The sequence below is a fragment of the Eurosta solidaginis genome, chromosome 4, assembly GCF_040869045.1.
Source record: "Eurosta solidaginis isolate ZX-2024a chromosome 4, ASM4086904v1, whole genome shotgun sequence".
Lineage (NCBI taxonomy): Eukaryota > Metazoa > Arthropoda > Insecta > Diptera > Tephritidae > Eurosta > Eurosta solidaginis.
The window spans coordinates 130305279-130449457 of record NC_090322.1 but is presented as its reverse complement, the minus strand read 5'-3'; the positions used below and the strand labels follow the sequence as shown (position 1 = coordinate 130449457).

At 39.4% G+C, this 144179-nt stretch overlaps 2 protein-coding genes across 15 annotated transcripts; one reads left to right on the top strand and one right to left on the bottom strand.

The window, feature by feature from the left end:
* Positions 1-41411: 41411 nt before the first annotated feature.
* On the bottom strand, positions 41412-42716 carry LOC137248189 (NFU1 iron-sulfur cluster scaffold homolog, mitochondrial-like). 2 transcript variants are annotated; one of them, XM_067779059.1, is made up of 3 exons: positions 42557-42716; positions 42252-42499; positions 41412-42175 (listed from the first exon to the last, which is right to left on the bottom strand). In XM_067779059.1, exons 1-3 carry the CDS (start codon positions 42622-42624, stop codon positions 41652-41654), a joined length of 840 nt encoding a protein of 279 aa, XP_067635160.1. In that variant the 5' UTR covers positions 42625-42716; the 3' UTR covers positions 41412-41651. The 2 variants fall into 2 exon arrangements, with proteins under 2 accessions (XP_067635160.1, XP_067635161.1); XM_067779060.1 differs by having other exon boundaries at positions 42252-42493.
* Positions 42717-55155: 12439 nt separating this feature from the next.
* Positions 55156-143182, top strand: Hgsnat (Heparan-alpha-glucosaminide N-acetyltransferase). Of its 13 annotated transcripts, none has more exons than XM_067782942.1 (11): positions 55156-55174; positions 96942-97099; positions 97663-97778; positions 124524-124672; positions 124749-124923; positions 124995-125199; positions 127217-127381; positions 137450-137571; positions 137627-137796; positions 137859-138045; positions 138118-143180. In XM_067782942.1, exons 2-11 carry the CDS (start codon positions 96956-96958, stop codon positions 138410-138412), a joined length of 1728 nt encoding a protein of 575 aa, XP_067639043.1. In that variant the 5' UTR covers positions 55156-55174; positions 96942-96955; the 3' UTR covers positions 138413-143180. The 13 variants fall into 13 exon arrangements, with proteins under 13 accessions (XP_067639043.1, XP_067639039.1, XP_067639040.1 ...); XM_067782938.1 differs by lacking the exon at positions 55156-55174 and adding an exon at positions 55175-55286 and having other exon boundaries at positions 138118-143179; XM_067782939.1 differs by lacking the exon at positions 55156-55174 and adding an exon at positions 55181-55272 and having other exon boundaries at positions 138118-143179.
* The last annotated feature ends 997 nt before the right edge of the window (positions 143183-144179 follow it).

Below are 144179 nucleotides of genomic sequence, written 5' to 3'. Positions count from 1 at the left end.
TTCAACAGTTTAGTGATTCGAACTTAGCAGAAGGGCAAATAAGAGGATTTGCAAGTAAAATCGTTACAATATATATACCTACATCGATAAAAATAATTGAACTCATATGACACCTTCTTTGTTTTTCGCCCCTAAATAATCAAGTTATACCTTCTAATATAAAGATATATATACCAAATTAAAGGTAACGAAATTATCTTCAACACGATAGTATTAAAGTATTTTGTCAATAACACATTTTTTCGACTTATTATTCGATTAATGATAAGTTAGCAATCATTTTCATATAAAACATAATTTTATTATAGAAATTTCTTCCAAATATAGATGTTTTATATACAAAACAAAACCTTGTTTTATTACCTGTCTAAAGACATTACAATTTTCAAGATTGACTCAATAGTTTCAAAGATATTTTGTTTTTAAAAATGTAAATTTACCATTTATAATTTAGTAATATTGTTAATTTATTTGGGTGGATGTTTCCAGATCTGGTTGATTTAATAAAACTACGTGTTGTCGTTTTCAATGTCCGACCGGAAGTCCCTCATCTTTTTATTCTCTAGTGTTGCCATAATTTACATTAATTGTTTCGATTTACAGAGCTGCCATAAATTTGACTTAAACTATTTTACACAGACTAACCTTAGGCTACGTTTACATTTACAGACTTAACCTTAGGCTACGTTTACAGCTCGGCCAATCTGACAATAGATCGACCTCGATCATATATAATAGCTCTTATATCATATATAATAGCTCTATATCTAACCTCTAAGGGATCCTACCCTTTATCTTCCCGCTCAACGGAATCATCACTTGTTCTATCCAACCACCTTCGAATACGGTGGGCCTCAATTACGCCATCATAAGGAAGTTGGGTTAATTGGCAGTTGTTAATACCAGGAATGACATACCGCTCATTTTCCAACACTTTATGCACTACATATGGTCCCTTGTATTGGGGAATGAACTTTTGTCAACTCCAGCAGTATTGTCTGCATTTCTAATTACGACATAATCTCCAACCTCATAACTCTCCTGTTTTCCACTGTCGATGGCTAAACGCTTGGTATCATAATATTGTCTAGCTTTGATAGCGTCAGAGGCACTCTGGCGTATGGATACTAAGTCTCGCCCTACATCAGAGTTCGTCTTCTCCTGAAAGTATTCTGTGAACTCGTCAACAATTGCTCCACGTTGTTCTATGCCAAACAAAAGTCTACTGGGGGTGTCCCGGCAAGTGCTATGGACAGAGTTGTTCATGGCATACTCCAGTTCAAGCAATTTCAAGCACCAGTCAGCATGGTTTATTGGGTCAGTCAGTTTTCCTGACATCGCCTTTAGGACCCTATTCACACGTCCGACTTGCCCGTTCGCTTGAGGGGAGGCGACCGCCACTTTAACGTGGTCAATATTTCGCTTAGAGAGGAAACTGCTAAACTCCATAGATGTAAAACATGTTCCTCTATCATTTACAATTCGTCTCGGGCGGCTGTAATAATTAAAATATTTTTCTAGAGCAGAGGTAACTTCACGGGTACTGGTAGAATTGGTTGGGTAAAGTTTCACAAACTTGGTGAATGAGTCAACTACTACTAGAATATGTTTACGCTTTGAGTTAAGAGACGGCAGCGGACCAAAATGATCGATATGAAGAGTTTCGAACGGCAATGGGGTCTTAGGAATAGCATAAAAATTCCTTTCTCTAATGCGTGGAGTTTTAGCGTACATCAAGCATTTCCGGCAATTTCTGATAAATTTGTCCACTTTCATTCTCACTTTTGGAAACCAATAATACAGACATAGTTTGTTGACAGTCTTGTCAACTGACTGGTGTCCTATTTTTTCATGCATTAGCCTAATAATGTTTGATTCCATTTCACCGGGCACATATAGCAGTTTTTTACCATCCGTCTTCAATCTATATACTAAACACTCTATTAGATTGAAATCTGGGACCTCCTCGCTCTCAAAACGGTTTCGTAGATAACTGATTGTTTCGTCACGCTCTTGGGCAATTTGCACTTGGAATTCAACCTCTTCGGTGTTAATGATATGTGCAATCTGCACTCTACTCAGCGCATCTACATGCGCCATAGATGTACCCTTCCTATGCTGAATGGTATAGTTGTAATTTTCTAGCTCCAAGGCCCACCTAGCGATTCGGGGATTCAACTGTTTTCTCTCGAGGGTCATAGCCAAGGAGTAACAATCAGTGATTATTTTAAATGGCATACCTTCAAGATAAGTTCTGAACCTTCTTAAAGCGTATATGATTGCTAATGTTTCAAGCTCAAAACTATGATATTTGGAATCGGCACTGGAGGCAGTTTTCGAGAAATATGAAATGGGGTGAAATTTTTTATCACCCTGTCGCTGTAACAACACTGCGCCGAATCCTATAGAACTAGCATCGCAGTGGAGTTCAGTCTCTTTTCCACGATTATATATTGCTAGGACCGGTTCTTCGGTCAATCGGAATTTTTATTCGTTAAAAGCACTGAGACAAGTCTCGTTAAAATCAAAAGTAGAATGTCGCTTGAGTAAATTTTGTAATGGTTTGGCTATCTGAGAGAAAAATGGTACAAAACGTCGGAAGTAGGAGAATAACCCTATGCAGGACTGTAACTGCTTTTGGTTTGTGGGTATTGGGAAATTTCGGATGCTTCTAATATGGGGTACATTGGGTCGGATTCCTGAACTACTCACTTCATACCCTAAATAGTCTATTTCCCTTATGCAAACTTTGATTTATCTAGATTAAGTTTCAGTCCACGTTTTGAAAGCCGCTGTAGTACAATCTTGAGTAAGGCCTTGTGTTCTTCTAACCCTCTCGTTGCTACTACAATATCATCCATATATATTAGTATCTTTCTTTCCTCGATCAAATCGCGAAATATATTATTAATAAAGCGCTGGAATACGGCAGGAGCGTTCCTCAAACCAAACGGCATTTTAAGGTACTCATACTGACCGTTAGGAGTTACGAAAGAAGTGTACGGAATTGATTCGGGTGACATCTTTACTTGATGAAACCCGCTCTTTAAATGTAGAATAGAAAATATCTCTTTTAATGGTAGAGGGTAGTTATCTCGGACGGTTATTTTATTCAGGGCCCTATAGTCAATGCACATACGAATTTTTCCATTTTCCTTCCGTACTAGCACGATTGCAGAGGCATAAGGTGAGTTACTGGGTCTGATTACCCCCTCCTTTTGCAATTCGTCTACTATGGATTGTACGTCACCTCGATCTAAATAGGAAAGGCGCCGGTGAGGGCAATGAAACGGCACATCAGTCTTCAAGTGTATATTCATTTCATACATAAAGGGTTTAACTTTAATATCTGTATTTAGATAAGTATGTTCTATCAGCTTATTCATGTCTGAGTGGTGGTTTCTAGGCAATTTGGGATCAATATCCAGGCAATATTTGTATAAACTTGTATCAATGCAAAAAATGTCGGGAACATCAGCGGCGCTAGGAGTGCCAGATTCACTTTGGTATTTTACGGCACTGTCGCGGCGTTTTGGTATATCAATACTCTATTCAGCGATTGATTCCATCAGCCTTAAGGACACTTACAGACTCTAGAGACTTATTTAAATACATCTTGTCGTTGCGATGGTTTTCAAAAATTTTCCATCTATAGCAGCTAGTTTTATGTTAAATAGTTTCAAGAAATCTCGTCCCAAAATAACTGGCAAAGACATACAATTATCGGCAAGTACTTTTAATTCAAGAATGTTTACTTTTTTTTTTAAAAAATTTTAGATTTGATTATTCCAAATATTTTTAACGGCTTTCCGCCTATACCTCTATATGTAGTAAGAAGTTGTTTTGGGACGTTAGATACTCGTATGAAACTAACCGGGCTACCGGTGTCAAAAAGAGAGAAGGCAACATTAGAAACTAATTCACTAAATAACTTAAACTCTAGTCTTACGTAATTGTACTCTCCTACGGTCTTTGCATCATCCTCGTCCGGCATCATAGTCTCCACTGCAGCCACGTTTTCTTTCTTCTTCAAAACCTTCCTGGGATTAGGACAAGCCCAATGGTCATGGCCCATCCGCCAACAACGGAAACATGACCCTTCTGGCCGCAACGGGTATGTGCAATTGGGTTTTATATGCCCGCTTTGAGAGCAGTTGTAGTATAGTGTTTTTTGTTCGGGTTTCTGCCTTACTGTCGTCGGTGGCTTCTGCTCTACCTTTGTAGCGAAGTACTTGTTTTGATATCGGCTAATAATTTGTTTTAGCTCTTCGATGTTTCTTGCCGAAAGGAACAGGTGAGCGTTTGGAACACTATTCACAATTCCGTCGAAAATAAAATCAACCACCTCCTGCTCTGAGATGGTTGCTCTTTTAGCAATTGCCTGCATTGATAAGACATAACAATGCATAGACTCTGCATTCTTTTTCCACCGTCGCTGGCTAAGCATCTTGTAAATCTCTTGCCTGGTCACCGCCAAGTCGAATTCTTTTATTAGTGCTTCTTTTAGTGAATAATAATTTAGTGCAGTTGTTGTTGAAAGAAACACACGAGCCGTACCGGTTAAAGAGCTTCGCAAGGCAAGAGGTTTAAAATTTTCGTCAGCTCCAGTGGACTGCATAATCTCTTCCAAGTCCCTAATGAAATGTCTCACAGGGTAGGCGACATCATTACCATTAAATTTTGGTAGTGCGTGTTCGATGTCACCGAAGTCAAGTCTTCGATAAGATTTGGCATAGATCGAGTTTCTAGCTCATCAATTTGCTGCATGAGCTTCAACATCTCTAGTCTCTTTTGAAGTGCTAGTACTTCTTGGTCTAGGTTGGCAAGGCGAGGAACGGCAATGGCGGCAGCAACGTTAGCAGAATCATTGGTGGCAGCAGCGTTAATATAATCAGTGGCGGCAGCAACGTTAATAGAATCAAAGGCGGCAGTAACGTTAGCAGAGTCAATGACGGCATTTATAAAAGCGGCAGCGGCAGCGGCAGAAGGAGTGGTTACACTTGTGGCAGCGGCAGAAGAAAAGGTTACATTTGTGGCAACGTGAGCACTCGTATTAGTAGCAGCACCTATAGTATCGGCATGGCTTACGACGGCAATAGCAGTTATTTGGACGGCAGTATTATTCCCTGTTATGTTCGCAGAGATATTTGGATCGGCATCGTAGTTGCCCACGTTAGCATCCATATTTGCATCATCGGCAGTAAAATAATTTTCAGCAGCGGAGTTGCTACGTCCGCCCACTAAATTTTGCAATAAATTTCGTAACTGGGATATGGTAGCAGATGGTGGAAATTCCACATGGGCGTCTTGCAGTGCATCAATTATTACTTGGCGCGGACTTACCATCTTTGTAAGAATTTTCAAAATTTTAGTGAGAATGGGTTTACCCCACACCTGAAGTTATAATTTAGTAATATTGTTAATTTATTTGTGTGGATGTTTCCAGATCTGGTTGATTTAATAAAACTAAGTGTTGTCGTTTTCAACGTCCAACCGGAAGTCCCTCATCTTTTTATTCTCTAGTGTTGCCATAATTTACATTAATTGTTTCGATTTACAGAGCTGCCATAAATTTGACTTAAACTATTTTACACAGACTAACCTTAGGCTACGTTTACATTTACAGACTTAACCTTAGGCTACGTTTACACTTTTGACGTGGAATTACCCCTATAGTTATTATTTGCACAAAAAAAAAATTATACGGCTGAACTCACCATAAACACCACTACCGATACTCATATAAATGGTAAAAGCCTAGTTGGGGGGTCGACTGCTAATACGCGTCAAAAAATATCAAGAGAAGTGTCCAAAGACGCGTATCAATCTCGAGAAAAATAATCCGAAGGCGGAAAAGAAAAATTGTATCTCTGTCCGGAGATATTTGCAGTTGAAGTTGGCGATTTTCATATGGTTGTTGTTGTGTTGTACCCACAAAAAAAATTGTGGATCACCGTGGCGGTAGCCACGGTTATACCACACACCCGGACTTGGCATGGCGTAGCCCAGGGTTATTTTTTATAAGCGCGGCCGAAGCCCGCCAGCGCAGAAATGTGTTCTGCGGAAAAATACTATGGATCCCACCCTCGGTTTCAGAGGTACCCGCGGGTCTTTTTTTCGGGTTTTTGATAATATCTTTTGAACGAGTTAAAATTTTTATTTTCCGTCTTCCGATTATTAATACTGATGTCAAGACGCGTCGTTTGACTCCTCTTTCGATATTTTTGGTAGCGTATTAGCAGTCGACCCCTCAACTAAACTATTACCATATATATTTTTTAATTTGACAAATGTATGTATTCTGCACTTAAGCCGAGCTCCGGGGCCTTTTTCGGTTTTTTGGAAATAACTTTTGACAGAAATAAAATTTTGAATTTCCGCTCTCGGATTCATGGTGCTGGGATCAAAACGCGTCTTTTGACACCTTTCCCGATATTGTTGGTCGGGTTTTAGCAGTTGTGAGCTAAAGTAAACAATTACCAACTTTTTTTTTTTTATTATTTAAAAATGCACATACGTATGAATGAAAAGCAGAAAGTTGTTATGGTCCACTTGGGGGATTCAACCTTGGAACGTACCAGTTGGCTAGTGATAGGGAAAAAGTTAGGATTCACCCTCACTCATGTCTGCCTGGGGTGGTCAAAACAAAATTTTGTTAGTTTCGTGCGGGTGGCTTCGCCAAAAATTCCCATGACATTGCCGAACTTTCAATAACACCTGGTTCAAAGGTGTAGGTGGCTCATCTCATCAGCTGATTTGATTCGTTTCGTTGTACTGACTTAGAGATTGTCAAAAGGAGATGGAAAGCGCAAAATGTAAACAACACATTGGCAATTATTTAACGCGTGGTGATCAATTGTTAGCTAATTAAGCGCACAAATTTCCCACAACACACAAAAGTTGCGAAATTGTACGCTTTCTGTACATTTCTTTCGCCTAACATCAACGCGAAGATTTTGACAGTCTGGGAAAAAAAAGTATGTGTTGCGGTAGAGATGGGCCAACCATACGGTCGAACTATACAATAATGGCAGTCACAGTTAAATAAAAACGGAGCCTTTCCTTGGCGCAGCCGCAATAAGAAGTGGAATTTTTTTTCTCTCTTTATCGGCTTGGTAGGCCATTTTGAATGATTATACAGTTAATGGCAAGCGTCGGTGATGGTTGAAAAAAAAAAAGAAAACTTTTCAAAGAAGAAGTGAAGTATCAAAACGAAATTTGTGCCAATTTTGGTCATCGTCAAGTGGTTGGAAGGAAGCTAAATTTCTCGTAGAAAGGTTATTTCAATCGTTGTAATCAGGTAATAATTTTGGCTTAGAACGAAAATTGTAATTTGGCAGGGCACACGCCACATCGCAAAAACTGAGGTAATGATTATGTTTCTATTTCATAAAAGGCGTCCCCAAATGCTACGTGGCTGGCGAAAGAAAACCGATTCAATAGTAGAGGATAGGATAGGATAGGTTAGGTGGTAGCTGCCCTGATAAGGATAGCTCACTTGGACAACACGAAGGTCCGTTGTGATACCACATACACCAAAAATAACGGTGACCTAGATCCAGCTACTTAGAGAATCGTTGGGTAGCAACGATAAAGCTCCGAATGATACCGATCTCAACTTTGGATATATCCTCGGGAGATCCAAGTGAGTCGCGACCGAAGTACTTTCGCCTAATTCTGGCAAAAGCTGGACAATCAAGCATAAAGTGATTTGGTGATTCCACCTCATCATCCTCCATACAGCTGCAGCAGGATGGAGTTTCCAGTATATTGAGACGTACCGCATGGATACCCATGGGACAGTGCCCTGTCAAAACCCCAATGACCATTGATAGGTGAGCCTTAGTGAACCCAATTATTTCAGCAGACCTCCTGCCATCCACTTTCGGCCAGAAAGATCTTGCTGCCCTGCAAGACGTGGTATCCGCCCAACGTTTGCTGAGCTGATTCGAGGCCAATCCACAGGTGGAGGAGCAATCCACAGGTGGCCAGCGGGATCCCGAAGTCCCTACAGCCATCTTCATCCGGTTCAGTTGTACCGATGCGGGCTAAGAGATCCGCTTGACAGTTACCCGGGATATCACTATGGCCCGGGACCCAGATAATCTTAATTGACTCCCAGACCACCCTCGATCGCACTGTAGTTGAGCTCAAGGCCTTGATAGCCGATTGGCTATCAGAGTAGATGTTAAATTCCCTAACCGTGGTAGCACTGGATAGCATTCCATCCACCGCATCCTTAATCGCAGCAATTTCCGCTTGGAATACACTGCAGTGATCAGCCAACTTAAACTTGCGGCTTAAATTTAGCTCTTGACAAAAGACCCCCCCACCAACCTTTCCATCCAGCTTTGACCCATCCGTGAACAAGTTAACCGGTCCCATGCCCCAGATAATTCCTCTTCCCCAATCCTCTCTCTCTGGAATAACTGGGGTGAAGGTTGTATAGGGAGCTGTTATCGGCATACAGTAGTCCGTTCTGTCCGGGATGAAGTCGAAACTGGTAAGAAGGCTAGAGTGTCCGCGGTCAGAAAGTCTATATCCCATATCACGAAGCCTGACCAACGACCTTGCCGCGGCCGCCTTTCCCGCAATATCTACTGGGTATATGTTCAGCATGACGTTCAGTGCCAAGGTAGGCGTTGTTCTGAGAGCGCCACTGATACCGATCAGCGCCGTACGTTGCACTGACACTAACATTTTGGAGGTGCTCGCCGTGTCCAGTGCTTTCCACCAGACCAGCACCCCATATAGCAGAATCGGTTTGACCACCATCTCATAAAGCCAGTGTACTATTCTTGGCGAGAGTCCCCATCTCTTTCCGATAGCTCCTCTGCAGCAGTACAAGGCAATGGCGGCCTTCCTGGCCCGATCTTCCACATTGGGTCTCCAGGACAGTTTCTTGTCCAAAACAATCCCCAAATATTTAACCCGATCAGAAAGTACCAACGGTACCCCTCCAATCGAGGGAGTTCTGAAATCGGGCACCTTATATCTTCTTGTGAAAAGGACCAATTCCGTTTTTCCCGGGTTGACCGCCAATCCACATGATTCAGCCCACCTAGCCACAGTATCCAGGTAGCCCTGAAGAACATCGCGCAGGGCGCCCAGAAATTTGCCTCTGACTAGGATAGCGAGGTCATCTGCATAGGCAACCACCCGACAACCATTGGCTTCCAGCTCCACAAGAAGCTCGTTGACTACCACAACCCAGAGGAGAGGAGATAGGACACCCTCCTGTGGCGTGCCCCTGCACACCTTCCTCTTAATTATGGCCCCTCCCCACTCCGCTGCGACAATTCTGCCGCATAGAAGTTTGCTAATAAATTCAACCAGAGCCGCCTCGACTCCTAAACCCATCAGAGCTCTTTCGATTGACCCCGGTAAGACATTGTTAAAAGCTCCCTCGATGTCTAGAAAGGCACCCAGAGCATACTCTTTGTGTTCTAGGGACCCCTCTATTTGCTTTACAATCGAATGGAGAGCCGTTTCCGTCGATCTGCCATTGCAGTACGCATGTTGTGAAGCCGACAGTAACCCCCGAGGTATCCTTTCCCGTAGGTACAGGTCAATCAACCGCTCAAACGTCTTAAGAAGAAACGACGAGAGACTGATTGGCCTGAAATCCTTAGGTGATACATGAGAGCTTCTGCCGGCCTTCGGAATGAAAAAAACCCTAACCGTGTGCCAAGACTTCGGGATATAGTTAAGTCTGAGGCAGTTAGTATATATGATGGCCAACCAGCGGCAGGAAATCCCCAAAGACCTTTGAAGCTGCGCAGGAATGATTCCATCCGGGCCCGGAGACTTATAGGGCTTGAACGACCCTATAGCCCAGGTTATCTGACTTTCCCGTATTGGAATGGCAGGCACTTCTGCATGGCCAACGACCGCCGACCATGCAGGCGAAGATCCCTGCGCAACTGGGACATCGGGAAAATGATTGTCCAGTAAAAGCCTTAGGGACTCCTCGCTACTCATCGACCAGTCCCCACCATCATCTCTCAGATACCCCAGAGGAGCGGGGTTCCTAGAGAGTATTTTTCTAAATCTCGCGGATTCATTGCAGCCTTCTACGTTTTCGCAGAAGCTTCGCCATGCATCTCGCTTGGCTATCCTTATTTCATATTTATAAGTCCCCAGACTCACCTTATAGAGCTCCCAGTCCGAGGGTAATTTACTCCTCCTGGCTCTGTTGAAGAGCCGCCGACTGGACGCTCTTAGGTCGTCAAGAGAATCCGACCACCAGGGCGGCTTGCCCTTCCCCCTGTAAGTTTTCAATGGGCAGGACAGCTGAAAGGCGCTATTGCTTGCCGAGGTGAAGTTTTCCACCAGAACGTCTATCTCAGATTCGGACAGGCCCGAACTAATGATAGGCACCGCAGGCAGTAGCTCTCCCAGCTTCCTACAATACAAGTCCCAGTTAGTACTTTTAGGGTTCCTAAAAGATATTTTACCGGGACGTTCTTCGTTCACTGAGAACTGAATATATCGGTGATCAGAGAAGGAGTGCTCGTTGAGAACCCTCCATCCAGATATCCGACCTTCCAGTTCTCTACTAACCAGGGTGAGGTCCAGGACCTCCTCCCTTAACGCAGTAATAAAAGTCGGGTCATTCCCCCTATTACATATACAAAGTCCCTCATCTACAATAAAAGTAAATAAAGACTCACCTCTAGTGTTGGTATCCGAGCTTCCCCAAATTCTATGATGGGCATTTGCATCGGCACCGATGCTCTCCGCCTTGCTTCAGCGGTGATTTCACCCAGTATCGCAGGTGGTGGTCCCACTACGTCCCCGTGGGGCATGTACGCTGAGACCACCCACATTTCATTACTTCCTCGCTCGAGGCAGACCGTGGTTACGTCAGCATTGCTGAAATTAGAGAGAATAAAAGCTTTAATCTCTTTTTTAACAAGCACACAGGATCTAGGCCTACTTGCCTCCCCATGCACCAAGGTGTTGAATTTTCCAGTCCTTAATCCAGAAATCTTACTGCCGTTACTACTCAGCCACGGCTCCTGGACAAGGACTATATCCACTCCGCCTTTTTCAAGGCAGAGCAACAAATTTGCGGAAGCCGCCTTAGAGTGCTGAAGATTGATTTGACGGATTTCCATCAAAAGCGCTCTTCTTCCGCACCCCATCCTTGGCGGATTCGTATTAGTATTGTCCATTCTAAAAAAGTCCCCCCTCAAGGCCGCTATCCGGAGCCGATTGTGTAGTCGCCCTTTAACGATCTCGTGGTTATCTATGCTACGCAGGGAGGCCACGCGAGGGTTGACGCATTACCTTATGAGTAATGCGTTCAGAGCCAGACCGGACGCGAAGGGGGAAAATCTTCAACCGCACCTACACCACCAACTTAACGGCGACGGAGCCGGAACGTACCTTGAGGCCCGCCACGGTTTTAACGGGACGTGGGCAGGTGCAGCATTAGCCTACCAGCCATTTTGGTAGGGTTTCACCCCGACCTACTAAAGTGGCAGAATACCGCACCTACCAGCCCAATGTCATCAAGTCAAAATGTAATGTGAAATCAAAGTCCTAAAACAGTCCAGTTCGTCACCGTTGTGTACCGATCTTGACTCTCCCTCCCCTGAGCTCGGCACAATGACTCAAGGGGTGCGGGTTTTATCGAGTTGTCCTCTCTAGATCCGCCATTATCAGTAGAGGCAGGGGCACCTCGTGCAGGACGTGATAACTAATCACGCGTGACATTCGTCACTATGGCCGGTCTAAGACTGATACCAGTCCATGATCCAGAGCCTGAAACCACTTATAATATCCAAGCCAAGTATCTTAGCCCCCCAATAGTAGAGGACCTGCTGTACATTATACACCCACGACTGAACCATTTGAACGCGACGAGTTTCTGGTGAAGTGGAACCTGTGCAAAATATACCACTGCCTTTAATTGATACACCTGAATCGCATGAAGGCATACAGGGCGGAGGAGCTATTATTAAGGATTTTCATGAGCTTCAACGATTGAAGCATTGTGGTCGCGAGTGGTTGCGAGCAACACGCTGACACTATAAAGCGGATTCCTAGACCGTATACTTCACCAGCAAAGAAATAAATTGCTAATAATCCGAAATAAATTGTGCAAATCATTTGGTGTATGCTATATAACTAAGGTGTAATTTTATTTTGGAGATTTAACAGTGCTCGCTAGTTGTATGATTGCTTTTTAAATGAATGTTTCGAGATGTGTATTCAACACAAAATTCTGGGTGTTTAGCATATTAACTGCATGGGAAAACTCCATTCATAGTGTAACCAAAATGGCTCCGAGGAACTGATTACATAAAGATATAACTAATCACAGAACAAAGAGATACTGGCGAAGGCGTGGGGGGATATTAAACATAATTGAGGAAAATTAATGGTGAAGCTGAGAAGCGCCAAACACTAAATAGTAACGTGGCCAAGACACCTTATATTCGCGCTGAGTTTGCCACCACCACCAATAACGTCAACACGGCAAGGCCGCGCGCCATAACCACCAACAGTACCAACCCAGCGCGCCACCGCTACCAACAGGGTCAATACCGCGCGCCAAGGCCGCGTGCCATAACTACCAACAGTACCAACCCAGCGCGCCAATAACGCACGCCACCGCTATCAACACCGCGCGCCATAACCACCAACAGCGACGACTTCATCAGCAAAAACAACATCACCAGTAACCACGCCGGCAGAGGCCCACGGTACGGACTCTTGCCGGCTATGTAAGTACCAGCCACCGGGTGAGTCGCCGCCAAGTAGTTAGTAGCATATATATATCTTGCAAATTAAAATAAGCCGAAAAAGGAAGTCAAGAATAGACCACTATGATATATGAGTGGACTTAAGCATTTAAATAAATTTGTTCTTTTTTGTCTGAATTTTAATACTTAAGGCGAGTATTTTTTTCCTTTTTCGGATTTATTTGCACATATGTAAGGATAGTATCTGCATGTAAATTTGATGCCCATTGGCGCGCGTGGGTTGATTTAGTGTACTACAGCCTAGCTCCACTGGAGCTCAGTTGCAGTTGATTTTAGTATTTAGATGCAACTTTTTTTGCATTATCCGGCTTAGTAGGATAGATAAAAACTGATTTTTTTTTCTCAACACATACCTCCGATGTGTATAAACTTAGATATAATTAGTCAAAGAAACTTCTAAGTAAAACTTAGAGAGTTTTATAAAACCCGGTTAAACTATTTCAAAAGGGTCGATTTTTTTCTCCTTCCGAGGATTGTTTTAAGGAAGTTTCGAAGTTTTACGTTGGTTTCCAGACACCTTCTTATTTTGACCGTCGAGTTTTGCTGGATGGTTTGAAGTTTTGTTAGAAAAAAAGAAGGGGGGGGGGGGGGGGAATCAATGTTCGTTTTAAAATCCTTCGATGAGTTAAATTGGCCAAACTCAGAAACTTGTGACTTTTCTAAGTAAAACTGGGAGATTTCCGTAAATTTTTTTTTCCCCAAGCACTAGATTTTCGGTAATGGCTTCGACATGGTTTGAGGATTTTCTTTTTCTGGGATTTAATGAAGTTTTATTTTGAACACTGTCGAACTTCCAACGAAAATAAATGAGGGGAGATAATCGGAAGCTTTGGTATTAGTTTTCAATGCTATTTTCGTACCCACGGCTGTAAACAATTCAATTTTCTTTCTATTCAATTTAATGAATTTATAACAAATTTTTGAAATAACACCATTTAAAATATACATAAATGTATGTATATGCAAAATCGTAGAAAGGGAAGTACATCAAATTATATGAACTGCATTTAATCTTTTTGCATAAGAATTTATTCTTCATACACTACGTACGTATATGACGCCTAGGGCGTGTTCATTTGAATATACTTAAATTATAAGGAAGCGCACTTTTGAAAGGCGAACACTATTGCCGTTGACGGCCAATAAGTATTGAACTTTTTCCGCTATCTAGTTATGAAAATATAAGCGTAAATATTTACGGTATACCGAATTTGAAAATCTCGGATTATTAAATTTTAAACCAAAGTAAATATAATTAAAGAATGGATGTCAAACGCTGAAGCATGATAATTATATTAGTACGTAAATATACATGAACTTTAAACGTAACTTAGTAATAAAAGGAGTAGCTAAATGCTGTAAAAAGGCGTAAGGAACGTTGATGAGCTTAAAGTCTATAGCACTTGCGTTATACGCATATAGACCGATATGCATACATACATGAAATTACACACCTATAAAACTGCCTTTGTTCACATGCATTCATCCATACAAACCGTATTATACAATTCAAAGACAGGATATTTCCGCGTAATTCTTCAACTAAAAATGTTGCTTTAGCTGTTATGTTACAACATTCAAAACTGATTATGGAAGATTAATTTGTACATTTTTTTTTGTTATCGATAGCTTTTAGTTTTTTTTTGGGAATATATATTATTACCTAACGTTTTAAGTGGATCCAAGTTAGGTTTAAATTTAATTAAAAGAAAGGAATACAAATAACTAAGAGACAAAAAAAAAAAACTGAATTATGATGAAAGATCATAAGTTAACTTGAAAACATTATTAGAAAGAAATATGCGATAAAATAATAAAAAAATAAATAAAAATAAAAACAAAAATAAAACAAAAAAAAAAGTTTTTCAAAGAAAAGGTTTAAAAATATTAATAAAAATAGAAATACTTCACCTTAAAATTGAAACCAGAGATTTTCTAGCTTCAGCCCAGTTAGGTACAGCTCACACATACAATTTCAAAAAAAAAGGATGCACATATTTTTCGCTTTTAATCCTTATTATATATAGCTATTATTTGATAGGGTAAGATATTTGGTTTCATTTATATCGGCATATATACAAATTTTATTATCTATTTTTGGCTGAGGGGAAAAATGTAAATGCAAGCGTTGGAGGAGAAGCAAAGAAGAAGAGAAAAACTAAATTTTTAACTTTTACCGATTGTCGTTTTGAATGACTAATTCGCAAAGTCATGAATAGTTTGTTTTGAGACTTCGACAATTTTTTGTAAGACAACTTTGGTTTATAACAGCTGAAACCGTAACAGGAAAACATTTTATAATTATAAATTAGCACACGTTTTTTTCTCTTTTGTTTTATAATTAAACTTTCATTTATAACTAGATACACTTCATATGACTACGTCAAAACTTACACTAAATAAAAAAAAAAAAAATTTTTTTATAAAGTTAGGTAGTCTTAGTATATATATTGCCTAAGTCTTCATTGAAGTGAATTATAAATAAATAAGTATTTAAAATGGGAATGTTGGCGTCGCCATTTATTTAGAAGGCACTTAGGGAAACAGGTAAGGGGCCACCGAAAAATAGGTGCGTCGGTGGCCATGGATTTTGAGGGTGGGCAAAGCACCGGGCGTCGCAACACCACCCGCGGCGCCCCCTATATATATTCGGCCCTTTTCTTCTTTATTTTAAATTTTCAGCTTTTTTTTATTATTTGATTTCCAGAGTGGTAACCGGTCGCTTCCGGTTCGGTATTTTTTTGCGTTATTTTTTTTTGAATTTGAATTTAAATTTTTGAATGTTAGCGGTCTGTCCGTGATATCCGGTTTGGCCGGATGTTGTTTTATTTTGAATTATAAGCGTTTTGAGTCGTCTCTGCGCTTGTGTCAGTTTATTTTAAATTTGACAGCTGCTAGTTTGATAGGCATGATAGGAACTTTTTTCTGGTTATGGCTACAGTAAGGTTGGCAAGGACCCGCCCCAGCCGACAATGACTAGCCACTGTGCACCAACACATCATGCCGACCGCCTTCCTTACTGCTTCCATCGAAAATGCGATTCCATAACAGATGGCGCCCAACGTGTTTCTTGAGGCGCTGGTCGCGAGGGTCAGTCGGGTCAACTTGTAAAGTTGACCATCCCACCAGTCCAAGTGAGCAGCCACAGGAGCTGCCACCTACGTTGCGGTGGGATGGTTGGACGGAGCAGGTTGTCCGGGCTGGTCTTCGGGGGCAGTAGCTGACGGAGCCACGAGACTGAACGTCGTGTCCTCCGGACTTTTATATTCACCCGGTGAGGCAGTGCTGCACGCACTTAAATTTTTTTTTGGTAATTGGGTTTTTTATTTTCCCGGAATGTGGTACGTTAGTCGGCTAGGAATAATTTTGTCCGCTAAATTGGGTTTTTTTTGTCTAATTTTTATAGTTTCTTTTGTTCCCTTTAGCCGAATTTGTGTCGTTGGTATGAGTGTGTGAGTGTGTGAGTTGTAGGACCCCAGCTCATCGCACGTCTCAGGTGGCAACCCATAGTGCCACCTGGATTGTGACGGGTTGAGCTGGGATTCAAAGTGGCACTCCGTCCTGTCCCGCCCGAGTGAGCAGCCACAGGAGCTGCCACCTACGTTGAGGTGGGATGGTTGGACGGAGCAGGTTGTCCGGGCTGGTCTTCGGGGGCAGTAGCTGACGGAGCCACGAGACTGAACGTCGTGTCCTCCGGACTTTTATATTCACCCGGTGAGGCAGTGCTGCACGCACTTAAATTTTTTTTTGGTAATTGGGTTTTTTATTTTCCCGGAATGTGGTCCGTTAGTCGGCTAGGAATAATTTTGTCCGCTAAATTAGGTTTTTTGTCTAATTTTTATAGTTTCTTTTGTTCCCTTTAGCCGAAACTGTGTCGTTGGTATGAGTGTGTGAGTGTGTGAGTTGTAGGACCCCAGCTCATCCCACGTCTCAGGTGGCAACCCATAGTGCCACCTGGATTGTGACGGGTTGAGCTGGGATTCAAAGTGGCACTCCGTCCCGTCCCGCCAGACTGGGGGAGCGGTTCCGAAACCGCTCCACCCATTGCGGCGGAGGCAGGAGGGGTGTCCAGTGAGAATGGACGGGAGGCCTCAACACCCCCAACCAGTCCCAGGGGCGAGCCCCTGGAGACTGCCCCTGCGTTGCGGCTAAGCGTGTTGAGACCAACCCGTGTGTGCCTGGTACCGACCCTAGTGGCCCCAACCAGTCTCGGAGGGGGGCCTTAAGACCCCCTCGCACTGCGGTTGGGAGCACTAGGGACAAGTATGAATGAATTTATCTGACTTTTTTTTGTTGTACCCCGTGCCTTCTGGAGGAACCGGCCCATCAGCATTCCCATTAATTATACAAAATATATATATAACTAATAGCAGCTTTGACTTTTTTCCGTTAGATACGGCTATCTATACTAATAAATACTAAATGCTTGCGAGTTTTTTTTGGCATTTCCTCGCGCACTTTTTATACCTATATATAATTTTTTTTTTTAAACCAACCCATCGTCTAGAATATAGGGTGGAAGGGGGGTAAATTCAGACCTTTTACCTAACCCCTAACGGCCTTACGTTTGGCAGTAAATAAAAGTCTTTTTTCTTCGAATACTAGGATTTGACCAACTACGACCTAACAAAAAAAAAATTTTTTTTTGAATTATTATGTCACGCGAGCAGTCGTACGGCCAACCGGGCCGAAATACTCCGTTTGGGAGTGCGGGAAGCTTTCGGGGGAGCCAGAACCGGGGTGGTAATAATAGGGGGGCTTTCCCTAAGGCCTGGCGTCCTTTGGTGGTGCACACCCCAGTAGGTGGACCATATGGAGATCCCGCGGGGCCGAATATGGGCTCGGACCTGAATGACCCTCGCAATAAGCTGGACAGACCTGGAAGCACCAGTAATCCGAATGCGCCCCTATTGAACGCGCATGATATCTCGGGGCTAATGACCAATATGTCGACCTACGCACCGGATGGAGCTGGTGCCTTACCATTACACCAAGGAGTTGGAAACTTTGGAGAAGCTGCAGGTGACCGGGCGAATACCCCAGGAATGCAGAACGAAGCTGCTCGTGGAGGCTCGTGGCTGGACGTGCTACACCAGCTGTTCCAGGCTTCGCAGGAGGAAATGCGGAGAGAGATGGGGTCAATCAGAAACAATATGGACCAGCTCAACGCCGCTCTCGTATCTGCGCAGCAATCAATTCATCAGAACCGGAACGCGAATAGGATGGAGCGTAACCCACTGCCAACAGTAATACCACCAATATACCCTGCTCCGAGCAGCATAGTAGTGAAACCGCAGGAGTGGAAAATCGCGTTCGACGGCACTGGAAGCGTAGCGGATTTCCTTTTTAAGCTGGACACCTTGTGTGATCGCACACAATGCACGGACGAACAAATAATGGCTAGTGTCCACCTGTTTCTTTCCGGGCGAGCCGAAGAATGGTACTGGCTTTTCACGAAACCAAACCCAAACGCGACTTATGCCTTTTTGTGCTACTCATTGAAAAGAGAGTTTGGCACTTTGAAAACTGACCACGAGATCATGATGGAGATCTCCATGCGTAAGCAAAAAGCAAGCGAGTGCTATGACGTGTTCCACACGGACATAATTTCCTTGAACGCGCGCTTAAGAGAACCCATGTCGGAGGTTCTACTGATTGACATTATAAAAAGGAACGTCAACAGTAGCCTTAAGCTGATGCTTTTCAACGCAGATGTAAGGACCCTCCATGATCTACGCGATGTAGCACGCAGAGGTGAACAAGTGCTGAAAGAAAGCAAGCTGTTGGGAGCTACTTACCCAGGACGGCAGGTAAACGAAGCACGCGTGACAACCCCGGACGTGAGGATGGAAGGCGAGGATTGCGAATTGGATCCGCAGGTAGAGGCGCTGGAATATCGACGCAACAGGAGACCGGACTATTCGGGAATCCAATGCTGGGATTGCCAGGCAATGGGCCACTCCTATATATATTGTGAGGAACCCATTAAAAATCCTTTTTGTTTTAAATGTGGGTATAAGGGTGTATTTACTCCTAAATGCCCTAGGGACCATCGCAGGCAGGGAAACCAGTACCCGAGCGAGAAGGCGGGGGAACCTCGTTCGGTTTCATAGCTCCCACACCAGCCAGTGCTCGAGGCGTCGTCCCGTGCACTGAACCAGAGGGTGAATCTCTGCATGGAGGTGGTGAGCTTCCAAGGTGCAGTAGTACCCTGGCAGAAGAACCCTCGAACGTGATAATAACTTACCCTGACAGTACGGACAATTCGAATAGTTCTGAATCCGAGAGTCAAACGTCCTCATCAGCGATGGGCGAGCCGACCAGAATTCTGCAACGCCAGCATAGGGATGTCGCTTGCCAAACGCAATTTCCACCATACCTAGAAGAAAGGGAACATAGGTATGAACAAATAAGACATACCATTTTCGAATAATACCCGGTATCGGACAATATTTTGAAGTGTAGGAAGAGATACCACAGGAGAGTACAGGAGCGTAGACTGCTGCAAGCCACCACGTTAACGCTTACAGAGGATGAAAGGCCTCTCGTAAAGGCTAAAATTAAAGATAGTTTTCTTGTAGGGCTGTTGGATTCGGGAGCCAACGTCTCCATCTTGAGAAAAAATGGATTAGAATTCCTAGAGAACAACGGCTTCGATTATCAGCCCTTACATGCGTTCGTATACACGCCGGGCGGCAACAAGCAAAAGATTCTAGGCTCAGTATCTCTACGGGTCACCTTCAAAAATACCACAAAGGTTATTCGTTTTTACATTGTTCCCTCATTGCCCCAAGAAGCGTACTTCGGGGTAGATTTTTGGAGAGCATTTGCGTCAGCTCCCGAAATATTCCCAAGCGTAGAGTGCATAGAGATTAGACTTGAAAAGGAAGAGGAACTTAACCTCCATGAATTGTCACCCGACCGGAAATTAGAATTGAAAAAGGTCATCGAGACGTTTCCTTCGTACGAGAAGTTAGGCCTAGGGCAAACTAAATTAGTGGAACATCACATCGACACCGGTGATGCCGTTCCCATAAAAACCAAACATTTCCCTCTTTCGCCACCGAGGCAACCCGAAGCTCTTAGCGAACTAGACAGGTTACTCGAATTAGGAGTTATAGAAGAATCAAACTCCCCGTGGTGTAGTCCTGTAGTACTGGTCCGGAAACCAGGTAAAGTTAGGCTGTGCATAGATTCCAGGAAGGTCAACGCGGTGACTAAGAAGGACTCATACCCCCTGCCTCATATCAACGGGTTATTGAGCAGACTGAAAGATACGCATTTTATTAGTGGCATTGATCTGAAGGACGCGTTTTTCCAGATCAAATTGACAGAGTCCTCCAAGGAAAAACAACATTCGCAGTTCCGGGGAGGCCTGTACCACTTCAAAGTAATGCCATTTGGTCTGTGCAATGGACCGCAGACTATGAGTAGGCTGATGGACAAGGCAATCCCTTCGCGTCTGCGAGAGAACGTCTTTGTCTACCTGGACGACCTAATGGTATGCAGCACTAATTTTGAAGACCACCTGAAATTGCTAGCGGAAGTGGCCCAATGTTTGAGAGACGCAGGGCTGACAATAAACGTAAAAAAAAGTAAATTTTGTCAGAAGGAAATACGCTACTTAGGGTACTTGATAGGCAGCGGGTGTTTGAAAGTGGATCCGGGAAAAATAGAAGCAATGCAAAACTTCCCGATCCCTAAATCCACTCGGCAAGTGCGTAGGTTTGTGGGCATGGCGAATTGGTACAGGGCGTTTATTACCAATTTTGCTGACTTGGCAGGTCCCTTGACCGACTGTCTCCGTAAGTCAGCAGGCCCGTTCAAGCTTACCTCTGAAGCTATAGAGGCCTTCGAAAAGCTACTTTTAGCTTTTCGAAGGCCTCTATAGCTTCAGAGGTAAGCTTGAACGGGCCTGCTGACTTACGGAGACAGTCGGTCAAGGGACCTGCCAAGTCAGCAAAATTGGTAATAAACGCCCTGTACCAATTCGCCATGCCCACAAACCTACGCACTTGCCGAGTGGATTTAGGGATCGGGAAGTTTTGCATTGCTTCTATTTTTCCCGGATCCACTTTCAAACACCCGCTGCCTATCAAGTACCCTAAGTAGCGTATTTCCTTCTGACAAAATTTACTTTTTTTTACGTTTATTGTCAGCCCTGCGTCTCTCAAACATTGGGCCACTTCCGCTAGCAATTTCAGGTGGTCTTCAAAATTAGTGCTGCATACCATTAGGTCGTCCAGGTAGACAAAGACGTTCTCTCGCAGACGCGAAGGGATTGCCTTGTCCATCAGCCTACTCATAGTCTGCGGTCCATTGCACAGACCAAATGGCATTACTTTGAAGTGGTACAGGCCTCCCCGGAACTGCGAATGTTGTTTTTCCTTGGAGGACTCTGTCAATTTGATCTGGAAAAACGCGTCCTTCAGATCAATGCCACTAATAAAATGCGTATCTTTCAGTCTGCTCAATAACCCGTTGATATGAGGCAGGGGGTATGAGTCCTTCTTAGTCACCGCGTTGACCTTCCTGGAATCTATGCACAGCCTAACTTTACCTGGTTTCCGGACCAGTACTACAGGACTACACCACGGGGAGTTTGATTCTTCTATAACTCCTAATTCGAGTAACCTGTCTAGTTCGCTAAGAGCTTCGGGTTGCCTCGGTGGCGAAAGAGGGAAATGTTTGGTTTTTATGGGAACGGCATCACCGGTGTCGATGTGATGTTCCACTAATTTAGTTTGCCCTAGGCCTAACTTCTCGTACGAAGGAAACGTCTCGATGACCTTTTTCAATTCTAATTTCCGGTCGGGTGACAATTCATGGAGGTTAAGTTCCTCTTCCTTTTCAAGTCTAATCTCTATGCACTCTACGCTTGGGAATATTTCGGGAGCTGACGCAAATGCTCTCCAAAAATCTACCCCGAAGTACGCTTCTTGGGGCAATGAGGGAACAATGTAAAAACGAATAACCTTTGTGGTATTTTTGAAGGTGACCCGTAGAGATACTGAGCCTAGAATCTTTTGCTTGTTGCCGCCCGGCGTGTATACGAACGCATGTAAGGGCTGATAATCGAAGCCGTTGTTCTCTAGGAATTCTAATCCATTTTTTCTCAAGATGGAGACGTTGGCTCCCGAATCCAACAGCCCTACAAGAAAACTATCTTTAATTTTAGCCTTTACGAGAGGCCTTTCATCCTCTGTAAGCGTTAACGTGGTGGCTTGCAGCAGTCTACGCTCCTGTACTCTCCTGTGGTATCTCTTCCTACACTTCAAAATATTGTCCGATACCGGGTATTATTCGAAAATGGTATGTCTTATTTGTTCATACCTATGTTCCCTTTCTTCTAGGTATGGTGGAAATTGCGTTTGGCAAGCGACATCCCTATGCTGGCGTTGCAGAATTCTGGTCGGCTCGCCCATCGCTGATGAGGACGTTTGACTCTCGGATTCAGAACTATTCGAATTGTCCGTACTGTCAGGGTAAGTTATTATCACGTTCGAGGGTTCTTCTGCCAGGGTACTACTGCACCTTGGAAGCTCACCACCTCCATGCAGAGATTCACCCTCTGGTTCAGTGCACGGGACGACGCCTCGAGCACTGGCTGGTGTGGGAGCTATGAAACCGAACGAGGTTCCCCCGCCTTCTCGCTCGGGTACTGGTTTCCCTGCCTGCGATGGTCCCTAGGGCATTTAGGAGTAAATACACCCTTATACCCACATTTAAAACAAAAAGGATTTTTAATGGGTTCCTCACAATATATATAGGAGTGGCCCATTGCCTGGCAATCCCAGCATTGGATTCCCGAATAGTCCGGTCTCCTGTTGCGTCGATATTCCAGCGCCTCTACCTGCGGATCCAATTCGCAATCCTCGCCTTCCATCCTCACGTCCGGGGTTGTCACGCGTGCTTCGTTTACCTGCCGTCCTGGGTAAGTAGCTCCCAACAGCTTGCTTTCTTTCAGCACTTGTTCACCTCTGCGTGCTACATCGCGTAGATCATGGAGGGTCCTTACATCTGCGTTGAAAAGCATCAGCTTAAGGCTACTGTTGACGTTCCTTTTTATAATGTCAATCAGTAGAACCTCCGACATGGGTTCTCTTAAGCGCGCGTTCAAGGAAATTATGTCCGTGTGGAACACGTCATAGCACTCGCTTGCTTTTTGCTTACGCATGGAGATCTCCATCATGATCTCGTGGTCAGTTTTCAAAGTGCCAAACTCTCTTTTCAATGAGTAGCACAAAAAGGCATAAGTCGCGTTTGGGTTTGGTTTCGTGAAAAGCCAGTACCATTCTTCGGCTCGCCCGGAAAGAAACAGGTGGACACTAGCCATTATTTGTTCGTCCGTGCATTGTGTGCGATCACACAAGGTGTCCAGCTTAAAAAGGAAATCCGCTACGCTTCCAGTGCCGTCGAACGCGATTTTCCACTCCTGCGGTTTCACTACTATGCTGCTCGGAGCAGGGTATATTGGTGGTATTACTGTTGGCAGTGGGTTACGCTCCATCCTATTCGCGTTCCGGTTCTGATGAATTGATTGCTGCGCAGATACGAGAGCGGCGTTGAGCTGGTCCATATTGTTTCTGATTGACCCCATCTCTCTCCGCATTTCCTCCTGCGAAGCCTGGAACAGCTGGTGTAGCACGTCCAGCCACGAGCCTCCACGAGCAGCTTCGTTCTGCATTCCTGGGGTATTCGCCCGGTCACCTGCAGCTTCTCCAAAGTTTCCAACTCCTTGGTGTAATGGTAAGGCACCAGCTCCATCCGGTGCGTAGGTCGACATATTGGTCATTAGCCCCGAGATATCATGCGCGTTCAATAGGGGCGCATTCGGATTACTGGTGCTTCCAGGTCTGTCCAGCTTATTGCGAGGGTCATTCAGGTCCGAGCCCATATTCGGCCCCGCGGGATCTCCATATGGTCCACCTACTGGGGTGTGCACCACCAAAGGACGCCAGGCCTTAGGGAAAGCCCCCCTATTATTACCACCCCGGTTCTGGCTCCCCCGAAAGCTTCCCGCACTCCCAAACGGAGTATTTCGGCCCGGTTGGCCGTACGACTGCTCGCGTGACATAATAATTCAAAAAAAAATTTTTTTTTTGTTAGGTCGTAGTTGGTCAAATCCTAGTATTCGAAGAAAAAAGACTTTTATTTACTGCCAAACGTAAGGCCGTTAGGGGTTAGGTAAAAGGTCTGAATTTACCCCCCTTCCACCCTATATTCTAGACGATGGGTTGGTTTAAAAAAAAAAATTATATATAGGTATAAAAAGTGCGCGAGGAAATGCCAAAAAAAACTCGCAAGCATTTAGTATTTATTAGTATAGATAGCCGTATCTAACGGAAAAAAGTCAAAGCTGCTATTAGTTATATATATATTTTGTATAATTAATGGGAATGCTGATGGGCCGGTTCCTCCAGAAGGCACGGGGTACAACAAAAAAAAGTCAGATAAATTCATTCATACTTGTCCCTAGTGCTCCCAACCGCAGTGCGAGGGGGTCTTAAGGCCCCCCTCCGAGACTGGTTGGGGCCACTAGGGTCGGTACCAGGCACACACGGGTTGGTCTCAACACGCTTAGCCGCAACGCAGGGGCAGTCTCCAGGGGCTCGCCCCTGGGACTGGTTGGGGGTGTTGAGGCCTCCCGTCCATTCTCACTGGACACCCCTCCTGCCTCCGCCGCAATGGGTGGAGCGGTTTCGGAACCGCTCCCCCAGTCTGGCGGGACGGGACGGAGTGCCACTTTGAATCCCAGCTCAACCCGTCACAATCCAGGTGGCACTATGGGTTGCCACCTGAGACGTGGGATGAGCTGGGGTCCTACAACTCACACACTCACACACTCATACCAACGACACAGTTTCGGCTAAAGGGAACAAAAGAAACTATAAAAATTAGACAAAAAACCTAATTTAGCGGACAAAATTATTCCTAGCCGACTAACGGACCACATTCCGGGAAAATAAAAAACCCAATTACCAAAAAAAAATTTAAGTGCGTGCAGCACTGCCTCACCGGGTGAATATAAAAGTCCGGAGGACACGACGTTCAGTCTCGTGGCTCCGTCAGCTACTGCCCCCGAAGACCAGCCCGGACAACCTGCTCCGTCCAACCATCCCACCTCAACGTAGGTGGCAGCTCCTGTGGCTGCTCACTCGGGCGGGACAGGACGGAGTGCCACTTTGAATCCCAGCTCAACCCGTCACAATCCAGGTGGCACTATGGGTTGCCACCTGAGACGTGCGATGAGCTGGGGTCCTACAACTCACACACTCACACACTCATACCAACGACACAAATTCGGCTAAAGGGAACAAAAGAAACTATAAAAATTAGACAAAAAAAACCCAATTTAGCGGACAAAATTATTCCTAGCCGACTAACGTACCACATTCCGGGAAAATAAAAAACCCAATTACCAAAAAAAAATTTAAGTGCGTGCAGCACTGCCTCACCGGGTGAATATAAAAGTCCGGAGGACACGACGTTCAGTCTCGTGGCTCCGTCAGCTACTGCCCCCGAAGACCAGCCCGGACAACCTGCTCCGTCCAACCATCCCACCGCAACGTAGGTGGCAGCTCCTGTGGCTGCTCACTTGGACTGGTGGGATGGTCAACTTTACAAGTTGACCCGACTGACCCTCGCGACCAGCGCCTCAAGAAACACGTTGGGCGCCATCTGTTATGGAATCGCATTTTCGATGGAAGCAGTAAGGAAGGCGGTCGGCATGATGTGTTGGTGCACAGTGGCTAGTCATTGTCGGCTGGGGCGGGTCCTTGCCAACCTTACTGTAGCCATAACCAGAAAAAAGTTCCTATCATGCCTATCAAACTAGCAGCTGTCAAATTTAAAATAAACTGACACAAGCGCAGAGACGACTCAAAACGCTTATAATTCAAAATAAAACAACATCCGGCCAAACCGGATATCACGGACAGACCGCTAACATTCAAAAATTTAAATTCAAATTCAAAAAAAAATAACGCAAAAAAATACCGAACCGGAAGCGACCGGTTACCACTCTGGAAATCAAATAATAAAAAAAAGCTGAAAATTTAAAATAAAGAAGAAAAGGGCCGAATATATATAGGGGGCGCCGCGGGTGGTGTTGCGACGCCCGGTGCTTTGCCCACCCTCAAAATCCATGGCCACCGACGCACCTATTTTTCGGTGGCCCCTTACCTGTTTCCCTAAGTGCCTTCTAAATAAATGGCGACGCCAACATTCCCATTTTAAATACTTATTTATTTATAATTCACTTCAATGAAGACTTAGGCAATATATATACTAAGACTACCTAACTTTATAAAAAAATTTTTTTTTTTTTTATTTAGTGTAAGTTTTGACGTAGTCATATGAAGTGTATCTAGTTATAAATGAAAGTTTAATTATAAAACAAAAGAGAAAAAAACGTGTGCTAATTTATAATTATAAAATGTTTTCCTGTTACGGTTTCAGCTGTTATACCCCAAAGTTGTCTTACAAAAAATTGTCGAAGTCTCAAAACAAACTATTCATGACTTTGCGAATTAGTCATTCAAAACTTCCCGATCCCTAAATCCACTCGGCAAGTGCGTAGGTTTGTGGGCATGGCGAATTGGTACAGGGCGTTTATTACCAATTTTGCTGACTTGGCAGGTCCCTTGACCGACTGTCTCCGTAAGTCAGCAGGCCCGTTCAAGCTTACCTCTGAAGCTATAGAGGCCTTCGAAAAGCTAAAAGTAGCTTTGAGTTCCGCCCCTGTCTTGGCCCAACCAGACATTTCAAAGGAATTCGTAATACAATGCGACGCTTCCAAAATAGGTGTTGGCGGAGTGTTGTTCCAGGTCGATGACGAGGGCGCTGAGCATCCAATCACGTTTGTGTCGAAAAATCTGAATAATGCTCAACGCAATTACACGGTAACCGAGCTGGAATGTCCCGCCGCCATAATCAGCGTGAAGCGTTTCCGACCCTATGTGGAGGGATTACCGTTTCGTATTATCACGGACCACTCCAGTCTCAAGTGGTTAATGACACAAATGGACTTGAACGGGAGGTTGGCGAGGTGGTCGCTCTTACTGCAAAGATACGACTTTAAAATGGAACATCGTAAGGGCACCCTGAATGCTGTACCAGATGCGCTGTCGCGGTTTGATGCTGACGAGTTAACTTTCACTACCACACCCGTGGAAATAGATTTAGTCTCTCCCGAATTCAGCAGTAACGAATACTTAGACTTGATTCGGACCGTCACCGAAAATGAGGAATCGCTTCCGGATTTACGAGTGATGGACGGGGTAATTTTCAAACGACTTAAATTCCGTAAGGGGGTGGAAGGGGAAGAAGACTCGCTGTGGCGATTATGGTTGCCGAAAGGGTTGACTGAGGAAGCAGTGAGACTAGCACATGACGCTAACCGGAGTTACCATGGCGGGTGGCAGAAAACCTTAGAACGCGTTAGGCAGAAGTACTTCTGGCCGCAGCAGGCTAAGGACGTCAGGGACTACGTCCAGCGGTGTGATACCTGCAAATCGGTAAAACCTACTAACCAACAGTCGAGGCCACCTATAGGGAGTACCTTCGAATCCGAGAGGCCATTTCAGCGATTATATTGCGATTTCCTAGGACCGTATCCGAGATCTAAGCGGCGAAATCAATTTCTTTTTATAGTACTAGACCATCTTTCAAAATACGTTTGGCTAAAGCCCATGCAGAGAGCCACCACTGTTAACGTTATAAATTACTTCGCTTCAAAAATTTTTCCAGCTGTAGGGGTCCCTGAATTTATTCATAGTGTCAATGGCAAGCAGTTTATCTCGAAGGAAATGAACAAATTTTTAGTAAATTACGGGGTGACGCACGTGGGGACGGGGTTATATTCTCCCCAAGCAAACGCATCCGAGCGCGTTAATAGAGAAATTGTTTCGAAGATTAGGATTTTCCTGAAAGATTGGGATAAGCATGCACCCGAGATTTTATCAGTTTTGAGAAGCGATTTTCATACGGCGATTCAGTGCTCTCCATACTTTGCATTATATGGCCAAAATATGGTTCAACATGCCTCAGCGTACAGTATATTAGAGAAACACGGCAGCCTTCGGGAAGACCAGGTTACGGCAGTAAGCAGAGCTGACAAGTTGACTAATATTCGTGAGCAGATCCGTAGAAATTTAGATCAGGCCAAGGATAGGGGAGTAACCACCTATAACAAGCGCTCTAGGCAAGTCAACTATAAGGAAGGTCAGGAAGTTTTTCGGAAAAACGTTGCCTTAAGTAACTTCAAACAGGGCATTAACGCCAAATTCCTACCAAAATACCTGAAGTGTCGCGTGCTTCGAAAAATAAGCAATGCACTGTATGATCTCGAAGACCTAAACGGGAAATTTATAGGTCGCTTTCACGCTTCGGACATTCGTCCGCAATGAACCAGAAAGAACGTTACTTTGCCAAATTACAATTTGACTTTTTTTTATATACCTACCAATTGGACATCTTTTTTTGTCTGGGCGTTTTGGCGGTCGGGGACATCTCGCCCACTATTCTCCCCGAGCACTGACCTCATAGGATGTTCACACGCGTACTCACCGAGGACCGTGAACCCCCTGGCAGTCCACGCTTAGGTCGGACTAGCCTTTCGGAGTTTGGACGAGTTCTCCAGATCAAAATGTCTACACCTTTTTTTTTTTTGGTTTTGCCTTTCTGTGGGGGCGATAACTACTAGAAATCATCTTTCGGAGTTTTGACGAGTTCTCCATAACAAATGTCTAATTGCCGCAAATCCCTTTTAAACTAGGAAACAGAATTAATTCCCGATTTGACTAAACTTTTTTGTTGATGGACCTATGTTGCCCGGCTAGCTTCGTAGTAGGACTTCGAGACTCTTATCTCAGGGGTGACTCGTGCCCCACGTTGATTCGCATCGGAGGTTCCCGGTAGTGGCTTCCCACAGATGAAGCAGTTTCCTGTTCGCTTCATCGTCAGGTCTTCCAAGCGAAGCAGGTTTGTTATGGTCCACTTGGGGGATTCAACCTTGGAACGTACCAGTTGGCTAGTGATAGGGAAAAAGGTAGGATTCACCCTCACTCATGTCTGCCTGGGGTGGTCAAAACAGAATTTTGTTAGTTTCGTGCGGGTGGCATCGCCGAAAATTCCCATGACATTGCCGAACTTTCAATAACACCTGGTTCAATGGTGTAGGTGGCTCATCTCATCAGCTGATTTGATTCGTTTCGTTGTACTGACTTAGAGATTGTCTAAAGGAGATGGAAAGCGCAAAATGTAAACAACACATTGGCAATTATTTAACGCGTGGTGATCAATTGTTAGCTAATTAAGCGCACAAATTTCCCACAACACACAAAAGTTGCGAAATTGTACGCTTTCTGCACATTCCTTTCGCCTAACATCAACGCGAAGATTTTGACAGCCTGGGAAAAAAAAGTATGTGTTGCGGTAGAGATGGGCCAACCATACGGTCGAACTATACAATAATGGCAGTCACAGTTAAATAAAAAAGGAGCCTTTCCATGGCGCAGCCGCAATAAGAAGTGGAATTTTTTTCTTCTCTCTTTATCGGCTTGGTAGGCCATTTTGAATGATTAGGTATAAAGTTAATGGCAAGCGTCGGTGATGGTTGAAAAAAAAAGAAAACTTTTCAAAGAAGAAGTGAAGTATCAAAACGAAATTTGTGCCAATTTTGGTCATCGTCAAGTGATTGGAAGAAAACTAAATTTCTCGTAGAAAGGTTATTTCAATCGTTGTAATCAGGTAATAATTTTGGCTTAGAACGAAAATTGTCTATTTCATAAAAGGCGTCAATAGTAGAGGACCTGCTGTACATTATACACCCACGACTGAACCATTTGAACGCGACGAGTTTCTGGTGAAGTGGAACCTGTGCAAAATATACCACTGCCTTTAATTGATACACCTGAATCGCATGAAGGCATATAGGGCGGAGGAGCTATTATTAAGGATTTTCATGAGCTTCAACGATTGAAGCATTGTGGTCGCGAGTAGTTGCGAGCAACACGCTGACACTATAAAGCGGATTCCTAGACCGCATACTTCACCACCAAAGAAATAAATGCTAATAATCCGAAATAAATTGTGCAAATGATTTGGTGTATGCTATATAACTAAGGTGTAATTTTATTTTGGAGATTTAACAGTGCTCGCTATTTGTATGATTGCTTTTTAAATGAATGTTTCGAGATGTGTATTCAACACAAAATTCTGGGTGTTTAGAATATTAACTGCATGGGAAAACTCCATTCATAGTGTAACCAAAATGACTCCGAGGAACTGATTACATAAAGATATAACTAATCACAAAACAAAGAGATACTGTCGAAGGCGTGGGGGGATATTAAACATAATTGAGGAAAATTAATGGTGAAGCTGAGAAGCGCCAAACACTAAATCGTAACGTGGCCAAGACATCTTATATTCGACGCTGAGTTTCCCACCACCACCAATAACGTCAACACGGCAAGGCCATAACCACCAACAGTACCAACCCAGCGCGCCAATACCGCGCGCCACCGCTACCAAAAGCGTCAACACCGCGCGCCAAGGCCGCGCGCCATAACTACCAACAGTACCAACCCAGCGCGCCAATACCGCACGCCACCGCTATCAACACCGCGCGCCATAACCACCAACAGCATTAACACCGCGCGCCAAGGTCACGCGCCATAACCACCAACAGCGACGACTTCATCAGCAAAAACAACATCACCAGTAACCACGCCGGCAGAGGCCCACGGTACGGACTCTTGCCGGCTATGTAAGTACCAGCCACCGGGTGAGTCGCCGCCAAGTAGTTAGTAGCATATATATATCTTGCAAATTAAAATAAGCCGAAAAAGGAAGTCAGGAATAGACCACTATGATATATGAGTGGACTTAAGCATTTAAATAAATTTGTTCTTTTTTGTGTGAATTTTAATACTTAAGGCGAGTTTTTTTTCCTTTTTCGGATTTATTTGCACATATGTAAGGATAGTATCTACATGTAAATTTGATGCCCATTGGCGCGCGTGGGTTGATTTAATGTACTACAGCCTAGCTCCACTACTGGAGCTCAGTTGCAGTTGATTTTAGTATTTAGATGCAATTTTTTTTTGCATTATCCGGCTTAGTAGGATAGATAAAAACTGATTTTTTTTTTCTCAACACATACCTCCGATGCGTATAAACTTAGATATAGTTAGTCAAAGAAACTTCTAAGTAAAACTTAGAGAGTTTTATAAAGCCCGGTTAAACTATTTCAAAACGGTCGATTTTTTTCTCCTTCCGAGGATTGTTTTAAGGAAGTTTCGAAGTTTTACGTTGGTTTCCAGACACCTTCTTTTTTTGACCGTCGAGTTTTGCTGGATGGTTTGAAGTTTTGTTAGAAAAAAATAAGGGGGGGGGGGGGGGGAGCAATCAATGTTCGTTTTAAAATCCTTCGATTAGTTAAATTGGCCAAACTCAGAAACTTGTGACTTTTCTAAGTAAAACTGCGAGATTTCCGTATAATTTTTTTTTTCTCAAGCATTATATTTTCGGTAATGGCTTCGACATGGTTTCAAGATTTTCCTTTTCTGGGATTTAATGAAGTTTTATTTTGAACACTGTCGAACTTCCAACGAAAATAAATGAGGGGGGATAATCGGAAGCTTTGGTATTAGTTTTCAATGCTATTTTCGTACCCACGGCTGTAAACAATTCAACTTTATTTCTATTCAATTTAATGAATTTATAACAAATTTTTGAAATAACACCATTTAAAATATACATCCATTTAAAATATACATAAATGTATGTATATGCAAAATCGTAGAAAGGGAAGTACATCAAATTATATGAACTGCATTTAATCTTTTTGCATAAGAATTTATTCTTCATACACTACGTACGTATATGACGCCTAGGGCGTGTTCATTTGAATATACTTAAATTATAAGGAAGCGCACTTTTGAAAGGCGAACACTATTGCCGTTGACGGCCAATAAGTATTGAACTTTTTCCGCTATCTAGTTATGAAAATATAAGCGTAAATATTTACGGTATACCGAATTTGAAAATCTCGGATTATTAAATTTTAAACCAAAGTAAATATAATTAAAGAATGGATGTCAAACGCTGAAGCATGATAATTATATTAGTACGTAAATATACATGAACTTTAAACGTAACTTAGTAATAAAAGGAGTAGCTAAATGCTGTAAAAAGGCGTAAGGAACGTTGATGAGCTTAAAGTCTATAGCACTTGCGTTATACGCATATAGACCGATATGCATACATACATGAAATTACACACCTATAAAACTGCCTTTGTTCACATGCATTCATCCATACAAACCGTATTATACAATTCAAAGACAGGATATTTCCGCGTAATTCTTCAACTAAAAATGTTGCTTTAGCTGTTATGTTACAACATTCAAAACTGATTATGGAAGATTAATTTGTACATTTTTTTTTGTTATCGATAGCTTTTAGTTTTTTTTTGGGAATATATATTATTACCTAACGTTTTAAGTGGATCCAAGTTAGGTTTAAATTTAATTAAAAGAAAGGAATACAAATAACTAAGAGACAAAAAAAAACTGAATTATGATGAAAGATCATAAGTTAACTTGAAAACATTATTAGAAAGAAATATGCGATAAAATAATGATAAAAATAAAATAATAAATAAAAATAAAAACAAAAATAAAACAAAAAAAAAAGTTTTTCAAAGGTTTAAAAATATTAATAAAAATAGAAATACTTCACCTTAAAATTGAAACCAGAGATTTTCTAGCTTCAGCCCAGTTAGGTACAGCTCACACATACAATTTCAAAAAAAAAGGATGCACATATTTTTCGCTTTTAATCCTTATTATATATAGCTATTATTTGATAGGGTAAGATATTTGGTTTCATTTATATCGGCATATATACAAATTTTATTATCTATTTTTGGCTGAGGGGAAATATGTAAATGCAAGCGTTGGAGGAGAAGCAAAGAAGAAGAGAAAAACAAAATGTTTAACTTTTACCGATTGTCGTTTTGAATGACTAATTCGCAAAGTCATGAATAGTTTGTTTTGAGACTTCGACAATTTTTTGTAAGACAACTTTGGTTTATAACAGCTGAAACCGTAACAGGAAAAAATTTTATAATTAAAAATTATAAATTAGCACACGCTTTTTTCTCTTTTGTTTTATAATTAAACTTTCATTTATAACTAGATACACTTCATATGACTACGTCAAAACTTACACTAAATAAAAAAAAAAAATTTTTTTATAAAGTTAGGTAGTCTTAGTATATATGTATATTGCCTAAGTCTTCATTGAAATGAATTATAAATAAATAAGTATTTAAAATGGGAATGCTGGCGTCGCCATTTATTTAGAAGGCACTTAGGGAAACAGGTAAGGGGCCCCTATATATATTCGGCCCTTTTCTTCTTTATTTTAATTTTTCAGCTTTTTTTTATTATTTGCTTTTCAGAGTGGTAACCGGTCGCTTCCGGTTCGGTATTTTTTTTTGCGTTATTTTTTTTTGAATTTAAATTTTTGAATGTTAACGGTCTGTCCGTGACATCCGGTTCGGCCGGATGTTGTTTTATTTTGAATTATAAGCGTTTTGAGTCGTCTCTGCGCTTCTGTCAGTTTATTTTAAATTTGACAGCTGCTAGTTTGATAGGCATGATAGGAACTTTTTTCTGTTTATGGCGCAGGAACAGTAAGGTTGGCAAGGACCCGCCCCAGCCGACAATGACTAGCCACTGTGCACCAACACATCATGCCGACCGCCTTCCTTACTGCTTCCATCGAAAATGCGATTCCATAACAAAGTAAATGTTGTTTTTGTTGTAGCGATAAGGACACTCCCCGGGAGCGATTTAGTATGACCACCTGAAACCTTCTAGGCCATCCCGGCGATTCTTTACAACTTAATATTTTTTTGGGCGGAGGCCGCAGAAAGGTGTTCTGTGCAACAAAAATTTTAATTTCTGCTTTCAGATTTTAAAAACGGAGCTCGACACGCGTCTTTTGATACCACTTTGTTTAGGTTGTGCTCTGTCTTGTAAAACGTTATATTTTTTTGGTTTTGGAAATCGAATCTTCCAATTCCAATTGGTGACAAGAGGACTTGGTTGCCTCTAGCAGAGAATTTATACACAATTTTGTATAATTGTAATTGTATGTAAATTCTCTGACTAAACTTAGTACACGTAGTTATCTGAACTCACTTTATCTTGGTATTAAAAATGGGCGAAATCCGACTATGACCACGCCCACTTCTTCGATATCCAAAATTTCGAAAAATGCCATAATTCTATACCAAATACGAAAAAAAAGTTATGTATAATTTGCGTCCAAAAACCAAACCAATCACCATCTTCAAAGTATACATAACTTTAGAAAAAACTTTGTAAAATGTTAATTAGAGGAAATTGTAAAAGTTCTGCAGGGCGAAATCAAAAGCCCTTGGAATCATTTTAGGAATACTGTTCGTGGTATTTTATATATAAATAAATTAGCGGTACCAGACAGATGATGTTCTGGGTCACCCTGGTCCACATTTTGGTCGATATCTCGAAAACGCCTTCACATATACAACTACGGGCCACTCATTTTTAAAACCCTCATTAATACCTTTAATTTGATACCCATATCGTACAAACACATTCTAGAGTCACCCTTGGTCCACCTTTATAGCGATATCCCGAAATGGCGTCCACGTATAGAACTATGGCCCACTCCCTATTAAAATACTCTTTAATACCTTCCATTTAATAATAATTAATATCATACAAACACATTCCAGGGTTACCCTGGGTTCATTTTCCTAAATGGTGATTTTCCCTTATTTTGTCTCCAAAGCTCTCAGCTGAGTATGTAAAGTTCGGTTACACCCGAACTTAGCCTTCCTTACTTGTTTTTTATTTAATTCAACCTTAGCGCTGGAGGAAGGAATTGTTAAACCATTTTTTAGAGAAAACATTGCTCTGTACTTCTGTAGGTAAACCACAAGTTGTGAGTTCTAATGCCCATTGTAGCAGGAGTCACCTTGGGGCAAGTCTCGCCTATGCACATTCTGTGCCCTCTTAGCATTGACATGGATGTGGTGTCTCACAAAGGTAACAAATGAAACACCTACCACTCACTGCATACTTTGGAGGTACACTTTTTCTCATCATGCCTTGAGAAATATCCACTGTAGAGGCATGATAATAGGGACATGCTAGAACAACAGGATTTTTCGTGTATTTTTTTCTTTCTAGGGGTAAAGCTGCCATAAAGATATGAGTCACTAACCAATGTATGAGTCATTACACACAATTTTTCAATAAAATTGCATGTTTTACTGTATTTTCAATCGATACGAATGCACATAAATTGTGCTAAAACATATTATTATTGTCTCAGATGACCATTGCGTTTTCACCCTGAATGAAATTTCCATCCCGAAAAACCACAATTTCACCTTAAACAGTAACGGTATGGTACCGCTTCTAGCAAAACCTCAAACCATAGGGGATAACCCCCCATGTCAGAGAAAGGACCGGTGGACTCTGCGTTTAGCAGAATCAGCACGTGCCGACGTGGCCTAACGGCTTCCACTACTCTGACGACCCTCCAGTTATGCGTCGGAAAATTCGGGTTGCAGTATCGCATTAGCTACAATATTTTCTGCGGCTAAGAGGGTCCGACAGCCAACCCATCTGGAGCCCTAAGTCGATGGGGGAGATCCCTCCTCCTCGAGCCAGACCTCCCCAACCAAAGATTATTCTTTTGAAAATACAGGCCGACCGCTTGCCAGCACAAGTAATCAATCTAAAACCACGATACCACCCCGAGTATTCGAAGCATGGTCGCGGACCTGGGCTCTCCATAACGGCAGTCATATAGGCCGCTGGTATGGCGCCGGCGACCCACAGCCACTCCTCTAGGGAGATAGCACCATCCTCCCTTCTCCTATCCAGGACACCGAGGGTGATGGAGCCCGCTCGTTTAACGCTTTCGTTAAACGCAAGTGCGTCCCCACCTCCTCGGACCCTTTTGGTCGTTGAGGCATTCCTCTCATCCGACCTTTGCCGCTTCCCAGCCCCCACACCCTGCTGCTCACCCGCATCGGTCGACACCGGTGTGTGTTCGCCGCCAGCTACGACCCTCCTGGCCCACTCTAGCGGCCGGGTATGCATCTAAGAAATCTGAGCTGCATCCCTTCCACCGTAGCCCTTCAGGATCTTCTCGGCCAGGCGCCGATCACCCTACGCGGCGTCGATCGCCTACCTTTCCTGAGAGGCTTCGACCCAGGACTCCCGTTGGGAAAGTTCCTCGCGGCAGGGCCATCTTACTGGTGCTAGGCTGGCCGTCGCATTCGCCGGACCGCTCCCTTTCCCATTACCTACCACATATGGGTCTCCATTGGGTGTCGGTTTCGGCCCTCTTCGCTACCCGAACTGCCTGTACCTACGGGGTATGGACCCCTGCGCTGATCCGTATGATCAGCCCTTTTGATCCGCCGCGAGTTTTCCGGCAACCTGCTTTAGAGCGCTCTCCGTGCCTGTCGCGTCTCTCGCACCATGACGACCCTCGCCGCCACTCCTACCCTCCTCCTTTTTATATGTGTTAGTCTTGTCCATTCCAAAAATTCCCCCCTCAAGACCGCTATCCGGAGCCGATTGTGTAGTCGCCCTTCAACGGTCTCGTGGTTATCTATGCTACGCAGGGAGGCAACGCGAGGGTTGACGCATTACCTTATGGGTAATGCGTTCAGAGCCAGACCGGACGCAAAGCGGGAAAATTTTGAACCGCACCTACATCAGCATTTTAACGGCGACGGAACCGGAACATACCTTGAGGCCCGCCACGGTTTTAACGGAACGTGGGCAGGTGCAGCATTAGCCTACCAGCCATTTCGATAGGGTTTCACGCCGACCTACTAAGGTGACAGAATACCGCACCTACCAGCCCAAAGTCATAAAGTCCAAAATTAAAGTAAAAATCAAAAGCCCTAACAATCCAGTCACCGTTGTGTACCGACCGTGACACTTAACAGAGTCCTCCCTCCCCTGAGCTCGGCACAATGACCACTGCCGCCGCGAGTCTTCAATATTTCCCGCTAGATGGGTCTAACTCTCCTTTGCGCGCCTAGCCCAGAGAGTTACAAACAAGCATACATACAAGTGAAGTTAAGCGTGTTAAAAATAGTCTGTACTCCAGTAGAGAAGGCACTAGCGACTGCTTTCTTTTGTGCACTGAAAACCTGCACACGAAATATCTAAATCATGATTTTACCATCAACCTTCCGAAGATAAGCGAAGGGGCGAAATGGTAAGTGTTGTTGTTGTTGTTGTAGCAATGATCGCCCCACCTAATAGCCGCGACCGATCACAGATTGTTATCAATATCCTCTAACGGGAGTCCAAGGAAACTTGCCGTTTCAACAGGGGTGGACCATAAGGAAAGGGGTGTTAGAGGCGTTGGTTCCACATTACAATTAAAGAGATGGTTGGTGTCATATGGGGACACATTGCAAGCGGGGCATACATTTTGTATGTCGGGGTTGATTCTGGATAGGTAAGAGTTTAACCTGTTACAGTATCCAGAACGAAGTTGAGCAAGAGTGACACGCGTTTCCCTGGGGAGTATGCGTTCCTCTTCCGCGAGTTCTGGATATTTTTCTTCAAGTACTGGATTCACCGGGCAATTCCCGACATAAAGGTCCGACGCCTGTCTATGGAGTTCACCAAGGACCTGCTTGTGTTTTTTCGCTTCATACGGCTGGGTTCTCAGGTGCCGTATTTCCTCAAAATGCTTACGGAGATGACTCCTTAGGCCCCCAGGCGGTGCTGGTTCGTCAATCAGATGTCTGTTGGGATGCCCAGGTTTCTGGGTATTCAACAGAAACTGTTTGGTCAGCATCTCATTTCTCTCCCTGATGGGGAGTATTCTCGCCTCATTATGCAGATGGTGTTCTGGGGACATAAGAAGACAGCCCGTGGCGATTCTGAGAGCAGTATTTTGGCAGGCCTGTAGTTTCTTCCAGTGGGTAGTTTTTAGGCTTGGCGACCATATGGGTGACGCGTAGCACGTAATCGGCTGGCTAATTGCTTTGTATGTGGTCATGAGCGTTTCTTTATCTTTTCCCCAGGTACTGCCAGCAAGGGATTTGAGGATTTTATTACGGCTCTGAATTCTCGGAACAATTGCGGTTGCGTGGTGCCAAAATGTAGATCCTGATCAAACGTGACACCCAAGATTTTGGGGTGTAGGACAGTCGGTAGCGTAGTGCCATCGACGTGGATGTTCAATATGGTCGACATTTGGGGCGTCCATGTTGTAAATAAGGTCGCGGAAGATTTAGTCGGTGACAATGCCAGGTTTCGCGAGGCGAAAAAACTGGAGAGATCAGGGAGATAGCCGTTTATTTTATTGCATAGCTCATCGATCTCTGGGCCTGGGCCTGTGGCCATTATTGTGCAGTCATCGGCGTAGGAAACGATTGTAACTCCTTCCGGTGGTGAAGGTAGCTTAGATATGAAGAAATTAAACAAAAGTGGGGATAGGACACCACCCTGTGGCACCCCTTGTTTAATTCTCCTTGGTTTTGATGTTTCGTTTCTGAATTGCACCGATGCCTGCCGACCACCCAGATAATTTGCGGTCCACCTTTTAAGACATGGGGGAAGGGTAGACCCTTCCAGGTCTTGCAGTAACGAGCCATGGTTGACCGTATCAAAGGCTTTTGATAGGTCTAGCGCTACGAGTACTGTTCTATGGTGGGGGTATTGATTCAAACCGCAATTTATCTGGGTGCTAATGACATTTAGCGCGGAGGTAGTGCTATGGAGTTTTCTGAAGCCATGCTGATGAGGGGCTAGCTGCAAATGTGCTTGGAAAAAAGGGAGCAAAATGGCTTCAAGCGTCTTTGCCACTGGCGATAGGAGAGATATCGGACGATATGACTCACCTACGTTAGCTGGTTTCCCAGGCTTTAGTAGCGGGACCACCTTGGCCATTTTCCATTTCTCGGGTATGACAAAGTTGGAAAGAGACAGGTTGAAGACATGCGCTAAATATTTGAAACCCTCTTTCCCTAGGTTTTTAAGCATCGGCATGGCTATGCCGTCTGGGCCCACTGCTTTGGATGGTTTAGCGCGACCAATGGCGTCCTCAACCTCTCTAGCGGTGATGGTGATTGGTGACGCGCTGAATTTGTGTTTATGTGCGTGTCTATTGGCTCTCCGTCTATCTTTGCGCTCGCGCATTTTTTCGCATCCGACAGCACCTTATCGCCAAAGGCGATGGAAACTTTGTCTTTGTGCTTAGTCGGATTCGATAGGGACTTTACGGTGGACCAAAGTTTACCTACACCGGTAGAGAGGTTACAACCTCTTAGGTGCTCTTCCCATTTCGCCCGCTTGTGTTCGTCCACAAGCAATCTGATGCGTTGGTTTATATCCCTTATTTGGGGGTCGCCTGGATCAAGATGTCTTATAAGGTCGCGTTCCCTCGCTAAGCTCGCGGCCTCCGCCGGGAAGTGGGGCCGGATTTCGGGAATTCTCCCGGCGGGAATGAAATGTGCCGAGGCGGATTCAATGACCTTACGGAAGGCACGCTCCCCTTGGCGGGCATCAATCGGGATAGGGAGGGCAGCAAAGCTGCTGTCTGTTGCAGATTTATATTTTTCCCACTTTCCTTTTTTGAAGTTTATGAAAGTGCGTTTTTCGGTGACGATGAAGTCGGCGGTACGCTCGAACGAAATAAGTATGGGCAGGTGGTCGGATGCCAATGTTACCATCGGCTGCCAGTTGACGCAGTTTACGAGCTCTGCGCTCACGATTGAGATATCTGGCGAGGGGATTCAAGGGGTTGTGTAGCGCAATATATAGCTTCTCCAACCCAATTGTCAACCTCACCTTCGAGCGGCGAATCCCGTTTCACTAACAGACGAGGCTCTGGCGACCCCAAGCTCTTCATGGAACTTGGGGGTGGGGAGGGAGGGATGGCCTGAAGGTTTCAATGTGGCCATATAAATCGTTCCCGAGATGGTCGGGCCAGCACCTTAATGGTGCTGTGTTACCGGAGCGTATCGGATCTGTATCCGACAAAGGACCATCACATCGATAACACTCCCCAAAGCCTTCGGGGAGTAACCTAATCGCTACAACAACAACAACAACAACATATCTGGCGAGCTATGACAGCTTGCTACCATACGTGTGGGGGCGTCTCCGTTTATTGTGCAGAACGTCGTTTCTTCTATTTGATCCGCCAACATCTCACCCCTACTGTCCGCCCGCAAGTTTGAATGCCATAGGTCGTGATGGGCATTGAAATCGCCTAAGATAATGCGATTGTTGCCAGTGAGTAAGGCCTCGATATTAGGGCGGTATCCACTGGGGCAACAGGTGACAGGAGGGATGTAGATGTTGATGATTTTTAGATTTGCATCGCCTGACCGTACAGATAGGCCTTGACGTTCTAAGACATTGTCCCTGCGGTCGATGCCAGGATCAAATATATAATATTGCACAGAGTGGTGTATAATAAACGCGAGGCCGCGTCCATTTCCGCTCTCGCGGTCTTTCCTGTGGACATAATACCCAGAGCAGGTCTGCAAGGGATTCAAGGGGTTGTGTAGCGCAATATATAGCTTCTCCAACCCAATTGTCAACCTCACCTCCGAGCGGCGAATCCCGTTTCACTAATAGACGAGGCTCTGGCGACCCCAAGCTCCCATGGAACTTGGGGGTGGGGAGGGAGGGATGGCATGAAGGTTTAGTGTGGCCATATAAATCGTTCCCGAGATGGTCGGGCCAGCACCTTAATGGTGCTGTGTTACCGGAACGTATCGGATATGTATCCGACAAAGGACCATCACATCGATAAAACTCCCCAAAGCCTTCGGGGAGTAACCTAATCGCTACAACAACAACAACAACAACAGCAGGTCTGCAATGCACATCTTGCTGTGAGTTTAGTCTCTTGAAGCGCAGCAATGCGGATGTTGTGCCGCTTCATGAAATCGACTATCTCCGTAATCTTCCCAGTTAGTCCATCACAGTTTAACTGCAGAATTCTGAAGTGCATGAGGGGTGACGCCGCCACTCTAGGGGTAAGTGACGGGTGACTACGCCTAGGTTGTGGACCCCATTCAGTGTGACCCCATTTAAAATGGTAAGTGTCACTACCACCAGTGAAGTTGGTTTAAGAAAGGCCCATAACCTGTCTTCATTTTCCTTTGTGGACGACCTGGCATTGAGTTTTGTTCATTGGATCGCAGAAGTACGAGTGTTGCGCCGCTTTGAAATGTTGTTGTTATGCTCGGCAACATGTAAATTTTTCGATAGTTTTTACCGATGACCCAATGTTGGTGACGTGCAACCCGACGGCTGTTTCACCAATATAAATTTTGTTTTTACCGTTACAACAAAAGGAAGAACAACATTGAAGGCACTCTTACAACAACAACAACAAGGTCCCTTTCTCAATAGAGAAGGCAGGTAACGGGAAATCTAGTGTGAGAGGAGGACAGGAAGTGGTGCAAGTGGATCGAAATATTTAAGGCCCGGTTTTCAGTGGGAAATGAAAATACACCTCTTAACTCTTGAAACGATTTTGCTAACTGTTGATTTGCAATGTTAAAATGGCTCAGCGTCTGTTGGTCCTGTTAAGGAAATTTATATATAATTAATCATTTGTTCAACAACTTAGCTTAAATATGTAAATAACAATGCTAAACAAGTTTTAAGTTAACCCTTATCACCAAAACCATGTCGAAAAGTTTATATTCGCTAGGATATAGAAATTAAGCCGATGTTTCTTGGACTTTGCGAATAATTTATTCACGGGGACTCAGTCAGGTGTGGTTTGCATGCGTTTTTATAATATTGAAATCTAAGATTTTGCTTCATCTATTGGTGTGGTGTCTTTTAATTTTATATTTTGTTCGAATTTCTGAAATTCCTTCTCTGCAAGTTTATCCACTTCATCTGAAACTTGCTCCACGGAAACAACCTCAGGTATATAAAACTGCAACATGTTTTGTACTCCGTTTTTAAGCGTAACAATTGAGCTAGGGCAGGAAGAGCATGATCCTTGCATTTTTAGCTTAACTACACCATCTTCATAGCCCATGTATATAATATCGCCACCATCTTCCTGTACCGTTGGCCGTATGCGACTGTCAAGTAGCTCTTTAATCATCATGACTACATCATCATCATCATCTTCGATTTGTGTATCTGCATTTGGTTTCGTTTCGTTTAGAATAGGCAATCCACTCGCAAAAAAATCCATTATTACAGCAAAAACTTCTGGTTTAATAACAGCCCAATCGGCATCTTCTTCTTTGGATATTGTTATAAAATCCCCGCCGAAAAACACGGAACGAACACCATCTATTCGAAAAAGTAACTTTGCTAAAAGGATTGCAAAGTCGTATGTAACATATTTTTATTATTTAGATGTACTACATAATGTCGCATAAATATTTACCCAACGGACTACAGGATGCAGCGGAAACGCTAGGAAAATCATAGGTATTGCCCTTGCCAAGTACATCTAAACCGGGTAGAAATTTAACACTGTCCGGATTAGGTGTGTCCTGTGTTTGTATAAACATGGTGCGGCGATTTTGACATTGATAAAGCGGGCATGAGGGTTTGCTATCCATGAGGCGTTTTTTACCAGATGATGCTTCATACCGATTGAGTGTAAATATAGTTTGGGATGCTGGCCTGCAACTACGATTCAATTTAAGAATGATTAATTAGCTATTTTATATTTTTACAAATACATACAAAAAATTACTATTATTTTGTAAAATCCTTCTGGACCAGCGTAAAGAACGCATAATTAAACGAGACATTTTTATTTAAGTATCCTTCTTACGCTACGATTTTGTTCTATGAATGGAAATTACAACATAATCAGCTGTTGTTTGCCTATGTCCATTTGTAGCATAGATTAGATTGATACGAATCTTTTGCTTATGCTCTCATATTTTCGCTCTCACGAGGGATTTATCTTCTAGTTGTTGCTGGCAACAATCACAGATAAATCCCTCGCGCCAGCTGAAGCGGGTGCCAGAACAAAAAATGTGCCAACCAAAACGGAAAACGTGTCAAAAATTTTGGTAAACTTTAGTTTGACATACAGCTGTAGAATAGCGTTCAAAAATTATGGGAAAAAGGACAAAAATACTTGTATTAGTGAAAGTATTATTAGTTCGAAGGCGGAGGGTAAATATTATTTCCCATTCAAAAGTTATCACTAAAAATAAGTTTTGTAAATATGAACTCCCGATGCAACCAGTCCATTTTGATCACAGAACCTGGAACGCCAGACATGCAGGATAAGCCCTATCCATTAAATAATGTTAACTATTATATCATAGGTCCGATTTATTGAAATTTCAAAAGAATATATGGTTTTCACTGCGAGTTAAATGCGTTACAATATTTGACTAATTAATTTAATCGAAATGTAAATTTTACTTAGATTTGTTTATATTTAACTCTAAATAGTCGTATTATTGTAAAATAACTTTAAGGAAATAAATATTTTACGACTATCATTTTATTAAATGATTGAAACTATAATCGCCGAAATGTATGTCAAAAATACCCATTTTCAGATCTATTCATTTTTGTTTGTAGTGGCATCATTGATAAATGTTATAAAAAATGTGCATTTTGACACCGCTCTCTCGAAACAAAGAGTTGCAAATCCATTCATCTATGATTTGTAGCACTGATGATTTGTAGAATGGGGCTTTCAACATAGTAATCTTTACCAAGTGGCGCAACTAACAGCTGATCGCTCAAAATTAGCACACACACACACAAACATGACTAATGGCCATATTACGGCAATCTTTAGGGAAATTGAAGTTAAAGCCGGAGTCATTGATGCCGTATGTCGTATCGCTGTATCCGTATCCCTAACGTAATCAGCTGTTTATCGTTACGACGGTAAACCAAGGCCCAATTGGTTGGATACGATACGGTTAGGACCTTAGCGGCACCAATAATCGATTGAATTGATTCTAATAAGGTTGGTCGAATCAGCTGTTAAAAGGTTACCGATACGGTTACCGATAAAGCACCAATGTATCCAGCTTAAATTTTGAAACAGGGGGAATATTTTGAACAAGTTGCCACGATTTTCAAACTTTTGTTGATTTGTAGGGGTAGAGGGGGTCCTAAAAATCACAAAATTATCATCCGCAGCTCTAGGAAACTCTTAGTTTATGAAATATAAGCTTTTTAATTTCCAAACTTAGTAAAATTTCAACTTAATTCCTGCACTTAAAATTAAGTATGAAGTATTAAAATAAAGTATTAAAAGACGCGTATTTGCGTCAAGATTCAGAATCCGAAAGCAGAAACTATATTTCTTATCTCGTTTAAAATTTTTTCGCGGAAAACACGTCGGTACTAATGTCGCTTTTTTCGTTGTTGCTATTAAACAAACGAAAACAAATGAAGGTGGTGAATAGCGTTGCCAGCTCCGCAACATTATCTTTTTATCTTGGTAGAACATTATAAGGTGGTGGCACGTCGACATAAATGCAAACAAACATACACTATCAATGTATTTTTGTTTTGTAATTCTCTGAATAATTTGAAATTAATTTATTTAATTGGAACAATTGCAGAATACATACATTTGTAAAAAAAAAAAATAAAAAATCGGACTTTATAGAGATTTTTATGCTGATTCCAACGGTAATTCTGCGTAGAACACCTTTCTGCATATGCGGCCTTCGGCCGCGCTTATAAAAAATAACCCTGGGCTACGCCATGCCAAGTCCAGGTGTGTGGTATAACCGTGGCTACCGCCACGGTAATGTCCTTCTGCATAGTACACCCTTCTGCGCAGCACCCCAAATAATATTAGACTACAAATTATTAAGAGTTTTACCAAAACAAAATACATTGATAGTGTATGTTTGTTTGCATTTATGTCGACGTGCCACCACCTTATAATGTTCTACCAAGATAAAAAGATATTGTTGCGGAGCTGGCAACGCTATTCACCACCTTCATTTGTTTTCGTTTGTTTAATAGCAACAACGAAAAAAGCGACAATAGTACCGACGTGTTTTCCGCGGATAACTTTTAAACGAGATACAAAATATAGGCCCTATTATGAGCATTATTCGATCTTCGATCTTCGCTGGCTATCGAACATCGAAAATCGAATTTGAAATTGTTATTATGACAACTCATCTCTGTCGAAATTTTCGTTGTGTATCTAATTTTCAAGCGAATAGAAATTTGTTGTCGATGCTGTATCGAATAGAAAAAGAATTGTTTAAAATGTAAGTTTTTTGTATTTATATTCTACTTTTTTGCTACCTACTGGTAAGTTTAAACTATTTGGTTTAGTTGTATATATGTCCAAGGTCGTGAGTAAAAAACAACAGCTTGAAAGACTGGTTTCAATTATGGAACAAAATCCCCATATAGCAAAGGAACTTTCACATTATAGAAATGCAACTTTGCTTGATGCAGCTCAGCCTCCTCGTAATTCAATTTTATTCATCTTTCACAAATAAAATTTTCCAAGACATTCAACACCTCTGATAGTACCACAGACACAGTCGGCTGGGCAAGTCCGAGTGCATTTTCGTTTCCAACACTCAGTTGGTAGGATCCCTGAGCACAAAATCGGAGAACTGTTGCCAAAATTAAAAAATATTAGGAATAGACTCGGCTTTGTGCATTGCTGCAGCAGTTCATCTGTACTGGACAACAAGTCCATGAACGCTTCTTTGGACAGTCTGAAATTCTAAATAAATTTATAAACAAAACTTATAATTTCAACAATTTAACAACTTATTTAGAAAGCTACACTTACGTGGTGGAATTCATTTCCAAAGGATTTGAAGCATCTCACCCGTCTTCTTCTTCTGGCTAGCTCCAGTAAGCTTTCCTCTTCATCTGACGAATCATCAAACCACAATTCCGTTGTAGTCATACTTTTATTTTTAATATTTGCATTTAATAACTAGTTCTGCTTTTGTTTATTTATTTTATTTTATTTGACAGAGGATTGGAAATGTGCTATTGTGAACTTTTGAATTTATCGAAATTCACAATAACGCTTGCCTTCACCGAACGCGCGTCGTAATACCGAATGAAAATTCGTTCGATCAGCTCTTTCGATCACATTCGAAGTTCGAATTTGTCTCATAATAGGGGCCATAGTTTCTGCTTTCGGATTCTGAATCTTGACGCAGATACGCGTCTTTTGATATCGCTATCGACATGTGCGACCCGAATTTTAAGTGCAGGACTTAAGTTGAAATTTTACTAAATTTGGAAATTAAAAAGCTTATACTTCATAAACTAAGAGTTTCCTAGAGCTGCGGATGATAATTTTGTGATTTTTAGGACCCCCTCTACCCCTACAAATCAACAAAAGTTTGAAAATCGCGGCACCTTATATAAAATCCAACCCGAAAATGTTTGCTTATACTCAAGTATTTATTTTTTTTTCTAAATTTATCTTTAATATTGATACAATGATTGAAGTTATATTAATCCAATTGAACTCTGCTCTTCCTACTGTTCTTCATTCCACTCCATTCGAGTGCCTTCCACTCTATTCGCAACATAACCTCAATTTAAGCTGCCAAAGTATATAGTAAATTATGGATAATCAATTACTGATTGAGTGCTCACATTTTCTAGAATCTACTAGCATTGTCCATAAGCTCTCAAACTTCTCAGCTATAACTAAAATTGCAATGGTCTTATCTTCTTGTTGACTAAATCTGATCGAATGATGGAATGGGATGCACCCGTATCTACAGTCAGTAAACGTTCCTTTCCATCCACATGTCCTCCGACAGTAAGATTGCTTGACCTTCTTCCAATTTGCGAGATAGAGATTATGGGGCATTCAATTGAGGGAGCCAGCTGTCGTCCCTTGCGGCTGACTCGCTTTAGTTTAACGATTGATTGATCTTGGAGATTTGCTCATCTCCTTCAACTCTGCGTTTACGGCCACCCACATTGTTGGAACTATTGGAATTGCTACTGCAATGACGTGCAATGTGACCTGGGTTACCGCACTTGAAACATTTCATAACTCCGGCATTTTTCTGTTGTGATCCCTTCAGAGCTTCCAAAATTGTATCTACCCACTCTGGCCTTTCTACTTCCACACGATGAGCTTTGTATGCTGGTTTACTCAATAATGACGCCGTTTCCTGAGTCAACGCATGGGATACCGTTTCAGAAAATGTTTGCTTTGGGTTCGCGTATGTGGCTAGCTTCGTTTCGACGTCCCGTATGCCATTTATAAAGCTCTGAATCTTCACTCTTTCCGTGTATTCCACGGGTGCATCCGCATTTGCAAGATGAACCAATCTTTCAATGTCCGAAGCAAACTACTGCAAAGTCTCGTTAGCTTTTTGGTAGCGGTTTTGCAATTCTATTTGAAATATCTGTTTCCTGTGTTCGCTTCCGTATCGCCGTTCTACAGCAGTCATCAATGCGTCATAACTGTTCCGTTCGTACTCTGGAATAGTCTGTAAGATTTCGGCAGCTGGTCCTTTCAATGCCACGAAGAGTGCGGCAACTTTATCTTCCACATTCCAGTTGTTCACTGCTGCGGTCTTCTCAAACTGTAGCTTAAAGACCTGGAAAGGAACAGAACCGTCAAAGGATGGTGTTTTTACCTTTGGGTTACTCCCTGAAACTGCTGGACGATTTAATTGTAACTGCTCCATACGACCCTTCAAATCATCGACTTTTGCCTGAAATTGCGCGATTTTTGCATCCTGCGCTTCCAGCTTTGATGTTACCCTTGCTTCCTGTCCTTCTAACTGTGAAGACATTTGTGCCACCTGCAATGATAAGCGCTCCTCTTGTTCTTCCATCTTTGATGTTATGCGTGTCTCCTGCGATTCCAGTTGGGATGCTATATATGTCTTCTGTTCTTCGAGCTGAGTTTCCATCTTGGATGTTATCTGTATCGACTGCGATTCCAGCTGAGATGACATTTAAGATGTTATTTCTGTCTTTTGCGATTCCAGTTGGAATGCCATTTGTGACGACATGTTGGTAGATATTTGTGATGACATTTCGGACATTTGTGCCGATATTGCAGCCAACATCATGTTCAGGTCTGTGTTCGCCATTGTCTGCAGTGTTTCATTTCTCTCTTCAATTTTTGCTGTTGTCTCGTCCTCATCAGGATAAAAGACATACTCGTCCACATCAATTCCTTCTGCTTCCATTGCCTCTCGTAGCCGTGCCTGAAGTTCGAGTTTAACGCCGCTTGTATTCAATCCACGGCTCTCCAACTCCTTCTTTAGTTGCTGGATCTTCAATTCACTGAACTTTGCCATGTCCTTGTTGTCCTCTGGAATTTATTCAACAATTCCTCTTCTGACACCAATTGTAACGAATTTGCTGCAAATCCTCTTATTTGCAATCCTCTGCTAAGTTCGAATCACTAAACTGTTGAATAAATAACTCCAATATTGAAGAATGGAAAAATGGCCTTTATTAAAGTACTTCACAATAACACTTATACTTTGCTACTCGCTGGCTTAATAACCAAACTGATTGATAACTCAAATTAAACTCTACTATTGGCCGCCAGATCGCGTGCTTAATCAATAACTGATTGAGTGCTCAACTCAAACTGAATTACAGCGCCTCTACATCTGTCGTCTTTTATACTCTTTGGTTTCCTCGTTCGCATTTTTCTAGAATCTACTAGCATTGTCCATGAGCTCTCAAACTTCTCAGCTATAACTAAAATTGCACAATTTTATACATCTTTTAGGCGCTTCCAGAATCTACTAGTCCAGTAGCTCTCAAACATCTCAGATATATGCATGTGTTAGTGCATTGACTCTCCGCTGCTCGTATTCGTACATGGTACATATGTGTAGACGCAATTATTTATTCGCTTATGTAGATACATAATGATTGAATTATTGATGTGAATGTTTGTAGTTTACAGTCTCTCGCGCACACATAGGCGTATAAGTAAATGCATCTGTGTGTGACCTCTCTCGGCTGCCTTATATATGTGTATACATGATTTGATTATTGACGTAAATATCGCTTAGCATGGCCTTAGCATCGCCCTAGTGATGGTATAGCTTAGTGATGCTAATATCCGTGACAGTATTTACGTTCTACTTTTTTACTACCCACTAGTAATTTTAAACTATTTGAATTAAATTTATATAGGTCCAAGGTCGTGAGTACAAAGCAACAGCTTGAAAGACTGGTTTCAATTATGGAACAAAATCCCCATATAGCAAAGGAACTTGCACATTATAGAAATGCAATTTTGCTTGATGCAGCTCAGCCTCCTCGTAATTCAATTTTATTCATCTTTCACAAATAAAATTTTCCAAGCATTCAACACCTTTGATAGCACCACAGACACAGTCGGCTGGGCAAGTCCGAGTGCATTTTCGTTTCCAACGCTCGGTTGGTAGGATCCCTGAGCGCAAAATCGGAGAACTGTTGCCAAAATTAAAAAATATTAGGAATAGACTCGGCTCTTGTGCATTCCTGCAGCAGTTCATCTGTACTGGACAACAAGTCCATGAACGCTTCTTTGGACAGTCTGAAATTTTGAATAAATCTATAAACAAAACATAATTTCAACAATTTAACAACTTATTTAGAAAGCTACACTTACGTGGTGGAATTCACTTCCAAAGGATTTGAAGCATCTTACCCGTCTCCTACTTCTGGCTAGCTCCAGTAAGCTTTCCTCTTCATCTGACGAATCATCAAACCACAATTCCGTTGTAGTCATACTTTTATTTTTAATATTTGCATTTAATAACTAGTTCTGCTTTTGTTTATTTATTCTATTTTATTTGACAGAGTATTGGAAATGTGCTATTGTGAACTTTTGAATTTATCGAAATTCACAATAATGCTTGCCTTCATCGAACACGCGTCGTAATACCGAATGAAAATTCGTTCGATCAGCTCTTTCGACCACAGTCGAAGATCGAATTTGTCTCATAATAGGGGCTTATGGGGTTCAGTGAACTCTAAATTTAGTATTACGGTTCAAACACGTTAAATATTGTGTACAATACCAAGTGTGTCAACTAAGCGATAAACGTCAGTATTACAAACAGCCTCCATCACCTGATGCAAATCTCAGGTCTAGAGTTGCATTTTTGGGACGTAAGACTACTTTAAGCTGAGTTGCATTTGATAGTTTAATAAAAATTGTAGTATTTACAGATGAAATATTTGCATAGATTTCCGCGGAAATATAAAGCCGTGTTTTTTTTACACGTGTATACGTTTCGTACGCGCGTGAAAAAAAACGCCTATCCTCGCTTAGATAATGCTTAGGAGACCCATCTAGCGGCAGTGGTTAAATAACTAACATAACAGGACAGGGTGTACCGAAAAGCGGAGACACAACCCTCTGATGGCCATAGGGTATAACATATAGCTGAATCAGTTGCGATGAATTTTGGACACTTATACAATACATAGAATTAGTGTAGAGGGTGAAACAAAAACACAAATTTCAGTTACATCTGAGTATAATGCGTATTGAATTTTAGTAGGACAAATTTTATGCGCAGCAATTTCAGAGGTGTATTTAAAGTTTGTCGCTTAGCAGTCCATATAAGGTTTAAGCGTAAACGTATATAGAAGTAAAAAAAACACAGCTTAAATAATAGAAGATGTGTAGCCTCCAACAATGCGGAAACATACGAAAAGCAAAATTAATTTAAATTAGGGTCACAAAGTCTAGAGAAACTTAAGAAAATATAAAGCGCCGAACGTGTAACATGTCTCCCTAGGAAAAAATGTCACTTCTATGGCTGTTTACATTAATGCATAAGGGCAAAATTATATAAACGCTTTGGTCGCTTCAAAGCAAAGATAACGCAGTGCGTTTCATTGTTTTTCGTATGGCGTTGTCAAAGAGTAGGCGCGAAACCAAATCGCTTATGTAAATCTTTCGATGCTTCGGCCGACAGGTGAGTTAAATTTATGGACGCTCCTATATGATGCTGAGCAAAGTTTGTTGAATGTTAAGGGACTCAAAGAGTTGAGAAATTCTCAAAGGAGGATTTACAACTCTTTCGTAGCTTTAAAGCGAAGAAACTGGCAAAGGGGTCTCATTTTTATATTATGGGCCTGGCAAAGCGTTAGATTGTTGCAACACAACCAAAGCGTCTATGTAAATCCGCTGTGAATGTCTCCCGCAAATAAAATGGTGTTGTGAGTGTAAGCACACCAAAGGAGCAGGCAAAAATATGAATGAATGAAAGTTTGATTATTAGATACGTTTTTTGCAATAACATTGTTGTTTTTTCACTTAAGAATGCTGTTACCAGATTCTTGTATTACACAAACATAAAATTTTGGGTACAGAAATTCAGAAATCCTAGAAAATATTTTACTGATATACTTTGTTGTTGAGCTTAAAAAGTTTTTCACAATAATTTGAAAAACTCTACATTTTCTATGCTTTTTACACTTAGAGGAGTAACTTCCAGTAATAGATTAAATTTTTAATGAAAATCAATAACTCTAAACTGAACAATTTTCGCCATGATATAAAATTAAAATATTGTGGAACACGTGCAACACTTTTGTGACTACATAAACCCTGTTTCAGTCTTTGACCTCCATGCACGGAACCCTAATTGGCCGCTTTCAGCCGAAACAATACTGGTAACCCAGATTTTCCCGTTATGCTAACTTAAGCGAGTGCCTCGAAGGGCCCATTACTGATACTTAGCATAGACTTGACTTGACTTGGCATAAACTTGGCAACTTAGCCACGATTATACTCCACTTAGTGCATACAATCTGGCCACATAACCAGCTGTTCTCCAGCTGTCATTTTATTGTGAAATATTTGCTACAATAAGTGGTGGTTTTCAAACAAAATTAATTTTGAGTACTACAATTAATTTATGAGTGTAAAAATTGTTTAAAACAATCAGTAAATGTCAATTTATATGACAAAATGTAAAAATGAAATGGAAACAAACAAATGGCATCTCAAAATGTAAACGTCACCTAGAACTTACATAGAAAATCAAAATTCAACAGACTTCTGAAGGGCCCATTACTCATACTTAGCATAGACTTGACTTGACTTGAGAACTGTCACTTACAGTTCTGTTAAATGAACATTGCATGTTACTGATTACTCAAAACTTGGCAACACTTAACTTGACTTAGAAGTCTGTTGAATTTTGATTTTCTATGTAAGTTCTAAGTGACGTTTACATTTTGAGATGCCATTTATTTGTTTCCATTTCTTTTTGACATTTTGTCATACAAATTGACATTGCCAGATTGTATGCGCTAAGTGGAGTATAATCGTGGCTAAGTTGCCAAGTTTACGCCAAGTCAAGTCAAGTCTATGCTAAGTATGAGTAATGGGCCCCTAAGGCTCCGCTTACATATGTGACGTTCCAATGAAGCATGATCCAGATACGGATAGAAATTTAACATGCAAATGCAACACCAATGTGAGCTATATGGATCAATCCGTTGCATTTACATGTTAAACTTTTATCGGTATCTGGTTCAATGTTCATTGGAACGTAAGGATAGCCACCGATATTGATCAATAGGAGGACTCATGATAGCATATAAACTTATAAGGTGTAAAATTATATCCATTTACACACGCGGTTATATGAACGCACCTAGTAATACTCTTGATAAACTTTATTGTTTTTCAGCTGTATTATTTCCAAAAAAATTTTTTTGATTGTTATACAAATTAAAAAATACCAAGATTAAGTGAAAAATCAAAACTAAAACGCCTTTATTTGCTGATGTTGGATATTTTTGATGAAAATGCCGTCTGTAATGTCTGCAAGGTTGCATTCCTTTGAGTTTACCGCGTTTACACAATGAAATGTGCGCGTAAATTTATACAAACTGTGTAAATGATTTTTCATACAAAATTTGACAGCTCGTGCGTAAACTAGATAAATTTATACGTTTACACACTTTATAAGGCATTTATACGGTTACATGAGTCCCCCTAATGAGTGTGTGTACTATTGTGGATAAAACAAGTGTGATATCTTATCCGTCAACTGCCTGACAGGATGTTCAATAAATTGTGAATGATAACTAAGTGTGACATCTTATCTGTCAAATGCCTGACAGGATGTTCAATATGGCTACTTTTTAGCGTTTTGACAGGGTGTTCAATATGGCGGCGCCTATCTTCAGCGGGTGATAGAAAGATATACAGAATGATACAGCGATAGTCAAATACAAATCAGGTGATCCAATCACTTTGGAATTTTGACGTCTGTGCAGAAGATATCACACAGAGTATCACTCACAATGGTTCAATATGGCTACTTTTTTGCATTTTGGCAGCGTTTTGACGGGGTGTTCAATATGGCGGTGCATAGGGCTAGCTATCTTAAGTGGTTGATATAAAGAGATACAGAATGAGAAAGCGATAGTCAAATAAAAATCAGGTGATCCATTCTATTTGTAATTTTGACTTCTATGCAGAAGTTATCACACTTGTTTTATCCACAATGGTGTGCACATTTCAACCATGACCATTGTGGATAAAACAAGTGTGATAACTTCTGCATAGACGTCAAAATTACAAATAGAATGGATCACCTGATTTTTATTTGACTATAGCTTTCTCATTCTGTATCCCTTTCTATCAGCCGCTGAAGATAGCTGATCCTATGCCAAATGCGAAAAACTAGCCATATTGAACATCCTGTCAGGCTGTTGACGGATAAAAGCGGAGTCATTGGTGCCGTTTGTCGTATAGGTTGGCTACGATACGGTTACGACCTTAGCGGCACTAATAATCGATTGCATTGATTCACATAAGGTTGGTCGAATCAGCTGTTATAAGGTTACCGATACGGTTACCGATAACGCACCAATTTCCGCAGCTTAAAGGCCTCCCGCGATTTACAACGAGATTGACTCACAAATCAAACACACAAGGTTGCGCATTGCGCATGTAAACAAAAGTGCAGCTGTTTTTTGTGGGCAATTTTTACGTCATTTTCTTTTAGCCCTTGTTTTTTCTCTCTTTCTTTCATTCGATCAAGCAGTCAAGTGTGACGTATATGCGCAGAACGAAGCAATTTTGAACTCGTTAATGCGCAATCTTCTAGGTGGGATTTGTGAGATTGACTGAATCTTGTGTGTGTTAAGGCCTCCTGCGATTTACAACGAGATTGACTGAATTTTTGTTTGTGTGTGTCGGGCGTTCGACGCTTGCCCCGCGACTATCAAATAAAAAGCTATCAATCAACATTTCCATTGAGAAACCACAGCGTTCGGACGTGAATATGCCGTCATCGGATGATGATTTTGATTGATTACAGCAGTTTTATTAAATAATAAAAAAAATTATAAAAATTTTATTATCCTCAGCTTGCGCTGCTTTTATACTCTCTGTTGCCTCGTGCGCATATTTCTCCAAAGGTCTAGACGTTTCACCTTCTAGAACTGTTTTATCTCCTGCTTGGTTACCAGCTATATACATGTATATTTGTAGTTTATGCGTTTCTCATAGTCATATGCGTGTGTATGTGTGAGTAACTACTTCGGCTGATGACTACATGTGTGCGTGAGAGATATCTCCTCGTCGCCTTCTGTGTATGTGTATAAATGATGGCTGATGTGTTCAGGGTAGCTTGCTTTAATGTTTTTGTTGATATGCCTTTACTTACTAACAGCTTGGTGATGCTAAAATTCGCCACAATATGGTTGGCTCATCTCATCAGCTGATTTTATTTTTTTCATTTCACTCGTACAGGGTTGTTCAAAAGCATATGGAAAACACAAAATGTAACCAGCAAATTTTTTTTTACACGCGTATACGCTTCGTTTTCGCGTAATGAGATAATGCTTAGGAGACCCATCTAGCGGCAGTGGTTAAATAACTGGCTACAGCACAGGGTGTACTGAAAAGCGGATACACAACCCTCTGATAGCCATAGTGTATAACATATAGCTGAAACAGTTGCGATGAATTGTGGACACGCACCATTTTAAGAGGTGATACATTGAATTAGTGTAGAGGTGAAACATAGACCCATATTTCAGTGACATCTGAGTATAATGCGTATTGAAATTTAGTAGTGCAAATTTTATGCGCAGAAATTTCAGAGGTGTATTTAAAGTTTGGCGCTTAGCAGTCCATATAAAGTTTAAGCGTAAACGTCTATAGATGTAAAAAAAAACACGGCTAATGATAGGTAAGTAAATTAATTGTATTCACAAAATACAGAAATTCAACTTCTAAAACATTTTTGTTGACCATATCATGCATTCCTGCAGAGTTTATAACGCCATGTCTTAAATTATTGTGTACATATGTAATCACTCAACGACTGATCAACAGATGTGTTCACCGAAAGCGCCCATTATTAACAGGTTTATCTACTTTGCAATATATTATTGCGTGTTTATAAAATTGATTTGAGTGTTGCTTTAAATTATTTGTTGATAAGTGGTGATAGAAATATGTATTTGTAGGAACAAATTTGTAAATAAAAAGTACGGGTTCTCCCAAATTGCAAAATGTTGGTAATTCCAAAAAGGGCAGTAATTAACAACAGGGGTAACACGTATAAAATGTCGAAAGATGTGTCGAAAGGCACGCCTTGCCCTCTGTATCAAAAGCTAGTCTCATTGCGAAAAAAATATGTAGCTATTATCAACAGATGTTCACAGAAAAAATTTAAATTATTTCCGCGCATATTTCTGCCTTAGCGTGTGTGTGTGTGTGTGTACAACAAAATCAAAATTACATCAACTTTTTTGCAAATACCTCTTGAAAGAATTAAAATTTCGGGAAAATTTTAGAATAGCACCCCCCGAGTTCGGGGTTAAACTTGCTATCAAATGAAAGAGAGAGTTCGCCCGATCACAAATATATATAACTTAAAGTGCGCAGACTTATAGTTTACGAGTTATTTGATGTTAAAGTTTGCAAGTTTAGCAAATTTCTATAGCACTTTCAGTTACAATTTACACATCTTTCAAAACCTTTATGCACATAAATATCTATATAAATTGGCAACGATACACTTAAATTTCATTTTAGTATATTTCACATATAATTCTTGCATTGTTTTTACTTAATATAAAAGTTTTTATTAAATCAATCGCGCTTTTGTAGCAACATTCACATTTATGTATATATATATTTTATTGATGACATTACAAAGCTGTGCTGCCACATCTAAAAAACGGAACAAGTGCAGAATCGAAAAATAACTTATAAAGATATCTTTCATCTGATGTATATATATCTTTAACTTTTCTAGTCTTTATTTACCAAAAATTTGAAAAAGCTCTTTTTTGCATTCGTGAACGAGCTGATATTACCTTATAACTCTTATGTTTATTGTTATGTTAGCCGATCCAACAACGGCTGCGCCATGCACAGTAATTCTGCGTAGATCACCTTTCCGCGTAGGCGGCCTTCGGCCGCGCTTATTTAAAATAACCCTGGGCTACGCCATGCCAAGTCCGGGTGCGTGGTATAACCGTGGCTACCGCCACGGTGATGTCCTTCCGCATATTACCTTATAACTCTTATGTTTATTGTTATGTTATCCGATCCAACACCGGCTGCGCCATGCACAGTAATTCTGCGTAGAACACCTTTCCGCGTAGGCGGCCTTCGGCCGCGCTTATTTAAAATAACCCTGGGCTATGCCATGCCAAGTCCGGGTGTGTGGTATAACCGTGGCTACCGCCACGGTGATGTCCTTCCGCATATTACCTTATAACTCTTATGTTTATTGTTATGTTAGCCGATCCAACACCGGCTGCGCCATGCACAGTAATTCTGCGTAGAACACCTTTCCGCGTAGGCGGCCTTCGGCCGCGCTTATTTAAAATAACCCTGGGCTACGCCATGCCAAGTCCGGGTGCGTGGTATAACCGTGGCTACCGCCACGGTGATGTCCTTCCGCATATTACCTTATAACTCTTATGTTTATTGTTATGTTATCCGATCCAACACCGGCTGCACCATACACAGTAATTCTGCGTAGAACACCTTTCCGCGTAGGCGGCCTTCGGCCGCGCTTATTTAAAATAACCCTGGGCTACGCCATGCCAAGTCCGGGTGTGTGGTATAACCGTGGCTACCGCCACGGTGATTTCCTCCCGCATATTACCTTATAACTCTTATGTTTATTGTTATGTTAGCCGATCCAACACCGGCTGCGCCATGCACAGTAATTCTGCGTAGAACACCTTTCCGCGTAGGCGGCCTTCGGCCGCGCTTATTTGAAATAACCCTGGGCTACGCCATGCCAAGTCCGGGTGCGTGGTATAACCGTGGCTACCGCCACGGTGATGTCCTTCCGCATAGTAGTAAAAATATATATTTTCCTTTTTCTTTATTAACTGAAAGGTGGCACGTTAATATTTATATTTGTTTTTTCTTTGTTGATGTGGCAGCACAGCTTTGTAATGTCATCGATAAAATATATACATACATAAATGTGAATGTTGCTACAAAAGCGCGATTTATTTAATAAAAACATTTAAATTAAGTAAAAACAATGCAAGAATTATATGTGAAATATACTAAAATGAAATTTAAGTGTATAGTTGCCAATTTATATAGATATTTATGAGCATAAAGGTTTTGAAAGATGTGTAAATTGTAAGTGAGAGTGCTATAGAAATTTGCTAAATTTGCAAACTTTAACATCAAATAACTCGTAAACTATAAGTCTGCGCACTTTAAGTTATATATATTTGTGATCGGGAGAACTCCCTCTTTCATTTGATACCAGGTTTAACGCCGAACTCGGGGGGTGCTAAACTAAATCGCTGCCAAAATTTCCGCCTTCGTATTATTGATTCCCAGAGCAAGACGCCCCTTCCAACATATTTCACATTTACTAGCAGTCGACATTTGTTGTTAATTTAGTACTCCAAAATTGTGTAGATTTCGTAGTATTAAAAAGCTTTCTTAAAAAAAAAGAGCTAATTTTCATTGACCTGAATGGAAGTGTATATGTCAGGCACGCTTAACCAACGAAACGATATCATTTCGTTACGATAATCAACGTTAATAAACGAAACGAAGTCATTTCGTTTCGTTTATTAACGTTAAGATCGTCAAATTAACGAAATGATTTCGTTTCGTTTTCTGCCATATCAAAACGAAATCAAATCGTTTATGTTGATTATTAATTTCAAACTATGCTGGCAAAGCTGATTGATGGCGGAGTCATTAAAGGTGAAAGCATTAGCTAAGCTGATTGCAACTTTTCTCATGAATTTTGACAGTACAAACATTTCTCAGAGTATTTTTGACATTACCACCAACGAATTACACAAACAAATTACATAGAGTTTGTGTGTGTATGTGCGCTTGTTGTTGCCACCTTACGGCTTCACCATGGCTATAGCATTGCCAGCACAATTCAAACATAAAGTATCACGTTTTTGTTAACGTTTTTAACGTTAACGAAAGCTTTTCGTTTCGGTTAAAAACGAGATACAATTTATCTTGATAATTTCTTTATCGATAATATTTCGAAGTGTTTCAACGGAAACGGTGGAAATTTTTTGATAAACGATTAGCTTAACGTTAAGGTGCATCCCTGGTATATGTACATCACCACGAAGTGTTGTTCCGATACGAGTACATACTCGAGTACTGAGTATTTTTATACCCAGCTGTCTGTCCGTCCGTTAACACGATAACTTCAGCAAATATCGAGATATCTTCACCAAATTCGGTATACGGGCTTATCCGTGCCCATAATAGATTGGTATTCAAAATAAGCGAAATTGGACCATAACCACGCCCACTTTTTCGATATCGAAAATTTAGAAAAATGAAAAAAAACGAATACCGCTAAGCTAATGAAATTTGATAGGCGGATTGGTTTTATTACGCAAAACATAAATTCCGAATCTTGAAATACGGGCGTGGCAGCACCCACTTTTAAATCAAAAGCCGTTAAAGATATTACATTGAAATTACGTAAATCAAAAGCCGTTAAAGATATTACATTGAAATTACGCACGGACACTATCCTTGCAAACTATATACAGCCCAATTCTAAACGAAAACTCCGTGCGAGTTTTTCCCTTCTTCCATTCCTCGTATTCTAAATAAAAATTCCTTGTGAGTTTTTTCACTTCTCCCTTTCCTCGTATTCTGAACAATGTTCGAAAAAACGGAAACCGGTTATGGGAGAAAAGTAGGTATTATGAATGTGAGGGAGAGGGAGATTTCTCTGCCATTTCATAGGAGTTTTTTCACTAGTTAAATTAAAGGGAATGTATAAAAATAGTGAAAGGAAATTGGTTCTTTTAAGAAGGAACACTTATTTGTACAAATTTGTGCTAAAATATGTATTTACATTCTACCACAATATTCTCACTGTTAATACAACAACAACAACAACAACAACAACAACCACAATATTCTTTATTTTAAGTCGAAACGTTTATCATAAGCTATAGAAGAGCTCTTCGTATATTTGATGCAGCCATCCAGAAATTGCGCAAGGATTTTTAAGAAGGCTTAAATAGACTTTGGCATATGATGAAAGACTAATTCAACTCGACTTGGCCGCCAGAAAATAGTTTTGCTGAATGAAAGCAGGCAACTCCGGCGGATTTGTGTTATCCCGCCGTCTTCTTCTTCTTATGCTCCTCTGTTGATGTTGCTGTGGCACCAATTCATTACTCATTTCAGTGAATACCACATGAAATGCAATACTATGCATTGTTTATATTTTATTTCTTAATTTCAAACAAATTCGCAACAATAATTAAACTTTTCTATTTTTTAAATGAGAAAAGAAATGCGCAATGAAATTTCAATTGAAAAAACAGATTACTTCGAAAATTCGAAATTCCTATTCCCCAATTATTCTTCTCCCTAGGAGAAAAGAATTGGAGGAATTTTTCCGCGGGAATACAAAAATCCGCGAGAACAAAATTCCGCGAGAATATTTAGAATTGGTGTGATAGATTGAGTGTAGATTATGAAAATCGGTTAAAGACCACTCCCACTTCTCTTAAAGGCCTAACCTTAACAAGGTTTGCAATAACTCTACGGTATTTAATTACATTTGATTGGTATTCTACCTCAGTAGTGATATGGTTGAGCTAAGAACAAAACTTAAACAAATTTTTAAAATGGGCGTGACCCGCCACTTTGTTGTTAGTCTTTCCAAAATATTTTTAATGCCATAAGTCGAAAAAAAATCTGCCAATCCGAACGAAATTTTGCATACAATTTTTTTTCATAGCTACAACTGTTTGCTCTGAAAATGAGCGAAATCGCCTGACAGCCAATCGTCCTTTTTTGCATAGCTAGGTAAAAAACAACCCTTAACGGGCAATAACGCTTTTTAGAACAAAGGAACTTGTGTTTTTATGTTTATTTTTTGTTATATCTCTATTTTAAAATAAGCAGTTTTTGTAAGGAAATCCTTATATCTGAAGGAAAACTGCATCTTTACCCGCTCAAGTTTATTAGTGGTAGTCTCTGTATCCTTTTTGCTTTGAACGAGAATGAGTTCAAAATATATATGTACTTGTCGCACTGCGCATCCTTATAACACTACTAACCATTGTAAATTTTGCCAAGTAGCGCAACTAACAGCTGATCGGTGAAAATTCGCACATTCACACGCACAGTTCTCGACTCAGTTTCAAAACAAAACTTTAGATTATTTAATACCAATTTTAAAGGGAGATACTCCTTACAAATTTATGTATACAGAATACATATGGCGTTTTTGTTGTTATTAAAACAATAGTTTTATTTATACTAAAGCTTTTATAATTTTTTTTTTAACTTTGAAAAATCTCCGAACACCATTCCTTCATTATATGACATTCGACTGCCTAGTCCACTGCCTTCCACTCTATTCGCAACATAACCTCTACTTAAGCTGCCAAACTATATAGTAAACAATGCTACTAACCACACAAAGCAAACAACCATAGTGTACCTATACCAAGTGTGTTCACTAAGCGATAAACGTCAAAACTACAAACAGCCTCGCTCACCTGATGGAAATCTCAGGTCTAGAGTCGCATTTTTAGTCTCAACGACAACATTTTTGACTACCAATCGTATGGACTTTTTCAATTTTTCAATCATTCGGTAATGGTATCCATTTTGAATTCGCTGTCATTCCGAATCCAGCGAGTGCCTGTCAGAATGCTTGACAGATAAGTCAACACACTTGTACTTGTACACTATGCAAACAACAACAGCGTTTCAAGTGCACAGATGCGTATGTAATGCTCGGTTTCACCCGAACGTAGAAATTCTTATTTGTTCGTAGTCGATTACCTCGTATAAGTAATCGACTACGTGAGCACAGTATTGAAGTATCGGCTATTCATGTTAAGTAAGAGCACGTTTACCTATGAACCAATCTTAAATAAATCCTTAATAGATAATCTACGCTTTTACATATGTTTCATCCCTAGGAACAAATTTTTATTATCTGTAAAATGTTCACGTTTCTTATTTATTTCGTGCTTCAAATTAGTGATTACACTGCAGAGGTGGTAGGTTTCTATGAAGGGGTAAATCTAAACCAGTTTGCATATAACGAGATTATCTTCATTTTCGTACATAACTCCTTATCGTGCAAAAATTGTTGAATTACGTGTTCCATCTTCTTCATGTTGGAGTACTCTAATAATAGAGTTGGGTCGTTTCGTTCTGAACTTGTTCAATTGACCGGGTCTCTCAACTGAACAAGTGAACTAGATCTTCGATTTCGGTTCTATTTGTTCTTCTGGTTCATTTGTTCTTTTAGTTCGTTTTATCTAAAGTTATTCTTTCTTTCTTCTCGTTCGCGAACATTGTAAATCCCTACACACGTACGCTGAAATTCACAGTGAGCACGAATATCGATGATGCCACTTACACTAAAGATATGTGTGGTCATGTGTGTGTGGCACTGCTCCAACAATTATGTGTGGACTATTTATGAAAAACATCTTTTGTAAGAAACTAATTATTACATTTATTAAACTTGAAAAGTTCATATTTACGATTTGTGTCTCTACTCTTTCAATTTCCTGGATCTTTCGAAATTTGTAACTTTTTTTGAAGTTAATTATACATATATATATTAACTTATTTATTCATAAAGCTGCAGACATTGGTGCTTTATCGGTAACCGTATCGGTAACCTTATAACAGCTGATTCGACCAACCTTATGAGAATCAATGCAATCGATTATTGGTGCCGCTAAGGTCGTAACCGTATCGTAGCCAACCAATTGGGGTTTGGTTAAAGCTGGAGACATTGGTGCTTTATCGGTAACCGTATCGGTAACCTTATAACAGCTGATTCGACCAATCTTATGAGAATCAATGCAATCGATTATTGGTGCCGCTAAGGTCGTAACCGTATCGTAGCCAACCAATTGGGTTTTGGTTTACCGTCGTAACGATAAACAGCTGATTACGTTAGGGATACGGATACAGCGATACGACATACGGCACCAATGACTCCGGCTTAACCATCGTAACGATAAACAGCTGATTACGTTAGGGATACGACTACAGCGATACGACAAACGGCACCAATGACTCCAGCTCAGGCATGCTTAACCAACGAACCGATATCATTTCGTTACGATAATTAACGTTAGTAAACGAAACAAAGTCATTTCGTTTCGTTTATTAACGTTAAGAACGTCAAATTAACGAAATGATTTTGTTTCGTTTTCTGTCATATCAAAACGAAATCAAATCGTTTATGTTGATTATTAATTTCAAACTATGCTGGCAATGCTATATTATCCATTTTGATGGCGTAGTCATTAAAGGTGAAAGCATTGGCCAAGCTGATTGCAACTTTTCTCATGAATTTTGACAGTACGAACATATCTCAGAGTATTTTTGACATTACCACAAACGAATTACACAAACAAATTGTATGGAGTTTGTGTGTATGTCCGCTCGCTGTTACCACCTTACGGCTTCACCATTGGCTATAGCATTGCCAGCACAATTCAAATATAAAGTATCACGTTTTTGTTAACGTTTGTAACCTTAACGAAAGGTTTTTGTTTCGGTTAAAAACGAGATACAATTTATCTTGATAATTTCTTTATCGATAATATTTAGAAGTGTTTCAACGGAAACGGTGGAAATTTTTTGATAAACGATTAGCTTAACGTTAAGGTGCATCCCTGCTCCAGCTTAACACATTTAAATATACCTACACAAAGCATTGCTGCATACACACCCCCATCTATACTTGTTGGCTTTTTTCGCGTGTGCGAGCAGCAGTGAACAAATTTGCTTGAAAAAATAAAAAAGGAACAGATGAACAAAAAGAACAACTTGTTCGTTCATCAGGAAAATAACGAAAGATTCCAATCTCTGAAATTAACGAAAAAGCACAACTCTATCTAATAATACTCCTTTGCAATGCGTTTGCGGACCACCATCAGCCGATAATAGCTCGTTTTTTAACGACCGTGATCACGACAGGATGAATTTTACTATGGCAACTCTGATAAAATGCGCACTGGTTTTATGTATACATACTATAGTATAGAGAAATATTAGTTTCTTTATTCACGCAAATGCTAAATAACAAGAATATTCGTAGTAAAAAATATAAAAGTTGTATTGCCCCTCATCATTTACTTTCATTTTAAATTAAATTCACTCCGATAATTCTTTCCAACACAATACCTCTTTAGCACTTTGGGATATGATCCTCTGTGGGTGCTCCATGGAGTACAACAGTGAAAGTACTTTGGAAAGTACTCTCACGTATGTACTCTATGAAATACTCACAAACAAAGCGAGAGTGGGATCACCTACTCCTCTCCTAGGACATCGCAATGTTAATTGGAGCAAATTTTTTGTATGAATACAGATAAGTTTTGGAATACTCCTATACTCCCAAAGGAGTATTCCTTACATTATTTATGGAGTATTCGCGTTTTTTGAAGGGTAACTAGATTTTCTGCATATAATTTTCCTTCGATAACACTGGACCACGAATTTCAACTTTTTCTCTTTACCAGAAACGCCGTTATGAAATTGAGTTCATTTTTGATTCTATGGTACCGTTTTTGAGATATTTGCAATTTACCGTTATTCGAAAAAACCAAAAAGATGGCTCCCTTTAATTACGTATATCTCACGAACGGGTAAAGCAGTCGTAAAAAAGTTTACAAAATCGGAAAGACGATAAAATTTTCTATGAATACATAATACATTGTTTTTTGCTCAACCAGACAGTTTTCGAGATATTAGCTTATCATTTCAGATTTTTGTTTTTTATGAAAAAATATGAAAAAAATTACTTTTTGCGAGGGCAACATTCCAAAACCACAACTTTTTATCCAGATATTTTCCTTTACGTAAAGCTCTGTTTAATTAGAAAAAAGATAAGCTATCATCGAATAAAATCGATGCAAAACTACGTAAGTTATAAGCGATCAAATAAAAATACCCAGGTTGCGCAACTTCAATGTATGTATACATACATATATTAAAGGTATAAGTGCAAATGGGATATTATCCGGATAAACGAATAACACCATAACAATGATAATACTTTTTCTTTAAATAAATAGTACTTTTAATACTCGAATTGTTTTATAGTAGGTAGAGAGGTTGCATCGAAAGGAAGAGTGGTTGGGTTCGAAACCTGCTGTAGGCATGTAGTTATAAACATGTATTTCCGTCACTTATGGGTAAGTATGCAGGTAGATTTTCAAAATTATAAGACACAAAAAATTTTTAAAGCCTACATCTAAAGCAGGTAGTATTTTCTTTTCCCGGCTTCGTATAAAAAGAAACCTTCCTGTCTAGGTAAGATTTGATTTTTTCAATTTTATTCTTGTTCCGAGTATAAATATGAGTTAATGCGCATTGAAACTTCATAACATCTGCAAGGCTCGCCGAAGATAGTTCAGTTCATAAGTCAAATTTCAAAACCGTGATTTATTAAAAAAAATAAAATGAGTAAAAGGTAGCGAGAATTTGTTTGTAATAACGATCCAGATATGTTCTGTTTCATGTGTGGCCAATATACTATCATAAGGCGACGACGAGTATTCTCAGATCATATGAAAACTTTATACTCAAAGTATTTTGACATCGAGCCTAAAAATGCTGAAAAACCATGGACACCGAACACTTTGTGTACATCGTGTCGACTAGAATTGATTCAGTCGGAATCAGGACAACAAATAAAATTTGATACACCAATGATATGGAGAGAACCTACTTGCCATTCAATAGAGTGTTATATTTGTCAAACAAAAGTACTTGGCATTGGAATATCAAGAAGAGTAACCTATGCCAGCGTACCTACAGTGACATTACCAGTACTACATTCAACGGCAGTTGCGAATCCAGTTCCATTGTCAACAGTAATATCTGAGTGCGGGGAATCAAGTTGTACTGAATTTCGCATGGGAAACGAGAGAAACGTTCTGTCACAAGCACAACTTAAGGGCCTATTACGGTACACAACTCAACTTGGTTGGGTTGTAATTAAAACAACTCAACTTTCAGACAACTCAACTCCTGTTTGGTATTACGAATTACAACTTATTTCAGTTGAAGTTGAATTGGTGCTGCCAAGCTAAGAAAGTGATGATTTGACAGATAAATGAACAGCTGATCAATTTGTGGCAGAAATTTAAGCATTTTCAAATGTGATTTTTTTATTAATGTTATATGAAATCTATTTTAAACTGGCGAAAATGTTGGTGATTGACATGTCGCGAATACGGAAACATTCGCGTGATCATTCCAATCCCTTGGAACTACCAAGCACCAAGTAAGAAAATGTTTAAGTGACAAATAATGAGCTTCATATGAAGTTATTTTGCAGATTGGAAAGGAAGCATTTTACTCAGTACTAAACAAAATTAAGAACCATTTCCGCATACGCGTTCGTATTTTAAAATTATGCGCCACACTCCGATTCCTTGCTGACGGCAGCTATCAAATATGCTGTGGAAATGATTTTGGTGTTGGACTGGTATTAGATATAATTGAGGAGCGTATTTGTGCGAAGTACATTAAAACCCTAACAGAAAAAACTGTATTTTACTCAAATAGGATTCCCAGGAGTAGTTATTAGTATCAATGGGACTCGCATAATTTCACCTATTTTGGCTGCATCCAAACTGCGACCAGCCTCGTCCAACTATGGAATGTCACTACATAAAGTCAAAAAGTTATTCAATGTAATTCGTTTAAACGTTGGTTTTTCTAGAAATGTGTACAAAATTGTTGATTATTGTTTGATTAAAAAAGGTTTAACTACCGGCTTTAAATTTTTTGTTTTTTTTTTTGGTAACGTTTTATAAGCCCGTGCACCATCTAACTCTTATCAAAGGTGGTATCAAAAGACGGGTTTCCATCTCCGTTTTTAGGATTCGAAAGCGAAAATTAAAAATTTTATTTCTTTCGAAAGATATTTACAAAGACCCACAAAATGGCCCGAGAGGGTCCGAAATATGAGGCCCGGTCCACAGTTTTTTTGCACAGAACATCTTTCTGCGTTGGCAGCCTTTGGCCGCGATTCGTAAAAATAATCCTGGTTGGGTCCAACACCTTTCTGCATTGCTGTATACAAAAAATCTGGCAAAATACAACAACCACATGCAATTAGATTTTATTAGAATTAATGTTTGTGGTAATTCTTTACGACAGCATGACACTGCTAATACGTGTCCAAAAATATCGAGAGAGGTATTAAACGACGCGTCTTGACATCAGTATTAATAATCCGAAGGCGGAAAATACAAATTTTAACTCGTTCAAAGGATATTAAACACAAACCCAAAAAAGACAACAACATTACAACAACCACATGAAAATCGCCAACTTCAACTGAAAATATCTCCGGACAGAGATAAAATGTTTATTTTCCGCTTTCGGATTATTGTTCTCGAGATTAATAGCGTCTTTTGGCACCTCTCTCTATATTTTTGGACGCGTATTAGCAGTGTCATGCTGTCGTAAAGAATTACAATTTTTGTTTTCGGATTCTTAAATCGGAGGTCGAAACGTGTCTTTTGATACCAACTTTGAAAATTTTTGTTAAAAATTAGGTGGTGAACCGTCTTCTAAAACGTAACATTTTTTCAAAACAACTGCAAAATTGTATGAGACAACTGCTAGTAAGCAGTTGTAAGATTTTGACGTCTTTGACAACTACACCAACACAAGGTTGTAAACGGCAATGCCACAAAAGGTTGTAAGGCTAGACAACTCAACCGAAATTTTTTTTGACAGGTTGAGTTGTAATCTGTAATACCAAATTGCGAAATTTCAACCCAACCAGAGTTGAGTTGTAAACGGTAATAGGGGCATTAATGATTGGATAAGAGATTTGGAACTATCCAAGGAAAAGGCCGAGATCCACACTTATCGTATGCAACAATTTAAATTTGTGTCATCCGATGTTAAGGTGATATATTGTAGAACTCGTCACGAACAATTTTCCAAACACTATACCGAGAAAGACAGTATATGCTACTGCAACGACATTCCTGGTTTATTCAAAGAGTTTGGTCAAACATATGATTCAAAAGACTGGCGATTGTTCATAGACAGCAATAAACTGAGTTTGAAGGCTGTATTATTGCATATTGGTAACAAAAAGCCTTCTATCCCGATCGTACATGCAGTAAATACAAAGGAAAACTACGAGGAAACGCAAAAACTACTCAAATTTATCAAATATGAAGAGCATGATTGGAAAATATGTTCGGATCTCAAAGTCGTTGCAATGCTATGCGGTCTACAAAGTGGCTACACCAAGCACTGCTGCTTCCTTTGCAAGTGGGATAGCCGAGCTCGTAAGGACCACTACGTCAGAAGGGATTGGCCGGAAAGAGTCGAGTTTACCGTTGGTGTGGATAACATCAAATACACCCCTCTTGTCAAGAAAGAGAAAATCATACTTCCACCCTTACACATCAAGCTCGGTCTCATTAAAAACTTGGTTAAGGCTTTGGACAAAGAAGTCGAAGCATTCGACTATATGAAAACAATTTTTCCAGATATTTCTCAAGCCAAGATAAAGGAAGGTATTTTTGTTGGAGCACAAATAAAAAAGTTGATCAACAATAATCAATTCAAAAGACTACTCTCATCAGTTGAGGCAGCAGCGTGGGAATCCTTTGAAAAGGTCGTTGCTTCTTTTCTCGGTAGACACAAAAGCCCTAACTACGAGCAGATAGTGAACGACTTGATCAATAAATATGCGAAAATGGCTTAAAGGCTTATTAAAATTAGTTTCCCAAAATTCTATAACTTGTTTACCTAACTAATATTTTCTTTCCAGACGTAAATATGTCCTTAAAAATTCACTTTCTGCATTCACATTTGAGCTTTTTTCCGGCAAATCTTGGCGACGAAAGTGACGAACATGGCGAAAGGTTTCATCAGCAAATGAAATTAATTGAGAATCGATATCAAGGATTCTGGGACGTCGCAATGATGGGTGATTACTCATAAGAGAAACCGATCCTAAACTGAATAAGCGTCAAAGTAGAACACATAATTATTTCGACTACATAGTAAAATCAAATTAAGATAACGATTGTTAGAATATAGTATAAACATAAATAAATTTAAAAAAAGTTAAAAATATGGGAAATTTCATTCATAAATTGAACTTTTAACTAAATATAAACAGAGAATAGCTAGATATTTCACTCTTCCTTATACCATACATACGTTTCGAGGTATACGTTGAAATTGCACAACCTGGGTATTTTTATTTGATCGCTTATAACTTACGTAGTTTTGCATCGATTTTCTTCTTTTTTTTAAATAGACAGAGCTTTACGTAAAGAAAAAATATCTGGAAAAAAAGTTGTGGTTTTGGAATGCTGCCCTCGCAAAGAGTAATTTTTTTCATATTTTTTCATAAAAAAAACAAAAATCTGAAATTATAAGCTAATATCTCGAAAACTATCTGGTTGAGCAAAAAACAATGTATTATGCATTTACAGCAATTACTTTACCCGTTCGTGAGATATACGTAATTAAAGGTAGCCACCTTTTTGGTTTTTTCGAATAACGGTAAATTGCAAATATCTCAAAAACGGTACCATAGAATCAAAAATGAACTCGATTTTCGAAATTAGGGTGTGGTTTTACATACGAATTTCATAACGGCGTCTCTGGTAAATTTTGGCCGTCGACCAGTGTAATCGGTAGTAATAAAAAATTCTAGAGATGCCGGATTTTTTTCATAGAAAAAATACCACCTTTAGAGTGAAGTCTATAATTGGAAGCACGAAATAAAAAATTTGACCTAGTTCTCAGGGATGGAACGCGTAAATTGTCTATTAAGGATTTATCGAGATGAAGGTATGTGTTAACGCGGTTTAAGGTAATTGTGCAGTTTATAGAGCGCACTGGAAGTTGGCCCCGTATTTTTTAGTGGTCGCGTTCAAAAGTTATGTTATGTGGTTAAATGCTTTGGAAGAAGCTGGTTTTTGAACACTAAGGCTCGGTTTTCAGTACAAGTTCAACTCAGTTTATCAGTTAAACTACGCTTAAAGTTATTCTGCAGTTTTTCAGTCTACTTTAACTGAAGTTTAAGATGAGCTTAAGCGGCCCATCTGGCAGGGTTAAACTCTAGTTAACCAATCAGCTATTTACGTTCGTACGAAATGGCGTCGAATATACCCAACAAGCATTTGGACTTGAGTACCATTAGAGCTCATGTTGATAACTAGGCATACTTCTAAAATCTCAAGAGCTGTTTCGAAACAGTGGCTCAACTCGAGAATCATATCGTAACCAAAAGAGGAAACTTTTTATAAAGCAAAATATACTATTAAGTTAAAAAAAAATGTAATTAACAACTTGTGGTTCTCTAACTGGACTCAAATGTAGGATTCAATGATGTTGATGTAGGATCTTCGGTGTGGTAGGCGAAGCACACTACCATCAAACTACGGCGGCCGCCTATATAATTTATTCTTGATTAATTACGCTTCATTACTGCTATCAGCCAGGTGTTTATTTCTCACAATAGACAGCTGTTGGTTTTGGTGGTACCTCCTTGGAGGTTTTTATCAACTCCACCTCAATAAATGTAAGATATCAACTGGAGGTTGAATATTCATTTGAGAACTGTACATTTCTCAAAATCTCCCGAAATTAGGATTATAATTGGAAAACACTAATGACGTTGGAGATCAACTGGGAAACTTTTAATTTTACAAAATTTCTCGAAGGTTGAATAATTTCGCCGGAGAATTTTTTTCCATGTTTGTTGGGTAAACAAAATGCAGCTGTTGCCGTATCTACAAATTATCTAGATAATAAAAAACCAATGTTGCCGCACAAAACAGCATACCCCAAAGGCGGCCTTAAAATGTGACTGATGTGACTTATTAGTTTAACTGGAGTTTAAACTTGACTAGAGTTTAAGCAAGCTTAGTTTAAGCTTAGCTCAACCAACCACTGATAAACCGGGCCTAACTTTGTATAAACTTGTTTAAATTTTTTGTTTGAAATAATTTAATAGGCGAACGTATGCAATGTTTTTATATTTTGTAAATAACGGATTAATTTTCATTAGCAGAACTGCTCGTCCCATATACACTTGTAGCACTTGTGTTTTTGTTTTACCCTGAGAATAGGCACAAATACAAATTCAGACATTGATATAAAAAAAAAAATGCATAGCACTCCCATGTGCCCCCACATATAAATTCGATTCATATGAATGTGCCTGAATTTCATATGAAAGTGCAAAGAAAAATCACTTCCATATGAAGCCAAGGCACTCCGGGATGATATTCAAATTTACACTAACAAATTGACAACAAAAATTTTTTGAAAAATATTGTAGCACTGAGAAAAATTTTAATTCAAAATTTATTCATTAAGGGGACCATCAAAATTCCTTAAAAATTTATAATAAAGTTTTTTTTTCAATTTAAAAAAGTTTCAGTGTACCAATAATTTTGTGTATGTATTGTTATTTGTACTTCAATATAAAAAATTTGAATAGCCCTGTTCATATGTTTTACTGAGCTATTTAATGAGTACCATCGAGTATTTCAGTTCCATGGTCTTGAGTTCATATCCCCCTATATATGTTCTACCAGATTATTGCAGGGCATGATGCAATTACAAGGTGACTGACGTTGGCAGCTTCTCTTTCTAATCCGCCATCTTGAACTACCACTCTGAAACTGAATTTGCCTCTTTGCGAAACTACTTTTTCATTCAGTGGAAAAATTGTAGTAAAAACCATTCAAATCAATTTTCCTGGAAAAGTATGCAAAGACATCACTTTTTTCTCCAATTCTATTTTGAGTTGACTTTTCTATAACTCAAATGCGTAAAATTTTGTATATAAAACATTTTATATTAAACGAAATTGTTTGAATTTTAATATTTCCGTCGAAAATAGATGCAAGATGTTTTTTTAATAATAATTCTAAAACACGTTTTAACAATTTTATGTTTCTGCTTAACTGCTGTTTCAGGATGCACGTTTTGCAGCTCAATAGCAAGGGCTGACTTTGGCTATGACGAGATAGTGACCCGTTTTGATATTGATTCTCGAATCCTGCGTATATCAAACAAATGAAAGTATGTGCCTTCCGCGTGTCGCGACATGGTCGATCTGGCTGCGTTGTTTTATATGTCTGATCTTTGGGGGCGCAGATGAACTCAACATTGAAGAACAATGTACACATTTCACCTCATTATTGCGACACATTAAAATAGAGCCATGAATCACACTATCTGCACCAGAACAATTTCTTTCATGCACACTGCAATAAACATCGCATGATGCTGCTTCCATCGCATCTTTTAATAATTCTTTAGTTCAGTACAAATGTGTTTTTATCTAGCAGTTGCATATGCAGCTCAAAACTCGCTCTGCATGAAAAACTGTTAAAGCTCATACAGGTCATCGCTATACCTCTTTCGATGTTGTTGTAGCGATAAGGACACTCCCCGAAGTCCTTGGGGAGTGTTATCGAGTTGATTGTCCTTTGCCGGATGCAGATCCGGTACGTTCCAGTACCAAGCCCGACAACCTCGGGAACGATGTTATGACCAGATGGGACCTTCTAGGCCATTCCGCCCTCCCACCCCCTACATCCATGAGGAGTTCGGGGTCGCCACAGCCTCAGCCGTTAATGAAACAGGATTTGGAGAAGCTGTATATTATGCTGGCAACCCCTTGAAAGGGTTGCGCTACGGAACCCCTTGAATCTATTTTAGTCGCCTCATACGACAGGCATACCTACCGCGGGTATATTCTAACCCCCTAACCCGATGGATTATCCTTCGGTACTCGCCGTCGGCATCACGTGCCCGAACATAAATCTTCCGGAAAACTTCTCTCAACACTCCAAGAGCCATCTTCTCTCGACACCATCAATGATTCTCGAGCCATAGAGCACGACAGGCAGGATGGGACTTTACTTTTCAGTTGCCTACTCAGTTGAAAGTAGCACTTGTTTGCATAAGGAATTTTCCGTTTGATTTCTAATCTGGCATTCTTTTTTCTGTTAATGCTGGTTTCAAAATAGACGAAATCCTTCACAGTGTCGAAATTATACCCATTAACAGTGACGTAGCTGTCAAGGTGCAAATGGGCCGATTCTTTCTTGAGTGACAGCAAGTACTTCGTACTGTCTTCATTTACCGCGAGAACCAATCCGTTAAGTAAAACAAATAAGGAAGGCTAAGTTCGGGTGTAACCGAACATTACATACTCAGTTGAGAGCTGTGGAGACAAAGTAAGGGAAAATCACCATGTTGTAAAAAGAACCCTGGAATGTGTTTGTATGACATGTGTATCAAATGGAAGGTATTAAAGAGTATTTTAAGAGGAAGTGGACCATAGTTCTATAGACGGACGCCATTTAGGGATATCGCCATAAAGGTGGACCAGGCCTGACTCTAGAATTTGTTTGTACGATATGGGTATCAAATGAAAGGTATTAATGAGTATTTTAAAAGGGCGTGGGCCTAAGTTCTATAGGTGGACGCCTTTTCGAGATATCGCCATAAAGGTGGACCAGGGGTGACTCTAGAATTTATTTTGTACGATATGGGTATCGAATGAAAGGTATTAATGAGTATTTTGAAAGGGCGTGGGCCTAAGTTCTATAGATGGACGCCGTTTCGAGATATCGCCATAAAGGTGGAACAGGGGTGACTCTAGAATTTATTTTGTACGATATGGGTATCAAATGAAAGGTATTAATGAGTATTTTAAAAGGGCGTGGGCCTAAGTTCTATAGATAAAACGCCGTTTCGAGATATCGCCATAAAGATGGATCAGGGGTGACTCTAGAATTAGAGATACGATATGAGTATCAAATGAAAGGTGTTAATGAGTATTTTAAGAGGGCGTGGGCCTTAGTTCTATATGTGGACGCCTTTTCGAGATATCGCCATAAAGGTGGACCAGGGGTGACTCTAGAATTTGTTTGTACTTTATGGGTATCAAATGAAAGGGAGTGGGCCTTAGTTCTATAGGTGGACGCCTTTTCGGAATATCGTTATAAAAGTGGACCAGGGTTGACTTTAGAATGCGTTTGTACAATATGGGTATCAAACGAAAGGTGTTAATAAGTGTTTTAAAACGGAGTGGGTCTTAGTTCTATAGGTGGACGCCTTTTCGGAATATCGTTATAAAAGTGGACCAGGGGTGACTCTAGAATGCGTTTGTACAATATGGGTATCAAATGAAAGGTGTTAATGTGTATTTTAAAAGGGCGTGGACCTTAGTTCTATAGGTGGACGCCTTTTCGAGATATCGCCATAAAGGTGGACCAGGGGTAACTCTAGAATTTGTTTGTACGATATGGGTATCAAATGAAAGGTGTTAATGAGTATTTTAAAAGGGCGTGCGCCTTAGTTCTATAGGTGGACGCCTTTTCGAAATATCGCCATAAAGGTGGACCAGGGGTGACTCTAGAATTTGTTTGTACTTTATGGGTATCAAATGAAAGGGAGTGGGCCTTAGTTCTATAGGTGGACGCCTTTTCGGAATATCGTTATAAAAGTGGACCAGGGGTGACTCTAGAATGCGTTTGTACAATATGGGTATCAAATGAAAGGTGTTAATGTGTATTTTAAAAGGGCGTGGGCCTTAGTTCTATAGGTGGACGCCTTTTCGAGATATCGCCATAAAGGTGGACCAGGGGTAACTCTAGAATTTGTTTGTACGATATGGGTATCAAATGAAAGGTGTTAATGAGTATTTTAAAAGGGCGTGGGCCTTAGTTTTATATGTGGACGCCTTTTCGAGATATCGCCATAAAGGTGGACCAGGGGTGACTCTAGAATTTGTTTGTACTTTATGGGTATCAAATGAAAGGGAGTGGGCCTTAGTTCTATAGGTGGACGCCTTTTCGGAATATCGTTATAAAAGTGGACCAGGGGTGACTCTAGAATGCGTTTGTACAATATGGGTATCAAATGAAAGGTGTTAATGTGTATTTTAAAAGGGCGTGGGCCTTAGTTCTATAGGTGGACGCCTTTTCGAGATATCGCCATAAAGGTGGACCAGGGGTAACTCTAGAATTTGTTTGTACGATATGGGTATCAAATGAAAGGTGTTAATGAGTATTTTAAAAGGGCGTGCGCCTTAGTTCTATAGGTGTACGCCTTTTCGAGATATCGCCATAAAGGTGGACCAGGGGTAACTCTAGAATTTGTTTGTACGATATGGGTATCAAATGAAAGGTGTTAATGAGTATTTTAAAAAGGAGTGGGCCTTAGTTCTATATGTGGACGCCTTTTCGAGATATCGCCATAAACGTGGACCAGGGGTGACTCTAGAATTTGTTTGTACCATATGGGTATCAAATGAAAGGTGTTGATGAGTATTTTAAAAGGGCGTGGGCCTTAGTTCTATAGGTGGATGCCTTTTCGAGATATCGCCATAAACGTGGACCAGGGGTGACTCTAGAATTTGTTTGTACGATATGGGTATCAAATGAAAGGTGTTAATGAGTATTTTAAAAGGGCGTGGGCCTTAGTTCTTAAGGTGGACGCCTTTTCGAAATATCGCCATAAAGGTGGACCAGGGGCGACTCTAGAATTTGTTTGTACGATATGGGTATCAAATGAAAGGTGTTAATGAGTATTTTAAAAAGGAGTGGGCCTTAGTTCTATATGATGACGCCTTTTCGAGATATCGCCATAAACGTGGACCAGGGGCGACTCTAGAATGTGTTTGTACGATATGGGTATCAAATTAAAGGTATTAATGAGGGTTTTAAAAGGGAGTGGCCCTTAGTTGTATATGTGAAGGCGTTTTCGAGATATCGAACAAAATGTAGACAAGGGTGATCCAGAACATCATCTGTCGGGTACCGCTAATTTATTTATATATGTAATACCACGAACAGTATTCCTTCCAGGATTCCAAGGGCTTTTGATTTCGCTCTGCAAAACTTTTTCATTTTCTTCTACTTAATGTGGTAGGTGCCACACCCATTTTACCAAGTTTTTTTCTAAAGTTATATTTTGCGTCAATAGACCAATACAATTACCATGTTTCATCCCTTTTTTCGTATTTGGTATATAATTATGGCATTTTTTTAATTTTTCGTAATTTTCGATATCGAAAAAGTGGGCGTGGTCGTAGTCGGATTTCGGCCATTTTTTACACCAATACAAAGTGAGTTCAGATAAGTACGTCAACTGAGATTAGTAAAGATATATCGATTTTTGCTCAAGTTATCGTGTTAACGGCCGAGCGGAAGGACAGACGGTCGACTGTGTATAAAAACTGGGCGTGGCTTGAACCGATTTCGCCCTTTTTCACAGAAAACAGTTATCGTCCTAGAATCTAAGCCTCTACCAAATTTCACAAGGATTGGTAAATTTTTGTTCGACTTATGGCATTAAAAGTATCCTAGACAAATTAAATGAAAAAGGGCGGAGCCACGCCCATTTTGAAATTTTCTTTTATTTTTGTATTTTGTTGCACCATATCATTACTGGAGTTGAATGTTGACATAATTTACTTATATACTGTAAAGATATTAACTTTTTTTAAAATTTGAATTAAAAAAAATTTTTTTTTAAAAAGTGGGCGTGGTCGTTCTCCTATTTTGCTAATTTTTATTAAACAGACATATAGTAATAAGTGTAACGTTCCTGCCAAATTTTATCATGATATCTTCAACGACTGCCAAATTACAGCTTGCAAAACTTCTAAATTACCTTCTTTTAAAAGTGGGCGGTGCCACGCCCATTGTCCAAAATTTTACTAGTTTTCTATTCTGCGTCATAAGTTCAACTCACCTACCAAGTTTCATCGCTTTATCCGTATTCGGTAAGGAATTATCGCACTTTTTCGATTTTTCGAAATTTTCGATATCGAAAAAGTGGGCGTGGTTATTGTCCGATATCGTTAATTTTAAATAGCGATCTGAGATGAGTGCCCAGGAACCTACACACCAAATTTCATCAAGATACCTCAAAATTTACTCAAGTTATCGTGTTAACGGACAGACGGACGGACGGACATGGCTCAATCGAATTTTTTTTCGATACTGATGATTGATATATGGAAGGCTATATATATCTCGATTCCTTTATACCTGTACAACCAACCGTTATCCAATCAAAGTTAATATACTCTGTGAGCTCTGCTCAACTGAGTATAAAAAGAAAGAAATTGTTTCTAAAGTACTTTGAACTGGCTTCCACAATTTCGTTATGGTAAAGAAGCCTATATATGGCGGAAGTCGCAGTGACCTATATTCACTTTTTATTTTTATAAACAAATGACAAGATATTAGTTTCGTTACTATTTTGGATTAAGTGCTTTGCTATAAAAAAGTACTCGATTTAATACTGTTTCACAAAGCGGCCTCTTCTGTTCTTCCCCTTTCTCTCATCATTCGTATTAATCACTAAATAGACCACCTTGTCGTTATTACATCATGATTGCAGGGCATGATGTATCTAATAAAGCCAGGTGTTCTATGTAGTGTCAGCTCATTTTGAAAACTCCCATACTAAAAGAATGATGAGAGAAAGGGGGAGAAAAGAAGATGCCCTTTTGTGAACCAGTATTAAATTTAGTACTTTTTTGTATCAAAGCACTAAGTGCATTTTTTTAAGTTTTTCATGAAAAATATACATCAAGTTTGCCATACTACACATGAAATCAAGAAAATTAGGTACAAGAAGTCTTTGAAGAAATTATAGTGATATATCTTTAAGTGGCCTTAAATGTTTTATGCAAACTCCGAACTGCATCTGCTAGGGCTAAGTTCTCCCATAGAAATTTTTATAGCAAAACGAGAGATGCTTCGCTTAGTTTGTGTTCCGAAGGGCAAAATCAATTACAAGAAGAATGAACAGCGCACTGTATGGGACAACTTAATGAAGACCACACTCCTGCCCTAATGCTGTCGGTTAATTTAAATAGTAGAGTTAGCTGGTCGTAGAATAAGCTATTTTGCTGAAATAATTTTCGCTATCATGGACGTTTTTGAAGAACAGCGAGAGCTCCTTTTCAAGACGACGTATGATTGTAGATGCAGTGAGGGAAGAAGGTTCCATATCGAGGAGCTGAAGATGAAAATAACAGTGGGCTGCGATAGTTTGTCATGCGTCTGATGGGAGGTACGCCTGATAATTTTACCTGAGTAATGAGGTACCCGAGTACTGCCCGGGTATTATTCGAGTTCCAAAAAACTCAGACACCCGAACATTACGCAAAATCTGTGATCAATGTAGTTTCGACAAATTGTTTGGGCCTTTGAGAATAAAGATAACGGTATGTATTTGTATATCAGTCCGGACATACCCGGCTATCTAATTATCCAGTAACCAGGGCATTACCAAAATTACTCAGGCAACCGGCTCCAATACGATCATGGCATGTCGGCCGGAGCACCCAATCGGTTGACTGCTACATTAGATGGGGCACGTCTCACTACCCCATCTGAGATTCACCCCTAAGCATCATGGGGCTTGAAATATACCCGCGGCAGGTTGTGTAGCGCAACCCTTTCAAGTGGTTGCCAGCGCAATATATAGCTTCCCCAACCCAACCTCACCTACCCGTAGCGAATCCTGTTTCTTTAACAGCCAAGGCTGGGGCGACCCGAAGTTCCATGTGGTCATACCAAATCGTTTCCAAGATGGTCGTGCTACTACCTTAATGGTGCTTGTTACCGGAACGTACGGTATCTGCATCCGGCAAAGGACCATCAACATTCGGGGAGTGTTTTTATAGCTACAAAAACATTAACAACAACCCCTAATATGTGGGGCTAAAAATTAAAGAATGTTGAAGCTCTATAAAGAGTGCACAGAAGTATGAAACTTTCTAAACGTCATTCACCATCGAATAGACTGCGGGTCAGTATGAAGATGTGTTTGAGGCTAAACTATTTGAAGGTTTTCTGATGTACCGGATTACAATTTGTAATCTAACACTATTGCTCGCAGACCGAGGTAGATAAGCTTAAATTTGGTGTGGGATCCGGGGGTAGGTCTGTAAAGCGCTACCTCTGCCACTATATAACACAACTTTTAAATGTATATAACGCCACACACTTGCCAACTCTAACGCGACGGTTAACAAAGGTGTACCGGTCCCAATAAAAGTAGCCTCTAGGACGATATCCCACACAATGAATTGGCAATTAAATTTTGCAACATTTGAAATATTGGAAAGGCAACAGTTTCGTCTTCCGACCATGTTGCGACAGGCTGAAGAAGAATTACTTTCGGAAGACGCCTTAGAACGGCGAAAACAGGAAAAAAAACCTGAAAAAGAAAAACAAATGACCCAAGTTAGGATAATCATTTAAATATTATAACGAATTTACTTGCAATCCTGTTATTTGCCCTTTTTCTGCTAAGTTCGAATCACTAAACTGTTGAATAAATAACTCCAATATTTAATAATGCAAAATGGCCTTTATTAAAGTACTTCACAATAACACTCAAACTGTGCAATGAATAGCTTGCTTAATAACCTCTTGCCAATAAATGCTACTTTGGACTAGGTAGGCAATTGAAAAGTAAAGTCCTCTCTCGGCGAACGAAAATCATACTCTACAAGTCACTTATCATACCCGTCCTGCTATATGGGGCAGAAGCATGGACCATGACAACAGCAGATGAAACGGATTTGGGAGTGTTCGAGAGAAAAGTTCTTCGAAAGATTTATGGACCTCTACGCGTTGGCGATGGCGAGTACCGAAGAAGATTTAATGATGAGCTGTACGAGCTATACGCAGACATCAACATAGTCCAGCGAATTAAAATGCAGCGGCTGCGCTGGCTAGGCCATGTTATGCGAATGAAAGATGATGCTCCGGCCAAGAAAGTGTTTCTATCGGAACCCGCCTATGGAAGCAGAGGTAGAGGGCGGCCCCCACTCCGTTGGAAGGACCAGGTGGAAAACGATTTAAACTCCCTTGGTGTGACCAATTGGCGCCGGTTGACGGAGCGAAGGAGCGACTGCCGCGCCTTGTTGGACGGCCATAACCGTTTAGACGGTTAAGCGCCAACTAAGTAAGTAAGTAAGGATTGATAGCTCAAATGAAACTCTACTATCAAATTAATACTGCTATTGCTCGCTAGATAGCGTCTGAATCGAAACTGCTTGACAACTCAAATCAAACTGAATTCCAGCGCCTCTACAATTGCCGCCTTTTATACTCTTTGATTTCAACCTTCGCATCTTCTAGGCGCTTCCAGAATCTACTAGTCCAGTAGCTCTCAAACTTCTCAGCTGTAACTACAATTGCACAATTTTATAGTTTTTCTCATTGCATACTTGTAGGAGTATCTCAGATATATGCATGTGTTTGTGCATTGACTCTCCGCTGCTCGTATACGTACCTGGTACATATATGTAGACGCAATTATTGTTTCGTTTATGTAGATACATAATGATTGAATTATTGATGTGAATTCACGTCACTGCTTAGCATCGGCTCAGAGACGATAGCATCGCTCAATGCTGGTAACATTCGTTACAATATGTATTATAATTATTATTTTAAACAAAATATCTTCATTTTGTATCGAAAGTGTTCAAATTTTTATGGATTTGTTAGATAAACAAAATTATTTTATGAAAATTATCACAACTTCGAATCATATAAAAGTCAACACAAAATAGAATTAGAGAAAAAAGTGATGCCTAATGCATAATTTTCCAGGAAAATTTATTTGTGTGGTTTTTACTGCGCTTTTTCTTCTGAATGAAAAAGTAGTTTCGAAAAGAGGCAAATTTAATTTCAGAGTGGGAGTTCAAGATGGCGGATTAGAAAGAGAAGCTGCCAATATCAGTCACCTTGTAATTGCATCATGATTGCAGGGTAACCACCTAATACACTGAAAGAAAAATACTGGTAAAATCAACCGAAATACGGGTCAATTCAACCGAAATTTCTGTAAATTTTCATCCATCACAACAAGATGTTGAATCAACTGCGCACAAATCGTTGATTCGTAATTGACCGTTTTAGTAATTAAATAAACAAAAAAAGTTGTTTCATTATACTTTACCCATAGTTTTGTTAAATTAACAATTATTACTGTCGCTCTAAGAATATCAATCAAAACTGTTAATATGAAAGGGATTTCTGTTCATTCGAAATAACCAGCGTAAACTGTTAAATAAACAGTGTTTATTGTAGAAATAACACTGACAGTGAAATCTATTGAAATAACATATATTTCTGTTTTTTTCTAGATTCATAGCGTAAACTTTTACATCAACAGAGTTTTCTGTTCATACCTATGACATTAATACCTGTGGAAAAAATAAAAGCCGGATAAATATATTTTTAAACTTACATCGGTTTTTTATTTGTATAAATTACACATAAGCAGATTTCATTTGTAATGATTTTATTGCTATATTTAGTAATATTAATTAAAATAATAATAACTTAAATCTGAATTCAAATACATAAAACTTGTTCCGAATCACCATCGAAAGCTTTGTAGGAAAGTATGTTGCCATATATATACGTAAATATGTGAACACATAAATACGCATGCTTGCTACATATATATAGGTATATATGCTACATACATATTCACACACGCGTTAGTACATGCTATAGCGAAAATAAGTACCGTTTGTTAAACCACATTGGCGTCGGTTTGAAGAACTTTATTTCAACTTTACAATTAAACATTATACCTACACATACATTAAACATTATACACTTTATTACTTTGTTTTATTAAACGCACTTTCACCATATTTTATTTTTTATAATGCCAAGATAGCCGGAATAAATAGACTCACACGATTTATAGTTCACTGCGTTTAATTATTAATTTTAATATCTGGTAAAATAGATTATTACAAACACGACTGTCCTCGTTCACGGTTCAATTCAACTCTCTCACAAACTACTCGGTATCTCTCTCTTGTCCGTTGCTATTGTCAGTGTTGTCGTTGTCCGTCAGCGTCGAATTTAATAGTATTCAAATTAGATAAAATTCAATGCAGAGGGTATTCATTTAAAATGTAACTTGACAGCTCGGCCCATCCTACTCTGACATCGCCTCGATGTCATCTGGATTATCATCGTTTTCTATGTTATCACCTGTTGTGTCGTCATCTATAGTAGGTGGTAGTACACACCACGGTTTCATTCGATCAGATGAATAAATGGAACTGAATCGTTTCTGTTTATGCTGCATACCGTCGATATCTTCAACCAAATATCTATCTTTACCAATCACCTTACTGACAACATATGGACAGCGATATCGTGTGTCCAATTTACGTGATTCACCTGTAGATTGTAGATCATTCAAAATTACTATCAAATCATCCACCTTATATTCAGTGGGAGATTTGTGCTTTTCGTCGAATCTTTTCTTCCATTTCTCTCGCTGTTGCTGTAGTTTACTAAGAGCTTCTGCCCTTCTCTCTGCCATAGGGATTTCAACACGGTCTTCAATGACTGCAGCTTAAAGTCGGTTTCGAATTACGTCTCGGATTTTAAAATCAAATATTAAATCGTTTGGGCTAAACCCAGTACTGGAGTTTATTTGTGCATTGACGCTGCATTGTAACTTTTGTCAATAATCGTCCCACTCTTTAGTATGGGTACCGGAAGTTCCAAGAAAATTCAGAATTACTTGATTGGCCCTCTCCACTTGGCCATTGGAACGAGGAGTTCTGACAGCAGTTTTTATATGCTGAATATCATGTTCTTCACAAAATTTCTCGAATTGCTTAGATGTGTACGCTGTCCCACGATCGCTTACAATTCTCGCCGGTAATCCAAAATATGAGCTAAGCTCACTCAAAAACTGGATTACTGGTTGCGGCTTCGTATTTCTTACTGGCTTCACTATTAAGTACTTAGTGAAGGCGTCGCTTATTGCAATAACATATGTATAACCCTTCTTGCTTTTTACAAAGGGACCCAGATGGTCAACATGTATCGTATGAAAAGGAATAGGCGTAATAGAATCAATATACAACGTACCTTCACGCTTGCCTCCAACCACTTTGTTATAACAACACTCTACGCAAGCGGATAAGTACTCCTTTACATACTTTCTAATACGGGGAAACCAGAAATGTTGTTTCACCCGTTGAATCGTTTTTTCGAGCCCAAAATGACCCATATCGTCGTGGCAATACATAACAATACGCCAACGAACAGCTTTTGGTATAACGAAAAGTAGCTGATGGTGGTATCACGTCGATAAAGTCTATTCTTATCTATTTGGTAATCATTCTTCAGTTGTTTAATTTGATCAGATTTACGCTTTCCACATAACACGTCGATGATTTCTCGTATTTTCGCATCCTGAAGCTGCATAGTTAATAACCAGTCTTCTGTTTGCAAAGATACCTGCATAATGTTTGCATTTTCAACTTCTACTTCGCCAGCTATAGGCGCACGGCTTAATGTATCCACATGACTCATACTTACGCCAGGCCTGTGGACACATTCAAAATCGAATTCGGATAAGCGCATCCACCAACGAGGAATGCGCGGAATTAGTTCATTCTTTGTTCTAACGTTACTTATTGCTGCACAGTCGGTTACGACCCTAAAAGGTCTTCCTAACAGGTATACCCTAAATCGCTGTAAGGCTTCAACTACCTCCATAACTTCTAGCTCGTAGCTGTGGTAACGAGATTCTGCTTCATTACATTTTCTACTGAAATACATCACGGCATTCCAAGTTTTACCACCGTCACTAGATTGTAGCATCACAGCTGCTACACCAATTGAGCTGGCGTCTGTATGAACTTCATTGTTTTGCGTTAAAGTCATACAATACCAAAACTGGCTACTTGTCAGAGCTTGTATCAAAGATTTAAAAGCAATAGTTTCTATATCACCCCATATAAAATTATTTGCGACCTCTTTTGCAGTTAATTTGTTCAATGGTCTGGCAATGATTGCATAGTTCTTAACGAATTTCCTGAAGAATCCTGTAAGACCCAGGAATCGACGTACTTCTGTTGCATTAGTCGGAATTGGAAAATCACGAATTGCTTTTACTTTACATTCGCCCGGTGTAATACCATTCGCATTTACTTTATGCCCAAGAAAGTCTATTTCCGTGGCCAAGAATTTACATTTATCCCGCCGTAAAGTCAAATCTGTTTCCTCAAGCAACGCTAAAAATTCGCTAAGTGTTTCTGGGCCATCACACACGGTTACGCTCGGTATGATTACATCATCGAGATACGCGATCACTTTTCGCGGTTTCATTTTCTCACAAAGTTTATTCATCATGGTCTGGAATACCGCCGGCGCGTTGACCAGACCAAACGGCATACGATTATATTCATAATGTCCATCATTAGTTACGAACGCGGTAAATTGCTTACTATCTTCATCAACCTCGATTTGATGATAACCCATATTAAAATCTAACACCGTAAAGTACCGATTACCTGCGAGTATAGCGAAAAGTTCGTCCATAATTGGCATAGGGAATGGCTGTTTGACAGTAACCCTATTTAAATATCGATAGTCAACACACATTCTGTACTCATTATTTTTCTTCGCAACTACTACTATCGGCGAAGCATATGATGAATTAGATACTCGAATAATATCTCTTTCTAATAAGTCCCGAATTATTTCATTCACTATAGGGCGTATTGCAAAAGGCAACCTATACGGTTTCATATTTATCGGCTGGTCAGTGGAAAGTTTAATGCACATCTTACCTATGTTAGCTTTTCCCAGCATAGAAAAGCGTTTTTCATATCTATACAAAATTGTACTTATATCACCATATTTGCCCATAGTAGGTTTATCTTCAATCGGGCTTACAGTTTTCACCTCACTATTTTGAACATATAGATTGTCACCATCAATTATGTATTTATTTTTACCCGAACATACTACGTCACGCCCAAGCAAAATATCGTTTTCAATCAAATTGTCATCAACAACCAACAAGTGTACACAAACACTCAGATTATCAATTTCCATTTCGACTTTTATCTTGTCAGAACACTCAAACATTCCGCCTCCAAAACCTTTGAGACGTACGCAGCATTTTTCTTTCAAACATTTATTTATCTTTTTCGCAACTGAGTTTCGCACTAACGAACGTGAGCTACCTGTATCAACAAAAGCTTCAATTTCTTTGTCATTTATCAAAATTCTTTTCACTGTAAATTTTATTGGCTCATCTTCGATTGCGTTGCATTTTTCAGACTTTAGCTTTTGCCCTGTGCAATCTGCTACACGGTGACCAATTTCACCACACTTTCCACATTTTAATTTTTGTTTCTTTTCACCACATTCGCGCGATATATGCCCTGTTTTACGACAATTATAACAAATAATTTCACTCTTCGACTTCTTTTCGCTAGTCGGACGTTTTGTTTCTTTCTCTTGCATTGTTTGTTTACCCGGCACGCTGCTCTTTGCTACATTATACTCACAATAGCTTATTATTGCATGTAACAAAGCATTACATGTTACATACTTTGCCACCGATAAACACTTTTTCATATCTGTGTCATTTAACCCGTTTATTGCATATTTTATTACCGCTTGGTCATCCACTTTACCTTGGTGACCTTTAGCCAACACCCGATAATAAAACATTTCTGGAGTTTCATTTGCTCCCCGGCGCATATTCATTAATTCGATATGTACATCCGCCGAATTAATTATTGACGGAAACTGATTAATAAAATCTTTAACAAAACACGACCAATTTACATACACAATTGGTGCAGAGTCTATCCAAATTTTTGCAGCGCCCTTTAATTTTGCTTGCACTGCAAAGAGAAGTATTTTCTCATTCCACCCGTATACATGTAGGAGTTGCTTAACTCTACCAACAAATTGTATGGACGACAACGATTTGTCACTAGGATCGAACGTCGGCAGAATTTGTATAATATCATTAACGTTCCCAAAACCATTTGAAATTAAACAATTGTCCCACATTCCATTTTGTGGCACATGACCTGACGGCGCGAACATATTATTATGTACATATGTCGGCATTGTATTTCTCCGAACATTATGCATTGTTGTAAATTCGACGTTTTGATTTTCATTTCGTTCTGCATGCCCCATGTGAGCGAACGAATATGTATTTGTATTTACTCCCTCAGCCGCTGACGTTGACAAATTATCATTACCATTCCTTTATGTGTATCCCATATGCGCGAATGGATACTGCGTTGTATTTTCTCTTTCAGCCGCTGACATCGACATATTACCATTCCCATTTCGTTGTGTGTATCCCATATGCGCGAATGGATACTGCGTTATATTTTCTCTTTCAGCCGCTGACGTCGACGCTCCCCAAATATGATTATTCTCGAAATACAATGACGTTGCAGCTGATGGTTCGGCGAATTCGACATGACGCGAGACTGGCGTCGATGCTTGTGCAAAATTTGAACCAAACGTTCGTCTGCTTGCGCTTAGAGGAATAACTGGCTGCGCGACATGTACAGGCATGCTTACAGGTTCATACATCGCCCTGCTTCTCATGTTCTCCTGTACGTTACGCTGTTGCTCAGAGCACCTAACAGGTGAGGATGTACTTAATGGCATAATAACACCCTCACTTGCCTCAACACGCACCGATTGGACAACGCTTTCCAATTCATTTAGCCGCCGTTCTACGCTTTCAGTTAGCGCACTTGAAAATCTTTCGCTTTGTTGGTGTTCATACCACCGCTCGATTAATTTTGATTTGTTACCTGACGTAGGCAAACCCGCATCGCGCAACTTTTCCCGGAGTTGTACCACATTTAAATTAGCGATTCTGTCCATCTTTTCCATTAAGATTTCACACCGTTTTTTCTAAGATTTTATTCGCGTGTACATACACGTTTTTTCTTTCTTCTCCTTATAAACGCTCGCGTACACGTACTTTTTTCGCTTACTCTGCAAATTGCATATTTTTCATAAGCTTACAAAAATTGGATTCTTTTCCCACAGATTGGATCTTTATCCCACTCTGAAAATTGCCAAGATAGCCGGAATAAATAGACTCACACGATTTATAGTTCACTGCGTTTAATTATTTAATTTTAATATCTGGTAAAATAGATTATTACAAACACGACTGTCCTCGTTCACGGTTCAATTCAACTCTCCCACAAACTACTCGGTCTCTCTCTCTTGTTCGTTGCTATTGTCAGTGTTGTCGTTGTCCGTCAGGGTCGAATTTAATAGTATTCAAATTAGATGAAATTCAATACAGAGGGTATTCATTTAAAATGTAACTTGACAATAATTTATTAAATTTATTGTTTTGAACTTCGCTTTGCAAATAGAAATGAAAATAGTAGTCACAAAACTGATTCTCAATTCTTTCAGTTGCAGCTCAGCTCATTCTCAATTTCAGGCATGCTTAACCATCGTTTCGTTTATTAACGTTAAGAACGTCAAATTAACGAAATCATTTTGTTTCGTTTTCTGCCATATCAAAACGAAGGTGAAAGCATTAGCCAAGCTGATTGCAACTTTTCTTATGAATTTTGACAGTACGAACATTTCTCAGAGTATTTTTGACATTACCACCAACGATATTACACAAACAAATTACATGGAGTTTGTGTGTGTATGTCCGCTCGCTGTTACCACCTTACGGCTTCACCATGGCTATAGCATTGACAGCACAATTCAAACATAAAGTATCACGTTTTTGTTAACGTTTTTAACGTTAACGAAAACTTTTCGTTTCGGTTAAAAACGAAATACAATTTATCTTGATAATTTCTTTATCGATAATATTTCGAAGTGTTTCAATAGAAACGGTGGAAATTTTTTGATAAACGATAAGCTTAACGTTAAGGCGCATCCCTGCTCAATTTCTTCTCTCGCATGTAGTTGCCACACTTGATTGTTTCGAACAAAACTTGTATAAATGTTTGACATAACATTTTAAATAGAGAACTTTTAATTGATAGAAAAGCAAAGAATGAAATCGCTGAAAGGTAATTCACCATTGGAGTAACTATACATGTAATTCGGCAAGTTTAATTCTCGTAACACTTTATTTTGAAACAATTCCAAAACACCTCAAACTTTTATGCTGTCGGAAACATCAACATTAAAAAAGGATGTTTTTTATTATCTTATTAGATTCGTTCGCGTGAGTGAAAATACGTAAAAACTTGAATAAAATGTTACCCATTTTGGAAAAATCTTGGTCGTTCAAACAAAACTTTTGCAACAAGAGGGCGCAATTTTGCATTTCGCTTGGAGGAGAAGCTGCAAAATTGTACCCGATAAATAGGTGTCCCGGTATCGCATAATTTTTTGCAGTGTTATGCACATTAAATTCAGAAAAGGATTTTTTTGGTTTGTATTTATAACTGAAAAACTAGTTTTTTGTTGTTTTCCTAATTTGTGTGTTTTTTCGATTTGGTGGTTTTCTTATTTTGGTGTTTTTTTTTTTTTAAACAAGTGGCACCATCGTCATAAGTACAAAGCAGAGAGCGCAATGAGCGTAAAATTCTCTTTGAAATCTGCCCATGCATTGACTGTTGTTTCGCTGTTGAAATGACCTATAAGATCAGTTGTGTTAACCGAAAAATCAGTTAGATTGATTAGGAATCTGTCAATTTTACAGAGTTTTGTAACTTAAGAGCGATTATTTCTCTTCTGTTGAAATGACTAAATTAAATTTGTTCGCTTGACAAAGAACTCGGTCGAATTAACCATAATTCGATCAATTTCACCGAATCTGCGTTAAGTCAAGAACAATAGAACAGAATTGTTGATTTTACTAGCACCATTTCTTTCAGTGTAGTGACATACAATACTTTGGTAAGATTTCCAGTGCCTGTCCAAATGCTTTTCCATTTCCGGTGCTGCGCATTTAATTATCCCTCGTACAAAAATTTTTTTCACCGAACCTATAGACTTTAAGGTTGTATTCCGTACCTAATTTCAAGACGAATGAGGTCTTAAAGTTGGGGTCTACAGTTTACTATTCATCATCACCATCATTAATTGTCGCCTAATATACTAACTGAGCAAAGAGTCAGCGCATATGCACCTTGGCAACCACGCCACTGTTGGCCGCCATAATTTCGAAAGAGTAAAAAATACTCCGTTTATTTGGGAACCGGCATCAACACTTGCAACAACATCAGCTCTGAAATGCAGCGAAGAATCACTCTTGCTAAAAAATGCTAAATCCTCTCTCGCCAAACGAAAATCATACTCTACAAGTCACTTATCGTTCCCGTCCTGCTATATGGTACAGAAGCATGGACCATGACAACATCAGATGAAACGGCTCTGGTAATGTTCGAGAGAAAAGTTCTTCGAAAGATTTATGGACCTCTACGCGTTTGGCGATGGCGAGTACCGAAGAAGATTTAACAATGAGCTGTCCAGCGAATTAAAACACAGCGGCTGCGCTGGTTAGGCCAAATTATGCGAATGAAAGATGATGCTCCGGCGAAGAAATTGTTTCTATCGGAACCCGCCTATGGAAGCAAAGGTAGAGGGCGGCCCCCACTCCGTTGGAAGGACCAGATGGAAAAGGATTTAAACTCCATTGGCGTGACCAATTGGCGCTGGTTGGCAGAGAGAAGGAGCGACTGGCGCGCCTTGTTGGACGGCCATAACCGTTTAAACGGTTAAGCGCCAATTAAGTAAGTAAGTAATAGACTAACTGATTTCGCGAAACCTGACGCTAATTGGGAGCACTAAGGGAGATCAATTCTTCCTCCGTCTGCCTTTCCCAACTCAGAGGACGTATCCCTCTCTCTGTTTCTCAATGGCGATAGAAATAATTTCCTGGCCGCAGCGAAGCGAATTTTTTATGCTAACTATCATTTTAAGGAAATTTGAAAAAAGAATTGTCTTCGATATTTCTTAAGCTTTATTTTATTTCTTGAGCAGTGAGTACGTTGTCAGGTTATCTCGAACCATACGTAGTCGTTGTTGTTGTTGTAACAGTGCTTCGCCCCATCCAATAGGTGTGACCGATCACAAATTGTCATCAATATCCTCTAAGGGGAGTCCAAGGAAACTTGCTGTTTCAACAGGTGTGGACCATAATGAGACGGGTGTTAGAGGCGTTGGTTCCACATTACAATTGAAGATATGGTTGGTGTCATGTGGGGACACAATGCAAGCAGGGCATACATATTTTATGTCGGGGTTGATTCTGGATAGGTAAGAGTTTAACCTGTTACAGTCCTAGATCGAAGTTGAGGTAGAGTGACTCGCGTTTCCGTAGGGATTCTGCGTTCTTCTTCTGCAAGTTTAGGGTATTGTTCTTTGAGTACAGGATTCAGCGGGAAATTCCTGACATGGAGGTCCGACGCCTGTTTGTGGATATCACTGAGGACCTGCTTGTGCTTTTTTGCTTCATACGGCTGTGTTCTCAGGTGCCGTATTTCCCCATAATGCTTACGGAGATGACTCCTCAAGTCCCTGGGCGGTGTTGGCTCATTAATCAGATGTCTATTGGGATGCCCAGGTTTCTGGGTATTCAACAGGAACTGTTTGGTTAGCATTTCGTTTCTCTCCCTGATGGGGAGTATTCTCGCCTCATTATGTAGATGGTGTTCTGGGGACATAAGAAGACAACCCGTGGCGATTCTGAGGGCAGTATTTTGGCAGGCCTGTAGCTTCTTCCAGTGAGTAATCTTTAGGCTTGGCGACCATATCGGGGACGCGTAGCATGCAATCGGCTGACCAATTTCTTTTTAAGTGGTAATGAGTGCTTCTTTATCTTTTCTCCAAGTACTGCCAGGTGAGCTGCATGCTCACCAAAATGTAGATCCTGATCGAACGTCACACCCAAGATTTTGGGGTGTAAGACCGTCGGTAGCGTAGTGCCACTGACGTGGATGTTCAAAATGGTCGACATTTGGGACGTCCAAGTTGTGAATAAGGTCGCCGATGATTTACTCGGTGATAATGTCAGGGTTCGCGAGGTGAAAAAACTGCAGAGATCAGGGAGGTAGCCGTTTATTTTGTTGCAAAGCTCATCGATCTGTGGGCCGGGGCCTGTGGCCATTATTGTGCAGTCATCGGCGTAGGAAACGATAGTAACTCCTTCTGGTGGCGAAGGTAGCTTTGATATGTAGAAGTTAAACAGAAGTGGGGCTAGTACACCACCCTGTGGCACCCCTTGTTTAATTCTTCTTGGTTTTGATGTTGCGTTTCTAAATTTCACCGATGCCCGCCGGCCACCCAGATAATTTCCACCTTTTAAGACTTGGGGGAAGGGTAGACCCTTCCAGGTCTTGCAGTAACGTGCCATTGTTGACCGTATCAAAAGCTTTTGATAGGACTAGCGCAACGAGTACTGTTCTATGGTGGGGGTTTTGATTTAAACCGCAATTTATCTGGGTGCTAATGGCATTTAGCGCGGTGGTGGTGCTATGGAGTTTTCTAAAGCCATGCTGATGACAGGCTAGCTGCAAATTTGCTTTGAAGTAGGGGAGCCAAATGGCTTCAAGCGTCTTGGCTACTGGCGATAGGAAGATATCGGGCGATATGACTCTCCTATGTTAGCTGGTTTCACAGGCTTTAGTAACGGGACCACCTTGGCCATTTTCCATTTTACGGGAATGACGAAGGTGGAAAGAGACAGGTTGAAGACATGCGCTAAATATTTGAAACCCTCTTTTTCTAGGCTTTTAAGCATCGGCATGGCTATGCCGTCTGGGCCCACTGCTTTAGATGGTTTAGCTTGACCGATGGCATCCTCAACCTCTTTGGCGGTGATGGTAATTGGCGACGCGCTGAATTTATGTTTATGTGCGTGTCTGTTGGCCCTCCGTCTATCTTTGTCGACCGCAGAATGCATTATATATTGTCGGTAGAAAGCGCTCGCGCATTTTTTCGCGTACGACAGCACTTTATCGCCAAAGGTGATGGAAATTTTGTCGTTGTGCTTGGACGGATTCGATAGGGACTTTACGGTGGACCAAAGCTTACCCACACCGGCAGAGAGGTTACAACTACTTAGATGCTCCTCCCATTTCGCCCGTTTGTGTTCATCCACAAGCAATCTGATGCGTTGGTTTATATCCCTTATTTGGGGATCGCCGGGATCGAGCTGTATTATAAGGTTACGTTCTCTCGCTAAATTTGCGGCCTCCGCCGGAAAATGAGGCCGAATTTGGGGAATTCTTCCGGCGGGAATAAAGCGAGCCGAGGCGGATTCAATGACCTTACGGAAAGCACGCTCCCCTTGGCGAGCATCAGTCGGGATAGGGAGGGCAGCAAAGCGGCTGTCTGTAAAGCATTTGTATTCATACCACTTTCCTTTTTTTAAGTTTATGAAGGTGCGTTTTTCGGTGACGATGAAGTCGGCGGTACGCTCGAGCGAAATAAGTATAGGCGGGTGGTCGGATGCTAATGTTACCATCGGCTGCCAGTTGACGCAGTTTACGAGTTCTGCGCTCACGATTGATATATCTGGCGAACTGCGCCAGCTTCCTACCACACGAGTGGGGGCGTCTCCGTTTATTGTGCAGAACGCCGTTTCTTCTATTTGGCCCGCCAACATCTCACCCCTGCTGTCCGCCTGCAAGTTTGAATGCCATAGATCGTGATGGGTATTGAAATCGCCTAAGATAATGCGATTGCGCCAGTGAGTAAGGCGCTAATATTTGGGCGGTATCCACTGGGGCAGCAGGTGGCAGGAGGGATGTAGATGTTGATGATTTCTAGGTTTACATCGCCTGACCGTACAGATAAGCTGTGACGTTCTAGGACATTGTCCCTGCGGCTGATGTCGGGATCAAATATATTGTGATATTAGCAATACTAAGGGATGCTGTCATCTCTAAGCTGATACTAAGCAGTGACTTGTATGTCCATAAACAAATCAATCATTATGTCTACACCTATGTACATACAAGCAGCGGAGGGATACGCACAAACAAATGCATATATCTGAGATACTCACAAAAGTATGCAATCATCGGTGGAAGTATTACTCACATATACACGCGCATATGGCTATGCGAGAGGCTATAAACGTGCATCTGTAGTTTAGTAAATTCTAGAAGAAGAAACGCCTAGAAGAATGCGAACGAGACAGCAGAGAGTATAAAAGGGGCGAAAGCTGAGTAAGCAGCAACCAGTTTGATTTAAGCACGCTATCAGTTGCGAAGTCTAAGTGTTATTGTGAAGTATTTTCAAAGTAGTCTATAAAGACCATTTGTCACTATTGAATATTAGAGTTATTTATTCCACAATTTAGCGATACGGACGTTAGTAGACGGTGTAAAATAAGCGGAGTTTCACAAAATTCGTTACAATTGGGGTAAAAAGAGGAATTGTTGAATAAATTCCGAAGATTTCGAATACAACTTGGACATGGCAAAGTTAAGTGAGTTAAGGATCCAGCAACTGAAAAAGGAGTTGGGCAACCGTGGATTGAATACAACCGGCAATAAGATCGAACTTCAAGCACGGCTACGAGAGGCAATGGAGTTGGAAGGAATTAATGTGGATGAGTATGTCTTTCATCATGATGGGGACGAAACAACAACAAAAATTGAAGAGAAAAACGAAAAATCGCAGACAGTTACGAGCACAGACTTGAACATGATTTTGGCTGCAATATCTGCTCAAACATTGACAGCGTCATCTCAACTGGCAGAACAGAAGACATATATGGTCAGACGAAGTAGTGTGTTGAATTTCATTACAATACATTTCTTTAAATAAAAGTTATTGTGATGATGACTCCTCGGGGCTGACGTATAGACCTATCAACAGATGGGCAATGTTAAAATAATATTTTTTTCGATTGAGACTACCGATTTTTTCGGTTGACTTAAGTAAAAAAAAAAACAAAAAATCGCTATGCGCTACCACCGATCAAGTCGATAATGGCTAACGAAATAAAATAATTAAAAAATAATTTTAAGATAAAGGGTTTTGTTGAAAACAATACTTACATTAATAAGTAATAATACTAAAAGCTAGAAAATAATTAGGTAGGTCCTGGTACTAGTCATCACACTCCTCATTAATCTAATCAGACAATTAAATAAAAGCGTTGGACGCGTCAAATTTCTATTGATAGTCAATTAGAAGACAACTTTTCTAAGCGGGGTCGGCCCTCGGCAATGTTTCGCAAGCACTCCGAGTGTATTTCTGCCATGAATAGCTCTCAGTGAAAACTCATCTGCATTGCAGATGCCGTTTGGAGTCGGCATAAAACAAGTAAGTCCCGTCCCGCCAATTTGTAGGAAAATTTAAAAGGAGCATGACGAAAATTGGAAGAGAAGCTCTGCCTTAAATCTCTTCGAAGGTTATCGCGCCTTTAATTTTTTTTTTTTTATTCATTTAGTCATAAGTAAGACCAACTGAACCTGAATCATGTTATGTTACGTCTTACATTCTTAGAAATTTCACGCACCCAACGCTTTTATTTAATTGTCTGCTCAACGCCCTAGATTGATGAGGAGTGTGATACCCCAGCGGGTTAGAGGGTCAGAATATACCTGCGGTAGGTATGCCTGTCGTAAGAGGCGACTAAAATACCAAATTCAAGGGGCTGTGTACCGCAACCCTTCAGGTTGCGAGCGCAATATATCGCTTCTCCAAACCCAATTGTCAACCTCACCTATCCGCGGCGAATCCTGTTCCACTAACAGACGAGGATCTGGCGACCCCAAGCTCCCATGGAACTTGGGATGGCCTGAATGTTAAATGTGGCCATATAAATCGTTCCCGAGATGGTTGGGCTAGCACCTTAATGGTACTGTGTTACCGGAGCGTACCGGATCTGTATCTGGCGAAGGACCATCACATCGATAACAATCCCTAAAGCTTTCGGGAAGCAACCTTATCGCTACAACAACAACAACAACAACAACAACATGAGGAGTGTGATGACTAGTCCCAGGACCTACCTAATTATTTGCTTATTATCATTACTTAATGTAAGTATTGTTTTCAATAAAACCGTTTAACTAAACATTATTTTTTTAATTATTTTATTTTCACGTTTTTAGTCTTTATTTAGTTGCCTATTATTTCTCATTCTATTTAGTTCATATAGTGACTCATTATTACAAGGACTCTTTCCTGACAATTTGTTGCAATCTAAGTCTTCAATACATAATCCTGCCAAAGACTTTACTCGACTCAGCGCCACGTATGCTTGTCCCTCCTCGAACTCCAAAGTATTTTGATGTCACTTCTACCGGACTGTATGTAATATTTCTTCCAAATATTCGTATGAGCCAAATCGGACCACAAATACGAGTATTTTAAACGGTTTTATTTAGCTTGACTTGACAGGCAGGCCGCACGGCCGCATGCACGGCCGTTGTGAACGAATTTTGTAATTGAAATTAAAATAACTTCCCGACAAGCTAAAACCTTGAAACTTGGAATATAGTTCATAACACGATGAAAATACAATAATGAAAAAAAAATCACCGCTAGGTGGCCCAAGGATCGAGATATTCACAAAAATCGTATTTGTGGTCCGATTTGACTCATATTTGGAACACATAATACATACAAGAATAGAAAGCGACCTATGAAAAAAATCGCCACTAGGTGGCGCAAGGATCGAGATATTCACAAAACTCGTATTTGTGGTCCGATTTGGCTCATATTTGGAACACATAATAGATACAAGAATAGAAAGCGACCTATGAAAAAAATCGCCGCTAGGTGGCGCAAGGATCGAGATATTCACAAAAAAAATCGTATTTGTGGTCCGATTTGGCTAATATTTGGAACACATAATACATACAAGAATAAAAAGCGACCTATGAAAAAAATCGCCGCTAGGTGGCGCAAGCATCGATATATTCAAAAAAATCGTATTTGTGGTCCTATTTGGTCCGTATTTGGAACACATAATACATACATGAATACAAAGCGACCTATGATGTCCGATTTGGCTCATATTTGGAAAAAATATTACATACAGTCCGGTAGAAGTGACATCAAAATATTTTGGAGTTGGAGGAGGGACAAGCACGTGGCGCAGAGTCGAGCAAAGTCTTTGGAAGAATTACGTATTGAGGATTTAGATTGTAACAAATTGAATGAAAAATAATAGGCAATTAAATAAAGACTAAAAACTTGAAAATAAAAAATTTAAAAAAAATTTTTAAGTGAAACGGTTTTATTGAAAACAATACTTACATATAGTAATAATAATACTAAAAGCTGGAAAATAATTAGGTAGGTCCTAGGTACTAGTCATCACACGCCTCAACAATCTAGGTCGTTGATCAGACAATTAAATAAAAGCGTTGGACGCGTCAAATTTCCATTGATAGTCATATATAAGGCCAACTGAACTTCAATCAGGTTATGCTACGCTTCACATTTTTAGAAATTTCACGCGCCCAACGCTTTTATATAATTGTCTGATCAACGCCCTAGATTGATGAGGAGTGTGATTACTAGTACCTAGGACCTACCTAATTTTTTTCTAGCTTTTAGTATTATTATTACTTCATGTAAGCATTGTTTTCAATAAAACCGTTTAACTTAAAAAAAATTTTTAAATTATTTTATTTAATATCTCGATTCTTGCCGCACCTAGCGGGAATTTTTTTTTACAAACCGATTTCTATTTCTGTATGTAATATGTGTTTCAAATATGAGGCAAGTCGGACCACAAATACGATTTTTTTGAATATCTCGATCCTTGCGCCACCTAGCGCGAGCTTTTTTCACTAAGCGATTTCTATTCCCATATATAATATGTGTTCCAGTATTAGCCGAATTGGACCACAAATACGATTTTTTTTAATATCCCGATCCTCGCCGCCAGGTGGCTATTTTTTTATATGTCGCTTTCTATTCATGCATGTAATATGTGTTCCAAATATGAGCCAAATACCATAAATACGATTTTTTCAAATATTTCGATCCATGCGCCACCTATCGGAGTTTTTTTTGCTTCTTATTATTGCATTTTCATCAGGTTCTGAACTATATTCCAAGTTTCAAGATTGTAGCTTGTCGGGATGTTACTTAAATTTCAATTAAAAAATTATGTTCGCTACACAGTCAAACTAATAAAACCGTTTAAAAATCAGATTTTTTTTCGTGAAGCTCCCCCCAAAATGCCGCTCTGGATCCGCACATGGTAGTCGAGCAGCTACGTAGGTGTCCCTTAAAATGGGTTTATAATTTGACAAGAACGTCGAGGCTCATCAAAGATCCTCTTAAATCTTTCTTATTTCCTCAGTAGTTATTTGCAACGCGGGGATTATCCTGCGATTATTTCCTTTTTGCACCAGTCACGTAATGAATGTATTATTTTTTATGGTTCAATTCTTAATTACAAATAAAATAATTTAAAAAAAATTTCTATGTTAAACGGTTTTATTGAAAACAATACTTACATTAAGTAATAATAATACTAAAAGCTAGAAAATAATTAGGTAGGTCCTAGGTACTAGTTATCACACTCCACTGAAGCTTGTAACTTATCGGGAAGTTACTTAAATTTTAATTACAAAATTCGTGCGGCCCGGCCTGTCAAGTCAAGCTAAGTAAAACTGTAAAAAAAAAACAAACGAATGGGTTAGGGTTTAGTGTTTGCTCCTTTTGTATGCCGGCTCGGCGGCCGTGTCGTGATGGTAGCGTGCTCCGCGCACCACACCGAAGATATCGGGTTCAAGCAACATTCGCAATTTGGGAAGAAGTTTTTTCAATAAGAAAATAGCGTTAATTTAGTTTTTTTTTTTTAATTTATTCACAGTAACATCAGAAGTAATGTCACAATTCGTAGAATATACTGAGCCAGTTTGGCGTGGTTTCAGTATGCGAGATCTGCAGGTTGATGAAGCATACATGGTGGTCAAGTCTCAATATGAGAAATCGGCATACCTTTATAGCCGTTCACAGGAATGTTACACGGTGAGAAAAACTACAGTTACATATGCCCATGAGTATGAGGCAGCAAGTAATAAAACCAAAGTTAAGATAAGCCTATGTTGAGTTATTATAAGCATTTTACTGTCGGCTATATCTCAATAACTGCGGACGTCTAATTTCCATAAAAATTATAACTTATAAAAGCTTTCCTGAAAGCTTAAAAAAATCACTTTGGTTGCTATTGCTTGGCGCCATAGAAATGAGGAAAAAAAAAGTGAAAGATCATTCACACGAATCGATTTTTTGGTACAAAATTTAAAGACATTTGATGGTTGGAAATCAAAATATCGACCGGAAAGTGAACTCATGTAAAAGAGCAAGAAAATGTTCAGTTTTCTGATTTTGTTAAAACTGCCAACGGGTAAAACTGCAAAACTCCACGGCGTACCATTTGTTGTTTATGTTAAAGACAACGCCGTATTTCGCTTTAGAATTTATATCGAGATATAGCAGGTTTGGAACAATTTTTGCATTATGTCGTTCATCGACTTCTAAGATTAGGCGTCTATGAAAAAAAATGACAAATTGATTTTTTTTAATTTCAGTGTCCTTACACCTTGGTTGAACGAAAACAAAACTTTACATTTAAATTGAATGTAGCTTATGATTGGGCTTTCAAAATGTATACTTCAGATGGAGACAATTTGGCCAATAAGAATATGTAAGTGCAGAAACTCAAGATCTATGTAGATACCCAGGTATCGATCACTTCGGGTAGCTTAATACTTGTTCCTTGCTCAACTGCTCAAATGTTTGCTAAAAAGTTTCGAGTTTTTGAACATTTCGAGCGGCCGAATAAAAATTGTTAATTTTGTAAGGGGTTTTTAAGCGGGGATTATCCTTATTGCTTTTAAATGTATGAACACATTTATTTGAAGTAATTTTTAATTTATAATTTATTTAATAATTTTGGAAAAATTTACTCAACGTGACATCAGGACGGACAAGGCGACAGCTGTTTCGATTATACCTTGTAAATCTCTTCAAAGCCTTTTCTCCCGGGAGTGGGATTTGAACCCGAACTCCTACGATGGTGGAAGTGTTACAAACGCATTCAGCCACGTCATACCTTAGTTGGGATAAGGTTTACAACAACTAAGGCATGACGTGGCTGAATGCGTTTGTAACACTTCAACCATCGTAGGAGTGCGGGTTCAAATCCCACTCCCGGGATTTGCTGCTTTTATACTCTGGGTTTCCTCGTTCACCCATTTCTCCTAAAGTCTAGTAAGGGTGCGAACAGAGTTAGCGCTGATGCCGAGCGGAGACGAGCCGAGCTTATTGACGCTTATTTTCATGCGAGAAGAAAATTTGTATATAACGCAGTGAATGCGAGAATCAGCGATGAAATTCTGTTTATTCCATGTGTTTTGCTTTTATGTAGAGCTTACGATTACTTCTCGAACACAAGCGAGATTTTCGAGACCCGAGAACTCGACTTCTCGCGAGATTCTCGTGTCTCGAAGTACTCGTAAATCTCGCGAGCTCCTCGACATAAAATTAATTGCTGTATGGACAGTATTTATAAACATGGGTTTTTTACTTGTGAATTTTTTGTTGATTATATTGCTTTCCGATGACATGTAACTCAAAACATATTTATTATATATATTGTGACGAATATTAGCAACACTAAAGGTTAGTATCATCTACCCCCAGCGGGTTAGGGGGTCAGAATATACCCGCGGTAGGTATGCCTGTCGTAAGAGGCGACTAAAATACCAGATTTAAGGGGCTGTGTAGCGTGTAGCGCTCAAGCCAAATATACCCTACAGGGCCATTCGAGTATCGAATTGTTTTCTACATTAGGTGATATGGCGACAATAGAATAACTATTGGAGGTGTTACAATAAATACCTATGCACATACTTTGTGCATAAACCATAGCGGGATAATCAGGTGATTTTTTTTTGAGAACAAAGGAAAAAAAAATTTGTTTTCTTCAAGTACTTGTGGCGCTACACGTTTCCGTGGGTCAGTTGAGTTTAGTATAAAACATTTAAACATATTTTTTTATATACGTCCTTCGTGCACTTTACTTCATTAATAGGTAATTTCGACGTTCGCAAATAACTAAGTAATAAACCCGTAATACATAATTTATCTGATGCGTTAGTTCGTTAATCCTAATTAGCTAATACCTGATTCGTAATTACCTAATTCACCCATTCGTAATTCATTTTATTATAGTTATTTCGCTCATGGCTAATTAGAAAGTACTGGATTTGATTTATTTATTAATTCTTTATCATTATACCTGACACATACTTACTTAGTCGATAACACCTAATAAACATATACTTAATTCATGAATACCGAATTTATAATGTATTCGTACATATCTAATTCATATTTAATTAAATCGCGAATTCCTAATTCAACTTACGGAATTCATTTAAACCTTATTCGTACTTAATTAAACTAGGAATACCTATTTCATACTTAATTCGTAAATACGTAATTCACAAACTACCTATTTCATACTTAATTCGTGTGTGTCTAATTACTATTTATACTATGTTCAAACAGAAAAATAAATTAAGGAAATTTCGATTTGAATTGAGTGCTGTTCATACAACTCGATTTAGCTTACACAATAGTAATTTGATAGCTGGTTGGCTCATCTCTACAGCAAGAACATACCTTTGTTCAGACTGTCAAAATGAACACGCACATTATTAGGCGAATGAAATGGAATGAAAACATAAAACTTTGAAATTTTTGTGTGTTGTAAGAAAATGTGTTCAATGTTTTGGTTTCATTTTGAGTTTGCCATCTTCTTTTGACAATCCCTACTCCAGTGAAATGAAAGACATAAAATCAGCTGATGAGATGAGCCAACCACATAGTTCAGCCATGAGTAACTGACGTTAAAATATACTCAATAAACACACTTTACAATGTTGCATTTGCAGTTTGAAACAATTTATTACGCAATTTTGTTTAAATTGGCAATTTATTATTACAATTTATTATATGACAAATTGCGTAATAAATTGCCCAAATAGTATAAATTGCCAATTTGGTGTGTGTTTGAACCTAGTATTACGCTAGTCATTAATACCTAATTCATATTTACTTAATTTACGAATACCTAATTCATACGTACCTAATTCAGGAAAACCTAATTCGTACTTAATTCGTAAACGCCTAATCCATAAAATACTTAATTCGCTAATACGAAACTTTTTTGGTAATGAATAAATATAAATAGTTTTTTTCTTCATTAATAATTAGAGGACAGAAAACATACTTAGGTAGCGTGTTCGTGAAGTCACCTACGCCGACCATTATTTCAAATTTGTCTATGCCTACTATTTGTTTATTGATTAACATTGCACTAAGCTGGAACAATATCAGTAAATACCGCTAGTCCTAGTTCAACACTAGTTCAAGGTTTGCGAGACTTTGAAGCTCAGCTTAAGGTCGATTGGAGCAGAAAAAGAAGTCTGGTGCCGGCAATCGAAGGAAAATGTTGTTTTGCTAGCTCATTTCACAATTCCCCGAAACGGGTCGGTGATATCGCTACTAAATGTGTGTTAGAGCAAAGTTATTATTACCAAACAAACTAGTATTACCCACAGTGCCTCAAAACTTTAAAGAGGAAAGTTCAAAGTGTTTAAAAGACCAAAATCGCTGAAAACCCAATAAATATGTGAAATCACCAAATGTGCCGAAACTTCCAATCATCCAATTATGATGAGGTCGTTGAAAGTTTTAAAACAAACATTTTTGTGAAAAAAAAAGTAACGAAGCATCCTCGCCAGAAACTTGTTTTCAAGGCTTTAAAAGAAAGCCATAAACCATTATTAAATAATAGTAGAACCCAAGCTACGTAAAATTTCAAAAATGTGCCATAGATCAGCCAAGAAAGTGAAGGTGTAGTTGTCAGTTACGCTGAATTAACTTGTGGAGTTTTTCAAGTCCCTAGTACCGGAATCGCAGGTCAATCAACGTCCCTAATTGGTCGAATGATACCCGTGCTGAAGATGCCACAGTCCTTTGTAGCGTTTATTTATATTGCTGCAAATTTTATAATAAAAATTTATAGTGTTGCCAGTTTTTTATTGAAATTTTGGTTATAGATATTTGAATAGAAAAGAAAGAGAAAGTAGATATGTAACTCGTAATAATTTTTTTTCGATTATGTAGGTGAAGTAAAGAGTGTTACTTATAAAAGTTATAAATAATAAAAATAGTTATTAATGAAGCGTCAGGATTTCAGTGAAAAAAAAAAAAAATGTAAATGAAATATTCGCAATATTTAATAATTTAATCCTGGGCTTTCTGCCTTTTATCTTCTTTTTTTTGTGTTTAATCACGTAGCAAAATCGCTTTGACCGTAATTAATGTGTTAAAGATTATCAATCAGCTATGGTGCGTTTACAACCGCACAGACAAACATCATTCTCTTCCACAGGTTTGAAAGCAGCTCTTACAACGTCGTCGTCGTCGGGCCCAACGTCGCATCGATGGAGTAACAGAAATGTAAGTAACAATGTTAAAGTTGCTATAGCCTAGATACGTAGTTCGATCGAACCTACTGATGCTATGTAGATGCTAGCAGCGCTTATCTTTTTTACATACATTTTTTTTTTTTTTTTTTTTTACCCATTAAGCTAGTTGGATCGACCTACATTCAGGTATTAATCAATTTCCGCTTCCGTTTGGTACGGAAAGAATTTAAAACAACTAATTTTCTATAATTTATAAATATAAAAAAATCGTTTTATTAAAGACAGGAATGAGACGAGGAATCACTTTCAATAAGGGTTTTGGTTTTCTTCCTCTGAGGTTATTATATTTACCTGATAGAAAAATTGCGAATATTTTAGATCTGTTTGTCTTGTGAAAATTAAATCAATTTTAATACTTGAGAACATTTGAGTAAGAAATGTGAAATTAAGATTTAAAATATCGAGTCGTTCGATGTAGGTGTATATCTGAAATTGGAATTAATTAGCGGAATTTTTGAACATCCAAAATTGTAATTAATGAAATGACTCTTAATTTTAATATACAAACCTTTAATACACTTTTCCATTAAATTCATAATTTTTGTATGACAAAATCCAAACTTAAATATAAAATCACATGAATAGGTTTTGAATTTACAAAGTTTAGATAATATTATTTCGTTAAAATTATAAACAAACCCTACAGTAGGCATAGGACCATAACCTTAGTATAAGTTCTTTTGAATAAAATGTGAAAATCTTGTATATCGAAATGAAGGTTTAAATTTTTTTTTTGATTGACGAAATGTAGGGATATAACACGCTGAGAGGACGTAAGTATGCATAGGGTTAACCTAAACGAATATCTCTCCTAGGTTAATAGGTTGGGTGGGTATAGTCAGGGGGGGATCTGTCCACCTTTTTTCTCCCCTCGGCATTTGCTTTCGCAAACTACTCCATGTACCCAGATTTTCTAGACAGTTAATCGCAGGCTGTTTTTGTTATAGATTTTTTTGTTTGTTTGTTTGGCTGCAGTTTGAATTTCGCTGGTTTCGTTTTGGTTTTGATTTTTTTGGTTATCGGCATACAATTTAAATCTTTTTGTACGACTTCGCTGCGCAAGGATGAAGTAAACCCACTCCCATTTTCCCTGAGCTAAGCTGAAGCAGAGCTAGGTGTGCCACCCCGCTTCAATCCGAACGCACCTTCGTAGGTTTCCCTAGTTTAAGCAGCAGTGTGAGGAGAAGTTCGTTACAGAAAATAAATGGCGCCCAACGTGGGGCCGGAAGATATAGAAGCCCTCAAGATTGGACCAGAATATCTCCGAAGCCCGATCAACGAGAAAGCCTCGAGAAATTTCTAGGCTCAATTAGAATTTTGTAAGCGGAGGCTTACAAGCGTGTCATATTGACTTGCTAAGATTATCGCTCATTGAAGACTAAATTTCTTTGAATTTAAATTTTGCTTTTGCGTTAATAGTTAGGAGGTTTAAAAGATGCAGGATTTGCAGAGTTTCTGGATTATTTCGGAATCTGACCGCTAATTTTTCAATCTCTTATAACTGTTACTGCATCACTCGTACTTCGCTTTATTGTTTACTTAGAACAGTTAAGAAAGCTTGGATTCATAGCATATTGAGTTGCCTTGATTCCTAGCCACTAAATTATCTGCTCTTGGAAGCGATTAAAGCATTGGGATGATTTATAATTTTACTTTTTTTTCATACACATTTTTTTCTGATTTTCCCGAAGTGGATTTTTTGCTTTTGGTTTATATTAAAACAAACCCTTCGCGCTATAGTCGAGAAATTACATTTTCAGATTAAATTCTTTAGGAACCTTTTCTTCAGAAGTTTACCGGAGAAATACTAAGGAATTTCATTTCATTTCATAGTAGTAGTACAAATATGCCAGCATTTTTTTTTTGGAGTAAAGCTGTAAACTCAATGCCTAGCCGTCGCGTTTTTCATTGTGATTACAGCATAATGCGTTTGCAATTGTCGAAAAATTAAATAATACTTTCAGCTATTCATATACCCTACAGAGTAGTCGACCTTTTTAATAAATATCAATTGATTAAAGTTTTTTTTTTTTTGTTATTGCACGTGTAACTTTACATTTGCAGATAAATACCGAATATACATATGTATATTACCATTTGTTTGTGATCATATAAGTCAGAGGTTGGAGAAGCTCTGTAATTTGCTAGTGCCGATAGAATTTTCGTTTTCTTTTTTTTGCAATGCCCGTGACTCATAGTCCAGAGCGAGATGCCTCTAGAAAATATGAATAATTCAATTTGCGTGATTTGTAGCGAGGCTCTTCGAGCTGACGCTGATCGAGTTGAAACGGAATGTAAGCATCATTTCCATTCAACTTGTATTCGTACATGGCTAGAGAATAACTCCACATGTCCTGTATGTAGAGCCACATGCGAATGTTCTGATTCGAACGTAGCATCTGGAAATGTCGTTAATATACTTGAACAGACTAATCCCCAAACAGGCGCTATTCCGCGGAATAGGCCAAATACTCGGTGGCATGTACAAAGCCAACAACGGTTGACGACGTCTTCCGGTGTTCCAGCTCAGGCCAGCCCGAGGAGACAACGAAATTCCAATACTAACTCTAACAATATATCCGAGAATAGAGTGCAACAGATTGTACGCGAGTCCATGAATGATTTTCGTGGTCAAATCATGGCATCCATTACCAATGAAGTACACAATTTATTTCAAAATTTAAATATTAATAGGAACGTAGATAGAATCCCATCACCTACCAATGAACGTCGTGAGGAGCCACCAGTATGGCCACGCGATATTCCGTACGAGGAACGCCCTATAAATAGACGTTCTAACCCCAGCCGAGGAGAATCGTTGGGAACATCACGGATTTCTTTGGCCAATGAAAAACTATCGAATCTGATAAGAAATTGGCAGATTAGGTTCAGTGGCTCCAACGATGCCATATCCATCGACCAATTTATCTATCGGATAAATACCCTTACATCTCTTCACTTGAATGGAAATTTTATCCTGTTATGTTAGCATGTGCATTCCTTATTCGAGGGAAAAGCTCTGAAATGGTTTTGGCGGTATCGTCAAAACTGCGAGAATCTCGATTGGCTTGAGTTATGTGAGGCGATGCGACGCCAATTTAAAGATTTCTCTACCGACTCGGAAATTAAAGACGACATTAGGAAAAGGAAACAGAAGCCGAATGAGCTATTTGATGACTTTTTAGATAACATTATGAGCATGTGTGACAGATTAAGATATCCTATGAACGACTCCGATTTAGTGGAGACACTTATGCGAAATATAAAGCCTGACCTCCGACACGAGTTGCTACATCTGGACATACGCGATATCGTTACTTTGAGAAGAGAGGCTCGAAGGCATGAAAAATTCTTTCGTGACCTTAACAATACAGTACCGCGGCAAACACCAGTGCGTCGGCAGATATGCGAACTTTCCCATCACCCCAAAAGTGATGATAACGGCGGAGAGGATCATATTTATGACGCTAGGATGGATGTTGCAGCAATAGATTCTAGTCAAAGCAAATGTTGAAACTGTGAAGAATTAGGTCATCGATATCACGATTGTCTGAAGACACGGCGAATATTTTGTTATGGCTGTGGTGTCGCGGACACATACAAACCATCTTGTGCAAAATGCACGTCGGAAAACGTAAGGAGGGATGTTCGCCAAACAACCGGCGGACGCCCAACTCATCGACCTCGGAACTAAATTCCAGCTCAGTTAATGATGATTTCATTAGAGCCAAAATCCTACCGAAGGTTTCTTCGCAGGTACCAGACATGACATATACAGTTTTATCGTGAAATAAACCTTTAGATTCCGTTAACCCAGTTGCGTGCAGTTCACGCAGTATAGTAAATCCACTTTTTCGACCGTACCATATACGTTTGGCTGAATATAAGGGGGCGAGGGCTCGAATATTTTCAGGATTGTCGCACGCACTTCCAAAGTCAAGATCGAGTAAGCGTATGCATGACTTTTGGCAGCGCAAAATGGACATGCGTAAGCATGATATATCGTCAATTGTGGCTAATGGGTCGGATATTAGACCCTACGCTAACTTATCACTTTTTGGAACAAGCTATTTGGCATTGCTGGATAGCGGAGCCAATAAAAGTTGTATAGGGTCGCATTTAGCTAAAGAGATTTTAGATAATCCGGACATGAAATATAGGAAATTCTCTGGACTAGTTAGAACTGCCGATGGGAAAAAGCAAAATGTAGCAGGGTCGATTAGCCTTAAAATATCATTTAATGATCAGCAGCATAATTTTGAATTTTTGATTGTACCCACTGTAGCAATTAATATTATCTGCGGTATGGATTTCTGGCAGACATTTGGTTTAAAAGTATTGGGAGAAGCGAGTTTATGCCAGTTTTCTGCAGAAGAAGAAGAAGAAGAAACGGAAGTAGTACAGCTTTCCTCGATGCAGAGGCGTCAGTTAGCAGTATCGATAGCCGCCTTCCCTTCGTTTGAGAAAGAAGGCCTAGGCACCACAAACCTGATTGAACATTCCATAGACACGGGAATATCTACCCCATTGAAACAGAGGTATTACCCCATTTCACCAGCTATGGAGAAAATTTTCTGCAAAGAAATAGACCGCATGTTACAATTAGGCGTTATAGAGGAAGCTGAAGGATCGCCATGGTCTTCACCAGGAGTATTAATCGTGAAGCCATGGAAAGCCAGATTCTGTTTAGACTCCCGTAAACTAAATGAGTTAACGGTTAAAGATGCATATCCGATACCTAATATCGACGGACTTTTATCGAGGTTGCCTCCCGTACGAATCATCTCGAAGATTGACCTTAAGGATGCTTTTTGGCAAATTCGTTTGTCGCCAGAATCCAAGCCAAAAACTGCTTTCACTGTACCCAATCGACCGTTGTATCAGTTCACGCGTATGCCCTTTGGCCTATGCAACGCGCCGCAGACAATGTGCCGATTGATGGACAAAGTGATTCCATACCACCTTAAAATGCACGTTTTTGTGTATCTGGATGACCTGCTGGTCGTTTCGCAATCTTTCGAAGAACACGTTACTCATTTATTGGAAGTAGCCACCCAAATAAAGAAAGCAGGGCTAACAATAAACGTTAATAAAAGTAGTTTTGGGTTACGTAAAGTGAAATATTTGGGTTTTGTTGTAGGTAATGGTTCGCTCTCAATCGATCCGGATAAGGTTGAAGCGATCACCAATTATCCCGTGCCCAAAGTATTGTTGAAATTAATGATAGCATCGAAGAAATTGTAAATGGGGATGAAATAAGCGCAAATCATAGTAATCCATTTGAAACATTTAAATTTACTGACATTGTAGTGGACGATATTATTATTATCACAAAATCACTTAAAAACAAATATGGCGGCGACAAGCTTTTATCGGAGGGTGTCGTTAAAGATGCCATGACATATACTGCTAATTTCTACAAAGACATAATTAACGAATCCTTAAACAGCGGTATTGTACCTAGTTACTGGAAAATTTCAACAATAATACCTGTTGAAAAAGTAAAAAATACAATGAAACCAGAGGAACTACGTCCAATTAACACGTTACCTACAGATGAAAAAATTATGGAGACAGTGGTGAAGGATCAACTTGTGGCATACTTAGAGAAGCACAATGTGATTATCCCAGAACAATCGGGATTCAGGAAGAGCCATTCTTGTGAAACAGCGTTTAAGAAACTTCAAATACAGCAAAACAAGGCAATGCGATTTATTTTAAAATGTCCTCCAAGAACGCAAAAAATTGTAATGCTCAATAGATTAAACTGGCTTAGTATTAAACAGTCAGTTAGTTATTTCACATTGAAATTTATACACCAACTTAGGTTAGGAATGTTACCGAATTACCTGAGTAGTAAAATACATTATAAATTATGGAACAAGAAATTGCAATAATATAAGAATAAGAACTGAGTTCGCCAAAAGGTCTCTTGAATATTTAGGGTATAAATTGTATAATGAGTTACCTTCTGATTTGAAAGACTGTGAAAATATTAGTAAGTTCAAAGAAAAATTGTTTTTATATTGTACGTCACTAAATGTGACATGAGTATTTATGTTTAATCTCTTATTTTAACCTAAACTAGGTCTTAAAGACCGTAATAATAAATAAATAAATAAATAAATAAAAATAAAAATGTACGCCACATCCGCCAGCTTTTAGGAATGACGGGGTGGTACCGACGCTTTATTTCCGACTATGCAAGTCTGACTTTTCCGCTTACAGAATTGCTGACAAAGAAAAAACCGTTCAGATGGAGTACTGAGGCTCAAAGTTCATTTGAAGCGGTAAAGGAGAAGCTTACTACAGCTCCATTTTTATTGCATCCCGATTACGCGAAGCCATTCATAGTCCAATGCGACGCAAGCCAGTGCGGTGTTGGTGGTATCTTGGCTCAATGTGATGAGAATGGAGATGAAAGGCCTATTGCCTTTATGTCCCATAAACTGAATAAAGCCCAAAGAAACTATACCGTCACCGAATTGGAGTGTCTCGCGGTCGTATTAGCCATAAAAAAGTTTAGAGCTTACATTGAAGGTCATGGATTTAAAGTGGTAACAGACCACGCCAGTCTGAAATGGCTAATGCGGCAGAAAGACTTGAGTGGGCGATTAGCAAGATGGGCTCTGAAACTTCAGGGTATCAACTTCTCTATAGAACACAGTAAAGGGAGCAAAAATAAGGTAGCTGATGCACTATCGCGAATACACGAAGTTGACTCGATAAACATGGAAGCGTTAGATTTGGAAGTATTGCCAGAAATAGATCTGGATTCAGAATTATTCGAGGCTAGCGATTATAAGCAGTTACGAGATAAATTTTTACAGGCAGAATTACCGGACTATCGAGTACTAGACAAATTTATCTACCATCGAACGTCGTTTGAAACTGAAGGCAGTTTACAACCCGATCCATGGAAACTTTTAGTACCTGAGGGACTTAGAAAGGATGTGATGTATAGTGCTCATAACACTCCCTCGGCAGCACATGGTGGAATAACCAAAACTCTAGAGCGTATAAGAAGAAATTTGTTTTCGCCGGGAATGGTTGTAGATGTGCGGAAATATGTTCTATCTTGCGAGTTATGCAAAACATCGAAAACGCCGACACATGCCCTGCGCCCGCCAATGGGTCAGCTAGTAAGTAGCAAACGCCCATTCGAGCGTTTGTATGTCGACCTCATAGGACCCTTTCCTAGATCCAAAAAAGGTAATATTGCTATCCTCATAGTGTTAGACCATTTTTCGAAGTTTACCTTTTTGAAGCCGCTTAAAAAGTTTACATCGAACCTAATAATACAGTTTCTAAAGGAAAGTATATTTGATTGCTTTGGTGTGCCTGAAACTATAGTTTCGGATAATGGCAGTCAGTTTGTGATATCAGGCGATTTTTTTTGAGAACAAAGGAAAAAAAAAAAATTTGTTTTCTTCAAGTACTTGTGGCGCTACACGTTTCCGTCGGTCAGTTGAGTTTAGCATAAAACATTTAAACATATTTTTTTATATACGTCCTTCGTGCACTTTACTTCATTAATAGGTAATTTCGACGTTCGCAAATAACTAAGTAATAAACCCGTAATACATAATTTATCTGATGCGTTAGTTCGTTAATCCTAATTAGCTTATACCTGATTCGTAATTACCTAATTCACCCATTCGTAATTCATTTTATTATAGTTATTTCGCTCATGGCTAATTAGAAAGTACCGGATTTATTTATTAATTCTTTATCATTATACCTGACACATACTTACTTAGTCGATAACACCTAATAAACATATACTTGATTCATGAATACCGATCTTATAATATATTCGTACATATCTAATTCATATTTAATTAAATCGCGAATACCTAATTCAACTTACGGAATTCATTTAAACCTTATTCGTACTTACTTAAATTAGGAATACCTATTTCATACTTAATTCGTAAATACTTAATTCACAAACTACCTATTTCATACTTAATTCGTGTGTGTCTAATTACTATTTACGCTAGTCATTAATACCTAATTCATATTTACTTATTTTACGAATACCTAATTCATACGTACCTAATTCAGGAAAACCTAATTCGTACTTAATTCGTAAACGCCTAATCCATAAAATACCTAATTCGCTAATACGAAACTTTTTTGGTAATGAATAAATATAAATAGTTTTTTTCTTCATTGATAATTAGAGGACAGAAAGCATACTTAGGTAGCGTGTTCGTGAAGTCACCTATGCCGACCATTATTTCAAATTTGTCTATGCCTACTATTTGTTTATTGATTAACATTGCACTAAGCTGGAACAATAGCGGTAAATACCGCTAGTCCTAGTTCAACACTAGTTCAAGGTTTGCGAGACTTTGAAGCTCAGCTTAAGGTCGATTGCAGCAGAAAAAGAAGTCTGGTGCCGGCAATCGAAGGAAAATGTTGTTTTCCTAGCTCATTTCACAATTCCCCGAAACGGGTCGGTGATATCGCTACTAAACGTGTGTTAGAGCAAAGTTATTATTACCAAACAAACTAGTATTACGCACTGTGCCTCAAAACTTTAAAGAGGAAAGTTCAAAGGGTTTAAAAGACCAAAATCGCTGAAAAACCAATAAATATGTGAAATCACCAAATGTGCCGAAACTTCCAATCATCCAATTATGATGAGGTCGTTGAAAGTTTTAAAACAAACATTTTTGTGAAAAAAAAAAAAGTAACGAAGCATCCTCGCCAGAAACTTGTTTTCAAGGCTTTAAAAGAAAGCCATAAGTCATTATTAAATAATAGTAGAACCCAAGCTACGTAAAATTTCAAAAATGTGCCATAGATCAGCCACGAAAGTGAAGGTGTAGTTGTCAGTTACGCTGAATTAACTTGTGGAGTTTTTCAAGTCCCTAGTACCGGAATCGCAGGTCAATCAACGTCCCTAATTGGTCGAATGATACCCGTGCTGAAGATGCCGCAGTCCTTTGTAGCGTATATTTATATTGCTGCAAATTTTATAATAAAAATTTATAGTGTTGCCAGTTTTATATTGAAATTTTGGTTATAGATATTTGAATAGAAAAAAAAGAGAAAGTAGATATGTAACTCGTAATAATTTTTTTTCGATTATGTAGGTGAAGTAAAGAGTGTTACTTATAAAAGTTATAAATAATAAAAATAGTTATTAATGAAATGTCAGGATTTCAGTGAAAAAAAAAAAAAAATGTAAATGAAATATTCGCAATATTTAATAATTTAATCCTGGGCTTTCTGCCTTGTATCTTCTTTTTTTTTGTGTTTAATCACGTAGCAAAATCGCTTTGACCGTAATTAATGTGTTAAAGATTATCAATCAGCTATGGTGCGTTTACAACCGCACAGACAAACATCATTCTCTTCCACAGGTTTGAAAGCAGCTCTTACAACGTCGTCGTCGTCGGGCCCAACGTCGCATCGATGGAGTAACAGAAATGTAAGTAACAATGTTAAAGTTGAATACTATGCTATAGCCTAGATACGTATAGTTCGATCGAACCTACTGATGCTATGTAGATGCTAGCAGCGCTTATCTTTTTTACATACATACCCATTAAGCTAGTTGGATCGGGTATTAATCAATTTCCGCTTCCGTTTGGTACGGAAAGAATTTAAAACAACTAATTTTCTATAATTTATAAATATAAAAAAATCGTGTGATTAAAGACAGGAATGAGACGAGGAATCACTTTCAATAAGGGTTTTGGTTTTCTTCCTCTGAGGTTATTATATTTACCTGATAGAAAAATTGCGAATATTTTAGATCTGTTTGTCTGGTGAAAATTAAATCAATGTTAATACTTGAGAACATTTGAAAATAAGAATTGTGAAATTAAGATTTAAAATATCGAGTCGTTCGATGTAGGTGTATATCTGAAATTGGAATTAATTAGCGGAATTTTTGAACATCCAAAATTGTAATTAATGAAATGACTCTTAATTTTAATATACAAACCTTTAATACACTTTTCCATTAAATTCATAATTTTTGTATGACAAAATCCAAACTTAAATATAAAATCACATGAATAGGTTTTGAATTTACAAAGTTTGGATAATATTATTTCGTTAAAATTATAAACAAACCCTACAGTAGGCATAGGACCATAACCTTAGTATAAGTTCTTTTGAATAAAATGTGAAAATCTTGTATATCGAAATGAAGGTTTAAATTTTTTTTTGATTGACGAAATGTAGGGATATAACACGCTGAGAAGACGTAAGTATGCATAGGGTTAACCTAAACGAATATCTCTCCTAGGTTAACATGTTGGGTGGGTATAGACAGGGGGGGATCTGTCCACCTTTTTTCTCCCCTCGGCATATGCTTTCGCAAACTACTCCATGTACCCAGATTTTCTAGACAGTTAATCGCAGGCTGTTTTTGTTATAGATTTTTTTGTTTGTTTGTTTGGCTGCAGTTTGCATTTCGCTGGTTTCGTTTTGGTTTTGATTTTTTTTGGTTATCGGCATACAATTTAAATCTTTTTGTACGACTTCGCTGCGCAAGGATGAAGCAAACCCACTCCCATTTTCCCTGAGCTAAGCTGAAGCAGAGCTAGGTGTGCCACCCCGCTTCAATCCGAACGCACCTTCGTAGGTTTCCCTAGTTTAAGCAGCAATGTGAGGAGAAGTTCGTTACAAGCGCAACCCTTCAGGTTAAAAATAAATAAATGTAAGGCGCGATAACCTCCGAAGAGATCTAAGGCCGATCTTCTCTTCCAATTTGCGTCGTGCTCCTCTTGATTGTCCCTACAAATTGGCCGGACGGGACCTACATGTTTTATGCCGACTCCGAACGGCACTGCAAGGTAGATGAGTTTTCACTGAGAGCTTTTCATGGCAGAAATACACCCGGAGCGCTTGCCAAACACTGCTGAGGGGCGACTCCGCTTAGAAAAATTTTCTTCTAATTGAAAAATCTTATTTCTAAAATTTTGATGTTGCTTTGCCCGGGATTTGAACCCAGGGCATACGGTGTGGTAGGCGGAGGTCGCCCACCCTTCAGGTTGCCAGCGTAATATATAGCTTCTCCAAACCCAATTGTCAACCTCACCTATCCGCGGCAAATCCTGTTTCACTAACAGATGAGGCTCTGGCGATCCCAATCTCCTCATGGAACTTGGGGTGGGGAGGGAGGTATGGCCTGAAGGTCTAATGTGGCCACATAAATCGTTCCCGAGATGGTCGGGCTAGCACCTTAATGGTGCTGTGTTACCGAAGCGTATCGGATCTGTATTCGGTAAAGGACCATCACATCGATAACACTCCCCAAAGCCTTAGGGGAGCAACCTTATCGCTACAACAACAACAACAACAACATATCATCATCTCTAAGCCATTACTAAGCAGTGACTTGTATGCACATCAATAAATCACTCATTATGTCTACACATATGTCCATAAAAGCAGCGGAGAGCAACGCATATATCTGAGATACTCCCAAAAGTAGGCAATAATTTGTGGAAGTATCACTCACATATACACGCGCATATGAGAAGCTATAAACGTAGTTATAGCTGGTAATTTTATAGCTGATAACTAACTAGTAAATTCTAGAAATAGAAGCGCCTAGAAATATTTCAACTAGGAAACCAAACAGTATAAAAGCAGCAACAGTTGAGGCACGACAAGTCAGTTTGATTTAAGCAAGCTATCAGTTGCGAAATATAAGTGTTATTTTCAAGTAGTGTAATAAAGCCCATTTTAGCATTATTCAATATTGGAGTTATTTATTCAACAGTTTAGTGATTCGAACGTTAGCAGAAGATTTGGAATAAGCGTAATTTCAGTAAATTCGTTACAATTGGTGTCAGAAGAGGAATTGTTGAATAAATTCTAGAGTTGCAGAGCACAACAAGGACATGGCGAAGTTAAGTGAATTAAGGATCCAGCAACTGAAAAAGGAGTTGGGAACCGTGGATTGACGACAACCGGCAATAAGATCGAACTTCAAGCACGGCTACGAGAGGTATTAGAGTTGGAAGGAATTAATGTAGACGAGTATGTCTTTTATCCTGGTGTGGCCAAGCCAGCGACTAAAATGGAGGAGAAGATAGAGACTCCGAATCCATTGGCAAGTGTTGACACTAACGCGATATTAGCAGTGTTGAACCAAATGTCGTCACAAATGTCATCGCAACTGGAATCGCAGGGGAACCGTATAACATCCAAGATGGAAGAACAGAAGACATATATGGCATCTCAACTGGAAGAACAGAAGACAAATATGATATCTCAGTTGGCTGAGCAGTCGAAAGCACAGGAGGCTGGCATATCCTCGCTGCTGGAGGCACAGGAGATAAGGTTATCATCGAAGCTGGAGGCCCAGGATACAAAAATTTTACAGTTTGAGGAAAAAATCGAGGCCGAGGTGCTTTGAGAGGACGTATCGAGCAGTTGCAACTAAATCGCTCAGCAGCTTCAACGAGTAATCCAAAGGTAAAAACACCATCATTTGACGGCTCTGTTCCTTTCCAGGTCTTTAAGCTACAATTGAAATGAGAAGACCGCAACAGTGAACAACTGGAATGCTGAAGATAAAGTTGTTGCACTCTTCGTAGCATTGAAAGGACCAGCTGCCGAAATCTTACAGACTATTCGGACGGAACAGTTATGACGCATTGATGGCTGCTGTAGAACGAAGGTACGGAAGCGAACACAGGAAACAGATATATAAAATAGAATTGGAAAACCGTTACCAAAAAGCTAATTAGACTTTGCAAGAGTTTGCTTCCGGTGTTGAAAGGTTGGCTCATTTAGCAAATGCTGACGCACCCGTGGAGTACACCGAGAGGGTAAAAATCCAAAGTTTTTTAAATGGCATACGGGACGTAGAAACGAAGCGAGCGACATATGCAAACCCAAAACCGACATTCGCAGCAACGGTATCCCACGCACTGACTCAAGAAACGGCGTCACTTTTCAGTAAGCCCGCATACAAAGCTCATCGCGTGGATGTGGAAAGGCCAGACTGGGTAGACGCAATTTTGGAAGCATTAAAAGGAACGCACAGAAAAACGATGGTGCCGTCAAATGCTTTAACTGTGGAAAGCCAGGGCACATTGCACGTTATTGAAGTACCAATCCTAACAGTTCCAGCAATGTGGGTGGCCGTAAACGCAGAGCTGAAGGGGATGAGCAAATCTCCAAATCCACTCAATCGTTAAACTAAAGCAAGTCAGCCGCAAGGGGCGATAGCTGGCTCCCTCAATTGAATGCCCCATAATCTCTATCTCGCAAATTGGAAGAAGGTAAAGCAATCTTACTGTCGGAGGTCATGTGGATGGAAAGGAACGTTTACTGACTGTAGATACGGGTGCATCCCATTCCATCATTCGATCAGATTTAGTCAACAAGAAGATAAGACCATTGCTTGGAGCAAGATTACGTACAGCCACGGGAGAGGACACCCAGGTAATTGGAGAAGTAGCATGTGAAGTAGCAATTGGGAACGTCACGGTACTAGACAATTTTATAGTGGCAGAGATTGTTGATAAAATCGTAATTGGAGTGGACTTCTTAATCGACCAAGGCATCAAGATTGATACGCAAAGCAAGGCGATGCGATATAAGAACATAAATGTGCCATTTAATTTCGGCTACGAGAGAGGCTACAGCAGTAAACGACTGCTGGTAGAAGAGAGTCAGCAAATACCACCAAAATCCGAAGCAGTCATCTGGGCAAAGGTTGATGGAGATTATGGGACAAACAAATTGTGGGTTGTCGAGGCAGCAAACAAATCAACACCGAACATAATTGTAGGAAAAATCCTGGCTATGACAAAACAAAATGGACGTATTCCGTTAAGAGTACTCAATGAGTTCAAGTCACCACTCAAACTGACAAAAGGAGCTATATTGGGAAGATGCCATGAGGCTGAAGTAGTTATTAACTGTGAACAGCTCCAGGAACACGTTTCAACTAGCAAGACTGATCTTTCAAATGACATCACCGCGTGGACGGAGGGGCTAGATCAATATTATCAGACTAAGGCAAAGCAACTGCTCCTAAAGTACGCAAACATATTTGACCAGGATGGTTACAAACCACCACCAATGTTGTGAAACATCAAATTGACACTGGAGACGCGAGGCCGATACGTCAAGCTCTCGTAGTATTCCACTGGCGAAGCGGGAAGTTGTGAGTCAAATCGTACAAGAAATGAGCGACAGCGGCGTCATCGAACCATCAGCTAGTCCATTGAGTTCACCGGTGGTACTTGTGAAGAAGAAGGATGGGAAAATGAGGTTTTGCATGGACTACCGCAAGTTGAACGACGTTACGAAAACGGATAGCTACCCATTGCCAAGAATTGACGATACTCTGGACTCGCTATCTGGTACGAAATGATTTTACACACTGGACTTGAAAAGCGGCTACTGGCAAGTTGAGGTGAAGGAGGAAGATAAAAACAGCCTTCGGTGTCGGTGGTGGTCTTTGGCAATTTACAGTGATGCCTTTTGGACTTTGTAATGCACCAGCTACGTTTGAGAGACTCATGGACCAGGTACTGAAAGGACTACATTGGAAACATGCTTGGTGTACCTGGACGACATCATCGTATTGGGCAAGAACTTTGATGAACATCTTAAGAACTTGGAGGAAGTTTTCCAGAGAATAGTTGGCGCTGATCTGAAACTAAGTCCCAAAAAGTTCGCTGTTTAAAAAGGTCACAAGGTAACGACAGAAGGCATCTGTACAGCGAATGAAAATATAGAGGCAGTAAAGGATTGACCAAGACCACAGAACTTACATAAATTAAGAAGTTTCCTTAGGCTGTGCACATATTACCGCCGATTTGTACCAAACTTTTCCAGCTTAGCCCATTGCTTCCATGAGCTTACAAGAAAAAATAAAGCTTTTGAATGGAAGAAGGAGCAAGAAGTGGCTTTCCAAACATTGAAGGAGCGTTTGTGCACTGCCCCAATGTTGGCATATCCGATTCCAGGAGCAACATTTATTCCAGATACAGATGCGAGTGGATATGCTATAGGCGTTTTATCACAACTTGTCGATGGACAGGAGAAGTCAGTTGCATATTACAGCCGTTCGATTGCAAAACCAGAGAGGAACTATTGCGTTACAGGGAGAGAGCTGTTGGCTGTTGGTAGAGTGAATTAAACATTTTCACAAATACCTCTACGGCCAGCGATTCCGCGTCAGGACAGATTACGCAGCGTTGAAATGGCTTCTGCAGTTCCGTAATCCGGAAGGACAATTGGTACGGTGGATCGAGCGACTACAAAGCTATGACTTTTCCATTGAGCATCGAATGCTGATGCAATGTCACGAAGACGATGTAGTTTGGAATGCAAGCACTGTTCAAAGGCCGAGGATAAAGAAGACATTATAGATGTCCGGCTAATGACTATAACATGTACGGATGAATGGGACAGGGAACAACTAAGGAAGTGTCAGCTAGAAGATACTGATCTGTCACATGTTATGCAAGGGCTCGAGCGAAACGAAAGACCAAATAGAGAGATGTTAACAGAGAGTCCCATTGCGAAGTCATACTGGGCACAGTGGAACAGTTTCGAATTGATATCCGGTTACTTGCATCTAGTATGGGAGAGATAGAGGATTCATGACGTGCTCAGCGAACTACATAATGGTCCAAGCGGAGGTTTTCTTGGAATCACGAAGACGCTCGAGAAAATTAAACAGAGATTCTATTGGGTTGGGCCCAAAACCCGAAGTGATGGCCAGATGAAGCAATATAACTCAGGTGCGCCATTTCAAAGGATCGCTATGGATGTCGCAGGTCCATTTCCTACTAGCAACTGCGGAAACAAATATGTGCTGGTGGCTATGGATTATTTCAGCAAATGGCCAGATCAAGAAGCGGAAACAGTAGCAGAACTGTTTATAAACCATTGGGTTGCAAGGTATGGCGTACCTATGGAGTTACATTCTGACCAAGGCAGGAATTTCGAATCAGCTGTGTTCCAGGAAATGTGTAAGTCATTGGGCATTCGAAAAACATGGACAACTGCATTGCATCTTCAGTCCGATGGTATGGTGGAACGTTTCAATAGAACCTTGGAGGACCATTTAAGGAAAGTAGTAGAAAAGTACCATAAGGAGTGGGATACACACATAGCATTATTCTTGATGGCTTACCGATCGGCAGTGCATGAGACAACGGGCAAAACTCCCGCAAAGGTAATTTTTGCCTATGCCCTTCGACTGCCAGCTGATTTGAAGTTTGGGATAGATGCCGATGCGGACAGAAATGCCAAGAAATCCACTGGTGTTTTGGAAGAAGAGCTGAGAGAAATACACGATCTGATAAGAAAGGTTTAATTCGGAAGGTTTTCAGGAAGGAGAATTGTTGCTGTTATACAACCCACAACGAAAAAAAGGTTCGTCCCCGAAATTGCAGTGTAATTGGGAAGGCCCAAACAAAATTGTAAAACGGATCAACGATGTAGTGTACCGCATACAAACCATTGAACCACAATGGTTCATTTGGAAAGGCTGGCAGCGTTTGGATCGAGAGATTTGTCTGATCGGCACGATCAGACTTAGGTGGAGGGCAGTGTGACGAATATTAGCACCAATTAGGGATACTATCATCTCTAAGCCAATACTAATCAGTGACTTGTATGCACATCCATAAATTAATCATCATGTCTATACATATGTCCATACAAGCAGCGGAGAGCAACGCAGTTGCGAAATATAAGTGTTATTTTCAAGTAGTCTGATAAAGACAATTTTTGCATTATTCAATATTGCAGTTATTTATTCAACAGTTTAGTGATTCGAACGTTAGCAGAAGATTTGGAATAAGCGTAGTTTCAGTAGCTTCGTTACAATATATTTATTATAATATAATATAAGTGACTTAAACTATGAACATTTTTCGTTCGTTTGTTTCATTAGCCATTGAGTGTGCTTGTAATTCTCAACTGGTTAGTGAAATATTCTAAAGACATAGTTGAAATTTTTTTATCCCAAAGGGGGTTTTTCAAAGCAAAACAAGGTGGCTCAACCCGCAGCCAATACCTTGGAGCCCCCAGTGCTCGCCCCCAATGATTACATACAAGGTGTAACAGGCGCATAGCGACCTCTCTCTAAATAAAATAATATACAGCCCACTTAAATAACAAATAATATAATAACCAAAAACTATTCGCCCGTCGAATCACCAAAGTTTAGACAGTTCCCAATATTTTCTTTTTTTAACGAGACATCGAGAACAAGGCTTCTCGCGAGATTCTCGAATATCGAAATACTCGTAATACTCGCGAGCTTCTCGACTTTCAATTCTCGCGAGATTCTCGAATATCGAAATACTCGTAATACTCGCGAGCTTCTCGACTTTCAATTCTCGCGAGATTCTCGAATCTCGACATACTCGTAATACTCGCGAGCTTATCGACTTTCAATTCAGTCGCTGCATTGGCAGTATTTCTATACATTTTGGTGCTTTTAGTTGTGGTTTTGTGGAAATTTCCGCTTGCGCTCCAGAAGATGAATCGATTTAATTGAATGTCGAGAAGCTCCCGAGCCTTACGAGTAATTCGAGATTCGAGAATCTCGCGAGAAGGCGAGGCTCGCGAGAAATCTCTTTTCAACTAGTTCGAGAAATCGTAAGCTCTACTTTTATGTCATTTGGTCTTGTTGTTCATTTGTGTTTATAAAATTGCTGTACACGGTAATGGATTCATCCGATGAAGAGTATTATGCTTCTCCTAGTGTGATTAATGCAATTATTAACACAAAAGAATTTGGAAAACATTCAATTACATTAAACAAAATTTCACTTATTATTTGATCGATATCCATTTTTTATTTTTGAACCATTAAAAAACACGACTGTATGCTAAAAAGCAAACATCGACAATGCAAAAAAGCGCACAAAACGCTTTGAAACTGTATGATTGGTTAGTTACCAGCTATATAAGTACATGTATATTTGTAGTTTATAGCCATATGCTTGTGTATGTGTGAGTAACTACTTCGGCTGATGACTAGATCTGTGTGTGTGTGAAATAGCTCTTCGTTGCCTTATACATAAGAGTGGCTGCTTCATGTTTTTGTTGTTGCGTACAAGAAAATATGTACATATCTTGATCGTTTCTAGTCGGTTCAACACAGTTTCTTTTCCACTATTGGATCTAAAGCTTTTACTCGGGTAGCCAGCTTGTCACTGGTATAAGGGCTTAGCCCAATTCCACAGCGCCATACTATTTAGCTAAGCGGATTGCAAGCATGCCTTGAGTGGCGTAGTAACAATGGAATTACCTTAACAAGGGGTGTTGCTGCCACGAAGTAATTGATAAAATAGAGGAAGGTAAGAGAGAGGCTCCGGCTTACTTATAAATTATGAAAGAAGCAAACGCTGCGACCATCGCTGTCGTCAAGAAGATGAACGAAGCGCCGAACCAGTTCCTGACTGTGGCGCTAATAGATCGCAGGTATTCTTAGGGCTAGATGTCTTTCAAAACTTGAAAATCTGAAAAATGGTTACAATATTGCGTTCGAACCTAATAAACCGCTACCCCTCTTCAATTCAGTAGCCACAACGGTTGATAAGACCGAGCAATTTTAGCACCTTAGGATGTTAATGGGAGTTTCTCCAAACCTTAAACTGAATCCCAAGCTGGTTGAAGCAATGTAAAAGTAGTAACCCAATACGGAATTGAAAGGTGCTTCGCATACATCCGTCCTCCAAATAAACAAGGAGGCGGAGTATATGTTGTTCCCTAGTTGTTGTAATGAGTCTTACCTCCAACAGTACAATAGCGTCGAGTTGTTGTTGTTGTTGTTGTAGCGATAAGGTTGCTCCCCGAAGGCTTTGGGGAGTGTTATCGATGTGATGGTCCTTTGCCGGATACAGATCCGGTACGCTCCGGTACCACAGCACCATTAAGGTGCTGGCCCGACCATCTCGGGAACGATTTATGTGGCCACATTAAACCTTCAGGCCATCCCCTCCCTCCCAACCCCAAGTTCCATAAGGAGCTTAGCGTCGCCAGAGCCTCGTCTGTTAGTGAAACAGGATTCGCCGCGGATAGGTGAGGTTGACAATTGGGTTTGGAGAAGCTATATGTTGCGCTGGCAACCTGCAGGGTTGCGCTACACAGCCCCTTGAATCTGGTATATTAGTCGCCTCTTACGACAGGCATACCTACCGCGGGTATATTCTGACCCCCCCTAACCCGCTGGGGGAATAGCGTCGAGTCAAATGTTGTTGTTGTTGTAGCAGTTAGCCCCATCCAATATGTGCGACCGATCATATTGTCATCAATGTACTCTTACGGGAGTTCAAGGAAACTTTGCGTTTCAACAGGGGTGGACCATAATGAGAGGGGTGTTAGATGCGTTGGTTCCACAATGCAGTTAAAGAGATGGTTGGTGTCATGTGGGGACATATTACAAGTACGACATATGGTTTGTATGTCGGGGTTGATTCTGGATAGGTAAGAGTTTAACCTGTTACAGTACCCAGATCGAAGTTGAGCTAGAGTGACGCGCGTTCCCCTTTCTCCTCTGCTAGTTTTGGGTATTGTTCTTTGTTCTTTGAGTACAGAATTCACCGGGCAATTCACGGCATAGAGGTCCGACTGTTTGGGTATTTCTCTCAGGACCTGCTTGTGTTTGTTAGCTTGATACGGCTGTATTCTCAGGTGCCGTATTTCCTTATATTGCTTACGGAGATGAATCCTTAAGCCCCTGGACGGTGTTGGCTCATCAATCAAATGTCTGTTGGGATACCCAGGTTTCTGGGTATTCAACAGAAACTGTTTGGTTAGCATTTCAGTTCTCTCCCTAATGGGGAGTATGCTCTCCTCATTATGTAGATGGTGTTCTGGGGATATAGGAAGACAACCCTTAGCGGTTCTGAGGGTGGTATTTTGGGAGGTCTGTAGCTTCTTCCAGTGAGTAGTCTTTAGGCTGGGCGACCATATTGGCGACGCGTAGCATGTAATCGGCTGGCCAATTGCTTTGTAAGTGGTATTGAGCGGTTCTTTATCTTTACACCAAGTACTGCCAGCAAGAGATTTGAGGATTTTATTGCGGCTCTAGAGGGGGAGGTATCAATATACGCGTTTTTGCCTCGATTCCAATAATTCGAATGCGTCGTTTCATATCTCTTTCCACATTTTTGGACGGGTTATTGCAGTCGACCTCGAACTTTTGAACGGGTAGAAAAACTTAGCACCCGTGTTTGTATTCTTAATGCTGGAATAACTGCGCGTCCTCAGATACCCCAATTAAAGACTTTTGTATAATTTTCTGTAGGACCCATATAGGCGCATTTTACACTTTCATACTAAATTCGTTCAAAAAAATTTACCATTACAGCAACCCATATCTGATATTCTGCTCCTTTTTTTGTTTCCCTGCGAGAGCCCAAGGTTCGTGTATTCCAGCTCTTTTATGCAAAATACTTCTTGACAGAAACACAACTTTTGATTTTAGGATTATTGGTACTGCAGTTAAAACGTGACTTTAGATACCCATCCCGATATTTTTAGTGGTACGAGACAGGCAAACACAGAGTTCAGGTTTGGTGGAAACGTGGCATTAGACGGTGAGCACTGAGCAGTTGTGCGAGTACTCATTGCACGGTTACCCAGGGTTGACATTTCAATGGTTTTTAAAGAGAAAAAGTAAAATATCCATACGGGAAATTTTTCCATGTTGCGATCATTTTCAAATTAAATTAAATTAAATCATGATCTTTAGTTTCACTTCACAGAGCGCGAGTTCCCCCCTTTACAGAGATTTAGTCTGAAAACTAAAACTAGTACCGACTTTTTTTGTAGAATAGAAATATCACCCCATCACTCTGTTCGAAAATGTCCTATATCGAAATTTAGTTGAAGTAAAACCCGACACCCCTAGAATTTTATTCAGAGAAGTGCTATCTTTGAATTTGATGGAAAAATGCCTCATCTTAGAATTTTTGGTGTAAAGAAGTTTTGAGATAGGTTATACTTTAAAATATTCTGAAATAAGGCATTCTTTGAAATAATTCGTATTGTGGCGAATATTAGTGGTTTCGATTCATCACTATGCGGCTAATTATAAATGACGTCAAATAACAGCAGAAAGGCATGCAGGTGAAATCGAAAACAGCCACACACATATACACAAATAGCAGGTAACGAGAATATAAGATGCAAATATGTATGGCGTATATTACACAACACATATCCATAGAGGGCAACAGTTGAGATGCAGAGTTGTTCACAGCAGTAAAGGGCGCATATTACTCTGACTTATACACACATATACAATAAGATACAGCCCAGCCAGCATTTTTTGAAAATTTTGATCAAAAAATATTTAAATATCATACCCCAAGATGATTAAAAACGTTTAAATTTAAAATCATTTTCTGTTCGAAATTAACGTATCGTCGGGAGAAAAATGTCCCATAAATGTGATTATTCTTGAATAATCATTTATGATTCATATTTCGAAACGCTTTTTATTCATATTTGATATCATTGTAAAATTGAGCTTTAATAGTTTTAGAGTAATATTTGACTGCTTTTCACAGTCATTTTCTGATCATATTCGTGAATATATTACAATCGTTTTGGTTGAGATTTTTGAATCATTTTTGAATGCCATTATAATGCATTTATTCTTCATATCTCATTCAAAATAGGATACTACATAATAATCTTATTTCATCAGGGGAAGATAGCATGCGAAAGTGAGCTATTCGAACCACAGCTAACTCGCAAACAAACTTGACCGATATTGTCATCAACATCCAACATCAGCATTGTCGTCTGCATCTTAAAATATGGATACGATACGGGATGTTGAAGCCGTATCCAGGTATGTCAAGACAGTTTCACTTACCTGGGGTTCAAATAGCTCACAACCTATGTATTGTCCAATCATTATGTATTTTCCTGGAAGCTGAAGGGGAGAAATGGTTGGGGAAATCTTCGTTCACGAGCAGCATTACATTGTTTTTGTCTTGAAGAATATCTTTTGCATAAATAATAAAATTTTTATATATTTTTTCTTAGCTTCATGATTGAAAAAATATGTGTATGTGAAAAAAATAAAATTTTTAATGAAGAGTAAAATTGTAACAAGTATAAAATTCATTACTAAGTCAACAAATATATTCACAAAAGATTCAGAAAGCTGAATGAAAAATGATTATAAATTTTTGATCACCTAAAGTAAACACATTTGATTCAAATATGATTCCGAAATGTGATTGAAAAACTATATTCAGTTTTTAATCATCAAAGGTAAGCATATTTGATTATTCTTTTTGTTGGTTTTTATGAACTATTAAAATTTAGTCATTAAAGGACTTCAAAAATGATTCCAAAAAGTGATCGAAAAATGCTTTTTAGTTTTTCATCATCAAAAGTATTCATATTTGATTATTTCTTTTGTCCAATTGTATGATAACTCATTATTTAGTCAGAAAGAGTAATCAAATTGTATTGATATGTAGGGAAATTCAAAGTTGAATCACCTAAATGCTGAGTGGGAGAAAGAAGAAATAAGCAACGATTTGAGAAGGCGGTTCGCGAAAAGTCTTGACCAAGAGAGAAATAGGCGAACGAGGCAAATTGAGAGCGGAGCAGTCCAAGTGATGGTCAATCAGTTTGGTTTTAGCTATAAGTGAAGTACGCGAGTAATTAAATTGTGAAGTAATACTGCCATAGTAGTGTTGTAAATAACTGTAAATACTGAATATTTGAGTTAAGTAGGGCGTTTTTCAATAGTTGCTTAAGATAGGGACGAAATAAGTCGGTATTCCACTTAGCGGACGACATGTATTTAGAATCCGAAAATAATTTTTTAGTAGTAAACACAATTTGGAATCAGAGTGTAAGAAGTTTCAATCATAAGAAAAAGTTAAGAGATGGTATTATTTTTTCAGGCAATGCAATGACACGGTATGTAACAAGGTATGCGAATTATACGCGTCCTCGTACGATATGAAAGAGTTTGGAGTTTACAATTTTACGCTGCACAGAAATGGTAGCTGTGATTTGATAACAGATAAAAAAGGAGTTAATGTCAATATGTGTAAGTAATTTAAATTTGAGTTAAATTTAAAATCTCTCTTTGCACATTCGTAACTAATATATTTCACGCGTATTAGCGATTGTTTCGGTTATTCTCCTAGTATCTATGATATTGGCTGTCATACGGGTGACTTGGTGCGTCTGGCGTTCATATAATTATAGTCCGGAGACGGCTGCTGCTAACGAAATTGATGCCGCTGCTATACCTGTGCATTCGAGTAGGCGTATGCGTAGCTTGGATGCTTTTAGAGGGTAGAAATTATACTGATAGCTGTCAATTTGTTCCAAAATATTTTCAATACCTTATATTCATTTTATTTTAGTATGGCAATCGTTTTAATGATCTTCGTAAATAGTGGTGGTGGTGGTTATTGGTGGATAGAGCACGCCACATGGAATGGTTTACATTTAGCAGATATTGTATTTCCTTCATTCCTATGGATTATGGGTGTTTGTATTCCAATTTCGTTGAAATCGCAAGTGGCGCGTGGAGTTCAGAAAGTGAAAATCTGTCGGCGAATTATTTGGGTAGGTACTTCTGGTTTATCAGGGGTCAAAAGACTAGTAAGATTAGGTTGAACTGGCCGGTCAATAAAGACCTTAAATAGACTGAGCATGTCTATATTGTTACAAGAATTAGTTTGACGACCACAGAAAAAACCCCAATTAGGCATCAGGACTTATGTTATAGAATAACTCCATCCTCTAGTCTTTTAGGACCTAGCTTGATCGATATCTGGCAAGTCTGCCGCCCCTAGTATCGGCAGCTTTGATCTCGTGACCGCAGGACAAGAACTTGTTGAACCGTTTCCTCCTGCAGCTCGCACTACTTACATTTGCTGTTACTGGCGAGGCCTTACCTAAGAGCATGTGACGCCTTGAAGGCAGTGCCCAGTTAGTATCCCCATTGAGCCTTAAGTCATATCTCTTTAGAGATATCAGCTACTTTGTGCGTCTAACGTCGTAGGATTTACATATGATCTTAGACATTTTTCACCCCTGCACTTCTGTCCACGCCTTTCCTGATTGATGGATCATATACTCATGTCTTCTTTGAGAAAGAGCTCCCGTTATACCAATCATTGTTAATCTGCATGCCGCCTCAAGTTTTTTGATAAACGCGCTATTTTGTGTGGATGTCCACTAAACTAGGACCCCATAGTAACGTATGGGGTTTACAATTGTCGTTAACACCCAATGCGGGAGTTTGGGCGATAAGCTCCACGGGCATCCTAGCATCCTTTCGCTTGCGTAGAGTGTCACGGAGGCTTTCTTCGCTATCTATTCCATAGAGTTTTCTCGTCAGTATATATTATAATTCCTAGATAGTTTGTGCGGTATTTTCCTGGTAGGATTACCCGTCTAAGCTAAGGCTTACACCAATAAGGAACCTTATATTGGGTAGTAAATAGTACTAGATCGGGTTTTTCTGCGTAAGTGGTTAAACCGACTCCAGATGCCTAGGTATGTACAGCCCGAAGCGTCTGATTCATCAGAGAGCTGATTGTTGGTAGATATCTGCCACTTATCATGAACAAAGCGTCATCTTCATACGCAGTGAGTTTCACTGGTCCCTTGTCGAGCCGCCCAAGCAATTGGTAGATGACCACAGCATAGGTGATAATACCCTACCCTGAGGCGTTCCTCTGTTGACAGATTTTGTGGCCTGGAATTTGTTAAGGCCAGATGTACGTCAATTGAGCCAAGACTGTCGGTGACTGCTCGTCTCGGGACATTGTTCAGATCCACGGCAATGTCCAATTTTGGTATTTGTTCCCATGACCTTTGTTGTATGACCTTAACACTAATAGTTCGTCATAAAAATTTGGGTTTGGGTCTTGGATATGTGCCGAGAACCATCAACACGTTTTTTCACTGATACATAAGGGAAAGTTTAAAAAATTTTCCCGCGTCTGTTTATGCATCTACTAGTAAAATTGGGTGCCAGCTTTAGAAATTAATCAAGCCATTTTCTTATCCATCAATTAGCATCATTTTATATAGATCGCACTTTAAATAATATTGTAACGAATTTAGAGAAATTCCGCTTATTCCAAACCTTCTGCTAAAGTTCGAATCGCTAAACTGTTGAATAAATAACTCCAATAATCAATAATGCAAAATGGTCTTTATTAGACTACTTTGAAAGTACTTCACAATATCACTTATACTTCACAACCAATAGCGTGCTTAAATCAAAACTGCATACTGACTACTCAGCTTTCGCTACTTTTATACTCTCTCTTCTCTCGTCCACCCATTTCTCCTAAGGTCTAGTAACTTCGCGAAATTCATGCTTGGTTACCAGGCATATATGTTGATGTATATTTGTAGTTTATAGTCTCTCGCATAGCCATATGCATGTGTATATGTGAGTACTACTTCGGCTGATGGTGAGTATCTCTCTATTGCCTTGTATATATGTGGGTAAATGATGATTAATGTGTTTATGTAGCTTGATTTAATGTTTTTGTGCCTTTATTTAATAACCTTAGGGATGTGAGATCAATTAGTGATGCTAATATTCGTCACAATATATTTCTAGCGCTCTGTCAAGTTATTTGCGATTGGTGTATGTCTGAACTCGATAAATGGTCCACAAATGTCTGAACTGCGTATAATGGGTGTGTTGCAGCGTTTTTCAGTCGCATATCTAGTTTGTGGCTTGGTTCATGCTCTATTCATACAAAGCGAGTTCGTGATGCCGCAGGTAACATTTCCAAGATTTATTTTAACTATTCAAATGTAAGGTGTATATGTGTATATTGAAGCAGTACTTAATCTAGCTGCAATGTGCTTGAACTTATGTGGGTGCCGGGACATGGCGGTGTTGGACAACAAAATAATCAAATGTTTTCTAAAACAGCTACGCAGGGTGGTGGCGTACTTTTTTTTAAGCAAAAAGGGGTGGAGTTTCTAGTTATCTTGATTTCTTGAAGTTCGGCCGAAAGTTGCCAACTCAAGTTTTTCCGTAATAAAATTTTGATCTATCCGTGAACCAGATCTCTAAGTCAGGGCCAGCATATGCATTCCCAGTTTTCCAAGAGCTCTCTCCACAATGAACACTTAAAAATTCCGTGAGATTTTGAGCGTAAAAGCCATTGCATGACGTAGTTGTAATATGTCATGTTTCCGAGCTTTAGCTCAGAGACATTTTAATGTCTTAGTGCAGCGACTGTTCCCTCTTTCTCTATTAGAATAGGGAAGGGATGTATTTCCACTGAGGTACTAAGTGCATCAGCAAGATACGTTCTCATCGCATCTGTTATGCCAATACCAACTAGGCGATGCAGTTTGCCTAACTTGTTATTTCTATTCTGTGCGTAGTATTCGGCGACCAAACTAAGGAAGTATAGGTGACTATTGGCTTCACAATAGTATTAAATGTCCAGTACACCGGATTGGCAGACGTTGTTGTTGTAGCGATAAGGATTGGAGGATGCAGATCTGGTACATTCCGGTAACAATCATCATGAAGGCACCAGGCCGACCATGTCGGGAACGATTTATTATGACCACATGAAACCTTAAATACCATACCGCCCTCCCACCCCCTAGATCAATGAGGAAGTTGGGGTCGCCAGGGCCTCGGCTGTAAAAGTTACACAATTCGGCAAGGGTAGATGAGGTTGACAATAGGGTTAGAGAAGCTATATTTTGCGCTGGCAACCCCTTGAAAGGGTTGCGCTACACAACCCCTTCAATCTATTTTTGTATTTTAGTCGCCTCTTACGACAGGCATACTTGCCGCGGGTGTATTCTAAGCCCCCTAACCCTCTGGGGGTATTGTTTCCTGGTGCATCCCTGTAATGCAACTTACTAAGTCATCTGCATATCTACCCTTGTGGATCAAATTCATTAGATTTGAGTAACTGAAGAGGTCATCTATGACTTGGGTCCACAAGAGAGAAGAGAGTACACCCTCTTGAGGGCATCCACTAGTGGCCGCAATTGTCTTAGTTGCTTGTACCTCCCAAAACTGCTTTTTTATTTTCTTTAGAATAAATAGCACCCAGTGAATAATCGTTGGACTTGTATCTTTGCCAATCATAGCTTGTTCGATAGCTTGACCTGTCGTGCTATCAAAATCCCCTGAGATTATAAAAGCATAGAGGGCTATGTTTTTAGACTTCAAAGCCTTTTAAATTTTTCCCTTGAAACTGTGAATAGCCATCTCCGTGGATTTTTCTACCTGATAGTCATTTTGAGAGGGAGTTTGTTTAGCTTGACCTTCCTTATTAATAAAATGGTTAAGTGTTCTGAATAAATAATCAGGTTTTTCCGGTCCGCCACATTTTCAATCCATATGTGTGTAGATCTGTTGACAGGTTAACAGCCTGATTGATCTATTCGTATGGAAAAAATTTGTTGTAAACGATTGTCAGTAGCGCCGCATGTCTACTGCAAAAGGAGGAAGTTTTAGGAGTCGAAGCGGCACTGCTGATTATCTGTCTCAACGAAGTAGACTGACACCTAAATCCAGAAAAAGGCGATACAGTTTATACCACAAATACCTTGAAACTACACTCAGGGAAAAACATTGTAAAATCAAAGAAAACGTGCTTAAATCAACCAAAAACCTATTTAAAAGTGATGTAAATATGCAAATTATTTTAAAAATGTGCATTATAACATTGTAAAATCAAGTAAAAACATATTTGATTCAAAAATTGTCCATTGTTATTTTAAACACTGTACATTTTTGATTCAAAAGCTTTCATTTTTAATTTCACAATTTTAATCCTTGATTCAAGCATACTTTTTGTTAATTTAAATAACAAAAGTGTTTGAAATAAAAATTTTCATATTTAATTCAAATATGATTGATATGAAATTAAATACCTACATTGTTGAAATAAAAATGTGTTTTTTTATACCTTTCATGAAAATGAAATGGTATATTAATTTCGTCACGAAACCGAAAATTGTAAGTCCTTAAAGGAAAATAGATAGACCCACCATTAAGTATACCGAAATAATCAGGTTGAAGAGCTGAGTTGATTTAGCCATGTCCGTCTGTCCGTCTGTCCGTCTGTCCGTCTGTCCGTCTGTCCGTCTGTCTGTTTGTATGCAAACTAGTCCCTCAATTTTTGAGATATCTTGATAAAATTTGGTGAGCAGGTGTATTTGGGTGTCCGATTAGACATTTGTCGGAACCGACCGGATCGGACCACTATAGCATATATCCTCCATACAACCGATTTTTCAGAAAAAGAGGATTTTTGTAATATCTTACCCAATTTAACAGATTGAAGCTTCAAACTTCACCATATACTTTCGTATATTGCACATATTGTTGCCTGAAATAATTTATGAGATCGGTCGTATATATAGTATATATCCCCCACAACCGATTGTTCAGATAAGGAACTTTTCGTAATTACTGCCCTATTTTAAGAGCTAGAGGCTTCAAATTTCAGTGAATGCTTACGTATATAGCATATATTGTTGTCTGAAAAAATCATAAAGATCGGTGGTATATATAGTATATATATGGTGGTATATATAGTATATATATATAGTATATATATATATAATTTCGCAAATTTTAGCCCCATTTTAACAGCTAGAAGCTTCAAATTTCACCGAATATTTACTTATATAGCATACATTGTTGTCTGAAAAAATTATAGAGATCGGTTGTATATATAGTATATATCTCATACAACCGATTGTTCAGATAAGAAACTTTTCGCAATTTCTACCCCATTTTAACAGCTATAAGCTTCAAATTTCACCGATTGGTTATGTATATAGCATATATTGTTGTCTGAAAAAATCATAGAGATCGGTTGTATATATAGTATATATCTCATACAACCGATTGTTCAGATAAGAAACTTTTCGCAATTTCTACCCCATTTTAACAGCTATAAGCTTCAAATTTTACTGATTGCTTACGTATATAACATATATTGTCGTCTGAAAAAATCATAGAGATCGGTTGTATATATAGTATATATCTCATACAACCGATTGTTCAGATAAGAAACTTTTCGCAATTTCTACCCCATTTTAACAGCTAGAAGCTTCAAATTTCACCAACTGCTTACGTGTATAGCATATATTGATGTCTGAAAAAATCGTTGAAATCGGTGGTATACATAGTATATATCTCATACAACCGATTGTTCAGATAAGAAACTTTGCGCAATTTCTGCCCCGTTTTAACAGTTAGAAGCTTCAAATTTCACAAAATGCTTTCGTATATAGCATATATTGTTGTCTGAAAAAATCATAGAGATCGGTGGTATATATATTATATACTTCATATAAACTGTCATATTGGACCCTTTTTTACGGCTAGAAGCTTCAAAATTCAACAAATTTCATCAAATAGTTACGTTTACGTCATATATTTTTGGAATACGTGATTCGTAGCCATAGTTTTTACATGCAGACCACAAAAAACGTGAAGCTTTGCATCCTCACACAGATTACCTACCTATTTTTTATTTGATATTTATCTTAAAAATCGTTTAGATATGTTCAAATTTGACCAAATGCTTACGTGTATAGCATATATTGTTGTCTGAGAAAATCATAGATACCGGTGGTATATATAGTATATATCCCATACAACCGATTGTTCAGATAAGAAACTTTGCCCCCCATTTTAACAGTTATAAGCTTCAAATTTCACCGATTGCTTACGTATATAGTATGTATTTTTGTGTCAAAAAATCATGGAGATCGGTGATATATATAATATATATATGATGGTATATATAGTATATATATATAGTATATATATATTTTTTTACGATTTCGGCCCCATTTTAACAGCTAGAAGCTTCAAATTTCACCAACTGCTTACGTGTATAGCATATATTGATGTCTGAAAAAATCATTGAGATCGGTGGTACACATAGTATATATCTCATACAACCGATTGTTCAGATAAGAAACTTTACGCAATTTCTGCCCCGTTTTAACAGTTAGAAGCTTCAAATTTCACAAAATGCTTACGTATATAGCATATATTGTTGTCTGAAAAAATCATAGAGATCGGTCGTATATATATTATATACTTCATATAAACTGTCATTTTGACCCCTTTTTTACGGCTAGAATCTTAAAAATTCATCAAATTTCATCAAATAGTTACGTTTTCGTCATATATTTTTGAAATACGTGATTCGTAGTCATAGTTTTTACACGCAGACCACAAAAAACCTGAAACTTTGCATCCTCACACGAATTACCTACCTGTTTTTTATTTTATATTTATCTTAAAAATCGTTAAGGTATGTAGATCTGTTCACTATATATTTCTTATCTTATACATCCGATTATTCGGAGATTACGAACGGGATAAGATTATTGTTCAGCCCCATTCATGAAAGGTATGAAGTCTTCGGCACAGCCGAAGACAGTCCCGTTCTTAATTGTTTATTTTATATTTATCTTAAAAATCGTTTAGATATGTTCAAATTTGACCAAATGCTTACGTGTATAGCATATATTGTTGTCTGAGAAAATCATAGATACCGGTGGTGTATATAGTATATATCCCATACAACCGATTGTTCAGATAAGAAACTTTGCGCAATTTCTTCCCCATTTTAACAGTTATAAGCTTCAAATTTCACCGATTGCTTACGTATATAGTATGTATTGTTGTGTCAAAAAATCATGGAGATCGGTGATATATATAATATATATATGATGGTATATATAGTATATATATATAGTATATATATATTTTTTTACGATTTCGGCCCCATTTTAACAGCTAGAAGCTTCAAATTTCACCAACTGCTTACGTGTATAGCATATATTGATGTCTGAAAAAATCATTGAGATCGGTGGTACACATAGTATATATCTCAAACAACCGATTGTTCAGATAAGAAACTTTACGCAATTTCTGCCCCGTTTTAACAGTTAGAAGCTTCAAATTTCACAAAATGCTTACGTATATAGCATATATTGTTGTCTGAAAAAATCATAGAGATCGGTCATATATATATTATATACTTCATATAAACTGTCATTTTGACCCCTTTTTTACGGCTAGAATCTTCAAAATTCATCAAATTTCATCAAATAGTTACGTTTTCGTCATATATTTTTGAAATACGTGATTCGTAGTCATAGCTTTTACACGCAGACCACAAAAAACCTGAAACTTTGCATCCTCACACGAATTACCTACCTGTTTTTTATTTTATATTTATCTTAAAAATCGTTAAGGTATGTAGATCTGTTCACTATATATTTCTTATCTTATACATCCGATTATTCGGAGATTACGAACGGGATAAGATTATTGTTCAGCCCCATTCATGAAAGGTATGAAGTCTTCGGCACAGCCGAAGACAGTCCCGTTCTTACTTGTTTTTGTTTTAATAATGAAACATTTTATTTTTTTATTCACCATTATTCATATATTCACCTTTTTTAGGCTGTATAAACATTGTTAGGGCTTTTGTTATAATATAAGCTATAGCATAAAAATTAACTAAATTATGAAGAAAGTACAACTTAGAAATAAGAAACTAAATCTAATATATATTATAAATGGGAAAGTTTGGATGTGAAGATGTTTGGATGTTTAGATGTTTGGATGTTTGGATGTTTGGATGTTTGGATGTTTGTCCAGACGTTTGTCTTTGTGACTCAATCACGCAAGAACGGCTGGACCGATTTGGATGAAATTTTGCACACATATAGCCAATAGTCTAGAAGGATCTACTAGCTATATATTTTTCAAAAGGGGCGTGGTCTCCGCCACCTAGGAACAGTTATAATTTAATTATTATATTTTTTGTCTTTGCGACTGAATCACGCCAGAACGGCTTCACGGATTTTGATGAAATTTGGGACAGAGATAATAAGCTACTGCCGAAATTTTTTTCGAACATGGAAAGGGGGTCCCACGACCCTTTCGAATAATTACTTTTTAACAATTTTTACACATTATAACTTTTCGTATACTGACCTTCAACAATATTACAAACTCAATGGGTGAAATAAGTCGAGGGCTTACAAAGTGAGCAGTGATACACCCCCCCTCCCCCTCCCCCCCCCCCCCCCCCTCCTTTCCCGTCTCGTGCAAAATCTATAAATTGCTATAACTCAATGTAAATTTTGTCCTAAAATCAATAATTTTTGGTATCTGGCTCATACAGATCGAGATCTAAACAATTTTGGAAAAACGATCAGTGGTACTCTCCTCCTCCCGCCATCCGCCCTACTTCAATTGTTTTTATTAGCACGCTTTTATTAGCTTTACCTGTATGTTTCTTTGTAACTCTTCATTCGCTCCAACGCGCCTGTTGCCTTATTAACATGGTTTTATAATTATCTTCACCCTATTTGGAATCCCGTTTGGGTCATATCGAGACCCTTCCGGGATCATTTCTGGATGGTTTTCGGGATCCGTCGGCGATCCCGCCGGGGTCATTTCTGGACTTTTTCGGGACTATTCCGGGATTATTTTGGGACCCTTCCGGGATCATTTGTGTATAGTTTTCGGGATCCGTCCGGGATTCCGTCGGGATTATTTTGGGACATTTTCGGGACTATTCCGGGATTTTTTCGGGACTATTTCGCGATCATTTGGGGACCCTTCCGGCATCATTTCTGAACGGTTTTCGGTATCCGTCCGGGATCCCGTCGGGGTCATTTCGGAACTTTTTCTCGACTAAGACGGGATCATTTGGGGACCCTTTCGGCATCATTTCTGGATGGTTTTCGGGATCCGTCCGGGTCACGTCGGGGTAATTTCTGGACTTTTTCTCGACTGATACGGGATCATTTGAGAACCCTTTCGGCATCATTTCTGGATGGTTTTCGGGTTCCGTCCGTATCCCGTCAGGGTCATTTCGGGGCCCTTTCTCGACTAATACGGGATCATTTGGGGACCCTTTCGGCATCATTTCTCGATGGTTTTCGGGATCCGTCCGGGATCCCGTCGGGGTCATTTCGGGACTTTTTCTCGACTAATACGGGATCATTTGGGGACCTTTTCGGCATCATTTCTGTACGGTTTTCGGGATCCGTTCGGGATCCCTTCAGGGTCATTTTGGGACTTTTTCTCGATTAATACGGGTTCCTTTGAGGTACCTTCCGGCATCATTTCTAGATGGTTTTCGGGATCCATCAGGGATCCCGTCGGGGTCATTTCGAGACTTTTTCTCGACTAATACGGGATCACTTGGGGACGCTTTCGGCATCATTTCTGGATGGTTTTCGGGATCCGTCCGGGATCCCGTCATGGTCATTTCGGGACTTTTTCTCGACTTATACGGGATCATTTGGGGACCTTTTCGGCATCATTTCTGTATGGTTTTCGGGATCCGTTCGGGATCCCTTCAGGGTAATTGGAACCCTTCAGGCATCATTTCTTTGTGGTTCTCTGGATAAGTCTAGAATCGTGTCGTTGTCATTTCGGGTTTTTTGGGACTATTCCGGGAACTTTTGGAGACCCTTCCGTGGCATTTCTAGATGGTTTTTGGGATCTGTCCGCGATAGCGTCGGGGTCATTTCGTGGATTTTTCTGGATAATTTCGGGATCATTTGGGGATCCTATCAGGTTCATTTAGTTCTTTTTTTACTCAATTACAAAAATAAAATGTATTAGACAGAAACATTTTTTTAAACAGATAACTTGATAAGCAGGCTAACGTGAATATCCCATATATTTAATTTTCTCCTTGCGGACGGGGCCGCGGGTAAAGGCTAGTTATGAATAAAGTTAAACTTAGAAATAGTAAACCTTTTGACACATATATGATAGCATATAACATATATATTATTATTTTGATGCAAAAATTAATTAATTTTGAACAATTCAAGATTATTAGCAGAACATAGATAAGAATTGCTTTTATAACGTATTTCGGTTAAAAGTATTACAGTTTTACGGTTAAAAGTATTACATATTCTGTATAAATTCCATAAAAAAAGTGTTGCCCAAAAAACCCGGTAATTTTCGCGTTCCTGGGGATATTTTAGAAAAAGTGTTTGAAACATATTGAAGCGGATATCTAAGCACTCAAGAAAGGGCTGAAATTTATACCATGTTTTATAAAAGTATATAAAAAAGCTACTTATATTACCCTCATCTATTCCCTCGACAATTATGAAAGGCTGTATTGTCATTCCTACAGAGTAGTACATACTTATCAACTCATAACTTTTTCTTTCGTAATCGTTGATTGAAATTAGTCTCAAAACAAAGCGTTCTTGCGAGTCTGCTATTGTAGCTTTTTTCTTAGCTTTCCGCAGGAACTTTGAAACCTTGACAAAGGAGGAGGAACTACACTTAGCAGCAATGTCAGAATGTAGTCTTGTGTATCTTTAAGATTTAATGAAAATAGATTGATTTAGTAGTTTTCTGTTGTTGGCTTGTTAGATTTCATTTTTATTTCGTTCGTTGAAGTTTTGGCAATAGAAAAGAGTTGTTTGCAGAAATCGTTGTGGAGATTAATTTCATAAAATCATTGAATTTTGTTGGTAAACATTTCCCATTTCGAATACAAACAATCTTCCTTGTCAGGGTACATGATCTTAAAATCAACTTTTATCTGTAATGTGTAAATGTCTTTTTAGAATCTGTTCACCAAATTTGTAATGTCATTCTTACCGATTCAGGAGCCCGCGAGTCAGAATACTTGGGCCACACTTGGAGAAAATCAATGTTGGTCATTTCTTTTAGGTCATTCTGTCATTTTGTTCACAAAATATTAAAGGAAGTACGCAAAATTTACTTTTTGATCAGAATTGACAGCAAACAACAATAATGAACTCAACCAACTGCTTCTTCTTGCACATGTATGAGCATTGCCACAAATTTAACTATGAGCATGTTTAAAATAAAAATGTTTGAAGAAAAGTTTTCAGTTTTGATTTAAGTATGGGAAGTTGTAATTTAACTATGCGCATATTTAAAATACAAATTTTTATATTTGAAGCAAAGTTTTCATTTTTGATTTAAGTATGGAAAGTTGTAAGCTCAAGACATTTTTAAAATAACTACGAGCATATTTAAATTGAAAATGCAGCATTTTTAAATCAATTATAAAACATTTTAAAATGCAAAATGCATTTTTATTTTAAAAATTCTATTTTTAATTTAAAGATGTTTTGCTTTGTTTTAAAAATTTATTTTTGATTTTAAAATCCGATTTTTCTCTGGGTGTAGTGCTTAGTAGTAACCAGCGTCCAAAATTCTTATTGTAGGGCAATTTTTGGCTACCCTGGGCGATATCCTGAATATATATGGTAACTCCCTGGTTCCATTAACGAGAATATACAAGATCCATTAATTTTGGAGCTTCTATTATAGCGTAGATGTTCAGTAGAGCTGTGAGCGAAGAAGCTATTCAAGAGAAGTGTGATGCAGGGTGTTCATGTTGGGGCCTCGATGCATCAAAGATGTTTCTCACGATACGATACCATAATCACAGCTACGATACTAGTATCACAGCTTCAGGGCTTCCTCTTGGTGTTTACCAGTTACACTAACTGTACGATGTAGTGAACTCCGTCCGTGCCCTGATTTTCAATTAGCGCTAGAGAAACGGGCCGGAAACTTGTGGGCTATGGTCACTCCATTATCATGGCACATGACCCCAGAATATATTTCTCTGTGCAGGTTACTCAGTTTGGGCAGCAAATTGGTGATAAAACTGAGTAAAAGCGCTGGAGCAGGTTTTTTTTTGTTACGAACCCGAAGTTTGCACCAGTGCCGTTCCAACGAAAGTTTCTACTAACTAGAATAATGAAATCATAGTCCAAGTTTATTAATATTGTACTTATTTCATCACAGATCACTTGGAAACGCGCTTTATATGATCTGATTTTGCTGAGAACAGAATTTTTAGTAACGGTCTCCTTAATCGCCATTTATTTGGGTATTATATTTGGTCTTCCTGTACCTAATTGTCCAAAGTAAGTTTTGTTCACCCTTCATTTCACGTAACAAACAATTCTTTCATGTCTGCAGTGGTTACTTGGGTCCAGGTGGCAAGCATGCGTTAGCTAAATATCCGAATTGCACAGGTGGTGCTAGTGGCTATATAGATCGTCTGATTTTGGGTAGTGCGCACCTTTATCAACATTCCACAGTGAAACATGTCTATGGAGCGCAAGCATTTGATCCTGAAGGACTCTTTGGTATTGTTTCAATATCGCTTTTATGTTTGAAATTGGAATAATATGATCTATATTCAATTTAGGTTGTCTTTTGACTGTGGTCCAAGCATTCCTGGGTGTCCTTGCTGGCGTTATAGTATTGGTGTATACCGATGCGACGGCACGTATCAAACGTTGGTTGTACTGGTCAATTAGTTCGGCTATGTTGGGTGGCATCCTGTGCTTTTTCTCTATAGAAGATGGTCCGATACCGATTAATAAAAATCTTTGGTGAGTAATCTCCATTACATGTTATACAAAACACAAATCAATCTGCATTGGAACAATTAACTTTTATTCTAGGTCGTTATCTTTTGTGCTTGTCACCGCAGCGTTGGCATTTTTTATCCTAAGCATACTCTATTACGTTATTGATGTACAGCTCTGGTGGACTGGTTCTCCTTTTGTGGAGTCTGGCATGAATGCCATTATTATGTATGTGGGCCATACTGTGATGCATAAAATGTTGCCTTGGCATTGGCGCATCGGTCCGATGAATACTCATTTTATTCTTTTGTTGGAATCAACTTGGAATACCTTGCTTTGGGTGGCGATTGCTTTGTATTTAAATTCGATTCATTTCTATTATAGTTTGTAAGAAGAAACTACTAATGAGGTGAAATGCTGTGAAACACCATGTTCTACTGACTACTCTAAATACGCAATGATTTGGGTGGGTGGCTTGGAATCACGTCCTTTCCAATCTCCCACTCTTATCACCAGCTCCAGTAACTTTGGGCGGGTTGCTTGGATTCACGTCCTTTCCAACCTCCCACAAACCGCAGCTCTACTTATTGTCTGTTAAATATACATCAGCTGCTCGAAATCACATCCATTCCGACAGCACTAATAATCAATTACCGTTGCTCGGCATCGCAGTCCATCCCGACAACTGATTTAATAATAAATATATATATTTTATAATATAAACTTTGTTCACTAGTAACGTAAATATTGTAACGAACTTAGGAAATTCTTGATTATTTGGCAGCTCTGTTAACGTTCGAGTCTCTGAAATCAAATATTCAGTATAGCAAAACGTTCCTTATTTAGACTACTTTGGGAGTAGTGCTTCACAATTACAATTATCGCGTACTTTACTAATAGCGTGTTTAAATCAGTGGTCGGTGCGCCATAGCTCAATTGAGCTAAACTTGCTTCACAAATATTCCTATTCTCCATCGTTCATTCGTTAGCGAGACAGCAACGAATAAATACTGCGCACGGTTGTCGCAGAAATGTTAAGATACCCTGTGAGAAATAATATGGTGGGGAAACGTAACTGTTCAGACGGCCTTAAACGGTAATTAACTCATGGTCTAAATATGTTTCGAGTGGGTTTTACCTTTTTATTTTAACAAAAGTTGTAGCAGTTTCATTCTGGCCTAACTTTTTTTCTGAGCCAAAAAAATTTAACTTTCGCTGTGCAAAAAATTACTATAGAATATTTAAAGTAGCTTGGCAAAATTGTCAAAAAATGTACGTGAATGAATCTTTATGTTTTTTAAGTCAGCCACAATTTTTTAAACATTATGTACTTCTCTGGTTGCGGCGCCAGAATTAGTTCCGGTGTGATGTCTTAAGCGAGTAATCGCCACTATTTTTGCGATATTTGCCGTTTCAAGCCGCTTTGACAAGCCAAGTTTCATATGCATTTACATGTAAAATATTGTTTACGCTTCGAAGCGACTAGCATTTGACGAATTAAGGGACTTGGGAGTATTTTAAACTATTTCTGAATCTAAAATCAAATTTTCCAAAAAGTTTGATAAAACTGCTTTTAATAAATGCACGTTGCTATTTCAACTTTAGTTTCCTGCTAGGATGCTCATGCTCTCGCTCTATTTTTATAACACTTACAAAAAACAGATTAATTATTCCTCAGCTTGAGCTGCTTTTATACTCTCTGTTGCCTCGTTCGCATATATCTCCAAGGGTCAAGACTTTTCACGAACAACCTTCTCGAACAGCTGCTTATTCCTTTCTCCTTTATGTATCCGGTACTTACTTTTGTGTTCTTATTATATGCGTGTGTATGTGTGAGTAATAACCCTGCAAAAAATCGTGCGATTAATCCCTAAAGAGATTGGTTCTCGATTGAACTCTTTCGCCTACATTTGGGTATAACTGATCCCCTCTAGCCCCTTTCGGGTACAGTTGGGATTAGTCAGTTTGAAATCTGTGTAGCTCATTTTAGGAAATATTTAAAAAAAACGGCAATGAAATGAGCATAATAAAAAAGATTACAGATGATTGAATCGAATTATTCAAAAAAAAAAAAAAAAAAAAAAAGGCGGAGCCCTATACCGAACCTAAATTACTAGGACTTAACGACTACGTTCGTGGCCACCGTGGTGTGATGGTAGCGTGCTCCGCCTATCACACCGTATGCCCTGGGTTCAACTCCCGGGCAAAGCAACATCAAAATTTTAGAAATAAGATTTTTCAATTAGAAGAAAATTTTTCTAAGCGGGGTCGCCCCTCGGCAGTGTCTGGCAAGCGCTCCGATTGTATTTCTGCCATGAAAAGCTCTCAGTGAAAACTCATCTGCCTTGCAGATGCCGTTCGGAGTCGGCATAAAACATGTAGGTCCCGTCCGGCCAATTTGTAGGGAAAAATCAAGAGGAGCACGACGCAAATTGGAAGAGAAGCTCGGCCTTAGATCTCTTCGGAGGTTATCGCGCCTTACATTTATTTTTTTTTAACGACTACGTCGGAGTTAGGGTTAAATTTTCGGAGAATATTTTTTATTCCTTTTTGAAAGGCGGGCAAACAACTTACATCAAATAGATTTAGTGGTTTGCAAACCCTTCGATTTATTACTGCCATGAAAAATGTGACTGGCCGTATTTGAGTCCTTATTAAACTGAAAAGGGCTAGTATTCATATGTTCCCATATGGGTATAAAGGGGATTGGCCCTATCGTTTCGTTCGGGTATAAATGGGTACAATTAGCATCTTCATAGGGCATGCTCAAACAAAAGGGAACAGTTCAACTCATACAAAGAGATCAAAACTGGCATTGGTCGCATATTCCTTTGCGACTCATGCCGGATTCATCCTAGACTAATCGCATTTTTTGCAGAGAACTTATGCTCTTAAGTGATTATTATATGTGTACGTGAAATAATCTCATAATAATACAAAATATATTTTTGGAAATGCGCAAATAAAAATAGCCACCTTCGATGTTGCTACTCTGCTTGTTCAGCGACCATTTTAGCTTTTTTCAAGCTAGATTTAGCTTTTTTGTTCTCCGTTTAGCTTGCTTTTTTCAGAAATTTTTTAATTTTTTAAAAATTTTGAAAAATCTAGATAAGCAATTTTAAGAACATTGAATGAATTGGGCTTGATTTAAAAATATTGAGGGGCTAAGGAGCAGATAATGTTGGCATTATGGCAGGCAGAAATCGGGGCGCAGTAACTTTATTAAGGCAACATCAACCTAGTATCATTTTCGTTCCGTGTGTTTGCCACTCTATTCCATGATTGCTTCGTCTGCTTCGAAACCGAAATTTTTGATTTCAGAAACATTTAACTGGGTTTCTAAGTCCACATGTAGACAAAAGAGCTATGCAATGATACATACATACATATATGCTGCGTAAAACGACGGACTCGACCCGTTGCAAATCGCATCCACACGAATAGGATAACTCCTTGTTTTTCTGTACTTATGTCAACAGGCATAGTATTTATTTGAAAGATACCGTTGTATGTAATGCCTATAGCACATATAAATTAAACTTATGACCAACAAAAATAAGGCTTACATAAGGCCTTATTAAATGAACCTACTTGCTGTATTAGGGCTTATATATAGGCCACCCAAAAGCCAACGTAATATAAAAGCACGCAAGTAATTTTCTGTCAAAAATGGCTCAAGCACATACAACTTGTATGAGAGCAACCCAAATTGAATTTGCTGCGTGAAAACCTAACTCGATTTCCAATTTTTGTTCTGCGTGATATTTATAGCGTTTTCTTTTCTGGCTATAGTGTTACGCTTTTTGTGCGCCGCGCAAGGGGCTAAAACACATATCAAAAACTTGAAAAAGAGGTTCTCAGACAGTGTGGAGTAAAAGGACAAAAAGTAGATATCCTTATTGAAAAAAAAAAAAAAAAAAAAATACTGATTTATCGACCTTTTCTTCTTAACTATCCAGTTTGCTGGCTCGAGGTCTATGTTTTTCTTGCAAAAACTAATAAACTAATAAACTTTTTCGTTCTGCCAATATATTTCGAATTACCGTCGGTAATCGTCTTCAGGACAAACTAATAACAATATAAAGCATTAATATAATAAATAATTATCCCTACAACAAATTTATTCATATATGTACATACATTTATTTACACGTTTGTACTGCTTAACGTGGAGTATCATACTAACTCTTTTTTGATAACAAAAATCTGTACGCCTGTGCTACGTTCTCTACATCAGATTTGTAATTTAATCTCTTGTCTGCCGGTGTGTTGATTATGTGCAGCATTTATAATGTGAATCTCTTCTTATTGAAAATAGTTTTGGCTTATATGCTTACTTTGCTGTTGTTGTGCATTTATTTACTAGCAGCACAGTGACGCATCGAAATTGTTAAATTTCTCCGCAATATGTATAACTTTCTAACATGATATTATATTACTGTTGTAAGGGTAAATTTTTTGAAACATTTTTACGATACTTAATATATTTTATAAAATAAAGATTGTTTCGGTATCGTTATCTGTCTCTCTAATTGGAGTAGAAACATATAATTTTCTTGGGTTGCCAACCCTAGAGCAAGCGGCGTACAACTGACCGTGTGAGAAGCATGATAGTTCCAAATGAACTCCTGCGACACTTAATGGCTGACTGTGCTTTATTTATGGTAAGTGCAAATGCTAGACGTACTGGAAACTGAAGTCGTTTCAAGTCGAAAGGCATATCGGAAGGAATCAAGGGAATGCAAGGAATGAAAACTTCTTCACCTGCTGATTTCCCCGACAAAATCGTTGCTTCGATGATGTTTGGATGTAAATTTTTAACTATCAGCCGAGTTCCATTGCATAATTTTGGTTGCCTCAAATTTCTTAACATTATTATTGGTGATCCAACTTTGAGGAATAACTGATGCGATGGCATTCCCGATGGTTCCAGTGAATTAAGAAACTCTACAGTGTAATTAACAGCTGATCTTCATCGACGGTTGTATCAATGGACTTGTAAGTTGTCACCGCACCTGGGTACTTGTTTTGAATCGCTATGTTGAGGTTGGATACTTAGTCGTTCCGTGGTGCTAAAATAGCTCTTTCTCTCAGCCACTCATACTTTTTTTTTTTAATAACTGTAGACAACCAATTCGTCAAAAGAGAAAAAAAAATTTCGAGTTCCATCAGAAAAACAAAATAATACTGTGATTGTATATTTGACTTTGCAAGAATTTAATTGAACAAAATGAACAGACATTGCATTTTATAGATATAAAAAAAGAAGAATATTGTTTACTTTGCAAAAGTTGAAATATTAACAAAAGAAGGGAATCGATAAGCTGTTTGGTTATGCCGGGCAAAATGTTGGGTTGAGAAATGTCGATATTATGGAATTAGGCCCGGGTTTTCAGTAGTTTGTTAAGCTAAGCTTAAACTAAGTTGGCTTAAACTCTAGTCAAATTTAAACTCCAGTTAAACTACTAAGCAGTTTTTCAGTCAGTTTAAGGCCGCCCTTTCGGTATGCTTTTTTGTGCGGTACCATTGCTTTTTTTATTATCTAAAAGCTGGATTTTGTTTACCCAACAAACATGGAAAAAAATTCTCTAGCGAAATTATATATGTAGTTCCGGAAGTGATATCCAACATCATAATTTAATTATTCTTAAACCATATATTCCTCGAGTTGATATCCAATTTTATTTTCCAATCACTATCCAACCTTTGAGAAGTTTTGTGGAATTAAAAGTTTTCGAGTTGATCTCCAACGTCATTAATATATTCCAATTAATATCCTAATTTAGAGAGATCATGAGAAATGTACTGTTCTCAAATGAATATTCAACACATTTCTCCAGTTGATATCCTACATTGTATATCGAGTTGAGGTGGAGTTGAAAGAAATCTCCAAGGTGGTACCACCAAAACCAACAGCTGTTTATCGTGAGAAATATACACCTGCTTGATAGCAGTAATGATGCGTAACTAATCAAAAATAAACTATATAGGCGGCCGCCGTGCTGTGATGTAGCATGCTCCGCCTGCCATACCGAAGATCCTGAGTTCACGCCCCCGGCAAAGCAACATCAAAATTTTAGAAACAAGATTTTTCAATTAGTAGAAAGTTTTTCTAAGCGGGGTTGCCCCTTGGCAGTGTTTGGCAAGGACTCCGTTTG

Bases quoted from the DNA above. Each gene is read 5' to 3' on its own strand.
- LOC137248189 (XM_067779059.1), bottom strand. From the start codon at position 42,624: ATGTCTCGTTTAATTATGCGTTCTTTACGCTGGTCCAGAAGGATTTTA. The intron at 42,500-42,556 runs GTATGTATTTGT...ATTGAATCGTAG, and splicing joins CAAAATAATAGTAATTTTTT to TTGCAGGCCAGCATCCCAAA. The intron at 42,176-42,251 runs GTAAATATTTAT...CAATCCTTTTAG, and splicing joins TGCATCCTGTAGTCCGTTGG to CAAAGTTACTTTTTCGAATA.
- Hgsnat (XM_067782935.1), top strand. From the start codon at position 55,322: ATGTTGGTAATTCCAAAAAGGGCAGTAATTAACAACAGGG. The intron at 97,100-97,662 runs GTGAGAAAAACT...TTTTAATTTCAG, and splicing joins GTTCACAGGAATGTTACACG to TGTCCTTACACCTTGGTTGA. The intron at 125,200-127,216 runs GTAGGTACTTCT...ATATATTTCTAG, and splicing joins TCTGTCGGCGAATTATTTGG to CGCTCTGTCAAGTTATTTGC.